This window comes from Hoplias malabaricus, chromosome 1, assembly GCF_029633855.1.
Source record: "Hoplias malabaricus isolate fHopMal1 chromosome 1, fHopMal1.hap1, whole genome shotgun sequence".
Taxonomy (NCBI): domain Eukaryota; kingdom Metazoa; phylum Chordata; class Actinopteri; order Characiformes; family Erythrinidae; genus Hoplias; species Hoplias malabaricus.
In genome coordinates, this window is record NC_089800.1 from 60402610 (window position 1) to 60525145 (window position 122536).

General features: G+C 37.9%; 9 protein-coding genes across 13 annotated transcripts; 7 read left to right on the plus strand and 2 right to left on the minus strand.

Moving 5' to 3' along the window:
• Positions 1–42178: 42178 nt before the first annotated feature.
• sec23a (Sec23 homolog A, coat complex II component) lies at positions 42179–59749 on the minus strand. The gene is made up of 20 exons (XM_066669409.1): positions 59659–59749; positions 57941–58173; positions 57717–57774; positions 56926–57012; positions 56549–56785; positions 56139–56218; positions 55109–55253; positions 54692–54850; positions 53762–53877; positions 52771–52894; positions 52600–52680; positions 52390–52479; positions 47894–48000; positions 46542–46695; positions 46322–46399; positions 46053–46214; positions 44633–44719; positions 44291–44446; positions 43819–43884; positions 42179–42972 (listed from the first exon to the last, which is right to left on the minus strand). The coding sequence occupies exons 2-20, from the start codon at positions 58159–58161 to the stop codon at positions 42883–42885; spliced, it is 2298 nt and encodes a 765-aa protein (XP_066525506.1). The 5' UTR covers positions 58162–58173; positions 59659–59749; the 3' UTR covers positions 42179–42882.
• LOC136695372 (adenosine receptor A3) lies at positions 48007–51563 on the plus strand. Its single transcript, XM_066669422.1, has 3 exons — positions 48007–49560; positions 50659–50812; positions 51006–51563. The coding sequence occupies exons 1-3, from the start codon at positions 48867–48869 to the stop codon at positions 51181–51183; spliced, it is 1026 nt and encodes a 341-aa protein (XP_066525519.1). The 5' UTR covers positions 48007–48866; the 3' UTR covers positions 51184–51563.
• Positions 59750–60645: 896 nt separating the features above from the next.
• On the minus strand, positions 60646–66159 carry srp54 (signal recognition particle 54). The gene is made up of 17 exons (XM_066669486.1): positions 66051–66159; positions 64910–65049; positions 64700–64800; positions 64501–64592; positions 64332–64416; positions 64021–64125; positions 63826–63892; positions 63671–63728; positions 63372–63522; positions 63117–63265; positions 62931–63031; positions 62749–62835; positions 62432–62505; positions 62199–62307; positions 61933–62103; positions 61690–61785; positions 60646–61557 (listed from the first exon to the last, which is right to left on the minus strand). Exons 3-17 carry the CDS (start codon positions 64775–64777, stop codon positions 61466–61468), a joined length of 1515 nt encoding a protein of 504 aa, XP_066525583.1. The 5' UTR covers positions 64778–64800; positions 64910–65049; positions 66051–66159; the 3' UTR covers positions 60646–61465.
• A 462-nt stretch (positions 66160–66621) lies between these two features.
• Positions 66622–71789, plus strand: zgc:109986 (uncharacterized protein LOC553566 homolog). Its single transcript, XM_066669495.1, has 8 exons — positions 66622–66794; positions 67373–67494; positions 67594–67732; positions 67843–67964; positions 68306–68416; positions 68501–68607; positions 69759–69858; positions 71467–71789. The coding sequence occupies exons 1-8, from the start codon at positions 66698–66700 to the stop codon at positions 71581–71583; spliced, it is 915 nt and encodes a 304-aa protein (XP_066525592.1). The 5' UTR covers positions 66622–66697; the 3' UTR covers positions 71584–71789.
• A 3364-nt stretch (positions 71790–75153) lies between these two features.
• baz1a (bromodomain adjacent to zinc finger domain, 1A) lies at positions 75154–92456 on the plus strand. Of its 5 annotated transcripts, none has more exons than XM_066669444.1 (28): positions 75154–75277; positions 75611–75760; positions 77870–78148; positions 80094–80252; positions 80351–80452; positions 81011–81098; positions 81201–81335; positions 81435–81522; positions 81698–81861; positions 82837–82932; positions 83006–83144; positions 83274–83420; positions 83722–83817; positions 84003–84227; positions 84519–84684; positions 84825–84932; positions 85019–85113; positions 86041–86580; positions 86777–86940; positions 87160–87305; positions 87422–87570; positions 87667–87747; positions 88222–88469; positions 88569–88783; positions 88867–89219; positions 90823–90998; positions 91309–91396; positions 91571–92456. In XM_066669444.1, the coding sequence occupies exons 2-28, from the start codon at positions 75648–75650 to the stop codon at positions 91741–91743; spliced, it is 4533 nt and encodes a 1510-aa protein (XP_066525541.1). In that variant the 5' UTR covers positions 75154–75277; positions 75611–75647; the 3' UTR covers positions 91744–92456. The 5 variants fall into 5 exon arrangements, with proteins under 5 accessions (XP_066525541.1, XP_066525550.1, XP_066525565.1 ...); XM_066669453.1 differs by having other exon boundaries at positions 90826–90998; positions 91571–92455; XM_066669468.1 differs by having other exon boundaries at positions 88885–89219; positions 91571–92455.
• A 735-nt stretch (positions 92457–93191) lies between these two features.
• cfl2 (cofilin 2 (muscle)) lies at positions 93192–96532 on the plus strand. Its single transcript, XM_066669504.1, has 4 exons — positions 93192–93319; positions 94573–94880; positions 94969–95045; positions 95327–96532. Exons 1-4 carry the CDS (start codon positions 93317–93319, stop codon positions 95437–95439), a joined length of 501 nt encoding a protein of 166 aa, XP_066525601.1. The 5' UTR covers positions 93192–93316; the 3' UTR covers positions 95440–96532.
• Positions 96533–100646: 4114 nt separating this feature from the next.
• Positions 100647–110428, plus strand: snx6 (sorting nexin 6). The gene is made up of 14 exons (XM_066669517.1): positions 100647–100749; positions 100892–100942; positions 103207–103311; positions 103525–103635; positions 105810–105931; positions 106044–106167; positions 106274–106369; positions 107013–107118; positions 107893–107968; positions 108042–108081; positions 108607–108693; positions 109104–109263; positions 109366–109451; positions 109590–110428. Exons 1-14 carry the CDS (start codon positions 100744–100746, stop codon positions 109641–109643), a joined length of 1224 nt encoding a protein of 407 aa, XP_066525614.1. The 5' UTR covers positions 100647–100743; the 3' UTR covers positions 109644–110428.
• Positions 110429–111036: 608 nt separating this feature from the next.
• On the plus strand, positions 111037–114648 carry eapp (e2f-associated phosphoprotein). The gene is made up of 6 exons (XM_066669529.1): positions 111037–111251; positions 112232–112416; positions 112502–112618; positions 112707–112821; positions 112908–113039; positions 113201–114648. The coding sequence occupies exons 1-6, from the start codon at positions 111184–111186 to the stop codon at positions 113511–113513; spliced, it is 930 nt and encodes a 309-aa protein (XP_066525626.1). The 5' UTR covers positions 111037–111183; the 3' UTR covers positions 113514–114648.
• A 1919-nt stretch (positions 114649–116567) lies between these two features.
• On the plus strand, positions 116568–120236 carry sptssa (serine palmitoyltransferase, small subunit A). The gene is made up of 2 exons (XM_066681613.1): positions 116568–116719; positions 119530–120236. Exons 1-2 carry the CDS (start codon positions 116617–116619, stop codon positions 119631–119633), a joined length of 207 nt encoding a protein of 68 aa, XP_066537710.1. The 5' UTR covers positions 116568–116616; the 3' UTR covers positions 119634–120236.
• The last annotated feature ends 2300 nt before the right edge of the window (positions 120237–122536 follow it).

Sequence of the window (122536 nt, forward strand, 5' to 3'; positions counted from 1 at the left end):
TCCTGGGGTTGTGGGTTCGAGCCCCGGGGGTTTTGGTAGGTGAATTGGCCACTCAGAAGTGTCCATGTGTGAGTTTGTGTCTCCCTGCAAAGGACAGGCACCTCCTCCAGTGTGTGTTCCCACCTTGCGTCCAGTGATTCCGGAATCTGGACCCACCACAACCCTGAACCTGATAAGCGGTTACAGATGATGTGTGAATGAATCATTGAATTGTTGTTGTTTATAGTTGAGGGTTTTCCCATAGAAAACACAAAGACCTTAAGACAGATCTGATTGGTTGCTGAAGCTAAATTCGGCTACTCTAACATGTAAACCCAACCACAATGTTTTGAATGAAATTTTTTTTCCGAATTTAGCATAATTATTAGTGCTGTCACTAAAAAAGGTAAGTAATTAATTGCAAATATTTTGGAAATTAATCACAGTTACATTTGCATTGTCTCTTTGGCTTTAATATAGAATATTACTGCTATACAGAGTGGCTCGAATATAGAAATAAGAGCTGTGGGTGTGTGTGTGTGTTTCTGTGTGTAGGTTTATGAATATCACTGCTGTCCAATTATAAACACATGTATCTCAATATAGTATGTTTACAAGAGAAAGAAAAAACCTTCTTTAATATCAGTGGAAAGAAATGTAAAAAGATTTAAGTAATTGTGGAGCATTTCTTTTGGATTATTCATCATGAATATTTTACACAATATGAAGAGCAGCTAAAATTATGTCTCTGGCTGAAATTCATACAGCTTCTCAGTGAAGTAAGTCACTAGCAGCTAGCACTAGATTTCAGATTCCTACATAATAAGTATAAATGATGCTGTATTGAAAATATATAATGCACTTTTAAAATCTATGATGATTTTGTCAGGATCGAAAGATGCAGTGGTAAAAGCAGCAGCGCCAATGACAAAAACAGGAAAGAAGTGGAATCCAAAAGTGGTCGTGCAGGTAGCCAGGAGCTCATTAGAACTAAGGGATGTGATTGGCCAAGTCCAATCAGAAGAGCAGGCCTTGGGTCAGGTGATTCGTGGAAAGCTTTTAGTAAGGCCACATCACCAGAGAGAAGGCAAATGATGACTAGATTTATTTGTGAGCAGGAGGAGGAGGAGGCACATTGTGTAACAGCAGTGTTACAGGCAAAACAAGGCCAGTGGCTTCGATGGGAGAATCTAGAGAAGCAGAAGATTTCCTGGCAAGAATTGTTTGGTGATGAAGACAGGTTGGACAGTGAGTAGGTGAATACCCTAATTATAGATTATGTATAAGCATCAGCATCAGGTGCCAGAAACTAAGGGCAGCTGTGAAGTAGTTATCAAAAACAGCTGAAAGGTCTAATCAGTGGTTGTGGATAAGAAGAGCACAGATTATTTGGGGAAATGCACCGTAGAGATGCCGTTGGGATTGTTGGTGATGTAGCAGATGTTCACATAGAACTGGTGACACTTTGCATGCATTTACAGTGCCAGTCGGACTAGGTACAGCCTTAGTCACCAGACAGGCCAGTGTGGTAAAGGTTGAGGTAGGAATGTAAAGCTGGCTTGGAGGGGGGTGGTTTCGGGATGTCAGACTTCACCGTTGAGCCTTCTGGAGGTGTTGTGGGCTTAATACAGCGAAACACCAACAAGAGGATGTGGCTGGTTTGGGTACTCATGGGCTGGGCTCAAAGAGTAACCATAGTTGTTAATGATAGCCAGTTGCTGACTGGATCATAAATGGCAACAGCAACCTTAGTGTTGAGGTGTGAATTAAACAGGAATTTTGGTGGCTGCAGGTAGGAAGAGAGTGTGGTGGGCCCTATGTGAAGCTCTAATGGATTGGCATAGGATATTTTTATAGATATTGTAATATTTTTATCTTGTGTATGATTATAATAATAGATTCGGCAATTTCATGACTTACATAGTACACTACATTGGGAGTATGGTGTAATCTGAGATTAAACCACCATGTTTCTCTCATGCATCGTGGTATTTTGAGGTCTCTCTTTAAGAGGCACTATGGCCCCCTACTGGACTGGCATAAGAATGCAGGTGTTTTCATATGGGCAGGGATATTCATTTATTCATTCATTATCTGTAACCGCTTATCCAGGATTCACACACATACATACATTCAGACCCATGGACACTTTTGAGTCACCAATCCACCTACCGATGTGTGTTTTTGGACTGTGGGAGGAAATTGGAGCACCCGGAGGAAACCCACGTGGACATGGGGAGAATACACCAAACACACCAGACTCCTCACAGACAGTCACCCGGAGCAAAATCATCCTCAAGGAAAATCTCAGTTTTTAAATCAAAACAGATCAGTGTTAACAGGGCCTAAATCTTCCTACTATATTTATATTTACGGCATTAAGCAGACATTCTTATCACTTACTATGGTCCACATTTTCTGTATCTGAAGAAAAGCCAGGTAAACTTTGTAGGCAATTTTGCATGAAACATAATAGTCAATATATTTTATGCCATTTTTTGAAATACAAGATATTACCTATGAGTCTAAATTACTCTCAAGGCCTTCTAATAAGAAGGTTGTTTATTATTGATCCCATAATTGACTGCCTTCGCATTACTGCCTGTTTGACTAATGCTAGGCTTCCAGCAACACTAAGCTTGCCTGGCCTTGCTTTAATAATTTAATATTTTAATCGTTTTCTGCATTATTTTTCCTCACACTGAAATCTCAATAGCTTGACAGAAATTCAATAAATGAAGGTTATACCGTATTTAAAGCATTTTAATGTTGTGGACAGAATCTACTCACAGAGAGGTCTTACCTGTTGAACGTATGAACTACAATGTCAGAAACAGCAGAGGAATTTGCATCCTTTCCAGTAAACATTGCTTGAATCATCTCCTTGTGTTATGGTTTTGTATCTGGGTGAAGCTGCCAGACAGAAAATCTGCTATGCTTTAGTAGAAACAGTGAAAAACATCTAGCTTGAATAGCAAACATATCAATTAGCAGTGAGAGGGCAACCTTTAGCTTGTTTCACAGCTCTCAGTCTGAAATGCTAATGCTTGTCTAGTCTCTGGAATAGAGCAGTTTCTCTCCATTGTCTGTTTCTTGCCTTATTATTTTTGATGATGTTTAGTGGAACCTTGACCTTGGTGGTTTCGGAGCCATGGCTTCAGTAGCTGTGTGTTAGTAAGAGCTGCCTGAGACCATTAAAAAAATAACAGAGCTAATTAGAGTACATTCTGTCATTCTAAATTCTCACAACACATGAATAAAATATGGTGACATTTAATGAACTAAACACACACAAGGATACCCTTGAGGAAAGAGACTTCTTCGAGGATCCACAGCTTGTGTAATTGTTGCTTGATTATTTATGCAGTGGAACTGAGCAGTGGGTGAGGGGACAGTTCTTTTGCTTTAACAAAAGTGAAGAGTTTTCAGATGTATTTTGGGCAATATGGCAAAAATATAATCACACTAATTGTCACATTTGTAAAACATTTTCACATAAAGGTTTTACATACTGTAATATTTACTTTTCTTAAAGTAGAACCAAGTAAATAATACAGTAATGCTCCTTTTTCTTTAACAGAAAGGAAAACTATAACTAAAGTAATTTTTTCCTAAAGTTTCACATATTGCATAGCACTGAAATAAAGAAAGCCAACAAGTCTCTGTTGGGAATGAAACATGGATTTGTTGATCTTTTTAAGTACTGATGACATACATAGTTTGTTCCAAAAGGCATATTGTAACAAAATGTCACAATAATTGTATTTCTTCCCAGCATTAAGTATGTTTATATATTCACATTCATGACTTAAGAGGTCTGTCAGTTTGCACTTTATCCATATATATTGAAAATCAACATTTAGGGATCAATAAAGTAGGGAATTAAGGGGCTTAAATTTTAAGGCAGTACACTGGCGCTGCAGGTAGTGTCGCAGACACACAGCTCCAGGGACCTGGAGGTTGTGGGTTCAAGTTAGGGTTGTGCGGTATAACAATAATACTGTATGTGGATGGTAGCTCAAAATGAGGGTGGTATTTTTAACATTTGTGTGGCATGCCAAATTTCTGTTTTGTCTTTTAAAGTCGACTAAAAGGTTCATGTGCATTTAAGAGAGCCACAGGGAGGGTGTGCTGTGGGAGCACATTGACTGCTGATGGCACCATCTGAAAACGCGTGGAGAAAAACACAAGCCCAGTAGCCCACTGCAGTAAGTTTAGCGCTGAATTTGGGTTAAAAGAGAGAGGAAGAAAGCTGTAAACAGACAAAATTCTCCGAAAATCCTTCACTCAACTTTGTGCTGCTCATAGATATATGGCTTTATCCTCTAAATATGTGTGTGTTGAGCCTCAGTTCACTGAAAAATCTGCTGTGCTGTGCTAAACCACAAGTGGCCGTTAGCGTTAGCTGTGCTTCTAAACAGTGTAGAACCGTCTTATTTCGCTTATTTGCGATCTTTCCTGTTCCTTCAGCACAAGTTACTGAAATTTGCTCTCTCTCATATACGGGTTTTTATCGTCAACACGTGTGTCACTGTGCACTGTTGGGCTGTGTATAGCTAAATTCACTTGACTTTGTGCTCACAGATATAAGGCTTAGCGCAGCCTGACGTAGCATCCCCTCCTCACGGTAATACCGTATACCGTGATAATATTTTGAGACGATATGACAAAATGTGGATACCGCCCATCCCTAGTTCAAGTCCCGGTATGTTTGAGGGGAAAAAATGAACGTTGTCTATACTTCTCTGTAAGTTTGTATTCACTGCTTAAATTACCACAGAAACTAATTTCTAAGTCGAGTTGTTTAGTTTTATGGCACTTTTGTTATCTAATGTTAATTAATGCATTGTGATTTTATTCCATGTAGTTTTGGATTATTTCTATTGGTTTGTTCATGTGGAAGTATTGTTACAAGATATGTCTCTGCTAACATTTAAAAAAAGTTACTAACAGTAAAGATATGTATATTAAAGGGTATGGAATGATAGTCTAAACCCCTGAGTTTATGGGGTTCCAGCACAGTAGTTTACAGATTATTGCAGACTTAAAGTGAATTAAATTAGAGTGCTTAGTGTACATAGACCAATAACCTGTAATAGCATTTTAAGACTTTGAACATGCTTCATGCTTCAAATTTGTGAAAATGGTTGTAATTGTATATTGTTTGTTACCTTATAGAGCATATAGACTCATGTATTTGTTTAGAGGGCATCATGTTAATAACAATGACAGGCACCATGGAATTCAGAGAAAATTAGAACACATTTAATTTCAAGCTAGAGTGACTTTCTCGTGTAGCAAAATAAATAGTGGGCGTTTCAGGGGGTTCCAGGTCATTGTGCTACATGTTTATCTTAAAGGAGTTGCTCTCTTCCTCAGATGGACCACCCTGTCAGCACAACCACATGATGCATTTACTAAATAACATTAAAGTGGGTGGGGGTTTCCAGCATTTTCATTTCAAATGGGATGTTTATGCAGTTGGGATTAATCCCTGCTTCCCTTTTGCAGTTTGACCTGAAAGTGTGCTGGAAATTGATCACTTCAGAGCGCCTACAGTGCTCTGGAGAGATAAGCTATAAGCAAAGAATGGTTTATATAGTCCTTGTTGACATACATGGCTATGCTTTGGGTCATTTGCTCAATGTATGTGCTTTTCTGGTCAGATTTTTCTTTCAGGTCATTGTGCTGCACACTGAAGGACAGAGTTGTTTACAGCACTCGTGCCATTATTAAGATTCACACTGGCACAGTGTTTTTATGATATCTGATATAAGCTGTATATATAATGGCTGTGGTAAGCTACTAGGTAGGACAGAGTGAAATAGCACCTTGCACACAGCAATAATGTATTTATGGAGGAACAACCCGGTATGTCTAGATTGGTTTATTCAGGAGCCGAGAGAAAGTACTTTTTGACTCTGTAGATCTGCTCCTATTGCAGTAATGACATGGCTATTATCATCTCTGCTTTCTCAGTGAATGAGATGCACAAAAAAGTGTTGAATAATTTCCAAGCAAATCTATTCTTCACCCACATCAATCCTATAAAGATTAGGACTGGATATTTAATTATGAGAGATCCTTGTTTCCCTGTGACACAGTGTTTGCCGTGTGAACGGCAGGCCATGAGAAGTGATTAGACTGTGCTGTAAATCATTATCAGAGCACATAATCATGATATTTACATTGATAACATTCAAATAAGAGCAATCTGAAGCCTAATTTATCCAAAAATCCTTAGGAAGATGCCACTCACAGGATATGAATGTCACAAACTGTTATTGAGAATAATGGCAGGAAACAAATTTCTAGGTTTTCTTTCCTTTAACTGGTGTTTGTTTATATCCATGTGATGAAAGTGAAATGAAATTCAGACTCTGAACGTGTTTTTTAATTCATACCACAGTGTAATCTGTGAGTACCCCACCAAGACACATTCTCTTATTGAGATTGATTAGCCCTCTCCTTTTTTATTGAACAGACAATCATGTGGATATAGATCTGGCCTTGGATTGAATTTGAATTGATTCAGTAATTATGTGTTAGGCTGAGTAAGCCTATGTGAGTATTACACCCCTACAAAGCAAGGAGATCTAAAATCAGTTTCTAATCAGATGTAAAAGATATAACACAATGCCCACCTAAAGAAAGACCCTCCTCAGGAAAGTACTTCTGCGAATGATATTCACAAACCAAAACTATTTTCTGTGACTTGAACATGTACATTTTTACAGGGATTAGGAATTCTATCTAGAACCAAAAATATAAGAATATTTCACAGAATATCACATCTCAGATATTGTTGTAGATATCTAACTTAACAGTTTTACTTTACTTTACTTTACTTTATTTCATTCAGCAGACGCTGAAAGCGACTTACAATGATAGTACAAAAATATAAAAATTAAAACATTAAAAAATTAAAACAATGCAACATTAAAAGAGTATATCTATACGCATCAGATAGTTATAATGGCTAATGCAGGTGTTCTCTAAAGAGCTCAGTTTTTAGGAGTTTCTTAAAAGTGGCGAGGGACACCGCTGCTCTGGTGGAGGTAGGCAGCTTGTTCCACCATCTGGGAACTATGGAAGAGCACAGTCTGGATTGCTTAGTGTGGATGTTGGGTAAAGCAAGGCGACGTTCAGTGGAAGAGCGCAGTGGCCGAGGCGGGACATAGGCCTTTAGGAGCAAATGCAGGTAGTAGGGCGCCTGCTCTGTCATCACCTTGTAAGCGATCGTGCAGGCTTTGTATTTGATGCGAGCAGCAACCAGAAGCCAGTGGAGCTCATTGAGCAGTGGGGTGACATGTGCCCTTTTTGGATTGTTGAAGACCAGACATGCTGCTGCATTCTGGATCATCTGTAATGGTTTTATAGCACAGGCTGGAAGGCCCGTTAGCACTGCATTGCAAAAGACGCGAGATGACCACAGCCTGCACTAGGAGTTGAGTGGCATGTTGCGTTTGAAACGGTCTAATTTGTCTGATGTTGTTTGTCTGATGTTTGCTGTCACCATAGTCGCCCCCCACAAATGAGAAATACATACGTCTTTCTCTGTCATAAAAAAATACGTTCATCTCAATCATTGTGAAAAAAAATGTTCTATGCTTTTTTGACATTTTCTTTATTTTTTGGGGATAAAACACACATTATCTCCCCATCGTAGCTGCACCCACTGGCTTGTCTCAGTAGTGAGATACTGAAATTTGACACAAGTTCATTTGAATTCATATTTACATAAAATTTTTTGTTCTATTCCATATTGTCATTTTCAAATCTCCATTAATGCAAGCCCTATTGATTAAAAAAGAACAATTTGTTTATTTGTTTCAACATTTTTACACACAATAAAAATGTAGTCTGAGAGTTGAGTAGTTTTTCAGTCGTGTTCACACTGAAGCAGTGTTGCCCACTAAACACTTTGTAAGCTGGCTGAGATCTACATTTCATCTAAAGGTTACAACATTCTTCCTAAACGGTCCGTGTATCTTTCGTTAATTGTTTTTTCATTTCTAGTCCTGCGATAGAAAAACAGAGAATGACCCATTTCCCTATTTTGATACATAATGAAATTAAAAACAATAAAATACGAAAAATTAATATGAACAAACATTAATTAAAATAATGAGTTTTTTTTTGTGGGTAATTATGGGTTGGGCTCCAGATTTTAGACAGAACCAGAAATTTTTAATGCTAATAGCACCATATATTTTGAAATGGAGGAACGTATTCTGCTGATAGATTAAAGATGAACATACTTGACACATTTCACGAATTTAATTAGAAATGTGGTCAAGGAAAAGGAACATATGCTGAGATTACTATGAACCCTGGGGACATGGGTGTCTGCACAGGGTGTCCTAAGGATAATATAAGTTTGTGAAACCGCAGTAGAATGGTGACGTTAATGTGATACATAGCTTTGTTAGCTTGTTGCTTCCTGTTAGGTATGATGAAACAAAATATCAATTTATAGTGAACTAAAATCAAAATATATCTGATTCTAATATTCCCTGTATTTGTGTTTTGATGCGTTAGAAGAAAAGAAAAGACAAATAAAATCTACGTTCTCTGGTTCTGTTGATAACATGCAAAACAGGGAAATGGGTCTTTCTCCGTTTTTCTATTGCAGGATTAGAAACGGAAAACCAATTAATGAAAAGTACACGGACCCTAAACCACTGTCATGATCTACTGTTATATTTTTTGTAATTAATTATATTATATTGTGTCAACTATTGTAAATATACCGGTAAACATAATAGAAATGATTAACCATTCTAAATAATGTCAGTACGCTAAACATGAGAGTGATGCTTTATTACAGTTCATAGGAAGATAACTTTTATAAACTCATGTTCCTTTTGAGTTATAGATGCAATTTTATTGTCATTTTAATATGTACAATGCAATTGTGCCTCTCCATTTAACCATTCTTGGCCGTGAACAAAAACAAAAAACAAACACACACACAGGGAGGAGTGGAGGGAGCAGACAGCTTTGCTCCTGCACATTCCCTGCCCTCTGTTCCCTGACTGTCAAAGGGATCAAACCAGCGACTGGCCAGTCTCAATGTTAGTGGTCAAATTCATTCTAGATTTGTGGTGATGTTGACAGTTGTAATCAAAAACACTTTTATAAAATTCTGAAGATTTTTCCTCACCATTTGCTAGCTCTCCAGTCTGTTTGCGTGATGGAAACTCGTCTAACGTGTTTATGAAGCTCCAGGGACAGTAAATAAGTTTTAAAAAGTGGCTTGGTCAGAAAGCCTAGGTTTCCTCTATTTTTCTTGGCAGAAAAACAGTAAAGAGCCCTCCAAACATTTAAAATCATGAAAAGAGATGAGGATATTGCTTTATACCTGCTTCATTGAGGTAATATTGACTTTGTTTTGCCTTTTCCAATTATTTAGGTAGGAAGCCACTCTAAATTCAGGGGACTGCTAACTGCATGAAGGTAAACACAAACCAAAAGTGCTACAAAAGTAAACAACTCAAGTTACAAATAATGTGGTAAATCAGTGAATAAAACCATGCAAGTAAACTTCAGTCATGTAGAAACAGCAGTCATCTTTTTCCTCAAACATACCATGCCACATAAGAGCGAAAAACAGAGCTTGTGAACGTAAACAATCCAGAGCAAAATGTGTTTCCCCACAATTGTAAATGCTCCATTTAAACCCGGAGGTGGGTAGAGGGGCTGTATTCTTTACTGTTTACAAACTATATTGTTACTTTTACTGCTGAGCTAAAAAACAAGCTAAAAAAACAGCCAAAAGCAAAAAATCATCAGTCCAAATATCTCCTGCAGTACAGGCATCCCTGTAGCATTGAAGCAGGGCATATTTTAGCAATGGAACTGAAGTTTAAGTGTTGTTTTCTTGCTTTTGTGATTTCCCTTTTCTAAAAGAAATGCAAGCATTCAAAGGAGTGAGCTGTGGGCCCCAGCAAAGCAGCAGAGAAGCTGGGTCAATACAGCAGAGTGACAATAAACATAACAGAAGATGTAATTGTTTGCATTGTGGATCAAACACTTCAGTTTCCTACTAAAGTAACCTTACCACACTAGATCGATTAGACTCCAAGTGCAGGACTCCAAATTCTATGTTTTCCAACATCTGCGATTGAACTGTGAGTCACTCCAGATGAGAGCTTGAAAACAGTATTAGTAATTTTATGTGAATCACTAAAAAAGGACTTTGATTTATTTTTATCACTTTAAAAAACACAGAGAGGGCAGCAAAATAGCACAACACTAAGTGTTCCTGCCACGTATCTCCAGGATCAAAGTCCTGGGTTCAATCCCACCCTCGGGTCACCACCTGTGAGGAGTTTGGTGTGTTATCCCTACATCAGCCTGGGCTGTGGAGTAGTGGAGCTTTGTTCTAAGGAGAGATGGAGAACCATCCAATAACTTGGGACGAGTTGTATTTGCATTTTTATTCAGAGTTAATCATTCAGTATGAGGACATGAGTTAATTTAGGGCTTTCGTGGCTGAATGCAGTGAAATATCAAATCCTTCCAGTAATATCCCAACCTCCAGTATAAAGCCTTTTTAGAAGAGTAGACATTGTTACTACTGCAGTAAATGCTAACAATCTTCCTATTCGTAGAATAGAGTCCAAAAACCTGGGATTTTATATCCTTTAGCATTTTGAGTCTACCTGAAGAAGCGGTGATCTAGAAACAAAAGAATGAAATTAGAACAAAACGCCATGTGAGGACATCACATTCAAAACCAATAGTTACATACTATCATATAATACTCTGAATGTGTGTCATTATGAGGACAGTTCCCTTTATGAAAGCTGTGTATCTTCTGACTGAAACGGGGTCACAGAGTCCGTCTCATTCAACAGAGTAAAAGAGAGCAGCACAGGATTGAAGGAGTAGGTTTTATTTATAAGAAAAATGTGCTGAGGAACCGTTTGATGCTAAAGTGACTAAATAGCCACATAAGAAATGTGCTCATTAAAGAGATGATGATTGCGTTTTACTGCAGCTGTGAGGAAGTGATGTGTGACCAGTCTCAGTTCAGTGCCTGTCCTTCAGCAGACAAGAAGCTTGTGTGCCATATATAAGTGAGAAATATGTGTGAGCTACATATGTTTAGATTTATGTAATAATATGCATGAGTCCTGCAATAACATATAAACAAGGACTTGTAAAAAACACCACAAAATTAAATGGACCCTATTATTACACACCCAATTGTTCTAATTTTTACCTGGAAGAATACCAAACCGGTCACCATCAGATAAACAATAATGTCATGCTCCATTTTTAATACAAATTACAAAATAGTCCACAATAGAGTAGTTTCTGTCTATTCTTCTACTGTGAGAAGACAGCTCAACCCATTGGGTCAAAAAGGCTGTGTAGCTCTAAAGAAGCTCATTCTGAGAATAGAAAAAATAAAATATTTCAAATTAAATAGAGCCACTGGAGTTTTCAGAACAGTGGACTGTAACTTAGATCCCAGACCTCAGTATAAATGAAAGTATCTGGGATTATCAGATTTTAAGATTGAGCATAATTCGAGTGTCAGAAGCATTACCTGAAAACAAGGTTTAGGTTGGAACTACAAATATTCCATCTCAACAACACAGAACTCTGGAATAAAAATGTATGTGTAATTTTCTATTAAACATATCATCACTGTCCAAGGAAAAATAAGTATCTCCAAAACAGTAATCTTCTTAGCTTTGAATTGAAGTCAGCGTAAAAATAGATTTTATTCTGAGTCATTTTAGAGCATTTCAATTGGTCCATTCATCGTTAAATTCTCACTCAGTGTGGAGGACACCTTCTGTGTTCAATCAATTTAGTAAAATGAAAATCGACAAAAAGTGAGATACATGTTTTTCTTTGGACAACTCTACCTTTTGTTTTGTTTTGTTTTGTTTAGACTGCTCAAATTAGGAACTTGGGCTCAGTGAGAAATTTGACACGGAATCAAAGAAATGAATTGGGGTCTCTGACATTTGCACAGCACAATCTATTTCCTTATTTGTATGACAGAAGTTTAGCTCTGCTCATTTATGCTGACGTTACAAGGAGAGGTTCTGCTCTGCCTTAATTGGTACATAAACCGACAGTGGCCTCTTTAAAGCTTTAGAACATTATAGTTTCAGCTGAATTAAACAGGCAAGAGTCAATGCTGTAGGGAGAGACCGTATTAGTAAGAAAAATGAGAGAAAGCGTAAATTAGATGGTCATGTAGCTCTAAATCGAGCATTTTAAGTAGATGCTTAGTAACCACAGCCTCTACTTTAAAAAAACAATTGTATTGGCCTTGAGATCAATCATTTTGTCATGCCAATAAAGAAAAGTGGACACAAAGAGACAGCTTTTCTTTTTCTTTTTTTTTTTTTCATATTTCAGTACATGCTCTTTGTGAGTGTTAGGAATAAAGAATCTCCTTAAAAAACCCTCTTTATTCACTGAAATTCCAACAAAGCATGAAGGCATATATCAGAGTTTGCTGGAAGTAATATACATTCATTAACTTTGTCTTACTCTGTGTGCTGTAGAGTGCTAAAAGCTTCCAAAGAAAAACAAAGAATGCAACAAAGCTACAAAGTACAAGCGAAACCCACAGTTACTATCTTGCATTGTCTAGCTGCTGCACAGGTATTGATCAGGCCTTTGTTTTTGTACTTGCTAATGGCTTTGGTGCCTATTAAGCCTGGCTAATGGCTCTTATTTGCTGCCAAGTTACAGGATAAAAGCTCCCTCCTTCAAGCCTCTCCTTGTGTGCTGTAAGTAGTGCTGGTTAGAAATGTACCAGAGGCTTTTTCATTGATAATGCTCTTTCTGAAACAGCTCAAAACAGTTTTCCTACAGTCTCGCCCTCTCTCAGTGACAGGATGTAGAGGAGAAGCACAGTGAAACGAATAGCAAGTTCTTATACAGCAGCGTACGTGTACCACATATTCCCCAGAATGTACTCTCAGCTCCAGCTCCTCAATTTTGAATTAGCTTTTTTGTTGAGTGGAGGTTTTCAAAAATAGCTGGCAAAGGTTTGGAAATCGATTCTTCTGCCTCAAGTAAGAGTTGACCGGTTATTTTCACTAAAAAGGTAAATTCAGGGACCAAATCTGCAGTGTCCCAGCAATAGTCAACACATGGTGGCAAAGAATCCTTACTGTAAGATTGTAAGGTGGAGTCTGCTGAAATGGTGTGGTTCAGCAAATTTGCTTCTTAAAAATGAATATTATGCTCTAATTAACTGAAATGCTGTCAGCCCTTTGCAATTAGAATATCAGCTATGCTTACAAAGAAGCTGCTCTTTCTCAAACACACACAGTGTTGACCAATCGATTGTCAATGTGACCTCCTCATCCTGGAGAAGCTGGTGTCAATAAGCAGTCCAAAGCACGGTAATTAAGACCATGATTTCAAATTAGCTCAGAAGGTCGTGTGTCAGGTTGCTGAGAGGTTGAGAGCCAGCAGAGGAGCTAAAGAGATCATCAGAATGTTTTCTCAGATCTAAACAGGTTTAGTTCCTCACTGTAAACACGCTTATCATAGCACAGACTCGAGGCCCCTGCAACGAGTCTGAATTTCAATTCCAAAACCTGTTAGCTCTGCTCTGCTAAACATTTAATCCTACTAAGTACTTCAGCTCTTAGCATGTTTACTGGCTGTTGGTGGTTAGCTCATTGCATCATCTTATGTTTATTAATGCGTGCACAAGGGTATGGCTTTGTACAGGATTGAAGTGGGCAAGTGAGTGGAGAGAGAAATTGGATAATAAAATGTGGGATGATGTATTGCGTGGGGCCGCAGCCCATTCAGAAGCAGACACTCATGAGAGGTCAGTTTCTCCATGTGCTATTCATCACCTTCTATTTAAATCCTCCAACCTTAGCTGCCCTTCATCAATTACTAAATGTCTTCTATGTTTATTGCAGCGGGCACTGAATACAAATGGTGGCCATATTTGGAATGCTGATTTCAGCTATACATTAGCAGTTAAATATTACAGCATAGGCCTTTTCATTAGGTAAAGCAGCCCTTGTGAATAGATCTATGCTAATGTTACACGAACCCTAATACTAACCCAAGCTTCTTTAAGATTCTCCTGGTATTTTACTAAAGCACATTTAAAAAGCCCCACACAGCACTGCACAAAATGTGCGAAAAATGTAACAGATATATAACTGACCCGAAAAATCACCTGCATTTCCTAACCTCCTCCAAAAGTTAACAAGTTAACAAGGGCTCTATTCTCCCTATTACAGGCCAGTCAACATCATAATGATTTTGAAGCTGTAACCGTGAAGCCGGATTTTCTTCTGTCATTCAAATACAGTTTAGTTGATGGTGACAATTTTGCTGGTCCCTATATTTTTTTAAGTACTTTAAACTCCAACTGGTGGAAATGTTTGGGGATTTCTCTGTTTTTAACGCAAGTAAAATAGATTAATGGTAACGCTTGCAAATCATTGTATATGTATAGCTGCTTTAAAAGTGCAGTGAAAGTAGGGAATTTTCTAGTGTAAAGCAGAATGTAGTACTTGTGGAGTTCTGGGTTTGAGTTCTGACCTGAATCACTTCCCCAGTCTGATCCTGAGGGCTGCTTTAATGAGGACATAGCTAGGAACATTCTGATCATTCTCACTGTACACACAGATGATTTCTGTGACTGTAAAAGCTGCTTGGAATGTTTAGGTTTTGCACAGGCATTGCAGGGTTTTCTTTGCAGGGTTTGCTACAAGGCAAACACTGACTTCAAACCTGCTGTCATGTATTCATTAAGGAAACCAACTGCAATGCATAGTAATACCTTGAGGACTTGAGATTTCATCCTGCATTCAAACCGGTCCAGTGGACCAGCAGTAAGACTGCAGTAGCAGATGTCGTCTAATTTTATATGCGTTTAAAGGTAGCGCATTGCACCACAGCACAGGTGCCGAGTTTTAATGGCTGTTGTTATTCTCCATTAAAGGTGATAATTAAAGGAAGACTGTGTTTGGTGGTTGCACAGTCATTAATCCATTAACCTGATGCTATATTTGGAGTATGATTCGGCTGTGATTGACAGTTATGGCTTAGCACTGCTGACCTACTTGCATTTCCAACGGAGGCTAATAACATGCCTGTGCTTAGAAAGCCATTTACAAATCCCCGCTAGCAAAATGCATAAGGTTGTTTTTATAGCTACATTTCTTTGTTCTTTACTGCTGCTTCTGTCTTCACTCTTTACTTTCTTTAACTGAGTAGACACTTATTTAAATGAAATAGCTTAATTAGCAGATGAACTGGCTCTCTGTAGCTGCTGGGAGAGAATGATGACTTAATACAGATTGAGCACAGACTGAAAGTGACCATGAGGGAGCGCAGTAATTAAATAATGTGTAATAAATATACCAGTGCGGCACGCTGGCGCAGCAGGTAGTGTTGCAGTCACACATCTCCAGAGACATGGACATTGTAGGTTTGAGTCCTGCTCCGGCTGATTGACTGTGAGGAGTGTGGTGTGTTCTCCCTGTGTCTACATGGGTTTCCTCCGGGTGCTCTGGTTTCCTCCCACAGTCCAAAAACACACATCGGTAGATGGATTGGTGACTCAAAAGTGTCCATAGGTGTGAGTGTGTGAGTGAATGTGTGTCGCCCTGTGAAGGAGTGGTGCCCACTCCAGGGTGTGTTCCTACTTTGCGTCCAGTGATTCCTGGTAGGCTCCGGACTCACCACGACCCTGAATTGGATAAGTGGTTTCAGACAATGAATGAATGAATGAAAGTCTTCCAGTGCTTTTGGAATACTCATGACAAACTTCCCTCCTGTTGAAAATAAAATCTCACATTCCACTACATTGCATTCATTCTGTAACTGCTTTGTCCTGATCAGGGTTGCGGTAGATCTAGATCCTACCCGGAATCATTGGAAACAAGGCAAAACACACCCCAGTCATAGTGCCAGTCCAACACAGGGCATTATACACCTACCAACAGTGTATTTAGAGCACATGAAGGAAGCCCACACAGACAGTGATCAGAGATGAGGGCTGAACTCAGAACCCTGAGACCCTACAGCTGTGTGGCTTTTGAACATGGTTCACAATGTCAGTGTTTCTGTTCTCTGCACTGTAATTTAGTATAAAACAACACAAGCTTGAAGAACAATACTCGATTCCCGTGTAAACAATTTACACTGCGGAATGATCACTTGTTGACTGTTGAAGAGAATGCTGTTTCCAGCCATGATTAAGATCCTATGCATAACATCCAATGGACCTTCTAAGGACTTTTATCCTACACACAAACATAACACTCATACGCATTACTGAAAGACGTGCAAATATGATCCACACTGGAAACTTTAACACTGCTGCATATGCTTGTTTGATATCCAGAAAAGCCCACTCCTGATCAAAATCAGATTTGGCATGTGTGAAATTTTAGCTGCTCGGTCAACCGCCCACTTAATCACTCAGCAGTGATTAGTCCAGCCACTGAGCACACATGAGCAATAATTACAAACACCAGGGAATAAACACATTCTAAAGGCCAATACAAAACACGAAAGCCTCATGTTATTAATATTGATCCTTCACTCAGGAATTATCTGGAGATGGGTTCTCACAGTTAAGGATAATGAGCAGATCAGCTGTTGTACCCTTTAACCTGGATTTGCTGTGATTAAAGCAAAAGGACCCCAGACAAATTGTAGGTTTGAATACTTATTTCATTTTTAATTATATGTCAGTGTATTGCCTTGCAATGGACTGGCACCATGTCCAAGATATATTCCAGCGATTCTGTGTAGGCTCCAGACCAACCACGACCCAAAAACCCCTCACTCTTTTTTTTCCATCCCAAATTTTCAACTCATCCTCTCTCTCTGATGCCCTATGTCTGTTCATTCTCACTAACATATTATTTTTTTGAACATCCCCTCTTCTGCACTTGCACACTTTTCCCTCTCGCAACTTTTTCTTCTGGCTCACAAAGAAAGGCATTCTCTCTCACTCACTCTCTCTCTCTCTGTCTGTATGTGTGTGTTCTACAGTGACCCTGCACCTTTGGGTCATTAGACAGAGGTGAGAAAATTGTTGATAGATTGTGATCATTATGGATGACATTTCAGGAGCAGGTCACACTGTGAATTTATGAGCCCCTAGACTGCAGCACTTCAACAGTAACAGCCATCAACAGTTTAAGCATCTCACTCTCATCTTTGCCCTTCAGGGATCACTGGTTCCTTCCTGCAGTCAGGCACTAAACCCATTTACAGATAAAAGACAGCATTAGAATGATCTGAGCAGACACACACCATATGCTCATGAGTTAATATCTTTATAAGCCTGCATCCCTCAGCTCTTTTAAACATCTTTTATTTACAGTACTCTAAGCTTCCATTCATGCCTTAGAGCATAGAACAGTCACATGTACACAGGCCGTAAACTGGACAGTGCTGGACATATTGAGAATTTACTGCTTAGAAATATTTGTGTAATTGTAAATACAGTTTACATGGAAAAACAAACAATCATTTTCATATTTTATTACACCATTTGAAAACACCAATTGCTTTTTTACAATGCATGATTGTTGCAGGGTGGCACGGTGGCGCAGCAGATAGTGTCGCAGTCACTCAGCTCCAGGGACCTGTTCTGGGAAGTCCCGCTCCGGGTGACTGTCTGTGAGGAGTTTGGTGTGTTCTCCCTGTGTCTGCATGGGTTTCCTCCGGGTGACTGTCTGTGAGGAGTTTGGTGTGTACTCCGCGTCTCTGTGAGGGTTTCCTCCCACGGTCCATAAAAACACACGTTGGTAGGTGGACTGGCGACTCAAAAGTGTCCATGTGTGTGAGTGAATGTGTGTGTTGCCCTGTGAAGGACTGGCGCCCCCTCTGGGGTGTGTTCTTGCCTTGCGCCCAATGATTCCGGGTAGGCTCTGGACCCACCATGACCCTGAACTGGATAAGCGCTTACAGATAATGAATGAATGATCATTTTATGATAAAAGGACCAATAGTAGACATCTAAATGTATTTGGAATAATATCTCCTCACAGTAGGCGGCACGGTGGCGCAGCAGGTAGTGTCGCAGTCACACAGCTCCAGGGGCCTGTGAGGAGTTGGTGTGTTCTCCCCGTGTCCGCATGGGTTTCCTCCGGGTTCTCCGGTTTCCTCCCACAGTCCAAAAACACACGTTGGTAGGTGGATTGGCGACTCAAAAAAAAGTGTCCGTAGGTGTGAGTGAATGTGTGACTGTGTGTGTTGCCCTGTGAAGGACTGGCGCCCCCTCCAGGGTGTGTTCCCGCCTTGCGCCCAATGATTCCAGGTAGGCTGGACCCACCGCGACCCTGAATTGGATAAGCGGTTACAGATAATGAATGAATCTCCTCACATGAAATTTGAGATTCAGTGAGCCAAGAAATTTTTTTAATGTCCAAATCTTTCTTTGGAGCTACACGGTTAATAATGTTACCAGACAATGCTCAACCACAGAACTCAATACGGTTCCAAAATCTTCAAAGTAAACAACTGCACAAACCTTTGTCCAAAGCTTGTCCTTCCTGGTCTTCCGTCCTTTTCAGCCCATCTGGAACAACTGGATGCAAGACAGAAACACACCCTGGAAAGGGCACCAGTCCATCAAAAGGCAAAAGGCTTCCGCCTAGGCTCTCGCACCTGTGGGTGGTTGTACACACCCAAATCGTCTACCCACGTGTTTTTGCACTGTGGGAATTTTGAGTAATACTATGATACTGACATGTGTAGAAAAAATTGTATTCGACAAGGACATGTTGACATAAGGATGATAACGGGACATTGGACTGACATTCAAGGTGAATTATAGAAAACAGGATGTGTGAAAATTTGCAGTTTGGTGTATTTTGTCATTTTTGAGGGCTGAATTTTTTTAAACCTGGCCTGAGGGTGTAATAAATGTTCCACTCTCTGAAGCTCTGAGCTGCACAAGCTTCAGGAGAGAGTAGCGCAGTCTCAGTGGGAATTGGAACTTAAAAGGTCGTCACTTGCATGGTTGGACATTGCAGTCTGGCTAAATCCTTTTTTTCTGCTTCAATAGGCATTGCCACTCCAGTGGCAGGTCATGGATCGAATGGTCAGCTTTTGTATTTTGTGGATAGAGTTTAACATAGAGAATGCACAAACAGACTGCATCAATCTGGAGTAGCTCAGAAGTTCCCAGTAACTTGATCAGGAGCAGTGACAGTTGGCAGCTCTGCTGGGTTACACTGATTTATCTCGATACCATGCAGAGTATCTTGTGTGCAGGTTATGCTGTTTGAGTGATAGAAATAGGCTACAGCAGGTCTCTCAGTGAGCACACAGCTGGAGCACGCTCACTGTGGCTATGTTTGTTTTTCACCTCTGCCACGGTAAAAGGTGTCAGTATGTTAAATCAAGAATTTATGCTCTGCTGTTTGAATAAGCTTTGTGTTGACAGAAGATACGAGACTTGCCTTTGTGCATGCTCAGTGCTCCATGTTCCCTGATTTGGATGTCAAACGGCGCATTTCTTTTGTGGCTTTGGCGCACATAACTCAAAGTACCAAAGGTCCCTCATAACGGCTATCGCCATAGTGACGACCAGAGCATGTGATGAAAGAGCTTTCTGTTTTGCATGTATTTTGGCTGGTGGAAAAGAATGGTTTCACTATGGCAACCGACTGAAAGAGGTGGAGGTGGTAATATTAAAGTGTAATGACTACACGCATGCATAATGTTTCATTCTGTTACAGGCACGTATTTCATCTATGCTTTCTATTTTTCATTGCAGCCATTGGGAAGGCCCTTGAAGAAACAAAGTGTGTGGAATGTAGGCTTTTTTTTATCAGCTAATGGCATTGAGGCAGTGCAAAAAGCTCCAGAATATGAGTTCTTCCAGTGGTGGCTGAAACTTTTCTGTGTGCCCTTCATAAAACATAATAGACTTTGACTGCATCAGAGCAAAGAACAATCAAAAAGATATCCAATGATCTAAAGAATACATACATGTCATGTAGATGATTTATTTATTTATGTCATATATATATATATAACATTTAATGGAGTTTCATTGCCTGCTTATTGAACATTCTCTGATCATTATTGTTCATACTAATGCACTGTGCTATGCTATATGTTCAAACATTCATGGAAATTCATTATAAGAAGTGAATTCAGCTCTTATACAATGCAGGACAAGAATGGATTCACAGCTTATAAAATCTTCATAGAAATCCATGAATTGAAATGGGATGCTCTGAGACAGCAACACATTAGCCAAATGTCAGCTACTGGGGTGTAAATCCCCCCAGCACTGAACTGTGGAGCAGTGGATCTGTGATCGCAGGAGTGATGTAGCTCCAACCAGTGCCTTTGGGATGTGTCTAAATAGCTTTGGTGATCCAGAACTAATGATCAACCATCAGTACCTGACCTCATTAAAGCTCCTGTGGCTAAATGTCACCAAGTGTTGTAACATCTACTCTGAAGCCTTCAACGAACTGTAGAAGCTGTTACTGCTGCAAGGAGGGTGGGGCCAACTACTTATAAATAGCTTTAATTTTAAGTGGAATGTTGGTTAGCAGGTGTCCACTATCTTGGTCTTAAAGTAAATCTCTTATGAATAATATGGCCTTTAAAGGGGTAGCTACTGTTCTTAAGATCCTTGCAGCTGACGTCAAGTAAGTTTGATCTGAATTTTCTCCTTCGGTGCAACTTGAAACTTATGTAAAGATGTGACTCTCAGTAACAACAGTGTGAGTCATGTTTTAAATTATAGGCAATGTTAAAAATGTCCTGCCAGAGATTTTTAAGGAAATCAGACTCTAAAACAGGTCAAATCGGTCAGTATTTCAGCAGAAAAACATTGCCTCTTCAGGCCTAACTCATCATAGGATGTTCTTAAATGCTATGTCATACTTAAATACATTAATGTCAGAGAGAAAGAGAAAGATAGAGAGAGAGAGCGAGAAAGCACTAGACTCCAGTACATATTGTCACTGTCCAATGAAACACACATATCTTCCTTTTAGTTTTAGTTTATTTTGAACATAATAACTGTCCTGCACATTATGTAAAAATTTCATGATGAATGGACCAATAGAAATGCTCCAAAATTGAATGAATAAATCTTTTTACATTCACATCCATTGAAAGCAAAGCTAGTTTTGGAGATATATATTTTTCATTGGACAGCTACAAGATACATTGATCAGCCTGAACATTAAAATTACCTCTATACTCGTCGTCCATTTTATCAGCTCCACTGACCACATGGTTGTAATTCTGTTTTTAAAGGCTGTAGTCATTCTGTTGTTTGGCATGTTTCTTAGCCCCTTGGACATTTTCTGCAATGGTCAGGACCAGCACAGAGCAAGTAGATCAGTTTCATTACTAATGTTACATTGGTGGTGATGTGTTGTTGTATGTGGCACTGGTTTGAGTGAATCAGACACAGCAGTGCTACTACAGTTTTTAAACTGCTGGACTGAGATAAGTCCAACCACCAAAACATCTTGCCAACAGTGTAATGTGGACAGAATCCTGTGAGTTTATGTGAAGGTTTTTTCACCTCTGTGAAGCATTTTTTTATTCAGAAATAGTTTCTTGGTAGTTGGCACATTTTTTCAGACCCACAGAATAAAGTTGTCTTTTCACAGTGAAACGATGGAAAATGAATAACTTGATTTTCTTTTCTGATCTGAAATAAAATTGGTGCTTTATTTCCTCCAGCCTCTCAAAGATGAAAACTTCTAGTGCTGTTGATAACTCCATGGTTATGGTATGTTATTTTTCTTTGACTTTCCTTTCTTTAAGCAAGTGGGCAATCATATATCTAACTTCCTCAAAAACTGAAATGAAATATTAGTAAATAACTTTATTTTATTTCATTTATCGTTACACTTATATATCGCCTTTCTAGATACCCAAGGACGCCATTCCATTCAACACTCAGTCCCCCTCCCCACACACACTGGTGAGGAGCAGCAGCCAAATGCACACAGTGTACTCTCAACCAGAAACGACCGTCCACCTGGAGGACTGCTTCGGCCACTATGGTGTCAATCAGGATAGACGGCCAATCCATATCTGGACGCACAGACATTCACTTACACACATACACACTCATTCACTCACACCAAGACAGTTATTACAGAAGCCAGTTCACCTAAACTCCATGTTTTTAGAGTGTATAACGACATGTAAATGTATACTGAACATATGGTACAGTCTGGTTGGATGCAGTACTCTACAATGCATTATTTCCTTACTTTCTCTTTTTCAAATGAATATATTTTGTATGTATGATAAAGTCATAATCTGCCAGTCCACATACACATAAGACATGTTGCAATGCTATATAAAGTTAAACAGAAGAAAGCACATTTTCAAAATTTGAGAGGACGATGGAGGCAGAGAGGTAGACAATGATATCTAGGTGGATTTGCATTCCAATTCCCATCATAAAGTCGAACCAATAACTCATGTCTCAGTGAGCTGAAGCTCTGAGATTAATAAGAGTGACAGTGCTGGGTTTGACTGGCAGTTCTCCACCCCATCTGTGAAAGCACTCAGCCTGATCCTGATCTCATTTTCCTCAGAGCCAGTTCTCTCAGCCTGGGCCAGAGGAACACACAATACCACCTCCCAGCTCCTGCACCACCAGCTCTGCCTCTCCATATCAAATATTCCTTTTCTGAACGGAACAGTGTAATTGTGAGCAGGAGCTACAGCGGTAGCAGAGTCTGGGATAGGACACTCTTCATTATTTGGCAGTCTACCAAGAGGAAAGATAAAAACTCAACACCAGGAGCTGCAGTAGCCCCAGCATGGGCCTGGAATATGGATCATATTGTGATGATTAATTTGTAGCTTGAGGAAAACCCAATACAACTACACACTTTGAGAATTTCATCAGTTCAATGGGTCACACACTGCACAAAATCCCAGTATGACAACAGATTTTTTTTTTTACTACACTTCCTGGTCGATTTACCTCATTGCCCTCTATGTGCCCCCAAATACAGGAAAAATGTTAAATAAATAAATAAAACGCTAAAAGGGAGCAGATGGTATCCTGTGCAGTTAGCACCCATAACACACACTCGGTGCAGTTACAGCCACCCACAAAGCACAAGAATCAACATATTCATCTTAAACTTTTCTCGTATAAACTTTTCTCATATAGAAAAATGAATAAGCTATAGCAGCATAATAATGAAAACAGACCTCTCAGTTCCTTAATTGGCATCCTTAATTAATAGCCTTATTCCCTGCATTTCCATTTCATTTCAACACTGTAGAGTTAAAACTGTTAAAAATGCAAGCAAGAGACCGTTCCAATGGAAAATATCTTAATCAACACAAATACAAACCCAACTTCCAGAAAAGGTGGAATGCTGGGTAAATAAAAACAGAATGCAAAGATGTGCAAATCTGTAAAGGCACAGAGAACTCTGAATGATATTTACAGCTTTTGGAGCAACATGCTGTCTTCTAGACAATGTCTTTTTTGGGGAAAGCCTGCTTATTTCAGCAAGACAAGTACAATCCACATTCTGCAGAGATTACAACAGCACAGCTCTTAAGCAAAAGAGTCCAGGAGCAAAACTAGTCCAGACCTTTCACCCACTAAACACGGTTGGTGAAACAGAAAAAAAAAATCTATGCAAAATTACTATAATGCAGGGCCGAGCTGTTGAGCAGCTGAAATTCTATAACAAACAAGAATGAGAAAACATTTCACTTTGAAAACTATAGTACATGGTCTCCTCAGTTCCAAAATGCTTACAGAGTGTAGTTAATAGGAAAGGGGAACAGTGGTTAACGTGCTCCCGTTTCGACTTTTTTTGGTTACGTGGTGCTGGCATCAAATTCAAAACGGGTAAATATTTAAAAACAGATCAATAAAACTTTTGTTTCAACATTTGCAGTGTTGTCTTTGTACTATTTAGCATCAAACATGAGGTTTAATGATTTGTACATCATTGCAGTTTTTAAAATGGACATTTGTGCAGCATCCCAATTTGAACATTTTTTAAAATGAGTTTGTAATTCAGGGCTTTATGTCTGTGAATACCAACCACACGTATTACATAAGTGATGTGATATAAGTGGCTAAAAAAGAAAGTGTCTCTGTCCGGTATGCTAGGCTTTCTCTCTCTTTGTTCATGGTACAGAGCCTTTTTGACAACATAGAGAACTCCAAAGGTTGAAAAGCATTAACCGAGATGAAAGAAAACACAATAAATACTGAAAAAGCCACAAAACTAAACAACTCAAGTTACATATGTGTTTCTCTAGTAATTCAAACTATGAATAAAACTTACAATTTAAATTTTAGCCATGTACAAGCAACAGGCACATGCATTGTCTTTAACTGTGTGCATCTAACAAATCTCAATCTGCTTCTAAAATCACAGGAATCATAAGTGTGTCCTGACATTAAATACAAGTGATGCATTTTTAGGAGACATTTCTGAGGTGACCAACTCAGATGAGGTTGAGAAAAATCAACATGAGGTCATGCTCTGCTCTTTCTTTAGATGAAAAAAAAATCAAATGTTCCTTCCACTATAAGAAGACAACTCATTCCTAAGGGTCTGAAAGGACATGGAGCACTTAAGGAGTTGTTACTGAGAAAAGGATAGGTACAAATTAAACAGCGAAATGTCCTGGTTTGGAATCTATCCTAAGGTCATTGTCTGTGTTCTCCTCGTGTGAGTCTCCTTCTGGTGTTTTGGTTTCCTTCCCCAATCCAAACATCACATGTTGGTAGGTGTAATGTCTATGAGAGATTCTCCACTAGCACTTATTGATTCTGGGTAGGTTCCTGATCCACGGTGACCCTGATCCGAATTAAGTGGTTATAGAAGATGAATGAATGAAAACAAAGTAATGCTAATGTCTGTGGATCACTGAATTGTTCGCCCCAGATGTTGAATCTTAACCTCATTTGAATGAGTGTGTGATTATATGAATTGTGTGAAACAGAAAATGTAACTGTCCTCTCAGTGGAAAGTGTGTCAAATATATTTTCTAGAAAATCAACCACAAATCTTATTAGACCAGGGGTATGAAATTTTCTGTATGTGTTCCAAGCCTAGTATATATATATATATATATATATATATATATATATATAGCTCTGTGAAGGACTGGCGTCCCCTCCAGGGTGTATTCCCGCCTTGCGCCCGATGATTCCAGGTGGGCTCTGGACCCCCGGCGACCCTAAATTGAATAAGCGGTGGATGGATGGATATATATATATGTGTATATATATATATATATATATATATATATATATTTTTTTTTTTTTTTTTTTTTTTTTTTTTTTTCAGGTACCTTTTGATTCATTCAGCAAACTCTGCCCTCAGTAAAATTTTCTAGTCATCCACTATCTCTTACCGAACAAATTCACTCTCTGCTCACTTTCAGTGCAGGAAGAAATAGAAGCAGATGAAATATCTGGCAAAGTGCACACATTCATCCATGTAGTCTTTATAAAACTTTATAGCCTTATTTAATCCCAGGCTAAAAGACTATCTTTACACCTTGCTAATGGTGATCTGACATCTACAGAGAGAAGCGATATAGGCTGCAGGTTTGGTAATTAAGGAGACCCACCACTGCTTGACAGAGGGGAAGTGGTGGGGTGGGTTCATGGACACAAGCCTTGGTGGTTTACACATCATTAACTGTGCCTAAGCTCTGGATAACCTGTGGAGAGAGGGTTTCGGAAGTTAGGGCTCAGTGTATGTTTCATCTTGGGCACATTGCACACAGCCACACTGCATGTGACCTGTTTTATAAACCATTACTTGCTGAATTAAGAGCTTTTTTTTCCTTTTTGAAATTTTGTATGCAGACCTTGTAATAATCTGCTGCAGAAATAAACCATTCCTGCTGAGATAAGCTTCAGCCTAAAACTCCAAGAACTCCAAAACCATCACATCACTCAGAACTACAAAATAAAAGAAACCCCAAAAACTCTGAATAGCTGGTGCAGATGTGGTCAGTTACAGCTGAAAATTATTTTTAGTTGAAGAAATTCATGTTTTACTTGTAAGGAAGTAAAGCTTAATCACATCACTTGTTTATCAACAACTTTGCCTGGAGTAAAATTGTGAAATTAATATAAATATATGTATGTGTATTTGTTTATTAATGTTCACAAACATATACCAACATCAAAGAAAATATGCAATAAGCCCCCTGATACCACGGATAAACATAGAGACTGCAGATTGCATAATTGTTAATGTGGATCAATGCACACAGAATATCAAAGATAAACTCTGCAAATGGTTTTCAATGTGAAAATGTGAGTGGAAATGTGAAAATTTGCATTCCTAGCTGAACCTGACCTTTTGAGTTTAAGCTACTCTCTATTCATTTAAAAAACCTCAGTGACAGAAAGCGATTTCTGATTAATCTCTCTTTTCCTGGCCTCCTGACAGGTCCGTAACCGATGAGCAGGATTCAAAGTGACAGTCCAGGCAGGCTAGGCACAGCCATGTGTGTGTGTGTGTGTGTGTGTGTGTATGGTGTCAGGACAAGGAGATTCATCCACAAATTGATGGCAGTGTCTTATCTTTTTCGGAGGCTGGTACAGAGTCACCATGGCCCTCTCTTCCAATTAGTTTCTCCTCCTGGAGCAGCGCCGCTCGCCCAAGAGATTTACTGCTTCACCCAGTCCAGATAGAGACACAGATAAACAAGATGAAACCAAGTTTCAGCCCAGAGCTCCCCACATAACTCAATTAATAATTAACACATACACCTACGCACAGGAAAACACCAGAGACCGATGTATGCTGATATTGTGCACAGAGGGTATTGTGTTGGGTGAAAGCTATTGACTAAAGCACAATCCTGTAAGAACTGAAGTTATCCTGAGGCTGTTGCTCTGCTGAGTGATGAATTGCTCTAATAAACGGCCGTGATTGGCATCAGTTAGTAAGGACAATGAAGAATATTAGTTGAAGAAAATCTAAAAATCTAATACCTTTGGGGCTTTGAGTGGGGTTTGTGAATCAGAATTCATCATGCAACATCAGTTCCTGTCCTCTGTAAGGTTTTCGTTGCTGAATACCATCAAATCCTGCCAGGAATGTTTCAGCATCTAAAGTAGAACATTCTCAGAAGAGGGAGGTGGCCGGCTCTCATGTTTTAAAAGCAAAATCATTGAATGAGCTAATGTGTACGTGTTTTTGGGGCCTGTCCTGTAGTGTACTTATTCTTCTTTGAATTATTTGTTGATCTCTTTTTCTCCATCTCAGTACCACATGAAAAATGGACAGTGAAATTGGAAATGTATTTAGCCCTCTTTCCTTACTTCATATCGCACTGTAACAGTGTGAGTCCTGTAACACTCATACCTTAAAAACTAGCTCTGCTGGCAAGTAACTCATTTCATATTACTTCAGCTTCTATAAAACAGACACCAGAGGCATGTGCAATGACTATCAAAAGCCTTTATATTCTTCCCCATGTTTGTGGTTCTTTATATATCTAGTCTGCATCAAGTGTTCTTTTGTATTTATTTTGATATTTGTATGTCAGTATGAGATCTTCATGATTTCAGAGCTGCCAGAGGGCTCAGCTGGTGGGCTCTGAGTGGGTAATTGGGACCTGACAGTCACCTGTATTTGTTTCAGTAAAAGTATTTATGTTTTTTTTTAATCGTTGCTTGAATTGAAATGATTGAAGATGGCAGTCAAAGGCAGCCACTGCGAGGAAAGAACAGAAAACATGACAGGCCTGAGGTCCCAGAGCTGAAAAGCCACACAGTGTGTGAACAGATATTGTTCCGTTATTAGCCTTCAGCTGTGTTCATTCCACTCGTGTTTTCTTTTACCAGCTTCCCAGAGTAAACAGTAAAACATCATGGTTATTGCCTTTCTTCCTGCTTCTCTGTGTCCTCTCTTTCTACCTCTCTTTTTGGCCAGGACTGTTAGTCCAAGCATTCTGAGGTTCAAAATGAAAAACAATTTAAAATTTAACATTACTTTAGACTTATGCTTCATGTAAAGATATAAATTTTCCATAATTTAAAACACACATTCACCTCTCAGCGTGCCACTTAACATCATGGTGAGAGACTCCAAGCTTTGAACACTAAATTGTTAAATAATTATGCACTGATGCTGAGTCCAGGAAAACACTAAAACAGCATAATAACTTCCATAAATCTGAGCAATCATTAAAAAAATGCAAGGATTTATAAATATATTGAATTATGTGAATGCCCCATGTCTTCTGGTTTTCATCTGTCTCTTTCTCACACTGATATCCACAGAGTGCAGTAACCTCAGCCCTGTATGTTTGAACAGATGAGCTGGATAGCGGAAACAAAAACAAGCTCTCAGTGTCACTGAGTTATTCTTTCACTCAACTAATAGAGTTTAAATTAAAATGATTTCATTTAGCTCTACACAAGATCCCAAGAGTGAAGGGCAAGGCACAGAAACTCTGTTTTTCTCTTCCCTGTTCTTGTTTTAATCACATTTAATCAGTTGTTGGTTTAATTTACTCCATTTCCGTAGTCTGTCTTTGCTCATTCAAACAAATCTAGCACTGTGATTGGAGAGACTCAGATGAGTAGGGGAGGCAATTTTCTCTCCTCTGCGTAAGATTCAGCACAAAATCAGAGCTATTCATTTTACCCTATGTCTTCGGACTTTGGGAGATCACATAAAAAAAAAATTTACGTGCAGGGCGGCACGGTGGCGCAGCAGGTAGTGTCGCACTCACACAGCTCCTGGGGCCTGGATGTCGTGGGTTTGATTCCTGCTCCGGGTGACTGACTGTGAGGAGTTGGTGTGTTCTCCCTGTGTCCGCGTGGGTTTCCTCCGGGTGCTCCAGTTTCCTCCCACAGTCCAAAAACACACGTTGGTAGGTGGATTGGCAACTCAAAAGTGTCCGTGTGTGTGTGTGTCTGTGTTGCCCTGTGAAGGACTGGCGCCCCCTCCAGGATGTATTCCCTTGCGCCCAATGATTCCAGGTAGGCTCTGGACCCACCGCGACCCTGAACTGGATAAACGGTTACAGATAATGAATGAATGGATGAAATTAATGTTCAATGCACTGAAAAAGTGATTATATAATAATATCCCCCTTTAAAATGTATGTAACAACTGTTGTGCTTTATGTGTAGTTTTTAATCATCAGATAAAAAGTCCAGTCAGCCAATCCTAAAAGCTTGTGTCAATGGAGATCTTATGCAATGTAACATGCTAAAGAAAGATGCTAAATATTTATGATATATTAATAACACATACTAAAAATGGGCTTAATGCTTCATCTGTAAGTAGTGGAGTCTATATATCACACAGAGAAATATCTTTTATTTAGCAGTTACTTCCAATTTCACACTTCAAAGTAGAGGGTGAAGCTGCTGAGAGAGATTTGATGAGCTCCAGACAGAGCAAGGCTTTGATGCACTTTCTGAAATGTAGCATGTTATTCCTCATAAGAACATGTGGGAGAAGATGACATCTTTTGTTTAGACATGTATAATCAGATGAGCTAAGTCACCAAATCTTATGCTTGCTGACCTCTTTTTAATTTCCGTGCTGTTTTTTTCCCCCTTTGTGGCATTCAGCTGAAGTTGTTTTCTGTGTATCCATGTGCTATTAAAGAGTTAAATATAAACCAGTTGTGTCATAAACATTCTCTGAAAATCCTGCTTGCAAAAATAAACCGAAAGGTAGGTCTCAATAAACAAGATGAATAATACTTGACCTACATATCTTTCTGTTTATTCACAGTCTGCACATTCTGAATGTTCTTATGTTCAGTGTCTATCCATAATTAATGTGCTCTGTGTTGGTCACAACTCTTCTGTGCTCTAATAAATGAGTCATTTCATTTATGAAGGACAGATTGTTCACATATCTGAGGCCCTCCATGAGCCATAATGGCAAATGAGGTGTATGGTCAGTGCAAGGAAGAGTTTAACAACTGCCTTAAATGATTTTGCAGTGGACTGTGCTAAGCTCTAGTCTAGCAGAGAACAGAAAGTGCTGTCACATATTTTTCACTGCAGGAGACTTTCTACTCCTCCTCCAACCTGAATACTAGCTCGCTCCTGGTGATATTTAAAATCTGTCAGCAATAATTCGTACCCATCCCCCATATAGTCAAAAAAGCTTTTCCATTTCCTCCCAAAACCATGACAACCCTACATTATCTTCCCCTAATTTTAACCCTGAACCCACAGCATAATTATAGCAGGATTCAGCCGTGTATGTCTGTAGCAGTATTCTTTTAATTTATCGAATCTTCATGCAGATATTTTTGTTTCTTTAAACATAGTGCATTTATTCAGGCCAAGCATAGCTAACAGTGCTTGAGCCTGAATGCATTTTCTCATACAGCAGCTGTTTTTTGTCCCTCAGAGGTTCACTCACAAAACACATAGTACTAAGAACATAACAATTAGGTTGATACCTTGCCTGTGGCTGGAATGACATCAAAGCTTTATAAGCTTTCTCATTATGTTAGACCTGAGAATCGGACCCTCTCAAGGAATTACAGACTAGAAAATAACCTAGAGATACAGCGTTGCCATGGAAACCTTAACTGCAGTTTATCACCAAAGCCGCGTATGGAAATCGTATCAGTGCAAAATTTCATTACCCAAGTAGGCTCCACAACTTAGTGATACTTCGCTGAAAAATACTAACGGTGATAAAGGCTGATGGAAGCAACAGTCATGAAGTCTTGGTGTGAAGCAAACTATCCCCCAAGCCTTTACTACCTGCTGGCCATGTTTGAAAACGTGATATATTATATTACGTTATTAGTACAGTTTTAATCTTTTAGCCCATCAAGTATTGTGAAAATGTACTTAATGACTGTCTTCACTCTCCTATATTTATTTAATGCTATTTACTGAAGCAATAAGCTATGAGACGCCATGCGATACAGTAATATTACCGCAGTGGTCCACATGTTCAAGCAATCAATCAATATTTTATTAATAATCAATATAAACATTTTTCCTCCTAGTAGAAGAAGTTTAACACCAGCTTCATTATAATTATAATTCTCATGTGATTGATTTGGATTTGATTTATGAATCGTCACATTTGGATTCTTATACTGATCTCCTCAACCATAAAACAAACTCACGTGAAACCAGAGACTTTACAAAGCAAAATAATTTAGCACAATTCAGCTTGTAGGAGGAAAGAAAATTGATCAATATACCTCGAAAGGTTTTAGATCGTATTAAACTGTCGTTGAATTTGTCAATCACTGCATAAATAAAGGGGGGCGGGGGGGGTGTGCTTCCATCCACATAACATGACAACTAACCAGGTCAGAGCAGCCACTGACTGCGAGACATACGGCTTTAGTTAATTGTGCAACAATGAACAATGTTTTGTTTAGATTCTCCTTGATTGCATGAATGTGTTAAATTAACAGCACACATTTAAAATCATTATTTATTAATGTGAGTTAATGTGACTGTGTGTGTCGTCCTGTGAAGGACTGGTGCCCCCTCCAGGGTTTATCCCTGCCTTGCGCCCAATGATTCTGCGTAGGCTCTGGACCCACTGTGACCCTGAACTGGATAAGCGGTTACAGACAATGAATGAATGAATTTATTATCAGTGTAGTGATCCTAAAACTGTGTGGTAGGTAACGGTTGTCAGAATGCAGCAGCATCGAGTAAGAAGCTGGAGTAAAATGATTTTACAGCAGAAAACAAAATTACCCCACATACATGTATTGAACATTATTATGTAAAAGGTAGATTCTTTACTATTCTTTTTAGCTGCTCAAATAATCCAGCTGAACTGAATTTTCTCTGAAGTCTTTTATATTTGGAGCTGCAGCTCTCGCTGGGCTGTTACTAAGGGTCACTTTGGGGTCCTGTAGAGCCATTTGTCAGTTTTTTTCTCCCTCATGAACAAATAATTGAAGCTGCCTCATAAAAGACAAAGCACACCCTGGTACCTCTGCTGATTACCTGCAGCTTCCCTCAAAGATCATCTGATTATATAGAAAAGATTTTTCATATCGTTCCTGTTTACTGTGAGTGCTGCAGGCAGAGCATCTATTAGGTTTGCTGTTACTATTTCAGCCCTGATGCAGCAGGGATTAATTCATTTCTGTCTTTTAGTTGCAATAGAAATAAAAAACTGAGACAGCACATTCATGCCACAAATAATTTAAAGAAATGTTATTAACACAGCACAGGATGAAAAGGATGGCTCATTTCATTCATCTGGGCAGCACTCTACATGTCTCCTGTCCAGAGACTGAGGATAAGTGTGCATGTAGATTTTTACTGTGTGTGGTACACTGCTGTAATAAGCTGGATTCATCATTGCTGAAGAGCCCAGTCACACAGAGACATGTTGGTCTGGTAGCAGATGTAGCACAACCAGTGTTTAGGAGCCACAATCAAACATCTTCATTCATTCTATCACTACAATTGCAAGTTATATAGCCTGATATCCAAGTGTACGTAGTTGCTGCACACTTAATAAAAATCACTTAATTCATTTTTTCTATACACTTTTTACACTATTTTTTACAATATTACACAATAAAAGCACTACCATTTCACCTTTTAACTATGAGCTACATTGTAAATTAAATGCCTTACAATTTATTCAACAACTGATAACAATCTACACCAGTGATGATACACAGTGTGTTTAGATATACACTGATCAGCTATAACATCAATACCTTTGAGAGGTGTAGTGCATAACTGATTATCTCATTACTATGGCACCAGTCAAAAGGTGTGATACATTAGGCACCAAGTAGATGCTCAACCCCCAAGTTCACGGTGAGTCTGATACACTCAGTGTGTTAAGATGGTCCCACTGTCAGGATTCTGCCAGTTGAATTCTCATTGGTTATTTGACTTTCTACAAATTATGCTAAAATGGCAGATTGGGAATGGTCTTTTTGTGTTTCAGTCAAATTTCTTTTCCTGCAGTAGTAGGTGGTTCTTGGCCACAGTAAGTGGTGAAAGGTACCAGACTTTCCCTAGAGAGTCTGCCAGTTCAAGACTAGGCACTAAGTGAATATCAGTTCTTGAAATAGATGTGTTGGAATAGGAGCATGTAAGAATCTCAGTGACTTTGACCAAGGACCAAGCTGTAATAATCATATTGATTTTGTTCATTGCATTTCTAAAATGGCAGGACGTTTGGGGTGTTCACAGTTTCAAGTGGTGAGTACATAGAAAAATAAATCCAGAGAAGAACTACAGATGAACCAGCAACAGACTCGTGTGCACCCATGGCTCACTGATGCAAAAGAGAAGTGAAGGCCATCTGCTCTGAACCTACATAAGCGCTACTTTAGTACAAATTGCAGTCTCTGACAGAAAGCCTTTAGAAAACAGAGTGCATAGCAGTTTGCTGTGTTTTGAACTGTGTAGATGCAGACATGTCAGAGTACCCATGCTGACCCTGTTTACAACCTAAAGTACCTATACCGGGCACTAGAACTGGACCCTGGAGCAGTGAAAGGATGTGACCGTAAGTGAAGGATAATATTATTTTATATCATGTGGATATTGCATACCTGGGAAACAGGTGGCACCAGTATGCACTATGAGGAAAATGGTAAGTCAGTGTGATTCCCTGGGCATTGTTCTGCTGGGAAACCTTGGGTCTTGGCATTCATGTGAAAATTACTTTGACATGTTCCACCAACTGACACATTGTTGTGAACCAAGTACGCCATTTCATGGCAACATTATTCACTAATGTCCATAATTGCATATAGAGTTTAGGAACCACAGAATCTCAGCCCCAAATTGGCAGACCACAGAAGGGTACAGAGTGGGGTCAGTGCTACGACAAATCACCAATGCTCTGCTCACTCAGTAACTCAGAGTTTAATCCTCATCTGTCATTTACAGCAGCACCAAAAATATTTAAACACCCTGTCTTTGGGCTTTGGGCTTGAAAAAAAAATCTAATTACTTGCCTGACTGTACTCTGCCAGCGGTAAAGTTTGGTGGAGAAGATATAATGATATGGGATTGGTTTTCAGAGGTGGGCCTAGGCCTCTAGTTCCAGTTTCCCAATAAGTGTTTGATACCTTCATGCTTCCAACACATTGGGAACAGTTTAGGGGAGGCCATTTGTACATTTGTCCTGATGTCAAAAGCAACAGCAAACTACTGAACGATTAACAGAAAAAAATCTAACAGAATTGATTTTCGTTCTAGCAAAAGGCTCACACCAATTATTTCACAAGACAGATTTTAGAAAGACAGAGAAATATATGGTGATGTTACTAATGTATGTCGCCATGTAGATGCGCAATACTCAGACACACCCATGCAATGTTGATATGTGCATTAACTGATGTTGCATTCTACATGACATGGCTTAATGAGCTTGTGCTTTCATGTCAAGCCAAACAAAACATAAATCCCTCAAGCCTGACACTCACATTGCTTGCCTCATGAAGTTCAACCCAGCACTTGCAACTCACTGTAGCAGGACATGAGCTAATGCATTTCAACAGCTGTAATATGTGGTATCTCTTTTTGTAAAATTATGTATGTAAAATTCTCCTCAACCAGAACCACCACTCTTACCCAGCATTATGCCCCTTATTCTAGCATAGAAAATCTGGTCACCCTATATATGTACAGAGCAGATAAATGGCATATCTTCATTGTCTAGGGGTGAATTTTATTACAACCTCTGTCCTACCATTTAGCCCTATCCCTTCATTTTGTCTAGGGGTATGGTATCTAAATTCTTTTTGGGACAGAGTGCAGGCGGAAGTGAAAGGGCCCTTCAAACAGATTATTCAAAGGCACAATACAAACAGTGTTATGAATGCCTTTTGAGTCACAGGTGAGATGGCTGTGCAAGGAACCAAAACCCCCAACAAATCTCAGTTTTTCTCCTTTAAAACCTATATGATATCCAGTAAATTGCCTTAGTTTAATGTAGTTTCAGTGTGGATCTGTTACTTACAACAAGCATAATGTGGCCATACTTTCGTCTACAAACAAAGAGTATACTTGGGGCAGACAAACGCCTAGGGGGTGGGGGTGGTTGAGGTGTAATTTGTTGATGAAGACAACAGGATTGTTGAATTTAAATATAAATTTAAACATTAGCCAATGGGAAGGCACCCCTGAGAAAACCCGCCCAAGTGAGAGGTTGTGCCAAACTGCTCGCGAAACACACCAGATGAGTCAAGATAATGACGAACAGACGGTGTACAGTTGACCTAGCGCTGAAGCGGCATAACTCCCAATTTGGCTCTCGAATCTCTGACACACTGATCATTTCAACCCTCGCTAGGGCCGGTGGTGGAGCATGGATTTGAACATATTTCTGATACACATAAACCAAAAAGACAATTAAAAAAAGAAGAAAATAGTAAATAAGGATGGGGGCTTGAGGAGTGTTAAAAAAGTTCTTTCTCATTTCAATTGCAGTTGTTCATGCATATTGGTTTTCTTGTTTGTTGTGGTATATAATCCTGTATACAGCATTTGCAAGGTCGGGATGGATCTTTTTAAGTTCACTCATACAAATACATTTCCACTCTATAATTTTTTACATTATAATCTTCTAAACTTTACCCAGAATACAAATACAATAGTGGACGGACGTATCATTTCTTAGTGATATACACACTCAAGGAGCCTTTGAGTTGGGACAGCATAATGCTGTGATGTAATCACCTTATGAATGATTTCTTTAGAAGATGCAGGTATGGAAGCATATCTATCTCATCAGACCTTGAAATAATACCACCTTTGAATTTTCATTCATTCATTCATTATATGCAAGCGCTTATCCAGTTCAGGGTCTCGGTGGGTCCAGAGCCCACCTGGAATCGTTGGGTGCAAGGCAGGAACACACCCTGGGGGAGGTGCCAGTCCTTCACAGGGCAACACACACTCACACCTACGGACACTTTTGAGTCACCAATCCACCTACCAACATGTGTTTGTGGACCGTGGGAGGAAACCGGAGCACCCAGAGGAAACCCACACAGACACATGGAGAACACACCAAACTCCTCAAAGACAGTCACCCAGAGGAAACCTACACAGACACAGGGAGAACACACCACACTCCTCACAGACAGTCACCCAGAGGAAACCCACGCAGACACAGGGAGAACACACCACACTCCTCACAGACAGTCACCCTGAGGAAACCCACGCAGACACAGGGAGAACACACCACACTCCTCACAGACAGTCACCCAGAGGAAACCTACACAGACACAGGGAGAACACACCAAACTCCTCACAGACAGTCACCCAGAGGAAACCTACACAGACACAGGGAGAACACACCAAACTCCTCACAGACAGTCACCCGGGGCAGGATTTGAACCCACAACCTCCAGGTCCCTGGAGCTGTATGACTGCGACACTCCCTGCTGCACCACCATGCCGCCCACACAACTTCCATACCATGGAAAAACTACACGTTTAGTTTCCGTCCGCAGATATTATCATTTCATTTTCAAAGTGTCTCAAAAATCTGAAAGGCTCATTGAAGACACATTATAACAGACTATTGATATCCTGAAGATGAAGAAATTTTACTGTGGAAATTATTTTAATGGCCCTGTGAACATAGCATGGGTGATACATTTTATGACAGGGATGGTTATCTATTGTTGTTTTTAAACTGGGGTAATGGCATCCCTGCTCAAATCACACCCAGAATACAGTTCTATTTTTCTAAATGTTAAGTAATTAGTAGTAATATTAAGTATTTAGTACTAAAGACTTGCCCACCCTTTAAGTTCTACTGCCCAACCCAACCAAAGCAGTCTAGAACTGAGGCTGATCCTCGTGCCTTCTACTCTCCTTTCAACAACGTTATTAAATGTCAAGGAAGGCCTTAAGGCTTAGGGCAAGAACTGGAACACGGGAAATCCTGAAGACAGCAAAATCCCAGATATATTTGGTAATTTAGAAATCCTGGCCAGACATATTTTTAGGTGCCAAAAAGAGGACTTGTCTGGCAGAAAGAGGATATCTGTTCACCCTAAGATTTCTTGGTAGTTCCCTATTACATTCTAGCATCTACTGCAACATTTAAGGTGGAACTGGAAGGTTCAAACAAAATGCTGCTGAGAAAGAAGCTGAATTCTTTTTCATACCTCTGAAGAGTTGGACTGGGTGATAATATATGATTGACATATGACTTCTGAAGGCATATGATACCCTACATTTAACAGAAGTCCAGCAGGGCTCCTCTGACATCACTGCAGATTGGCGGAGCTGCCTAGAGTAATGGTAGTCACCTGGTAATGAAGTACTGCTATTTTTTGTGTTCTGATGATGTATGCAGGCTCTTGAAGGGTTTTCCTGTTTCATGGGGAGGATTTGTTAACCACTACACTCAGTTGCAAAAGGGAAGTGACACTTGAAAACATTTCTTCTCCATGCTTTTTACATAAATGTCCTTCATAGCTCTCTGTTGCTTATTATCTTTTTCACCCCATTCTTTCCTTTCTCTTGGTGTACTCAATCAAGTTTTTTTGGCTCAAAACAGTGTGATTCGGCTCCTCTCTCTATGTTTCATCACAACCATCACATGAGCTACTGATAGAATCATACCCTCTCTCTCCTTTATCACTCTGTCTGTTTGCTGGTGGTTCATGCTCTGTTACACGTCCAAACACATCCTCTTTTCATTTCATCAAGGCACTGGACCTGGTAATCACTTCCATGGTTTTTATTTAGCTTCATCTTTTCCTTTGATGGTCTCCACTTCTTTTTCCCACTTCCTGATATTTCCTGCTCCATCATTTCAACCTTCATCAACAGCAGCCCTTCATCTTCTAGCTGCTGATTAGCCTCTTTAGAATATGTTGCATTAGGATGCCATTTTTCATTTATTCTCATTTATGCTCAATAATTGGTTTATTCATTAACCTCTCAGCATCTTCTCTACGTAATGTCTCCTGTCATGGCTGGGTCTACCACATGTTCAATCTGAGACTGGCTACGTTACACAATAGGAAAACCAACAGATTACTTTAAAACAACCACATAAACCATGTATGATTAGAATCATTTTTAATATAAGTTACAATTAGCTTAATTATATCCACACACAGTTTCTATCTAATGCCATTTTCCACTACATAGACCCTGCTTGGCTCAGCTCTGCTCTACTCTTTTGCTTTTTCATTAGGCACATCTGGTACCGGGACCCAGGTCCTTTTTTGCACACGGTTCTAAGCGAGCAGAGTAGGGACTAAATGTGATGTGTAAACATTAGAGAGTACTGATTGGCCAGAGAGACTTTTCACTTTACATGATGAAATGCAGACTTCAAATACAGACTAGCTACTTGTAAAATTTCAGAGCTGGAGTTTTTATAGCAGTGCATAAAAATGCCTTTTTGTTTTTCTTTGGAGATTTAAATGCTCCTTGGATCAGTGGCTGACAAACTCCTGTGAGAGCCGGATGAAGCATCAAGAAACAGAAAAACTCCCCTGCACTGTATGAACTGGGATATGAAGCTGTGTTCAGTCCTAAACAACAACATGCAAATACATGTCTAGTTACCTACACTTAACATTAGCCTTGCCGTTGTTGTGGTTTCTAAACGTGGTTCCTGTTAGAGGTGTTGTGCGAAGCCACCAGTTACATTTACAGGTGGAAGGAGCAACTGGGGATGAATCCAGCAGAACCTGGAGCCATGTAGAGTCGAGTAGAGGTAACATGCAGTGGAAAATTGGCATAATAATTTAGCCATAAAACAAATAGAAAGCGCTATCATTAATTGTGCATTAAGTTGTGCCTCTGTGTTAGCAATAGGGTAAAATACTTGTTCTGATATCATGTTAAGCATGACATTTTTCCAAATATATATATATATATATATATATATATATATATATATATATATATATATATATATATATATATATATATATATATATCCATCCATCCATCCATCCATCCATCCATTATCTGTAACCGCTTATCCAATTTAGGGTCGCGGGGGGTCCAGAGCCTACCTGGAATCATTGGGCGCAAGGCAGGAATACACCCTGGAGGGGACTATATATATATATATATATATATATATATATATATATATATATAAAGTGATTTTGTAGGAATCAGCTTTTCTGTCTGCACTCCTTTCTCAAGTCTGCAGATGCAGAGCCTACACTCTGAGGGGTGCCAGTCCATCACAGGGCAGCACACAATCACTGATCCATTGACACATTTACACTTTGTGTAGGACATTGACTGAGGACATATTCAGCCAGCCACTCAAACACTCACACATATGGACACTTTTGTAGAGCCAGTTTTTGGACTGTAGGGGGAAACCCATGCTGACACAGGGAGAAAACCCCAAACACAGTTATATCAGGGATTGAATCCACATCACCATGACTCTAGAGTTGTGTGGCAGTGACACTATCTGTGTTGCCAAGATGCTGCCTATTAAGTAGAGTTGGGTACTTCTAATTATTTTCTCTGTTTTGTGAAAAATGTGCTCTGAAACGGCACAGAAATAATCATGTAGGATTTTGTCATGAGAAAAGTGTATTTTAAATTATATTCTCCACAGTTTTGCTTTGTTGGATTTAAGCTGAACAGAATGATATTTAGCTTACATGATGTTCATCTGCCAAAGAACCATTTACTAAGTAATCAAGTTTTATGTCTTTTACATTTTTAAAGACACTGGCTACATACAAAATCACATACTTCTGTTCTGAGTAGTATACCAAAATAGAAGTTCCAGCACAATATTCATAGTTAGTAATGAAAAGTTTCCCCAGATTTCATTTCACCAGGTTTAAATCATATGTGAATGAACACTGGATTATATTCAGTGACCCCATTCCAACATCATGAGAAGTGCAGGTCTTTTACTTTGGTTAGTGATGGTAATTGATGCCCAGTGTTTGTTGTGATGGTGCAGTGTGATACACAGTACAATGTCACAGACAACAAAGAATAAATGTTAAGAATTTGTTCACACACAGGCAATATATCTAGGTAGATATGATATAATAATATAGGTGTGAGACCCAAGTTAGATGTGCTAACGTTCAAGAAAACTAAACTGGGGTCTCATTAATTATCCAGAATCCTTACACACACTGCAGCTCAATAAAAGTGGCTGATAAACCATTTCAGAAGTACAACTGTACAATTTCAGCAATGTTTCAGCTGAGTTGGCACAGATGAAAAATCTTTAGATGTAGCATTTCTGTTCACTTCCTCTTAGTTCCAGTAAACCATTTATATTATCACCGCCACTGGAGCCAGTAAAGTACATCAATTTTCTGACTGAGTGCAGATGTCTATTTTAGTAATGTGGTTTTGTAGATGTGATGTCACATTCAGATCACTGCAGTGTTGTGGGTGCAACGTGGTCCAGCCTTCCTTTTCAGATTTTTTTTTATTGCTCTCATCTCCTACTATTACACTGTCTTAATAAAGGGTGTTGTGAGGGCAGGAATTTTATTCCAAAGCTTACGCTACTCACTTTTCTCCAGCAGTTGATCTAAACATCCAAATCCATATAACAAAATGTGTGTGTTTCTTTCTGCCCTCCATCAGCCTGAACTGTCTCCACGGCAACCTGCTGCTGCTTTGCCTTAGTCGGCTCCCACGGTTTCTGCTGAACCAGACTAAAAGGACACAGCTCTACAGTAGCAAAAAGCTACATTTCAAAATGCTACAAAGAAAAACAAATACTTGTACACAAAGCACACTAACAAGGCAAATGTCCGGAGACTAATGAAGCCAAGGTAGTAAAAATCTAGACCTGGCAACCCCCCTTTAATTCCTGTAACAAAATCAAGGAACATATCATTGGTCTCAAATAGCCTTTACTTTAATTTAAAAAGAGCCACAACTGGTTCCGTAATGAGGACACTGGCATTTATGTAGGTGAGGGTTTAAAATAATGAGCACCAGATATGCAATATATAACCTCTGCTTCCACAAGAACCTAGATGTTTTCTAAACTCCCAAAGAGTTTTACACCAGTTACATAGTGAAAGTGGATGTGTGGATTTTGTTGATCACGAGATACATTAGTGCTCCCATGTGGCCATTTTTGAGAACAGTCATGGATGTTTGCCTTTAAACCTTCAGAAAGCAAAAGGCTTCCAGCATGTAGTGCTTTTCATTTCAGTGCACCCATGAAACACAGTGAAGCTAATTAAGTGTCATTTGGGCTGTGTAGTATTTTATATAGTTCATAGGCCTCCCTCTGGGTCTTTAAATAAAAACATCTGGCAATGAACTGAATAATGGTCTAAATGCGTACATCAAAGCGAATGTAAGGTTTTCCTTATAAAAGGAACTGTAGAGTTAATGTATTTTATGGAATTCACTTCTAGCTTTTTTTAACATTAAGCCGTATCAGAGATTAGTCCATAGTTGGCACAGAATATTCAGATGTTTATGTGTTTTTTGTTATTTATAAAATGAGCAAGTAAGAGGCCATTAGAATTGTCTGTTCATTTAACCTTTTTGCACCAGCCTAAGCAGGAAAAATCAATTGTTTCTCTGGAAATGAACAGGAAAGAAATAGTCCAAATGGATATATTAGTGAATATCAAAAGATTTCACTTCCTGAAAATGCTTCTTTAGACTCCTTCTGAGATTTCAAATGCCAGATTAAAGTCAGCACCTCAAACACTGCCAAGTAACTCCCCAGCCTAGAGAACACCATGATTACAGGCATCACAGTTTCTCCTGCTGGGAGAAGTATACACACACACCCACAGTAGACTAGGCAGCTTTTACTAGATCACTGAAAAATCAGGGCATCTTTTGCTGGATTGTTGGGTTTTTTTTTGTGTGGGTTTCACATTCTATGTTACATCACTGGGAGTTCAATTTATAGACAATGAGAAGCTATATTGGGAACTGGAGAACATACTGATACACTTGGTTTTTCATAAGTGATGTTCACTTTATGATAAAGCCAGAATTTCACATCAAATCCTTGAGATCCTCATTTAAAATAAATAAGGAAATAAATGTCACACAGCACATGAATAAAGACAAAATGTTAACAGAGATGGCGTATATTCATACAGGGCAGAATCATTAAGAAACTAGTCTTTATATTCCAAACCAGCCTTCTGCCAATGGCTCTGTCTAAAGTGGAATGTCAGTGCAGAAAAAAAGAGAGATGAACCTACTGTGTCCCATCCCCGTGTACCATTCCAATTAAAGATTCGAAAACAGATGTGATAAGGAGGCCATTTTATTAGAAACATCAGGTAAATAAGTCTATAATACTGTTAGAAATTAGACATAAATAGCAGGACATCAGATAGAATGAGGCAGCATTCATTGTCTACAAGTCTGTGGCTGGAATTTTCATTAATGCACCACACAGAAACTACATTAGGAAGCAGAAACAGATTCTGCATGACAAAATCAGCTTTTCAGCTGGAGGCAGCACATGAAAGCATTCACATGTAACTGGCTACAACGGTGCAACATCCATGTTCCTATACAAATCTAGTACAACTGAAAGTGAGCTGTAATATTCAATTTCTCCCCCAACTGTTTAATAAGTGATTGCATCACTGCTGTAAACTGAAACTCACCAACATAAATATATTAAAATGATCTCTGCTGCCATTAAATTCTGACTAAATAATTCAGGGATATTATCTGCAAGACACCATTTGTCCTGTAGCTGAATTCACTTAGTGTTATAAAATGGAAATGCATCTTTTATAATGGATTCACTAGGACAGCCTCATGAAAATTCACTTTTTACCAAGCAGAAATGATGGTGTGTTTTATTGTATCTGAAAAGAAACTGAAGAATGAAATGTCTGCATTGAAACAGAGTGGAAAGATCAAGCCTTAGAATAGCTCTCCTAGAGATGTATGGCATTACTTGGTTGATGCAGGAAGGGTGAATAAGTGTGCATTTGACTTGTCGGGGTAATCTCTTAGGCAGCGCTAGACACAGCCAGCTTCTTCAGATGATCCATGAACACTTGCAAACTCACATCATCTGTTAAGATGGGTGCTCCTGACTCCTGTACACACACACACACACATTTATCACTACAAGAACCTAAAAGGATCACAGGACCTGCAAGTGCAATCCTCAACTCCCAAAATGCATGGTTTCCAAAAAAGATGCATAACAGAAAAGGCCATAGCACAAAGGGTAAAAGGCTGCTCCACACCCCCAAACCATAAAAATATGGACGGTATAGCTGTTTGTATTGGGTTGCTGAAATATTGCTCCTAAGCCATAAGTTTGTACATTTAGTGTTGCTTAGGCTATGGCCATTGTTATGTTGCAACAGCAAATTAATGGCTACAGGCAACAAAACCCATCTGTTCAGCAATACAAAAGCCAAATCAGCATCAGTCCTTAACCCCTGCAGTTTAAAGAGCTGCCACTACTTCTGAAAAGCCAAGCCAATGTTTATTCTGTCTTTGGCTCAAGCACTGCTGTTCCCCCTTTTAAGATGAGCATGGGTGATGTTGCAAAAGATGATTGGGTTTACTATTCCAATGTTACCATATTGAGCACATTTTTCCTCTTTCCTTCCAAACACTTATTTTCAGTGCTTCCCAGATCAGTGCTGTAAGCCCTCACTAACCAGCCCATCAAGCTGAACCTTCTTTTGAGCCTGTTTGTGTGATGTTTAGACATTAAGATTTGACTTGGTCCAAGAATCTCTTCCAGACAGCTTTGGTGTTATAATGAACATTTCAGGCTTTACATGGAAACTAAACTATATTTTAGCAGACCATTTTTCACTCTTAACCCAGTGTTCAGTGTTAATTAACAAATATTACACAGTGCACTTTTGCAGATATTGACAAGCAAAAACAATGGTACAATGAAGACCAATGAGTGATGCACTCACCTGGCCCCAGGCATACATGTTGTTGTGGGTCTGAGAGGGGTTGACTTTGGACAACAAGAAACGAGCCTGGTGGATAATATGGATGAAGAATAAACAAATCAGTAGTATGCTAGAGTCAAAGCCATGATCTAAGTCTGAGCCCTAAGGCATATTATACATGCTCATTAATGCACAACTGCACAGGCTGCTGAATAAGCCATTAAACTCTAGCCTGATTAAGGAGGATCCTTCTGATGTGCTTTAAATTTCAGCTTCCATTTAAGCTCTTAGAGGGCCAGTTTCTCCACATTCCAAGAAGCTTTACAAAGATGATGATTGGGCTTTGTCTAAATCTAAAAGATCACTTTCTGAATCTTAACCCTTATACAATCCATAAGAAAACATACCAATAGTCAATATTTGTTTTAATAATGGTCTTAATCAAGTTGGAAATTTCTGGGCATCAGGGCAAAATCAATCTGATCAGGATTACCTGGCTGCCACCATGCTCTGTGTCAATGTACCGGGGCATGGGGAAGCGTGAGTGGAGGATCTCTTGAGCGTCATCCACAGGAGCCTGCAATAAGTGGCGGAAGTTCTCATATTCGGGCATGTCTTGATAGCCAGCTTTACGCCACTGAGCAACCGTCTGGAAAGGGGGGAGATGATATGGAATTGTCAGTGGTGTAATGGAAATATCCAAAACACTCAATCATAAAAACAAATGGGAAGGGAAATTCAGCTTGCATGTAAATTTATCATTCACTATACACAGATGTAATGTAATAGGGCTGTGCAACCTATTTGCCCAGCTGACTCCCTGGAATGTGCTCACCTCTCCATGGTAGATGAGGATCTGGAAGAATGTGTCCATCAAGAGAATTCGGTCAGGCAGAATGCTACTGCTGTCCAACAGCACTGGCTGTAGGTGAGGAAATAAACCTGGTTATTTTGTATATGTAAAAAAAAAATCTTCTTTAACAGAAACTAATTACTATGGCAGCTTTTCTCATTGCGTTCACATTGTCATCTCAAGAGAATGCCAGAGTTGATAATAAAAAGGGAAAAGCCCTCCATTACAAACACATTAAGCTCAAACATCTGCAGTTCTAATCCTTCATACAAGCTGTTCTGATGACAGACTCATCCAGTACTACTGTACAGCAGAATCAGTTTGAATAGCACTCAGAAACACACACACAGCTCTACAAAACACAAAGCATTTGGAATAATGATTTTTGTCTTAATGTGTTTGGAGAAGTAGACTAATTAGGATGAAATCACTGACTGAAATGTCTCATGAAGGCGAGTTCAAAACAATGTATGACTGAACTCATCAACACTTTTTTACCTAGGAAATGCTTGTTAGTTCATGGATGGGAATTCCCATGAGGGAACCTGGTGTTATGACTGCATTTTTTTTCCGCATTTTCCTTCCAAACAGTTTTGCCACAGGATTCACAACATGTGGCACAAATGTGTCTCAACACATTAACAATGTGCATATAACAATTTAACCTGCTGTACAGCTTGGGAGCTCTCAGCCATGTTTTTTTAAAGTTTATACAGTCAACCACAATTTTGAAAATTACACACATTAGCAAAAGCAGATTCAACAACAGCAATTATGGCTCCACCTCCCTCACACATATTCTTCATGTTAGTTTTGAAAATAGATGCAATCTCTTGGATACAATCAGCAGTGCTAATCAAGTTCACTGGCAAATGAGTAATCTTTGAATAACAAATTGTCACTCTGTTATAGAGTTTGCAGAAGAAAACAACCCCCCCCTCCACCCACGGGATTTAACAGACACTATCACCATGACAGTGCATTTCAGATGTAATAACTGCTACTACACATTAGACCGTGATGTTAGACTTTTGGAACAATTCCCAATGTCCAGATTAAAAAAATTGTACTTATGAAAGCCAGAAAAAACTAAACAAAATAGTTCCCACCTGCATTAAATGTCACTTTAATTTAAGGCAAATATAGACAAAAATGAGAAATCAAAAAGCATTTAGAAAAATCAAATGTGTTGTTTGAAAACTGAATGCGATATTTAAAGCTTATCAAAAAATGTAGATGCTTTCTTACTCATGTTCCTTTTTCACAGTTTAAGCAGACTATTATATATTAGAACATACTACTGGAACATTACTTATAAATAATAAGATTCCATATTGTGTACATAACCAACTAAAAGATTTAAAAAAAAAAAAAATTAATAAATAAATAAAAATTTGGCTACCTCCGGGGGTCCGTTGAAGGAGTAGGCGTACAGGATTGGCTGAATCATGATTAGAGACTGAGTCAGATCCTGTCTCATGAAATGGTGTCTGTAGTAGGAGCTCTCATCTGGGCTATTGTTGAATACTTGTAGGAATGGAGACCTCCTCAGATGGAACATAAACTGTAGATACAAAAATAACTCTGTAAATACAAAAATGACTCTGTAACAAAGTAATTGTCACAGGATGAAGATCTGGGCCATTATGACACAGAGATAAAAGGTCCTACCTGGGGATATAGAGAGAAGGTCTCAGAAAAACGGAATGAGTTGGGGTCATCTTTGTGGTAATCTCCAAATTTCTGGCACTGAAAAAGAGCCAAACATTTAAAAATGACTCTGATTAGCCTAAGAACAGAGGGCAGTTTGTTCAGAGTAAGAACACAATCTATGAGCTTTGTGTTTCACTGACAATCATATTGACAGCTAGAGAGGTCAGACTCTTCTCACCAGACGGATGAGCTGTCTATCCAGCCAGCGCAAGACATCTGGTCCCTCCTCAGACTCAGCTCTGTAGACAGCCAGGCGGGCCATGAGAATAGCAGAGGCTTCCTGATCAAAAGATGCTGCAATATTCTGAATTTGGGTCTGTGCATCTGCCCAGCTGAGGAAGAGACAGAAATAATGCATCAGGACACACTGACCTTTGTACACATGTTTCATCAGTTCAAGCTGTATTGATTTGTCTACCCGTGTCTGCTTGTTAAGTATGTATACATTTGTGCTCAATGAGAAAATATGTAAGATCATCATTAAAAAAAAGACAGCTTAAGGATTATTTATAATCTTCATTTACTCTTTTAGTGCAATTTCATAACTAAGCAAAGAAACTAAGCAAGAATTATTATCTGAGATCTACTTTTTTTTGGCTTCTACTGAGAGTGGAATCATTTGATGGCCACATATACAAGTTGTCATAGAAACTGGGTCAGTCTGTTGACAACAAATGGAATATAAACAGAGATGAGGAGTGAATTCTCACACTGGTAAGGCAGGCATTCACTTCCTTCAACTAGCATTGCTTGCATAGTCAAAAGGTCTATAGGGACCTGTTTACACCTGGCTTTAATGTGTTTTTGGTGACTGAATCACATTTGAATATCTCTTTAAATGCCAGATGTAAACACCCCGAGAGACACTGTGATCGGATTCAGATCAGATCACTCAAAGCGCATTTGGTGGTGGTCAGAGGAGGAACACGGCCACAAGTGTAAACAAAATGCTTTTTCCATGTCCAAAAAATGGTATGCAAATGGAAATATGCAAGTGTGTTGTTTGTCTTGAGATCAATGGGCAGACTTCTCTTTCGTGTTTATAAATTTCTCTAGACAGTCATATCTGCCAATCACAGCCTGTTTTAAATGTTTATTCCAGAGGTTTGAGAGCATATAAACACTGGTAGAAAAATGCACAAAACCAGGTTTAGAGTTGGTTAGAGGAAATAAAATGGAAATGATGTAAGCATTTGTGTGATTTTTACAAGGGAAAGTAAGATTGGATCTCATCTGGTCAATCTGCGGGTGCATAATAATGACAAGTATAAACAGAATCTGATCAAGGTATAAACAGATACTATCTGGATAAAAACCATGTTAATTCCAGGTGTAAACAGGCCCTAGGACATCCTTCATAAGTATGTAAAACAGGAATAATATGGCTGAATATATTTTAATATAAATTAGTACCACTGAAAGTAGTCTAAAACCTGACAAGGGTGAAGATGGGACTCAAGTTATTTCACTTAAAATTCAGGCCATTTTCTGGAATAGACTGTGCAAATGAATGTAGCAAGACCTACTAACTTTCTAGCGATGGTGGTGACTCTTATGCGTCTCTGCCCACTGGAGTGCTGGTACTGAGTCACATACTGTATGGCCCCTCGGCCTCCCTGTGGAATTGGAGCATTGTGCTGCAAATAAGAAATGCAAATTGTTATGTCTAAAGATTAATTTAAATGACGGCCTAACCTGTTGGAACATCAATATCACACAGTACATACACTTGAAATGAAGAGAGCTCTGTCAACAAGACTGACACAATCAACCAGGTATAACAAAATGTTAGACATGTTGAAGAAATAAAAAACTAATCCAAACAACATTTAAAATAAGAGAGACATATGAAGGGCAAAACTAGAAAATATAATTGGAAAGAAAGCTTAAGCTTAGTGAAGGCTACATAGCAATAATTAATGATTAAGGCTTAAACCGCTTTAGAGTCATGCTCCTTGCCAATTACCGCAACAGCAATTGGGTGCAGAACGGCTCATTAACTTGGCAGCAAGTAGCCACTGCAGGAGAGGATATTAAATATGGAGCTTCTTGTTTACAGAAGATCTCTGTTACTGTAGCTGTCCACAGCATCTGCCCTCATTGTATATAAATGACACTTTATTCCATGAAAAGGGATGCTACTGGATCACACAGTTTTGTCTCTAAAAGTGGCTTTGTTTTGCTTTTTGTGCAGGCAGGAGAAGAGAGGAGGGCTAAGGTGACACACCCTTTTGAGATTAACATGTTGTTAATGAGTGACTGTCTTGGATCATCCACTTAGTAGGCACAGCATGAAGTCCACACCTACATAACAGCAACCAGCACTCTCTGGAGCTTCGCCAAACTCCACTCATCACACGGTAACCAGCACCTGGCTTCTTTGAAGTCAGTTTCAAGCTATGGCTTCTCAGTGGTGGTGAACTCTGGATGTGACTGTTGCATATCAAGATCTGTAAATGACGTTGTGAACAAAGTAGGAGGGAGACTTTTTAAGTTGGGCACAATGCAGAGGATGGCCACGTTGTACGCTGTGCTGATGATTGGGTCTAGCCTCTGCTCCGTGTGTGGAAATGCTTTACTTCTCCTTGTACTGCTGCTGAACAGGAGCCTACAGACAGAAACCTGGACTCTGACATTGAGCTTTAGTGTGTGTGATCTGGCTCTGGGCCTGTCCACCATCCCCTTCGGGGCTCATAACAGCATTTTCCAGACACAGGGACACTCCAGTACCAGCCCACTGTGTCAGGGCAGTGCTTTCTTCTTCCTACTGCTCCAGTTGGCCTCCATTCACTCTCTGACCTGGGCTACTGTCGACAAATTCACAGAGATCTGCTTTGCTCTAAATTACGCAAATATCTTCACTGCACACAGGACTAGAGTCATTCTTGCGATCATTTGGATATATTCGCTTTTGACCGCAGCTCTACCATTGCTAGGCTTTGGAAACTATGGCTACAGCAGCAGCAGTTTCCTCTGTGCTCCAAGTTTCAAACCTTCTACTACAGGCTTCAACATGCTCTTCATTGTGTTAGGCATCATTGCACCCATTCTGGCAATGTGCTCCATGTATGGATATATTGTGTTCGTAGCAAGGAACCAAGTACAGCGAGGAACTTTTGCGTGCAATGAGCAGCACTGCTTTTACGTTCCTGCTAATAATTACTTCAAGAGTTCCATAGTTATGGTGACTACCATAGGTAAGTTGAATGAGAACATTAGAGAGCTTACTGTACACAGCTGCTTTTGAGCTGTTTAATCAATGCAAGATTGCTTTATATTGTCATAAGAAGCTGATTATGAGTGAGTATGATTTAGAATGATTATTTAGTCTGGACAAACTGGTGTTGTTTTGCTGTTTTCAAGAATTATACCAGTAATTCAAAAGCAATGTATGTGTGAACCCTCACTAACCATTTTATATTGTCTAAAGCTAAAAATACAAATATGCCATAATCATACATAAATGTTTTTTTCACAATACACAATGAAAAAAATACAGTGATCTGTATAAAAGTGCTAATTGTCTTCAGTGTCTTCATACTGCACCAGTGTGAACCCATTTAATCTGGACCAGATATGTTCTCGTTTAAATGAGCATTCATATTGGTCAAAACAGCAACTAAGTAGAAGTTGTTCATGTTTCAGCATCAAGGTAAATGAAGAAAACATTTTTAACAGAAAAGTACACAGAAGCCTATAAATCTAAATGCTCACTATTCCTTTATTACAGCTTCCATTCATTTTCGAGAAGTTTTAGTTTTTCAAACAAATCTGCAGGACTATTCCCTTCCAAATTCAGGCTTAAAAATTGGCTGCATTTTGTACTTTTCACAATCCAAATAATCCAAATCCAAATCTCAGGAAAGATAATTCCTTACTAAACATTTAGAAATGCTGAGGTTTTGGCTTTTGTGTAGCAATTGTTCTATGAACATTTTGTCTAATTTGAAAGTGTTTTTTGTGTGCCATTCCTGGGAACCTTTTTTTTTTTAAACACACTATATATTCACCCCAAATACATTGGCCTACTAATTCTGTCTGTCAGCTTGACTTTACATTTCAAGTCTACCACTACCAATTTACAGCACTCATAAATTAAAAAGGATATAAGCAAAAGATAACAAGGGCAAACAGATTACACAATGTAACTAACAAAACAAAGATATCACACAGGCAACATGCACACAAGACAGTAATATAATATCTCCCTCATATAATGAATTATGTCCTGCCCTTAAACATTAACTCAAACACATGATCTGTGTGTGTGTGTGCGTGCGTGTGTGTGTATATAGTGTGCCTGCTTATTTGCTGGCTGCCATACATCACCATCTGCTTCTACGAGACCCTGACTGGGAGAGAGAGTCCTCACCCTGCCTCTGCCATTGCCACCTGGCTTGTGCTGTTTACCTCCGCACTCAACCCATGGATCATCTCCATGACGCAATCGTAAGTGTTAAAAAGACATTTGTAAACAAATATAAATCACAACAGCATGTTGCTCTACAGCTAAGCAGTTTATAGTTCTGATTCAAAGCTTAAGCTTCATATGAAACATTGCTGTTGCTATGCACTCCAAGGGCAAGAGTACATGAGTGAATGTGCATGTTGGTGGTTAATTATGACCTTTTGATTCTTGCAGGAGATACAGAGCTGCCCTACAAAGGAGTGTGAAAAAAATCAGACAGATGTTGGCACGTACTCACAAGAACCCCCTTCCCAAGTGCCCAACTACGCAGACAAGCAGCAAGACTCACAGTTGCCAATCCTCAGCACCACAAATACACATTGAGCCTTTCCATGAGCCAACAGGGAGCTAAGAAGGACTGTTATCTCACCTCTGGCTGATATGTGTACTTTCTGAAGAGAATACAAAACAATGAGCAATCTACAGAAACAGCTGTCCATGTAACTGAATGAGCAATGTGGTACTGACATGAGCAAGCCTGCCTCCCTAATGGATTGTGAGCAGAAAATGTGATGAACCCACACAAGACAAATCATTCTCGAGCTATTCTTACGCAGTCAAATAGGAGCAGCAGAAAACAGAACACTTTCAGTATAACTTGTTTAACCACACAAATCCAGTATGATGGAGCCAGTATTTTGACTAAAAACCAAAACAAAAACCTGCTTGTTTATATCTGACAGCAGTGGTTACAATTTATGCATGCTCCTCCTCAACAGCAAATAAATTTGATCAATTCCACTAGGTAAAACAAGGACTGTGCTACTACGTTTGTTCAGTGCATAAAATTAACTGATAACCATTTAACAATGGTTATAACAATATTTAAGACAGTTGTTGGCTTATATTCCTATTCATGCATTTCTTCACATAAACTGGATTGTGACAACAATTTAAATAAACTATTTTGATTTTAACTTCATTCATTAATCGTCTGTAACAGCTTTATCCAATTCAGGGTTGCAGTGGGTCGGGAGCCTACCCAGAGGGGGGGGGGGTTGTTCCCATCTTGAGTCCAGTGATTCTGTGTGTTTTTAGACCATTGAAGGAAACAGGAGCACCCAGAGGAAAGAGGGACACAACTCCTCACAAATAGTCACCTGGAGTGGGGCTTGAACCCCAAGACCCTGGAACTGTGTGACCAACATGCTGCCTGCCTTTAACAGCATTAAGAAACAAGATAATAAATAACCTTAAAGTCAAGTGCCCCCTCATCCAATGGCCCCAAAAGCTTAAGAAATTTACTTTTAGAAAATGATTTCAAATAATATACTTGGTGCCTTGCTGATCAATCAAATTATTTAAATTTCACATATTAGCTTTGCAACCAGTTTCCTGAGAGAATGTGGGTGCCCCCTAGTGGATGAGCTAAGCTATACAACATCATACATTTTCCTTCAAAAATCTTCCTCAAGCAAGGACTACGTAAACAGTATTATGGTCATATCTGACACCTTTCCTAACAAGATCAGTTAATGGCATAACACAAAAAGGCAGTGACTGAAGCAGGTGGTTTAATGGGATGTGCACAAGTCTGTTGAATTACAAACATTTGTACCTGATTGACAACTTCAAAGTAAGTTGCCAGTGTGGTGTTGGCGTCCAGACCACAGATTTTCCACTGACAAGTACCGCCTGTTCCAATTTCCTAAAAAATATAGATGTTCACAATAGAGATGAGAATTTTTTTTTTATTTCTTTTAAGCAAATATTTAATTTTGACAGAATTAAATAATGGTTTAGGCCAAAGGTTTTAAGTCAAACTCACATTCTCTGATACACAGGGTCCTTTGGCATTGAGCGAGACACATGGGCCAATTGCTCCAGATATCTTAATCTCTCTTGACGTCTGCAATGAAAACAACATACAGGATTGTAGAATAGCTTAACTGAATTTTTTAATATGAAATAGAAATAAATAATGAAATAAAGGCTTCACCTTAATCTCTAGAGTTCCAGCAAAAGCCATCTTAAAACACCCCTGCACATCCTTAGTGAAGACTCTCTGGAAGGTCTGTTTGAATAGGGATGTATTGAATGAATCTGCCATCACCATGTAACCCCTGCAGGACCACAATAGATGGTGTCTTACATTCAGTTAAATAAAACCACAAAATCAACATTAGCACCTGTTAATACCAGGAACAAAGCTAACACTGGAAACAAGACATTTGTTGCTATGACTTTTATCAGCATGAGCTTTTCTGACACCAATTACTGTGACTTTTGCAAATATATGTGAATACTTTGGAATGGAGTGTAAGTCAGTATATTGGGGCAGGAAATGCCCACATTTTCTGCTGCTTACTTACTGGAATGTAATTCCTGGTCATTTTTGTTAGTGTGAGTTTATAACTGACAATCGACATTGACATTAATCTTTAAGCTCTGGAGCGGGTGCACATAATATCCCAACATGCATGTTTTTGTGTATAACACAGTACTTATCATCAAATGTATGATAAGTCAAAAGTAATTTCATTTACAATATTGTATATTAATAAAAGTGTCAATTTTACACACACAATTATCAGGGGCTAGTAAATAAGACACTACAGAACGAACATTGTTACCTGTATGTACTTTGATGTACTATTAGACTTATCGCTAAAGTATGCTGTGTGTTTGATGCAGTCTCATGGCATTTCATGTCTTGTTAGTTTCATTTTAATTAATGACTAATTTTACTTACTTTCTGTTTATTAATGCAGTAAAATGAAAACAAATGGTAGTCTGAAGCACCTTTGGTTAAATTTTGCATTGCTAATCCAGTATTAAATTAACTTTTACATTAAAATTCATGGGGACACATGCATCCCTAGTCACTGAGTTTCAGGCTCTCCCCCACTTTTTTTTAAGGACTAACCAGGTGTGTTAAGTTTATTAATAACCTGGCATGCTAAGGTTAATGCACAGGCTGTGGTTCTCACCCTGTGTAATTGGTACAGCACTTCATTTCTGCCAGTCCTGTCTGGTCCAGGGCACAGGCGTAGATGTCAATAATGTGACCATTAGCTGCGGCTCGGTTGGCCAAGGCTTCATAGTGCTACAAAGCAATAACAATATTTTCTTCAGCAAATGGGTTCCTTGATTTAACATAATCTTGTAGGGAAAAATGAAACAAACTTCCTTAGGCCAGTTGGGCCTTTGTCATGGTCCTTGTCTTAAGCAATTCCAAGAAACAACAAAAGTGAAAGAACGAAAATAATAATAACAATAATAATAAACAACAAACAATGATCATCATTAAATTAAGTGACACATAATCAATAAAAATAAAAAACATTAAATAATATACAAATAACTATAAAATATACATTTTAAATATAAAATAAGTATTTGATATTAGTGCTCCCTAGAATTTAACTTAAATTGTATAATCCTTTATTGTGGTTGATAAAAACATTTATAATTTGCTTTGATATTCATACATTCTCTCTGAAATGGCTAAAAGGCATTTATTTTAAATTAGAGGAATGCAAATATTAAAAAAGTAAACTCTTTCTCCCTCTTGCTGTACATGTATTTTTTATGACACATTTATGACTTTATTTTGTCAATAATAATTGCATAGAAGTTACAAATACATTGCACATTCCTTTTTCCTTACGTTAATCAAATAGTTTTAACATTCCCTTTAAAAGGCTATGTACAGAAAGCTATGAAAATTACTGACAGGAGACGCTTAAATGAGGATATTGAGCAGCTGTTAGAATGTTATATTTTGTCTTGTTTCACACAGACTAGATAAAATATTTTACCAACATATTAGTTTCTATAAGTACAAGCATAATCTTTATCATGCAAACTGCATGTTAGTAGCAAACATTATTATTTCAAATGACATAAACATGACTCACTTTTGTAGCTTTCTTCATGAACTTTGCATTGTCTTTCTCTATGTCGTGCCAGGATCTAATTGGTGTTTTAAGCTCATCTCCAACTACCATACCTGGGCCCTGGGTGGCTGGACCACCAATGAACGTCATAATACGAGCTCCTGTGTTTGGGAAAGTGCACTATCACAAGAGAGGAGGTAAAAGAAAAGGTTGTGTATTATAATCTACATGCTACAAATGTACATTTCAAATTTGTATCTATATATAAAAAAAACTTTACAAATGACATACGTAACAAAAGATAATTTCATCCATTTATATTTCAGCATACTATAACAATTAGAAAATATATTGCAGGCCAACAAAACTTTCTTATTTAACTTACAATTTGAACAATAGTACACCAAAAAAAGTTTGAAATGAAAATTTTACATTTACCTCTAGCAGTCCAACAGCAATCGACATTGCCACTCCTAAGGATCTGAGGGGTCGTTTGCCCTGAGTGACGGGCCATGGGTCTCTCTGCAGTTCTCCCAACAGATCAGTTAAGTTCATATCAATTTTCTGCACTGGTTGCAAGAATCTGAACACAGAATGCATCATGAGTCAGTTTATATTTCATTAGGCTAATACATTAAACCTGTTAACTGAAACACACAGATCGATAAACCTGAGAAAGCAATTGCAGACTATAAGAAGACTAAGTGTAGTTTAGATTTAGTATGTTCTAATGTACTACAGACTTTATTCTTCAATGTCTGAGCTTTTAGAAAGCTTCCAATCTGTGGCTCAATCAACAGAGATTATTCAGGCAATTCAGACAATTATCCAAATTCAAAAGAACAGCCCACACATTATGTCTAACTATTCACCTTGTTTTAAACTCCCAGGGCAAGAATAAGAATGCAAACCACTGTCTCATGTCTACACACACATATTTCACAATGTCAAATAAAGGCTTTTATATAATTCTAGAAGAGATACCGTGAATTAAATACTTGAATTGTGGACTGATTATAATATACAATATTATATATGCATATTTACTGGTGTAGACACTTTATATAATCTAATATATTTACTGACTAAATTCACCTGGATTAACATCAGATTAGCACTTGGACTAGAATAATGTAACAATTATCAGAGAAGGTTTACAAATTAATTAATTGTACAATATTCAGAAGAACCATCAAATAAAATCAGAAAAATCTGTCAAATTAAAACATCTGACTGGTGATTATAAGCAAATATCTGCCAATACCAAAATAATTGCAATATCAGTGTTGTGTGTCAACATATAAATAATAAAGAAAATTAAACAAATGGTCTCATTTGTTTCAAATGTCACAGGTGTTTTTACTGGAAAAGGAACATGATTAGAGTATATAGAACACCACAAAGCAAAAATATTCCTGAATGGTTTTAGAATCTCCTACAAAATAAAAAATGAAAACTGTACAGTCACCTGTTAGAGGGAGGAGCCTGGGGTTGTTGTGGTCCTCGACCCGCCTGAGCTGCAGTTGGTTTTGATAACCCAAGCATTTCCTGCAGACAACAGTAGATATCCAGAACAGTTCTACTGAATTAACAATGCATTTTAAAAATGGCTAATTTCAGATAGACTTACTATATAGGACATTCTGTTCTGTCAACTGGTAAACCCATTTGCATATTCTGTTAATTCCGGTCAAATATATCAAAAATAGTTTGTCTTTCAGTGTAAATATATTTCTAAAAGAACTACCCTGCATTTTCACAAAGGATTTTTTTCTTGTATAAGGAATACTATAGCAAAATATATGTCCAACTACAATGTCATTACTTTAATAATTACCATACAGTACACATGACCATGCCTTAGAGAAAAGACCTCACCTGTAGCTGCTTCGCATTAAGGTCTTTGGTTCCTCTGAAGACATAGCTTTTAGAGATGCCTTCACAGCCTAGCTCATGAACCTGGATCATGCGGCCAAAAGTGATGAGACCCACAAGGGCAGTGGGGGGCAGCAGACTCAAAGACATCTGAAGAGACTCCTTCAGAGCTTGCAAGTCCTCGTCTTCCATGCATGTGTCCACCACATAAAGGAAGTTCAGGGGCATCTGAGGACCTCGCTGTGGATGACAATACAGTTTTGATTCAGAGCTTTTGCAGTTTCCTTATTGTATTGGTGCTTATGCTTTGACTATTTCAGTCTTATATTTTATACAAACAGTTCTTGGATGGATTTTAAAGCCTTGCTTTCTTGATTTACCTGGACTACATATTCAATGGTAGAGAACTGTGGAAGCAGCTCAGCTGGTTGGTTCACTTCTGAAATTCCAGCATAAGTTGGTGGAAACTAGAAAACAAACACTATGTCATTTAGGAAATGGGAGTTTTATGGCATATAAAACTGTTGACAAACTGTCAATTTTAGTAGATGCATTTTAGTAGATGTATGTCCAATATTTATTTAATTATATTGGACTTTAATATAATTACATTTATTTTATTACTTTTTAATAAATATAAAACATGGTCATTAGGAAGAAATATATCTTTATAATGGGAATACTGTATTCAATAGGAAAATATGAACAAAAAACATCAATATTTATCTTAACATGACAAGAATTATCCAAGGCTATGCTGACATAAGTCACAAGGTTGTTTGACATATATGTGTCAGAGATAGAAGTGCTTTTGGAGCCAAATCATCTCTCTCCTTTGAGTGGCCCTAGGTCTGTCTGAACATGTTGAGATATTCTCTCCTTAATAACTATCTGAAACAGAGCTGAGGGGAGGTAAAAGGTGATGCTCTCTGAGCAGAGAACTGGGGAATCACGTGAAGATGGCAAGACTTTAATTCTGGTGATACTAATTATTTTTTTTTAGCATCAAATTTTTTTGACTGGTGAATTCTTTGGGTAAATTGGGAAAACTAATTTTTGACATTGAAACCTTTAAATTCTTAAATTGTTACTTAAAAAACAAAAACAAAAAAAACAACAACTTTCAATAGTAAACTGTATCTAATCATTATTCATTACAATCAGCCCTTACCTGATTTCTTTGATAACAGAAATTACAAGCCCACAGTTTTGCTCTGTAATCCACTTGACTGATTTGAGGGGAAAAAAAGGGAAAAGTTTGGAGTTTACACAATGACTCATTATAGCGCTAGAAGAAGCCAAATAAATACAACTCTCAATATTAATGGGCACATTCTCCACTTATGAAGCTGTTATGTTGACAGCCATCTCTCTTTCCAGATTTAAGTGACTTACCATAGAGGATTTAGTACGGCTCGGCAGGTGGCCCGGCTACACAAGACTGGTTCATACTGTATAGGGGGGAGATCAGGGCGCTCTTTTAGAGGGGTGAACAGAGAGGCCACAGGTACCACCATACGCGTAGCTTCCAGTCTACTCGAAGGCCACACGTTCCAGCTGAAACGCACACCATCTCTGTCCTCATTCTGCTGAATGAACTCTGGGAAAGTTGTCATGGCACCTGTGAGCTTTATGAAAGGTGTAGGTAAGAATGCAGAGAATTCATGTCAGATGAGATGTGAGTAAGATAAGAAACTTGAGAAAAGGGCACTTAGCTGCACTAATTCAGTTCAAAATGTAAAGGACCAATATATTGTTTTTAAATAATAGGCTAGGCTTTGGTGCATTATGTACACATTTCTATAGTTTTGAAACCCATTGATCACACACCCTACAACCAATAGGCATAAATAAATAAATAAATAAATAAATAAATAAATAAATAAATAAATAAGCAAGCAAGCAATGAAGCAAGGAATGCTCTTAGATTTATGTAGAGCATTCAATCAGAACAAATCTCATTTGGATATGTCAGTCTATAAGGCAGAGTAAAAACATAGTCTTTACCTCTAATGAAATTGAGAAAAAGGTAATGTACAAACTGAAAATTTAGTACAACAAATTATCCTACAAATTATGTAGAGTATGAATTCCGTAAAATAGCAGTGATGCACATACTAGGGTAGGTTGCTTTCTGAACACCAAATATGTAGGTCTGATCAATTATAAAGAGGTGTATGTATCTACAGCACCATTCTGTGCCACATGTACAAATGTGCAGAATTTTCAGCCGTGGGTTAGTGCCAATGTTTTGCTCAACATTCGACAAAACAGTGTTAACACTGCTCTGGGAAACGTGAAAAAAACAACATTTAAACAATTAATAATTAAAGTACACAAATATACACTTAAAGCTCTGTAATATTAAACCAACCGTGTCAGCGTCTGCAAAACATATAAACTAAGTTTAAAACTAAATGTGAGTTTCCAAAAAACAAACACAGTTATGCCTGCTGGAAGGACCAAATTAAAATTGCCTTAAGCTTGTTAAATCTATTTTACCCCAGTGGGTTCTCCCTATAAGCGAGTAAATGTAGCTAATGATAGCTAACTTCCATAAAGTGTTCAGTGTAAATAAACCAATGACTTTTCGGATAATACATCAAAAATATTTTCTTCTACATTTAGCGATAAATATCATACCACCACAACCCTCAGTAAGCAAATGTCAGCTGTGCAGGTAAGTTTATTTGAAACAGTAACAGTCATCAGTTGGTATTCGCTAACAGGCCAGCGAGCTACAACGGGGCTCGTCTCAAACTGCTCTCTTAGTCCTAAGTAGTACATATGTCACGTTGCAATTATTTTTACACCAATTATATGCATTATATGGCTTATAGGAAAGCATTCATAATCACTCATGAGTTTCATGACTGATTAGCTCAAATTTAACCACAACGTGTATGGAAACAAATTATGTGCACTAGAGAGGGAGCAAAAATCCGATTGGGACACATCCTTAGTTTTCGTTGCCTCTAACCGGTGAATGTACACTGTGTCTTTTCCTTTGGTATAAAACATACGAAACACCGCTGACATTAATCTCTGTCATTTTTTTGGAAACCGAACACCAATTATTCTAAACGAATAATAAATAATCCCCAAATACTCACTTAAAGCCGCTGTTGTCGCTCCGATCACTTCTCTCTGTGTTCGCTCTCCTAGGAGCCCACTCGGCACTGACGTAGCAGAAAAACATGGCTGAAGAGCCACTGCCACGTCGAGGAGGTGTGTCCCATATAAAGTCTGTGGTGTGTTTCAAGTGAAGATGCTTTCCATTTCCCCAACATGTTCCAATATGTTTAAAATAGATACGATTTTCTTAGACAATTAAAAATTGTGCCTTCTATTATATCCATCTTATTTGAAATCCGTTAATACTGAAGCTAGTTTAATAAAAACTATTTTAAAAAAACAGTAATACAGTAAATTCATGTTAGATATTAATTCAGCACTGTATTTGTAATATTTTCTTTTAAATTAACTATATTTATTGTAACCCATTTCATTGCCTATGAATGGTTTGTTCAAGAGTTAAGTTTTAAGTTTAATTTACTGAATGAACGTCAGTGTTTCAAACTTTAAATAATATATGGAGCTAAAAACTTTTTAAATAATAATAATAATAATAATAATAATAAATAAAGACTTCAGCTTAACCAATGGCTTAACCTGTATTTTATATTTAAGCAGCATAGCATTAGCTCACCAAGACAACCTGCATGACAGGTCACAATCTGACCATTTGTACATTATGACACTTAAATATAAACATCTTAATTGAAGTTAAATAGTGAATCACTTCTCATTGTCAAGATCACTTCCACAAGGAGCTTCCAGCGAGTCCTTTTTAGATATCAAGTCAGCATGTCCCTGTTCTATAAATCACTGCTTATCAAATCCTTCTGAATGACTAATATATCTCCACAATTGTAATTCCACTTAAACTATATTAAGTAGGTGTTTCAAGCTATAAAATGTATTTTAACTCACCAATACGATTTGATCTGTCAGAATAATCAATGCAAAAATACTAATGAAAATATTAAAATGTTTATAATTAGATATGTATTTGTGTATGTGTTTTGACAAGCATAACATGACAAATGAGCAACAGTTGTTAAAATGTTGCTATATAAATTTATTAATATTATGACAAAATATTGTCACAGATTAATCTGCCACTACTGTATTTTTGCATTAGATACAAAGCCAAAGCTTTTCCATGGCAAATCCAACAAACACTCTGAAAATTATACATTGTTACCTAATTCTTCCAATTGTAAGCATCTCCTTCACAACAGGGAAAATAATTACAGAATCGGTATTCCTCAAATTTGGTTCCAACGTTTTAAAAGCAGCTATGCCAATGACTGGCAAAGTCTTGCAAAACAAAAGAACATGCATCTATACATAAAGAAAATCAAAAAAAAATTTTAGACAACCAAAGTAGTTGGATCTGTCCTCTTTCCCGTAAACATTACATGTTTCCTCAAAGTTATAAAATGACACATAACTAGACCGTGTCACTGTTCAGACAACATTCATGTTCCAATGCAGCCATTTCAGCAAATATCAAGCTATGCTGACAGCTTGCCATACATTTGATCTTATTAAAACAAAAATACAAACCTGATTTGACATTACAACTGGTTGGCTTTAACATGTTTAAAACTGAAAGCTTTCTTTGATCAAATATTCCAGTAAACGTTTTTTCGCCCAAGGCCTTTTTCAGAAACCTAGGCTTAAAAAAAAAAGCATAACCCTTTTAATAATTTACATGGTTAAATTAATTACTGTATTATTTGAGTCAAAAAGAGGAGAGAAGTGGGGGCAACATGAGTCTTCCTCCATTCGGATTTTACTTTTAAAAAAAAATCCCACGGGTCGATTTTCATCTTTTATTTAAGGCTCAGAATTTCACATGTTGTTGAATCCCATCATGCCTTTCATGTTTCCAGCAGCTCCTTGCTGAAACTGTCGCATCATTGACTGTAGTCCAGCCATTCCACCTGTATCAGGAGAAATACATAAAAATCAGAGAAACGTCTTAGAAAATCTTCATTCATAGACCAAAACTATCAATACTGTGTGAATACTATGTTTTAAAATGATATTGCTTATTCAGAAGAAGGGCATGGTACCCATGTGGTGGAGTACTCTGGGGTCCATCATCTTTGCCATCTGCTGGTTCAACTTGGCCATTTGAGAGGGGTTGACATTCTTGGACATATCTCCTCCTGTAAACCAAAAACAATACCACTTATTATCATGAAATATATTTGAAATGCCTAGACATATTGGTTTTCAAATTCCAAAAACTACTGCAATCATGAAATAAGTGAACTGTTGGAACATCAACACGATAAGTAAATTTAAGAAATCACCTTTAAATAAGCCTTTAATTCCTCCCATTTTCTTTACCATCTGGGCAAACTTTGTGTACTGGGTGAGCAGCTCCTGCACATCCCTAGTGGCTACACCAGATCCTCTTGCCACTCTCTGAACCCTGTTTGGCTGCTTACTGAAGAGCTTAGCACCATCCTTATTGTCAAGTTCTGTATGAAATGTTGATTTTTGTGAACAAGTTTATTAAGAATAATAATATATAATAACAAGAAAGGGGATAAGAATGAAAAGTAAACTGTCAAACCTTGGTCATTCATGCTGTCCATTATCGTCATGAGTTTCTTCAGTCTGGCCATAGATTCCTGCTCATTGCCTTTACTCATAAAGTCTGTTCCAAAGCCTGGGATCATACCCTATTAGCAAATGTTACAAACATCACCAGTAAAAACAATAAGAATGTTCAGCCATGGACAGGCTGAGAGTGAAATTATAGACAAATTTAAAATGCTATTCCTTTTAACTGCAGGTTCACCATACCATGATCTGTCCGAATGGTCCCATTTTCATTATATTCTGGAACTGTTCATACATGTCTCGGAGTGTGAACTGGCCTGATTGTAAAATAAACAATAGGTAAAAAACGATTAACTGAAAGAAGTAAAATTCCACTGCTAGCTGATACGGCTGCTCAAACTACAACACAAATGGACCTTTTGAGTATGCAGATGACTATCAATGATTAGATAAAGCAGCTTGTAACAAATTCCTTAATGATTATATATTCCTTTAAACAAAATTGTTGCTTTTTTGTAATTTGCACTAACAAATATGCCAAATTATATATGAAGGATTACCATGTTTGAGCTTGTCAATCAGCTCTTCGTTGTCATCAAGCTTAAGTTCATTTACTTTGTCTATCAGTCCTTCAATATCTCCCATGCCTGTAAATTCAAGAGCCAAACAGTTAGACATAAACAATTCCTAAAAATTTGAAGCAGGTTTATATGCCAGAATTACAATATGCATTTGCACATACCAAGAAGTTTGCTTATGAAGGGCTGAGTTTTGAAAGGCTCAAAGTCATCAATGTGCTCTCCTGTGCCAATAAAAATTATGGGACTCTTTGTGGCAGCAACTCTGTTAAATCAAGTTTTAATGAGATTACTTATAGGTCAATTATAGTATCTGATGTTTTCATGTGAATGGTTAAACTTGCACTTACGCGCTGAGTGCGCCACCGCCTTTAGCATGACCGTCCAACTTGGTGATAATGACAGAGGCCACATCGACCTTGTCCTTGAAGGCTTTAGCTTGAGCCTCACAAGCCTGACCAATAGAGGCATCCATCACATACACAATATTGTCAGGTTGCTGGGGGAACAATGAAAGCGTTGATTACGTCACACACAGGACTACACACTGAAATATTGTGTATTAGTGTCAAGTTCAGTGAAATCAAATGGGTTGTCTTACATACCACAGCATTTGAAACCTGAAGCATTTCTTCAAACAGGGAGTCTTCTTGCTTATGTCGACCACTAGTGTCAACAATGATTATTTCAAAGTTTTCTGACTTGAATTTTTCCACTCCTTCAGAAGCTATGATGACTGGATCCATCTCTGTGTAACTATTGGCAAACAAGTAAAAATCACAACATTTAATGTTGACAAAAAGTGCTAGTTGCTGTCATAAGAGGGAGAGGCCTTGCATAAATAAATAGGCATGTGCTTTAGAGATAACATTTCTCACTATAAAAGTGATAAATACAACATTACCTTCCATAAAAGGGTATTCTGGCTTTTGTTGCATTTTGCTTCAGTTGATCAAAGGCACCTAAAAACCATCAACAGCAAAAAAAAGACTTACATGTGTTTTTCATGTAAGTTGGTTCTACTATTCCATAAGAAGATAGAAGAGGAATAAACCATACCTGCTCTGAAAGTGTCAGCACAAATCAAACATGTTTTCCATCCTTTTCTTTGGTAGTAGTATGCCAGCTGAAGCAAGAAAAAAAATGAAGGCATCATTCACAACACAAAAGTAACAAATTAGTAAACAAACATATGTTTCCATGAAAAAATAAATAAAATTGCATCTCCTATGATGGACATGTTTAATGACGCACCTTAGAACAGGTTGTGGTCTTACCACTGCCCTGAAGACCTACAAACATAATGATGTTGTTTTTTCCCTTTGTAGGAGTCCATGCTTTTACTCCAGGGTCCACAAGCTAAAAAACATTTGTATTTAAACAATTATTAGTTACAGAAAAGGAAGCCATCCTGTGAATCTACCTTTCAATTGTATTCTTTATTATGAAACACTATTTAGAGCAGCAATACTCTTATCCGCTAAAAAAAAAAATAGAAAAAAAAAAAGAGTAATGAAATCATGTATTGCCAAAAACAAGGCTACTATGTACTAAAAAGACCAAACCTTGACAAGCTCTTTGAAAACAGCATGCTGGATCATTCTTCTCTTATTTAGCCCAGAGGCCATCTCCTCTAAATCAATAGCAGCCCTGAAAATCATAAGATATCAAGTATTTTTATTTAATGGATAGATAAGATCCCTAATAAACAATAATCTTAGACCCGGGACTTACTTCACATTCTCTCTCAGTTGCTTCACCAATTTGATGTTGACATCAGCTTCCAGCAATGCAGCACACACTTCTTTTAGCATAGCATTTAAAACCTAATCAGTGTTGAGAGATGGTTACTTGATGAGGAGAAACTGAAGAACCTTTCAGAACCCATTTTACTAACAAAGACAAATAATGACTGCTGGCAGAAGTGATTTACCTCCTCATTGATGATGGTTGCATTACTGAGAGATCTCAGTGCAGAGGTTATTTTCCTCCCTAAGTCGGCTAACACCATGTTTGCGTTATACAAGTGGCAGGCTGAAAGAAAGAAATATATTGCTACAATTTATTTATTGCTACAAATTATATTGCTTTTCACTTCTTATACGGATAGATTATAATCATGAAGTAAAATATTTTTCCATACATGTTAAGTGAATGCAGCGTCTTCAGTAAGGTGGGGGTCCCCCCCAGGAAACCTTTGTTGAGATATTAATTCTGTTGGTTATATGTAAGTGCCAATAAGCCAATTTAGCCAGCAATTATATTCTGATTTTGCTGCAGTTCCTAAGATAAACACAAAAGAGTCATTTAACAGATATTTGCCTTTTTTTATGATAGGCTCATTCCCTTCATAAGTTCTTATAATTACAGTCATATACAAAACTTTGTCTGGTCTTGTAATATAAAACAAATTCACACACAAAAAAACTTATATGGTATAAATTTCAGATATAGGGTGCACTTAAAACGTCAAAAAACTTGGAAAACAAAAACACACACCAAAAAACTCCAACTTGCATAATCTACTAAACACTCAAATAAAAATTACCCAAATGGGTGAAACCAAAACAATTCTACAGTTCCAAAAAAAAACCCAAAAAAAAAAACACACATACTACAGTTTAAAAAACTCTTTCCCACGAACACAGGAACCTAACTTAACACGTCCTTCAGTTAACATCTAAACACGAGGAACATACGAACGTCTTATTATTATTATTTTCATACTCCTTTAAAAACAAACCAAAATGGTAAATATGACTTAAGCGTACAGAAAAAAACATATGTAAGCTTTAAGTTTCCTTTTATTTGTGGAAAAAAATGGAACCACAATGTAGTATCTATTTGAAATTAATAAAGTCGTTGAGGACTTTAAAGTTTGCTTTTGCTGTTCAGTAAGGTTAACGTTAGCGGATTTTAAAAACAAAAATATTTCACGTGATTTAACGTCTAACGATAACATGCGTTCATCTCAGGAAATCCAATTTAAACTAAAGTAGAAACAAAGAGTCTCTAAAAGTGAACACAGTGATATAATATTAATGTATCGCTCTTTTTGCCCCTTATTTTCTGTTAGCTGTGCTTTTATTTTACGTGGATCGTTAGCCTTAGCTTGAACCCGCTGTAGCCTCGACAAGTATCGCTAGATATTCCTCTAAAAGAAGACCATCCTCAAATACTTCGAATTTTCCTTCTAAATATAAAGATAATATGTCGTGCCGTTGTTGAACCGTGAAAATCACATTTCCATGGTTGTCGTTTACGTATTTTTCTCGTTCTCTTACCTTAAACACAGCTGTTTCGGCACGGAGCAAGCAGACGTCATCTAACAAACAAACAGCCATACAGACAGCCTTTCTACTTCCGAGGCAAATGCCGGATATTGGGATTTAGCGCAGATCTGGAATCAGCTTGGGTTTTTACGCATTTTAGAACGGGGTGAGTCATAGCCACACAAACTGATTCAGAATCAGCTTTAAAGGACACAACTTAAATATCAGCGTTAATAACAGTACACAAGGAGTTTCTTATTATTTGTTTTATTCGCAGTAATAGAAAGCAGACGAATAACATAATGCCTTTCTGAACTTATTTATTTAAAAAAAATATCCACAAGAAACGCAGGCTAATTGGTCAGTTTTCTTAAGGTGGAAGGATTTATGGAAGATTAGTATATATAATATATGACACAAATATGGCTAAAAGAGCCATAAAACACTTTTGGCCAGAAATTAAAATTTCTTAAATTTAAGGAAAACATTAACGTCTTTAATGTGGTTAGTTAAAAGAAATGTCCTCAAAAGACACCTTAAAAAATGAGAGCAAACAGTCTCCACTCCGCGGTGGAATTGAAGCTTTAGTGCATGTGTTCCTTCGGCATCAGTGCAGTTTACATCTTGATCATAGTTTACATCTAAAAATTATTGTTAAAATGAATTTTAAAATGGCTAAGAACGAGATCCTGCAGATATTCAGCAGAACAGGACTACAAGACCTCGCCAAACTCATCGACTGGATGAAAAACACCGGTAAATCCTGATTCATGTGTCAGTCGTGAGAAGTCATCTGTAACGTTAAGCGGGTTGTGCTACACCTGAAATCCAGATAGCCTTTACTTTTTATAGCTGTCACCAATCTGGAAATTTGATCAACGGCACCACAATCTACATTTTAACCACTTGTCACTGTATAGACTCTAACTTAAAAACCAAGTGCGTTCTGCACCTTCAGTCTAAATCTGTATCGACCACTCCATTTACTCTATAGTTAAAAATACCCAAGGCTATATTGGTCAATCATTTTTGAAGATGGTATCCAAGCTTTTGGGAACTTCGCAACCATCATTCGACCTCATTAGAAAACATTGACAAATTAAGTATTTCACTTTAAACGTGTAAATGTGTAAGGTTTGTGAAGATCGTTCATTTATTAATTCATTCAGATTATTCATATTCATCATTTGCTGATCACTGCTTCATCTTGATCGGGGTTGTGGAGGGTCTGGTGCCTTCCTGGAACCAATTGGGCATAAGCTGGGAAGAACCACTGGACCATCACAAGGTGGTTACTCCCACCTCTCTATAATCGCTTACTGCTTATGTTTCAGATGATCTTGAAGACTTTTTGGTTGATAATAAAAGGACTGTACTCAAAAGTATTGCTGAAGATCTAAGGCCTTATCTTCCCCTCGAGGCAATGATTCCTTCAGAGACAATGGCCATTCAAAAGGTCTATATTTTCTTTCTCACATTGTGGTCTGTTATTGTTTTAACTTTTACACTTCTAACTTAACTTCCATAGAATCTCATAAAGTCCACTTTTTTGCAGACCCAGCAGAACTCTGAACCTACTGTACATGTGGATGCATTTTTGTATGATGAGGAAACAGTCGATTCTCTTTGTGAGGAGGGAAAAATGAGCCGCAATTACTGTCTCAACTGTGGATCACGCAGAACATCTCTTCTGGGTAAAAGCTAACAAATAAGATCAAAAGAATATTATAATTTTCTGCCGATTGTAGTTTGCTGAATGCTGCAGCAAGTTTTCATTTTGGTTTACTTTGTCCTTCTCCTTCAGAATTCATTTCCCATTCATTTTCTATCCCGGAGCTCCTGTTCTTGTTTCATCATGTTCTTCCAGATCTGACGGGGAAGTTGGTTGTAGATGTGGGTTCCAGACTAGGAGCGGTGCTGTATGGGGTAAAGTATTGCAGAAGGATTTAAAGAATAACTATCATAAACTTGAGGTGGCTGATATTGTCAAAATGAAATATAACACTATGCTAGATTTTTATGATATATGAAATGTCAAAATATTTTGACACAAAAGCAGAATTCATGTTGTAGCACATTTATAACGTTTTATCCCACATTTCTCTCATATTGTCTATCCCCAAATTCAACTAAAGAACTTGATTTCTATATAGGTTTCATAGTGGTGCAATAAACTATGTATATTGTACAACATCATTATTTACTCTGTCCTTGTAATTGTTTTATGTGTACTACATGTTATAACCTGCTAACATTGTCTTTAGTAGGGCTACCTATACAGTGCAGCAGCACAGCTTGTTGGAGTTGAAATAAGTGAAGAATTTGTCAAGCTTCAGACAATGATCTTGGAGAAGTATGGCTTCAGTGACAGAATTCAGGTGACAGACCATTTTATAATGCAAATTTTATGAGCAGTGTTACATATAACTTGATTCACTGTAATTTCTGTGCACCTTTTACAGGTGATTCATGCAGATATATGCTCTCAATCTGCCTTGGTGCAAAAGGCAGATGTACTGATAATGAATAATGTCTTTGAGTATTTTTTGAAACCCAAAGAGCAAGTAAGGTAAGTTACATTGAGGATTAAGCTGCTAGACATTTTTTTTTACACCGTGCATACTAATTATTTAACCTGTAGCTACAGCTGACTATAATGACTGGTTAATTTAACATTCTGTAACATTTTTGTTTTTGGACAGTTACGCTTTGTTTTGTTTTTTTTGTAATAGCTAGATGTACATTATACATGGCTTAAAAATGTCAACTATAATGTTATGTCGTGATGAACTCACAGATAACCATTATCAGATTGAGTACAGCTTCTTCAACCTAATATCAAATATAATAGAAAAACCCACTTGAATTATTCAACTGAATAATTTGGAATGTAATGTTAAAACGAACCAGGGACAAAGAACCAAATATTGAGTAGAGTAGGTACCATACAGTGGAAAAATCTATTAGTTACAAGGGAGGCCAATGTGGATCTACAAATGATTGGTTAAAAGGAAAATTAAGTGGCCTAGAATAACTGTTTTAATGGCATCGTCTACAATTGTGGGGAAACGCTAATGTCTCCTTTGTTTAGGTTCAGAAGCTCTGCATCTTTAAGGTGGACTATTGTTTGTACGTTGCAGAAGTTTAACTTGTCTTTAAGTTTTTATTCACTGTTCAAATTACCACAGAGACACATTTGTAGCTGTTTAGTTTTGTAGCACTTTTGGTCTATGTTTATGTTTTGATACAGTGCAAAACTAAACAACTACAGTAACAAAGAGTGAATGAAAACTCACAGGCAAATTAAACTTTGGCCACATACAAACAGCAGTTGTTTTTCTCCACAAACATACACCATAAAAGACACAGTTTCAGAACTTAAACAAACCAGAAAGAATTGCAGTTCCCCAGAATTGCAGACATTCCCTTTAAATGTTAAATTGGTAAAGTAAGCTTTGGGAGGGGGCATGTCTGGGACACTAGACCTCAGTGTTGAGCATTCCAGAGGTGTAATGAACTTAATTCCATTAAGCACAGACGAAGAGAAGTGAATATCTGATGACCACTTTTAAAAAATCTTGCATGGTAGCAGGTGCTTAAAGATGTGTGAAAATAATTGATTTGGTCCTATGCATAAATCCATTGATTAAGTTTAGGAATTTGTCACTTATCCTTTATACCTTTACATGTGTACTTGACTTAAAAGATATTTCCAAACAGAGCCTGGCAATTTATCAGCCAACATTTCCAGAAGAAAGGTGCACTCTTGGTAACTGTTCCCAGCATTCAAGAAGCTCTCATGTCACTGCAGGAATCCAATGTGAGTAGCACAGATGTTTATTCTTGATAGAATGTCTCTTTGTAAACATTACTTACAAAACTAGGGGAACGTTTGTAGCTATTATACAGGTCAATTTTTAAATAATAAAAATAAATTCTTTTGGTTAATAATTTATTAATTAATTAATTATTAATTAATATATTACTTAATTATAATTAATAATTATTATAATTAAAATGATTATTTATGAATATTTTTTAAAAAGGCCAGTCTACTTCTTGGTCTAGTTCAGCACATGCAACTATATACAATCATCAGGAAAGACTGCTGACTTCATGAGGAGGATTAGTATTAAAAGGTCATAAATGAAAAGGTTGGCAGTTTGCAGAATACTGCTTAATGGAACGTTGATTGAAAGTGGAAAATGTGGTTGAAAATGTGAACAGTAGCAGGAATTACTCTCAGTCTTGAGAAGAAGAATTTGTTTCAAGAAATTTACTTTGAACAACTCAGAAGCATCTAACCTGGGCTAAACAGAAAAAGAACTGGACTGTTTTTTACAGTGCTGGCGAAACACTTGATTTTTCCATCTGGGATCAATAAAGTGATCTGTCTGTCTGTTATTCTCTTTTCATGTGCAAGAAAATGTGCATTTAATTTGAAATTTGAGGTCCTAGAGGAAAACTGAAGAGGCACAAATTGCAAGGTGTCTGAAGTCCAGCTTGATGTCTCTGAAGTTTAGGGTGCCATGTCATCTGCTGGTGTTTGTACACTGTGTTTTTTCAAGTCCAAAGTCAATGTAGGCATGTACAAAGAGATATTGGCTTCCATCTGTATGGAAATGCTGATTTCCTTTTTCCAGCAGGACTCAGCACCTGCCCATGGTGACAAAACTTATATTACTATATTTGTTGAGCATGATTTTACAGTGGTGGATTGGCCAGCTAATTCTCTAGACCTGAACCCCATTAGGAATTTATAGGATATTGTCAAGAGGAAGATGAGAAACACCAGACCCAGTGATACAGGCTAGCTGAATACCACTACCCAAGCAACCAGGGCTTCAATAACATATTAGCAAAGCCATAGGCTGACCGTTTCCAATTTGAAAGGCCTCCAAGTGGGAGGTACCACCTAACACTAAACCTGTCTCTAACCCTAAAGGTAACCCTAACCATAGCTTCCCACTTCCTGATATATGCCTAAATACTGTGCATGTCCCTCTCATTTGCTGGTCTCTGGACTGCAGAGATTTATACTTGGGAATCAATGAGGCATGTTTGACCTCTGTTTGTCAAAGTAGGGGGGATGCACATGTCAGAATTTGGAAATTTCTTTATTCTATAGGCTTTTCTGTTCAACCTGATGAAATATTAAACTAATTTTACATACTTGATTTCTGCTATTCATGAGCTGTAATCCATAATGGTCAAAAGTAAAACAAAAATTGTTTGAAATATTTCACAGTGTAAAAAAAATATAAAGTTTATTCTTTCTTTAAATTTTGAACAAAAATGAACTTTATGATATTCTACTTTTTTGACATGCACCTGTGTATGTTAACTAATGTAAACATGTTCAGTTTAATAATTTGTATTGTAATCAGAATGTAAGTATGTTGATTAATATATATTCTCTGTGTTTTAGGTCGTATCAGCCCTTGGCCATTGGTTAGAGGAAGTTCCTCTTGATTATAATGCTTATCAGCAAAATGACGCAGATCCAGATTCCCTGACACAAATACATCTCTACAGACTACTCTAACCTCAAATACAGACTCATAAGACTCAGTATGGACCCCTTGGAACAATAACATTTTGGAAAATGGATATTGCCAAAGATTTGTGTAATTGTAACATCTAGTGGGATGTTTCTACAGGTAAAAACAAAATACAAGGCAGAATTATTTTACCATTGCACATGTTATGGAAATGTACAAAAACACATCTTTTTTAAAAGAAAACTTAATTGTCTCTTACAATTAATAAAAATTAAAATGACAAGTTTATTGGACATGTCAGGTCAGTGTTGCTTTGTACAATAATTTGTGTGTTTTTCTGATTAATTTTGGTTTATGTAAAAACAGAATTATAGGGTGGACCCTAAATATAGCAAAGATTTATTTATTTTTTTGAGTCTTTTAAATGACAAATTATAAATCTCTAATATCAAAATAGAATTTGATTATTTTGATTAAAGTGTTGATTTAGATATTTAATGAATTATGTCTACATGCACCATGATTTTACACATTAGCTTATTAATATAATAATTGTAGGCAGAAAAACTCTACATTGTCTACATTTGAGACTTCTTTCTGTGACCCAACACAGAGGCATTAATAATTTAGGCCGTTATTAGTAGGTTAATATTGATGCTACAAATATATGGCAAAGAAATATAACTATAAACATAACAAATGCAGATAGTGTAGAGTATGTTACAATTACCCAGTTAACATGTCATGTATCTTGTGTGTGAAAAATGTTAAGTGAGATAAATCTATTTATATTGCCAGACCACCACCACATCACAACAATTTAGTACAGCATTTCTGAACCAACACTTGTAGGAGAGGCAATTTTTTGGTGTTGCACCAACTAGACTTTAGGAGACATTAATTGCTTGTCGTTACAAACCTACTACATTTGATAATTATAAAAGCTATTGGTGGGACATCAGAAATCATGTCAATGTTTGTATCAAATTAACCTCAACATTAAACCTAGTCCTAAACCTAAGCTTGACCGTAATCCTTAACTAAACCTTAAGACAACTCACTGTATAATACACCATGCAATACAACATGCTGTCAGAGAATAAACTTTCATCCTGAAACCTTTGGTCCAGAGCTGTTTGCCTAGGCTAAACCTGTGGTGAGTTATGGTGCTGTGATGCAGCAAATGGATGACATGTTGAACGGGTAAGGCTAACCTTGATTAAAACACTAGGGTCATGGAAAAATATAAAAGTTCAGAGTCACCTATTTCAAATTGTTATAGATATTGCTTTGATGAGAGAGAAATAGCACAGATGTTATATTCAAACACATTTTCATTTAATACTATACACTCATGATAGTTCTAATTGTACACAGAATATGATGTAAAATATTGTATTAGCGCTTCACATAGAACCCAATCCAATTTCTTACCTGCTGCAATCACATAATTTCCATCATTGAACAGTCAAATCCTACACCTAACCACTAAGGCTGCCATGTGTTTATGATCCAATCAGCAGCCAGCACATATACATATTATTTCTATATATATATATATATATATATATATATATATATATATATATATATATATATACACACAGCTCTGGAAAAAAAGACACCACTCCAGTTTCAGCATCTCCACATGTACAGCAGCTATTCCATTCAAGTGGTTACTTTATGAGATGCTGATTAGGTGATCACCTGAACAAAATCCTATTCTAATGAGCAACAGCATAATAACCACTGCTGCTGTTAGCACTATTCACTTGTAATAGAACTAGCTTGATGGGAAAAGCAGTGCTAGGACTACCCAAAAATTAAGTGTAGTCAAAATACAACTACAGATGATGCCAAAAGTGTTGAAAAGAAAGTTTTTTAATAAGGAAAAGAAGGGTTCAATTGTAGCTTTACTGGCAAAGGGATACAGTGAGCATCAGGTTGGTTCCATCTTAAAATTTTCAAAAACTGCAATTCATAAGAACAAGGTCCTGCAGCAAATACATGGGACAACAAAGCTACAGACGGGCAGAGGTCGAAACTGACTCCCTACTGACCGTGAGGACCGCCACCTCATTTGAATGTCACTTAACAATTGTATAATCACATCAAGTGACCCACAAAAAAAATGGCAAGCGGCAGCTGGTGTGAACTGCAAAGCAAGGACCGTTCGAAACAGGCTTCTGGAGGCCTTTATTAATGAGCCAGACTGGAGACCTTTAAGAAGAGCCAGACTGAAGTTTGCGAAATACCATAGGGACTGGACTGTAGAGGACTGGAGTAAGGTTATCTTCTCTGAGTGCAATTTTCAGATTTGTCCAACACCTGGTCATGAATGGTTAGACAGGCCTGGAGAGGCCTACAAACCAAAGTGTCTTGCACCCACTATGAAATTTGGTGCAGAATTAGCGATGATCTGGGGGTGTTTCAGCAAGGCTGGAATCGGGCAAATTTGCCTTTGTGACGAACAAATGAATCAAGCCACTTACAAAACAGCTGGAAGAAAACTTGCTTCCTTTTGCTCTAACTGTGTTCTCCAACTGACTGATTTTCTTGAACAATGAAGAATATAGTGTGAAACATGGGATGAGCCACTGTCTGGCATGAATGAGTTTTTTTCCTCACACTTGCACCATGACTCTTCCACCATAGCAAGAACCATTGTTCCAAGAAGTGCAGTACCACTGCACATGAAAATGACCATCATAAATGTTGATGGAGTCTCAGTGGAGCAGAATGGCCTTTCACAACCTGGTCATTAGCCCATCCCTGTGTTCCATATAATGTTGCACAGCACTCATCAATAAATATTACCTTAGATAAGTCAGTCTTTATGTATTGTTTAGTCAATTTATCTAAGTTTTTGGTTAACTGGGGCCTTTTGTTTTAATCTTGGACACATTTGCTATATAATTTAAAAACATTACTATTCATAACATAAACTATACAGTATTCTTTATTTCTCCTACTCCATCCACAAGTTTATTTCACCCATGCTCACTATTCTACTGAAACCTTTATTTAAAAGTGCAATGATCACACAGAAATAACTTAAACATATCCAGTAATGTGAAACATTGAATTAACCTAGATATTTCCAGTGATGGGTGTTTTCAGTTACAACTTTTATCTTCATTTCCTCTGTTGTAATCTCATTTTTGCCATTTTTGGGATCAATTAGAGATTAATTTGAGCAGCTGTGCTAATATGGAAAAGGATATATTGAAAGTAAAGAAAAATATACATATACACATAAAAATACATGGAAGCATATTTGTCTGTCCTCCATATAGCTTTTGACTGTCAAAATATCCTTTTACAATTTGTGTTTACATTTATAATTTTATTTTCTATATTACACAATGAACAGCTGTAATTAAATGTATTCAATGTTAGATTAACAGGTATTTATTCTATGTAACTGAAAATTACTTATTTTGTTATCGGTCAAATTACACAATAGAGGAAGCTCTATTATGAAGTCCCATGTCCCACATCTACGATCCTTACCATTGGCGCTAGGATTATTAGTGACAGCGTGAATAACCAATAGGAAGAAGGATTTGTTCTTAGGCCCCACCCATACCCCTCACTGCCAGTAACTGAACTAGAGCGGATCAAAACTTGTCGTCAACACGCTCAGCCCGCTCGGAGAAGTGGGGCGAGATCTGAGCTTTTTGTGTAGCTTTTCCCTCTTTAAGCGGACTACTTTTCTACTCTATATACCGGATAAAGGTGTGCCCTGTTCGTAGTTGTTATCTATACGCCGTTTTTCTGTAAATTATTTAGTATTTTTCGAAAAGCTACGCACAGTTTCTGAGAGCACATTTTCCTGTGGGCTGGCTCTAACGTCACTGAGTGTGGCAGGGAGCGGGTAGCGTGTGTCATTAACAAAGGCTTGAAATTTCTCGTAGTTTGACGCCTTTGTTTTTAACGGTTCTCACGTCGTCAGCCGCGTTTGTTCGGTGCGATAATGTGAACGGCTCTTCGTGTATCGCGTGAAAGTCGAAAGTTTTACAATTTCTTACTTTCTCTTTCTGTTTTCCCTCCCTTTTTTAAACAAACTAGGACACACCACCATCAGTGGTTCAGAGATAAAGACAAGATGCCGCTTCTCCACCGAAAGCCCTTCGTCAAACAGAGACCTCCCGTTGATCTCCAGCCGGATGAAGAAGTTTTCCTTTGTAAAGTGACTCACGAAATATTCAGAACTTACGAGTGAGTGATTAATTAACTTGTAAACTTGTCAGGACGTTAGCCGACCGGCTAATGGCATCAAACTGATGAAGTTGACTCCAGGCGCCAGACTCTAACCGCTTTTCCATTTAAGGTGGAACGGGAAATTTAGAATAACGCCCCCCTATAGATTCGCACTAAACTGAATACAATGGTAACTACTCAACTAACTGTTCGAGGTGGAAACTGACTTTAACTGCTGTACAGTTTAGAGTAAACGGGAAAATTAGAATAAGGAGTCAACCTAAGTCTGTTATGGAGTGGGACGGGGTGACAGCTGCGGACATCCTGAAAAGTTTTTGCTTTTATTGAATGAACTTTACTAAGTATAGATATATTATAGCATGTTTACAGTCTAGAGTTTTTCCTCAAATGTAAACGTAAGAGTTGGCTGGCTTTAGTGTGTATGTTGCTGCTGTGTGTATATGTATGTGTGTATGAAGCTGTGATCAGTGGCAGGTGTGAGTTGTGTAGACGCTAGCTTTAGCTGGCTAAGTTAACGTTAGGCCCTTCTTCTTGTTAGAGACACAGTCTTTAAATTTGTAGTAAAATTGTATATAGTGTCTCATTGTTTTTGTATTTTACAAACGGGTGTATAGGCGTTGAAAGTTGAATTTGACGGTGCTGACCCCGTTTAAAGACGCCTGTCTTCTTTTGTATAAACGAAGTATCGTTAACCTTAACTACAAAAGCTGAGTTGTCGACACTCACAGGATGTTGAGCTAGAAACGTGGTCGCAGCTATTGTTTGGAGGCAATTAACGAGATGCGAGACCATCTCCACATTTAGTGTTTTCTTCTCACGGAACTGAAAAATGGTCTAAGTAGAACATTAGATGGGATGACGGTATTTTACCTGGGGGCATGAGAATCTCAAAATTAGTAACTGCTCCACTGATATTGTTTGCTGAAGCAGGTGCACACGGTGGAAATTTCTCCTTATTTGTTATTTTCGACTGTTATCATATTCCACATTATAAATTAAACCAGCCATTTTATTTATTTCTGTCTATACTCAAATAAGCCAAAACATTTATATTATCTTGTTTCTACACTCATTGTCCAATTTAGTAATTTCACTTACCATATACCTGCTGTAGGTTGTCATACAGTTAGACTGTAGTTCATTTGATGCTCTGCATACTTGTTAGCACACCACTTTCATCATGCTCTTTAATGGTCAGGACCACCACAGAGCAGGTATTACTTATGTTGTTGACCATGCTCAGCACTGCATTGACACTGACGTGGTGGTGTGTTAGTGTGTTGTACTGTTAGAACTGCAGTTCGTAAATACCTCAGTGTAACTATTGAACTGAGAGTAGTTCACCAACCAAAAATTCAGTCAGTAGGGTCCTGTGGGCACTGTCCAGTGACTGCTTATGGATAACTAGAGAATGACAAGCACAAAATGTTTATCCACAGACTGGCAACTGTCTCTGACTTTACATCTACAAGGTAAGTTTGTAATAAATTGGCCAGTGAGTGGGCAGTGTTTTAAAACTCCAGCAGCACTGCTGTGTGATCCACTCTCACAGTACAACACACCAAAACCATGTTTGTTTCACCGAAGTGCTGATAACGATCTCCCATCCAAATAATAAGGCATACGTATAAGGTAAAATGGGCAACTGCTAAGGAACGTGAAACAGAAAATAATGTTTTCTGATAATATTGAAAAACATCAACAGATTGGGGATATGTTCAAAATATCAAAAAGCCTCTTGCCCATTGCCTATGAAGTATGACTGTATGTTTTGATTCTAAACCTTTCAGTACATATATAACACACATCCACAGGTCCAGGATATCTAATATTGACAGGTACACAGTGGAAAGGTTTCAGTACTGAAGTGTATGCGATTTGTCCTTTGAGCATTTCAACAAATGTGGTGCAGTTTTCTTTGGATATTCTTTACAACAGAATCTACAAAAAGCATACTTCACTGTTGCTTGGACATTAACGTTCCAGTTCTGTCAATTGAACTTCAGCTGTCAACTGCATGCTTATATGGGACCTAATGTAGTCACAGACAATAGTTTTTTCATTATATTATTTTTATTTTTATAATTAAATGTGTTTTCCCTACAGTGAGTTTTTTGAGAGGACCATCCTTTGTAACAGTTTAGTATGGAGTTGTGCAGTGACAGGCAAGCCTGGGCTGACTTACCAAGAAGCACTGGAGAGTGAGAAGAAGGCCAAGCTTAGTCTTCAGAACTTTCCTTCTGCACTGATGGTACCTCTCTTGCATCTGAGTTCTTTGACTCATCGCGCACGTCTGCATGAGATATGTGATGACATCTATGCTTTTGTCAAAGAGCGGTTCTTTCCTGGGGAAATAGTGGATATTGTGAGTCGCTCTGGTGCAAGGTAATGGATTGACTTTTTTATATTATTATTATTATTACTACTGCCATATAATACAAATGCTTTGATACATTGACATGTAGTAGTTTTTCTTGTGAAAAGAATATGCACAACACTGTTTAAAAACTATCTAGGCCTGGGTGATTTAAAAAAAAAAAAAAAAAAAAAGAAATATATATTGTGATCACATGATTGATAATTATATTAACAATGTTCAATAGAATGATTACATTTAACCTTAATGAGAACCACAAGGAAAGCACATATTGACTATGCAATATTTGGCTTTGAGTATACATGCCATGCATACACCTGCCCTGGCATCACCTATCAGATCTCTTAAACACTCTGGAGCTTCAAAATATGGCAGTTAGCAAACTATTACAAATGGCACCTGATGTTATATAGAGGCCACCACACATTGCTACATGCTAAATAATGTCATTAAATGTTTGTAACAGGCAAAGGTGAGCTAAACATCTGTCAAGTAAAATCAAGTAATATCAGCTAAAATGCGGAGAGGGGATTGTTAAAAATAATCCTGGTGTTTAGTAAGTTTGAAAGTCTATTAAATGGATCAAACCAATGATGGTACATTTAATGACAGGAGAGTTATTTTTCAATTTTAATTAGGGCTGCAAAATTAAAAAAAAAAATGACATTGCAGTATATTTTTAATGTGTGACAACTTTTTTCTGTCAGTTTTAAAACATGATACCCATGTCCCTACTTTCTGTATTGGCATTGTGATTGTGAAGAGGAATCTATATATTGTGCAGCCCTAATTGTAATAGAAAAATTCTATATGAACATTGGATTTTAAGTGCGTTTTAGCTTATGTATGTTTTAGACAAAATTCTGCCTTTTAGTGATTTGAGCATGTGTGGTATTTATACACTGTTGTCAGTCCTTGAAAAGACAAATGATGTTCTCTTCCTAAACTGTCCAGTTATGTACGTATCACAATAACATGATAGAAAACATATCTGAATCCTGTAGACCGAATATCAGGCAGCTCTTAGGTGTGAGAAAGGATCAGCGGCAGCAAGCACAAGCTGAGTTTGCCATTTGGAGATAACCAAAGTGTATGGGAGGAGTTAAGGGAGATGTTCTGATAGGTCGGCCCAGCATTAGGATTTGTCTCAGACATCACATCATCATAGCCTGCACAGAGGCAGCCAGACATGCATCAACATGGAGCCCAGCAGGGGAGAGGAGGGGAGCTTTTAGGGAAGTGAGAAAGGATTGTATGTGTGTGTTAGAGACTGCCATTTGTTAAAATTCATTCTAATGAGCTTGGTACTGTTACAAATTTATTATTATTATGTTTTTTTTTTTGTTTTTTTTTTCTTTTTAATGATTTATTTTGGGACTTGATATTTAGTTATATAGATTGATTAATGCACATGTGTGATTTAAAATTTAACAATACTTAAATAATTAGTCCTGTTATACCAGATAAATTATTTTGGTTAATTAAAGACAATTACAAATCATTATTTATTTAATTATGCTGTTTGAATAAATAAAAATAGCTTTTTAAATAAGAAGCAGTTAATATAACACTTAAACTAAATATATAAAATTATAAATACAATAATAAATAAAAAACCTAAAAATAGGCTTCTTACAACGTTTAATATTATTTTCTTGGCTGGCAAAAAAATTTGTTTTTTCTGCTACAAAGAGCACTAAAATATATGCTCCAATTATGGTGCACAACAGTTTTTTTTATCTCCTAAGTATTTTTATCTCCTAAAGTACCTGATTCATCTGTCAATGAACAAGACCTTCATTACTGGTAAATGGGTGGAGGAAGGAGAACATTGTTAATGAAAATGGCTATTGGCTATGGAATGGTTTCCTGTTTGACATTGTTTTTCAGTTATTTTTTGAAGCCTGACTCCTGTATTTGTCCAACATTTTCAAACTTGCTCATTTGTCACAGACACCCCTACAAGATCTTAGAAGTCATTCCCCCACATTCCAATGGTCCAGTTAATGGTCATGTCACACACCACATGGAAGGGGATTCCATTGTCATCAGTGACAGTGATGATGAGAGCACAGTGACTTCACCAAAAACTCTCAAAACTACACTCAGTGGGTGAGTGGTCAGTTCAAAATATCCTTGAGTGTCCTTCATTTATTTGTTTTATGTATTTTTTTTCCTGAGCTGCGAATATTTTTCTTTGTTTTCTGAAGTAAAAAGATGAAGCCAATTAGCCCATCCTTATTTAAATATAAGGTTCAACCCATGAAGCCAGAAGACTGTGAGCCTGTTTTTGTCAGAGCTACTCAAATGTGGTAAGGTTCAGTAATTGTTGAAAACTTTTCAAAAAACAGATTAAGAAGCAAAGAGTTTTATTAATGATTTATGATGAAATGGTAATTTGTTAGCTTTAGGTGTATGGAACACTGAATTTGTATCATTTGTTATGCTTTGTGCATCTTGTAGGTGACAATTTTAAAAACACGTATGGATGGAAACATGTAGCTGCTAAACCTCTATACATTATTCCGCATTAACACCTCACATAGGTCACCACTGCCATGTGCACTAATGCACCCACACCATGAATGCTGGCTTTTGAACTGTGCCAAAGATTTTTAAAAGAAATCTAAAATTAAAATATTTCATTTGTTGGACCCTGGGACACTTTTCCATGGATCCTGTTTATATAGGTCTTTTTCCTTTTACATTTTGCACAGCATCCCACTTTTTGGAAATAGGGGTTGTAAATGATGGATTTTTTTTAACAGTTATATTTGAATGTTTTGTTGGTTTTTAATTGAAATTTGTTATAATGAAAGACTAATGCAAGCCCTGTGTTGGCTTTTCTTTTTTGTGTACTCGTGCTGCAGTCGTAAGAAGAACATTTTTTCTAGAGACAGACTGAAACTACTTCTCAAACAACATTGTGAACCAATGAATGGGATGATCAGACTCAAAGTATGTCCTTTTAGTCTCATATATTGTCATTGTTATGAATAAATTAAATGGAAGAGACAGAGGTGTATTGTATTTTTTAAAATTTATTTATTTTTTCCCCAGCCATCAACAGTTGCAAAATATCAACTCTCAGGACAAAGTTTCTGTCAGTTCTTCCCAGATGAGCCTCCAGTCTTTGCCTTCAGTTCTCCTGCCAAGGGCAGATGTCGCCCATCCAACACTGCATCTCCTGGGGTGGTAGGTGCAGATCTTGCTTTGTTCTTAAAGTGCTAGTTAAATTCATGGCATAATGAAGTAATTGGGATGCGAATTCTAAACTGTTGCATTCTTTTTCAGATGGTTTGCAATGATAGCCCAAATGTGATGCGGGCTGCAGAAGAGAAGTTGAGACTGATGAAACAAAAAGAAGAAATGATGGCGATGGGTAAGCAAGCCTGTTATATAAGATGTCTGAATTCAGTACTCCTAGCACATGTGAAATAAGGAGCAGAATTAATAACTAACCAATTATACAATTGTTAGGTCATCAAAACATGGACAGCCTTTGAGTAATGTATTCTTAGAAATTAATCTCACACATTTTGACTTCTATTGATTAGCACATGAAAAGGCCAAATTTAAGAGGGAAAGAGTTATTTTGGAGGCCAAGAGGAAAGAGAAGGAAGACAAAGAAAGAAGAAAAGAGGAGCTTAAAAAAATGTTTGAAGTGGAAAAACAGAAAAGGAAAGAAGAGAAGGAACGAATGAAGGTGGAGAAGGAAAGGGTAAGTCGAACACATTGTATTGGGGATCAGAAATCATGCTTATGGTTAAATGTTATTTTGTGACCATTTGTATAAAATCATCTTCACATATGAACTCAAGAAAATGTCTTGATAATCAGGTCCAGATATTTTCTTGAGTTGCCCTTTTGTAAAGCCAGTAAAATTTGTGTAGCATACAGCCAGAGATTTTCTATGTTCTCTCAGATGGACATGTTCAGTGTGCGCATAATGGACACGGAATGAGTTCATTGTGATTCTACAAAACATTACAAACTTCACACATTGACTCACTAGGCCTCATTCATGAAACCTTTGTAAAAAAACATGAGCAAACTGCGCATAATGTATGAAGAAATCCTCCAGATTCATGAATACTGTGTAAACACCAGATATTTTAGTAGAACATGTGTATGATAGTGAATATCAAATGCTTGCAAATTAGGTGGGCGTGCATGTTTCTTTGCAATTAACATTCCATTACCATAAACCCTGCCCATGAATTTCAAATGACTGCATTATAGGGAAGTGCTCGGACAGAGGAGCCGCAGCAAAAAGCCTTAAAATCTCTACAATAAAGTAACTCACATTTAAGTAACTGTCTGACTACATGAGTAACAAAATTCAGCAAGCAATTGCTTTTTAGCTACTGGAAGTTGCTCTTAATAAAAGGCTGTATTAGGAAGAGGACTGTTATGTAAAATTTGTTTATTCATTTTTGTGCATTTTAATACATTTTTGTTAACTATTATTTCAGTCATGTCAGATGATGTTTTCAGTATCTTTTGGACTTATGCAACCTTTACGTGTTTTCAGGAGCAGGTGTAAATTTCTCTTGTGCCTATGAACATTTTGATGATTCCGGATATTTACAAAAAAAGTGTGATTTACGCACAAATTCGTTCTGCTCGCATTTCATGTATTAAAGGCATGTGCTAAAGGGCTTAAGCGTGCTCTGTGGTTTTCATTGTTACTCAGGAGCGAGAAAAGATCAAGGAGGAGAAAAAGAAATATGCTGAACAGCTCAGGTTGTGGAATAAACCACGAGAGGACATGGAATGTGATGACCTCAAGGTAAGAGTGCTGATCTGCATAGGTCATTATGTCATTGAGGCCTTTGTATGTGAGTTTGTGTGTTTGTGTGTAGGACCTACCAAAACCATTGCAGGTGAAGACCCGTCTTCCTTCAGAGCTTTTTGGAGATGCATTGATGGTACTGGAATTCCTGAAGGCATTTGGAGAGATATTTGACTTGAAGGATGAATTCCCTGAAGGAATTACACTAGGTGAGATCAGTTCAATTCACACAGCACATTAATGACAAAACTAATCAGAGAAAAGAATGGTTTTTAAATCATTTGTGTGAATTCTCAAGCTAAATGGCTTACGGCAGTTTTTTCTTTTCCTGATGATAGAGGTTCTGGAGGAGGCTCTGGTGGGCAGTGATCCTGAGGGTCCACTATGCGAGCTGCTTTTCTTTTTCCTGTCTGCCATTTTTCAGGTTCAGGCAGAGGAGCAGGAGGAGGTGGCTAAAGAGCAAGTGGCAGAAGCAGACACCAAAGGTCAGTGTTCATATCTAGTCTATATAACTATATAATAGAAAATGTAGTCACTTCAAGGAATGCTTGTTAGTAAAACCAATGAAACCAAATGAAAATGTTTTTTAATTCTAGGTATAGTTACAAAAACTAAAAGAAGGAAAAAAATATGTAGACCACATTAATTTTAGATATTCAGCTAATTATTTAATTATTTTTCAAATAATGCCTGACATTTGTATTAGTTGTAGATTGAAATACATCATATAAGCTTTCTTAGCAGTTTGCATGTAAGTTGAGGCTCGTGTCTTGTTTCCTGTGCCAGATCTTAGTGAGGCACTGGATGACGATGCTGACCCTACACAGTCTGCCATCAGTGCTGTAGCTTCGCTGGCTGCTGCGTGGCCTCAGCTCAATCAAGGTGAGAAAATATTACAGTATATAATGCTTAAAGTTTTTCTTCTGTATATCACTCACATGGGGGGGGGGGGGGGGGGGAACTCATTCATTAATATCTCAATTTGCTTAGTACTATTTTTTTAAAAAATTTTTTATTTATTTATTTATTTTTTTAAATTATTATTATTATTATTATTATTCATACAGGCTGCAGCCTAAAAGAGCTGGATCTTGACAGCTGTACTCTCTCTGAAATCCTGAGGCTGCACATTCTGGCGTCAGGAGCAGAATGCAGCTCCACCAACGCCAAGTTCCGCTACCAGAAGCAGGGGGGGTTTGCCTCAACAGATGACCCCTGTGTGGAGCTTCGACTCTCTAACCCTGGCTTGCTCAAGAAGCTCTCATGTACTGCTGTGTATGATATGCTTCCTGGTGGGTGCTCATGCCAATGCATCCTTCTCAAAGCCCTCTAGCATCATTGTGATGGTTCTCTGTATACTCCGGTGTCTTGTGCACTCTTAACTTATGAACTTCAAAAGTAGACAGTCAATTCATGCTAAGTAGAATATGTGAAATTTCCTTAAAATGGTCTCCTTTTTGTTAATAAACGATTGTTTAAGTTAACCAGCATTAGCTGTACAGTATTTGATTAGTAAACCTAACACATCTCAGTAGACACCTGCTTCCTGTTACTGGTTGCTCATAGTGTACATTTTTTGACAGGTGAGAAGTTGAAAATCCTTCATGCTTTGTGTGGGAAACTGCTGACTCTAGTCTCTACAAGAGATTTCATTGAGGACTGTGCTGATGAGCAGAGAGCAGCCAAGATGGAGCTCAGAGAGATCAAAGCAGAACAGCACCGCAGAGAGAGGGAGGAGGCTGCTATCAGGTAGAGTCACACCATTGTCTGTGCACAGTTCTTACAACATATTTCCACTTCACAGGAAACACGACTATGGGAAAACCCAATGCGTTTGTTTTTATAAATAAATATTTTCATATAATTGTAAACTTTTGGTGTACCTTCAGAGTTCGTAAGAGAAAGGAAGAGAAGCTAAGAGAGCAGGAACTGAAACTGAAAGAAAAGCATGAGAAACTCAAAGAAGAGGAATCAAGGAATGGGACACATGTAGAAGGGTAAGACCACAGTGGAATCATACACCACATGATGATGCAAAGGAAGGACTTGAGATTAATAATTTCTTTAATATTCACCTTTGCAGAGAGGAGATGGACACTAGTACAGAAAGTCAGTATGGTCTTGCTGACCATCAGACAGAGGATGAAGGGGAGAACGTACAAGGCAAATCTAAGAAAGGTACTACAAACTTGACTGCATACTGAGAAAAGATTATCTTGTCATTAGCTTTTAAAAACCAGTATTTGATTAAATAAAAAAATCTGCAAGACTAGACCCACTTGAGTGTATGGTAAACAAAAACATCACATTAATGAGCACAAAATATTTTTGGAAGTGAAAGATAATGGCATGCTTTGTGGAGCAGTTCCTAAATATGAATGAATGATTGCCTCCACCTTGTGGAAAATGTTAGAGTTGCACAGCATTTACACTTCTCCAGGGCAGCAACAGAGGAACACACTCTACCTTTTCAACAGGCCATGTATGTGCATAATAAAGGCATCCCCTGCATAATCCATTTAAAATGATATCCTCCTAAGTTAATTTGGGACCCAGTTTGTTTCACACATTGAATTGTAGACATATCAATCAAACACTAGCTATCTTCTAATAGGAGAGACACATTGCATTGGCTGAATTTATTTGTGTGAATGTGGTAGTCTCTATGTTTTGCCGCATCACATTCTCCCTGCTGTGCAGCCACGTCTGAGGGAGACCTTCTGATGAAAATTATATGTTGCAGTGCCTTGACCGTGACTGAGTTACAAGCTTGTTAGAAGAGGTGCTTTATATTTTAAATGTCTTGTGATGGTGTGTTTGTGTTACACATTTGGAAAATAAATGATGCATGAAGTATGTTTCTGATGTTTAAACTGTGTAATCAGTGTTACATATTTGGACAAAAAAAAATGTTAAAAGTGTACTCAGTAAATACAGGCAAATAGCCACCAGGGAGAATTCTGCCATTGGTATCATTTTATCTGGTGACTGTCATGTCAGCGTGTTTATTCAAGTTATTATTAAGGTTCAGATATTTTTTTTTATTTTTTATTTTTAATTTTTTTTACATTTTTGAAAACACAACCTGTATTATTTATTCTCCAGCAAAGAATGGCACATCAAAAGAGAGGCAGATTAACGAAGATGAGATGAGAGAAAGTCTAAGTCCAGAGGAGCTCCAGCAGCAACAGCTGAAGGAAAAAGAGCTTTTGAAACGTATCCATAAAGCTGCAGCTTGCACTTACATCCTGCCACTGGGCCGTGACCGCTTCTACCGCCGTTACTGGCTGTTCCCTGCTGTGGGAGCACTTTTTGTTGAGGAAGACTTTTTTGGGCTGACAGAGGACATGTTGGAGCCTCGTCCTGCTCCAGAACCTAAAACGGAAGAGCTCTCTCCTGTCCAGAGCCCTATGAAGACCGAGGAACTGAGGGAAGAGCCCAGCCCATGTCAGGACACGTCTCCTCCAGTTAACCGGCCTAATCAGTGGGCTTTCTACAGCACCCCTGCTGATGTGGAGCAGCTGATTGAATCTCTTAACTCTAGAGGACACCGGGAGAGCGCTCTTAAAGAAGCTCTACTTCAGGAGAAAGACCGTATCTTTCATCTGCTCAGTAGTAACTCTGCTGAATGCTACCACCAATCAGGTACCGTTTAGTAAAAACTAACTTACAAATATAAATCACGTATGCTTTCAGTTTCAGAAGTACGGGAAGTTTTGCATAAAATCTAATGGCAGAGTTGTGATGGACAAAAAAAATGCCAAGGATACTGGGCGACTTTTTTTTTTTTTTTTTTTTCTCTTCACAACCTTACTGATTACTTGTGATTGTAATTTTTAAGATATTTTACCACCAGAGACCAAAGGCAGCAATATGAAGTCCAAGAATGGGCTCCCTCCTCCAGAAAGCCCTGTAGCTGCTGAACGCCACATGGAGAGTCGTCTCAGGGATCTGTTGCTGGACATTGAGGACCGCATTTTTCAGGGAACTCTGGGTGCAGTAAAGGTATGTTGGCCTATTCCAGCTTCTTTACTGTTATGGCCTACTCTCTTTAAGGATGAAAATGTTTTTGTGGAACGGACTGGGCTGGCCTGAGTTGATATACTCCACTGTGTTTCAGATCTCTCTAAGTGGTTTGTTTCATTGCTCAGTATTTAAACTCTAAGTCTTAGTGATATCAAAGTGATTGATTTTAAAAAGGGTATTAAATGTTTTTATTATCAGACAATGGAAAGAAGTGCCTGGAGAGCAGCACTGGAGTGTGGTAACTATGAGCTACTCTGTTCTGAACCCAAAGAGAATGGAGTACTCAATGGTGAGGAGGAGGAGCCCATGGAAATAGATGAAAGCCACCTCAGAGTCAAAGACCGGTAGAAAATTAGATAATCCACAACAAAGTGCTTATTTATAATTAGATGAATTTACCAAAATGTCAGCCAACACTGTACCCCATCTGATCTTGTTGGTGGTGTCTCTTGTTGCACAGGCTGCAGGAGTTAAGGACTGAAAGCCAGAGTGCAGCCTCCACCAGTGCCAGCACACCCCAGCCTGTCAACAACAATGTGCACTTGCTTGCTCAAGCCCTGGTTCAGATAGAGCAGGGCATTGAACGCAAATTCCTCAAAGCTCCACTCGGTAATATTTGGATCTATGGGATGCATAAAGAATATACTCTAGATGCTTTGCAGTAACAGGAATAAATGGTAACATTAATTATTATTGTTGAACTAGGTGAAGAGGATAGCAAAAAGGACCCGAAAACAAAGAAAAAGGAAAAGAAAAAAGATGATGACCAGTCTAGTGAGAAGGACGGTGGGTTACAAATATCATTTATCTAAATCTTTGTACTTGTGTGAAATTCCATTTTGTTTTTTATTGATGTATTCTGTTGATCATATTACTAACATTTTATGGTATAACTGTCTGTAATAGGCAAGGATATAGAGTACCCACGATAATATTTTCTTGAATTAATCCTTTATATACATAATGCAATGTATTAAGAAGAATCAAAGCAGAGAAATGGGCATTTGTTTGCATTTTCTATATACCTACTAGATGGAGAGAACAGTTTGGGCTGTATCTCGTCATTTGCTGTACTAAACCTTTAGGAAAATGTATAAAGTATGTCTTATTTAAGAATGAGCAATCTTAAGTTGGGCCATACTCAAAGGGACATTCAGTTATTGTCTCCCCATCTAAAATTAGAGTTAATAAACAACTTTTTTTTTATTATTATTATTTATTTATTTTAATTTTTTTTATTAAATATGTTCCTTCTTGCAGATGGCAGTGACTGTGGGCGGCAAGTAAAGACAGTACTGGAACGCTGGAGAGAATCTCTGCTTGGCTGTTCCAGCCTCTCTCAGATTTTCCTGCATCTGTCCACCCTGGAACGCAGTGTGATCTGGGCTAAGTCCATCCTTAATGCACGCTGCAAGGTGTGCCGCAAGAAGGGAGATGGTGAGAACATGCTGCTATGTGATGGTTGTGACAGAGGCCATCACATCTACTGTGTACGCCCTAAATTGAAGGTACACTGCCCTCTTCCAAATACAAGAGTCACATATAGAAATGATAAAAGCATCTTTCTATGAATCCAAAAGGATAATGTGGGGGTTGTTTCTGCCTAGGCTGTTCCCACCGAAGACTGGTTCTGCCCAGAATGTCGTCCTAAACAACGTTCTCACCGCATAAACTCTCGCCAGAGGTCCTCCATTGACTCTGATGAGCTAGATGATGATGAAGAGTCTGAAGAAGATGAAGATTCTGAGGAGGAGGAAGAGGATGAGTCAGAAGATGAAGAAGAGGAGGAAGAGGAGGAGGAGGAGGAGAAAGAAAAAGAAAGGTTGGTTGAGTTTGTTAAATGACCTTTTTGGATGTAAAAGCATAAATTCACTGACTTTTAATATTTGTTTTGTCAAAACAAAGTTTTTGCTATTTCCCTAGAGTTTCTAAGAAGACTGCTGTAAAGCTCCCCCTACAAACCACTAAGGGTGGCCGCTTAAGCAGTAAATCCAAACCCACAGAGTCTAATCATTCCACATCTCGCAGCCAGCAGAACACACCCAAGATGACCCTCTCTGCCAGTAAAGGAGGTTCTAAAAGCTCAGGTAAAAAGACCACCACCTTGTCCAATGGAAAACCACTGCCTCGTACTGGGAGCCGCTCTAGTGCCCGTCTCAGCCTGGAGGTTCTGGGCACCAATGGTACATCAGCTAAAACCAATACACAGCCCAGCCCTGCTGTTGCTCATACAGAGTCCAAGAAAAGACCCAGCTCTGGTAAGCCAAACCCATGATATGCTACAATATTAAAAATCTAATTTTGTGATTAAAAATGATAAGGGTTGGTTTAGCAGTACTTAAACAGTTATGCAAAAGTACAGTACATTTCATGTATTGGCTGTGTAAAGTTTGAAAGTATGCTAACGGCATTGAAGTAAACACAGACCAAACATACTACAAATTTAAACAACTTGAGTAACTGTGGTAATTCAAACAGTGAATAAAATCTTACAGAAAACTTAAAGGAGTAATCTGTAATACTGACACCAAAGTTTTAAGATGGGAACTACAATGCAGATTCAAAAATGAGAGAGCTGTCTGCCTTCTCCACGGATGCAAAGTTTGACCAGTTTGAGGACAACTGAACATACACAAACTAACAAGAGACCGTTTAAGAATTTTGAAAATTATTAATAATAATAATTAGTTCAATTTACATAGCTCTTTTTATAAACCCAGGGATGCTTTACAGTCATAAACCGGGAGGGGAAGACTGAAAAAATAGCCAAAAAAGAATAGCTTAACAACTAAAAAAAAAAAATTAAAATTTGCCATAGTCAACATATTTACACAGAAAAATGTACATTTCACTAAAACATCTACATACCCTAGGGAAAAGCAAAAAAAGTGAACAAATGACCACCATTCTCCCTGCATTAACTGATAATGTCTTAATCCATCCTAAATATCTCTTCTAGGCAAGGCTAGTGTTTTTCCCTTCAGTTTTCTCTTCCATCATAAATATCATTTTAGGAGGCAGATTGTAGCTTATTTCTATTTCGTATTTCATATTTAAACACTTAGTTTCACCTTAAATTGGTCTCTACAAGTTTTATTGGCAGCTTATTTCTTGAATACTTTGTTCCACCTTAAGAGCTGGAGATAGAACCTTTGCTTCAAAAAGTCTGAAAAGCTAGTGCTATGGATATGTTTTTCCTTTAGACAGTGACAATGTATGTCATTTTGTGGTTTTTACATAAGAAAATAAACAATAAATTAAAATATGCAGGCGTGTGTTCGCTGTGAAGAATTTGTGCTTATCACTTTGTGATAGTTTTTTTTTGTGTGTAGTTTTGTATTTTTGACCTAAAAGCTAATATAACCAAACAGTTATATATTTAACACAAAAGGCAGCTTTTAATACCCACTTCCATCTTAGCTAATTAACTATTTTGGATAAGGTGAACAATATTTAAACTTTGTTTTACTTGATTTCAGCTTTTGCTGGGCGATTAAAATTATTAGTTTCACGATTATTTTTTTGCCTGATAAGACTTGGGTAATGGAGCTTAAAAAACCTTCATTTCTTGACTGTCCTTGCACAAAGTGGGTTTATCTTCAATCAAAGTGTGTTTTTAAACTTATATAAGTTTAAGTTTAAAAACACACTTTGTGTGTGTGTCTGTGTGTGTCCATAAATATTTTTATATATATACATCTCTGTATTCTGTCTATATTTTTTAGAAGGATGTCCTTTGTCACAGTGTGACAAAATGTTAATACTGTGATAAATATCGAGTTCGAGCAATATATCGCCCAGCTCTAATTTCAACCAATGCAATGTTGGTTCAAGAGACTTTAAATTGTTCTTTTCTTAAAGCAGAGGTCTCCCCAAAATCCAAGATCGTCTTGGCTCCAAGCAGCTCCTCATCAATTCGCCGCAGTTCAGGGAGAAATCTTGGTGTTCATGAGCTCTCAGCATGTGAACAACTCACTGTAGACTTGGTGAGGCATGAGGATAGCTGGCCCTTCAAGAAACTGGTTTCTAGGACACAGGTACAGCATACTTAAACTTAAGTTACACAAATAATATATTTCCTTACAATTTTTCTTCTTCTTTTGGCTGCTCCTGTTTGGGGTTGCCATAGCGGATCACCTGTGATCCGCACTGTTGATCTGGCACCGTTTTTACGCCAGAACAATAAAGTGAGATGATGTGCTGGCTTTAAAGTAATTATATTTTTAAATGTCTTCAGGGCATAAAGACACTTAAAAAGGACAGTGTTGTACTTTGTGTACACCCTGCTTGTCTTTCCTGTTCCACTTTTCTTTTTAAAGTGGACACTTTTTTTCTTTATCACCACAGGTACCAGACTACTATGATATTATCAAGAAGCCCATTGCTTTGAGTACAATCAGGGAAAAGGTCAATAATTGCGAATACCAAACTGCATGTAAGTTATAAAATTACTTTAACTGGTGATTTTATGCATATTTTAATATTATACTAATTCAGTAGTACCTGATTTGAATATCAGTCCACACCAAAGGGTCATGTCTTTAAATCCGGGTGAAAACAGTTTCAGCATATCATGACATCTCACTTCTTCCTTTGCCTGCTCTTACAGCGGAGTATATAGCGGATGTGGAGCTGATGTTCTCTAACTGCCTTGAATACAACCCTCGCAGCACCAATGAAGCAAAAGCTGGTATTAGGCTTCAGTCGTTTTTCCACTCTGAGCTGAAGAGGCTTGGCCTGGCTGATCGTATGACCCCTCCACTGAAGCGACCTAGGCTGTAAACAAGCATGTTTTTACCAAAAGACTAATTCTGATACAGTGCACACAGGTCTAACATAAATATTTGGACTTCTGCCTAAGATCAAGATTAAACATATTAAGTAATGGAAGAGAAAAAGGAGAAAAAAAAACAACAACATGCAGGTCAAACCTGTGCTGTGAACAATATTTGCACTTTTTTTTTTGGAAGTCTTTCCCTCCACATTGACTCAGGACGAGCATTGTTTTTGAAAATACTTTCTAAATGGTGCATTTGTATTTTATACCTTGACTGCATTTCTAGACTACTGTTTGTATAGAATTTTCCATATTAAATCTGTTGCATTGATGACCCTTACTACTTAAAATAGCATCTCTGTTATGTAGTTGTGAACAGTTAAATAACTAAACCCAAGTGTTCAGTCAGGTCCCTTTAGCTGGGTTAAACACTACATAGGAACCAAATTCTGCTCCCTTTTTCCTTGAGTGATTTTCTGTGTGACTATTTATTTTAGGATGTAACTTGAAAGTGTCAACTTTTATTTATAAACATTGATTTTTTTTTTTTTCTTTGTATTTGTTGTTCTTCCTATTTCGTAATGTATTTCCATTGGTTCCCAACAGCTGAAACATGGATAAAAAGGTTTTCCTCTTTCAGATTCTTACATTTATTTCCTAGCAGTTGTATATAATTTCCTCTATAAATAAATAAATTGACTTTGTTTGTTTGTTTGCTGCTAAATTTGAAGCTGGATGTGTTTGTAGGGTGGGGATTTTTTCTCACCAGACAAAATAGTCTATTTTTGGAGACAATTTTGGGGGCATTTTCCCCACAGCCTATCCTCAACTTTATTTTAGGTTTTATAAATTTGATGCTTGATCAACATCAGAGAGGCACACCAAAGTATAATAACTGCAGAACCTGTACACACTTCCATGTTATGTCTTACCTCAGTACATATCTGCCACAATTGGAAAATAATGAAAAATTGTTACACTAAAGAACAAATATATCTAGGCCTGAAATAACGTTAGTCATTTATGTTACCCTAGAGATGTACACTTCACTCTATTTTTGTTCTACTTTGTTAGGCTCTACTAGTTTTTTGAGCCTATGGGCTGTACAAGGTAGAGCACTGGACGGTTAACTCTGAAGCCCACTAACCGTCTTCCACTTGCAGTGTGGAGCCCCTACTGCTCACCTAAATAGTGTGAAACTTTCTGCTCATGAATGCAGTGTAGGACACCTTTTACTCTTCACCTGAATGTAGCATGTACCCTTTTACTCGGCAATATTTTGATATCCCTCACCGTATACACTGTCACGGCATAATCCATAATAGCCTATCTGCCCTGCAGAGTCCTTCAATTCACAGTCCAACAGTAGTGTCGCCTGTCCCCTATCGCCCGGCTGCACTGCAGACTCTCACTGCGACTGTGCAGTACTGCCACGCTCCCCACACCCACCCCTTCTACTCTCACTCCCTCTCTCTCTCTCTCTCGCTCTCTCTCTCTAACGGTCCGCTGTTCACATTCCCCCGGTAGAAGTATCAAGAAAATACTCACACATTCAATTGCAAACTACCGTCGGACAACATGGTGAGTCCTCTCTGTTCTTGACATCCCGAATTGCTGTTGAATTTCGTTTGTGCCGCTCAGAACATTATCTGAGCAACTCTAGCTGTTAACTTTTGTAGGTTAACTCTCAGCAGCGGGTCAGTGGAATGTAATATTGCGCGCCGTTGCGTTTAAAACTAACGGATCTTTTTCGACGATTCGCCGGCGTTGTTGGCATGATTTTTAGCTCAAAATCTATTCGCGTGGTTAATAGCTAATTAAATCACTTATAGTTTAGGATACCTATGGCCAGGGCCTTGAGCCCCAGTCGGCCATTTTAACCTAATTTTAGCCCCTAGTTTATAACTGTAATCACGTTTAATCTAGCATACTCCCTCACAACAGTCAGTCCCAACGTTTCCACGGTTATGCGGCGGAATATATTGTTTATTGTGTGTTTTATGCTGTTGAACTCTAGCTCTGCCATATTCAGAACTGTTACCGATGTGAGAGACGTGAACACTCCTCGTGGCGTGTAAATTCAGTTACGGTTACTGCTGAAGATAGGTATTTGTAGCCGTGACTCAATAGGATTTAGGTGGCCATATAGACAGTTGCCTTTAGCTGTGAGCTAACGACTCAGCGCTAGGGCTGGGAGTCAATTACAAAGAATCGATTCTTCTATTCTAGACTTTCGATCTTTCAGAGTTGATTCCAAATATTTACATTTTTTTGCTGGGTGTTTACCTCTCTGCCTATTTCTTAGATTAATATTATTTTGTGCAATGGACTCCATCTATTATCTTTATTTCTAACCATTATCCAAATCGTCTCCCTCGTTACATGAATCGATGACTCGGGTGTTGAGTGTTAAATCACAGCTTTTTTTTAGGTTAGTAAAACAAGAGGAAAAGTGCTCTCTAAAACAGAGATTGAGGCTAACAGAATGGCCTTGTTAGTAGCTGCCAAGTTACTAACAGGTAACCAAGACACGTCGCTAACATGAGCAACAGAGGGGGGGAAATATATCGAGTTAATACTGCAGAATTAATTTACGTTCCACTGCAGGTATTGAAATGTACAGTGTAATTACTACAATATGGACTTGGCTCTATTAGTACTCCTGATACTGTGGTATTAAACTTTATACAGTTGAGTACTGGGGACCTTCACTGTTCTGGTCTATTTAATATAAAACTGGGCGCTATACACGTTGTACTTTACAAAATATTGTGAATTTGATTCTTCCTTTTGCTCTTCCTCATTGTGGTGTTTTAATGGTCTCTCATCCTCAGGCATCTGGAGTTACAGTTAATGATGAAGTTATCAAAGTTTTCAACGACATGAAGGTGCGAAAATCCTCAACATCAGATGAGGTAAAAAAACGCAAAAAGGCAGTATTGTTCTGCCTCAGCGAGGACAAGAAGAAGATTATTGTAGAGGAGGGCAAGCAAATACTAGTTGGTGATATTGGAGAGACTGTTGATGATCCTTATGCCTGCTTTGTAAAGCTCCTACCTCTTAACGACTGCAGATATGGCTTGTATGATGCCACTTATGAAACAAAAGAGTCCAAGAAAGAGGACTTGGTATTTATATTTTGGTATGTCTTTTCTTTGCAAATATTCATTCTGTATACCACTTTAATATCATATTAGTTTGAGCTTAAAGTAATTATCTCTGTTATACAGGGCCCCTGAGGGAGCACCATTAAAAAGCAAGATGATTTATGCTAGCTCTAAAGATGCCATTAAAAAGAAGTTTACAGGTAAATACTTCTACTTGGATGTCAGAAGGTTGTCCCAAGAACCAAGAAAGTCCATAATGTTGTAAACTGGTTTCCATGATGCAGTTAAAGTGGAAAGAGTAAAAGCATTTCTAGTGGTAATTTAGCACTGCACAACACTGCAATTTACTCCAAGATTATTTCTAATCCTTCAAAGGGTTACTGTCCTGTAATTTCCAGAGTACCATTAAAAATCCATGGTCAGGAGGCTACAATATGTAATCACTTAATATATATTTGAATAATATTTCAATCTTTTCCAGGTATCAAACATGAATGGCAAGTCAATGGTTTAGATGACATTCAGGACCGCTCAACTCTGGCAGAAAAATTGGGAGGCAGTGTGGTTGTATCTCTGGAAGGGCGACCATTATAAACAGAAAAGACATGTGCCATCTGGATTCCACTTGCTTTCTATCTCAGCAGCTGTATCTATATTTTGACCCCGAAGGATTAGTTTTAGATTCTCTATTTTTTTTCCACATGAAGGAAACACTTTAAATATATGCTAAGAATCTACCAGTTTATTGCCAGCTGACTTTTTTCAATTTCTGGTAGTGTTTTTTTATTTGTTTTGTTTTGTTTTGTTTAAACATCCCCAAGAAAGTCCTGTCATAGAAAGTTTTGCCAAACAGCATTGGAAATGTCCATTATTGGACATTGTCAGCACTCACACTACACAAGGTGTTTTTTTTTTATATCACTACTACTACAGCAATAATCTACTCTAGTGCAACAGACATGTAAGAAAGCTTTCTGTAAAATGCTTCACAGAGATGTATTAACCTGTAGAAAGCACTTTGCACTCTTGTGTTTTTAATTATTTATTTGAACAGTTTTAATTAATCTGGCTCATTTCAACTGGCAAACAGATTTAACACTATGCAGATTTGAAAGCACTTTCTGTTTATACACTACAACTTGAGACAAAACTATGGAATATCTGTGTGTCAATGGATTGAAGTAACCAGTTCTCTTTCTTGTTAATGCATATGGACAAATACAGATAAATGATAACTGTTCTGTTGCAGCCTTAATTTCATTCGAATGTACAGTACACCACCTATAAGAAGAATGGGGTGCTGCTTGGTTATTGTTTTTTTTTATCACTAAAAGAATGCAAAATATCTGTAAAGATGGCAATATCTTGGAAAATGGAACATTGTGAGATCAGTTAAATTGCCACTTTGCAATAAAACCTTGTGGCGTACCACATGGACATGTTTCTTTGTGCTTGCATGGTTCATCTTTTCACTGGAAAATGCTTTTTGTCCAGTCTTTTAGATATTCTCTGGCACAACACATTCTTCTGCTAAGTTCTGGTTCTGTTTGATATGACACTACAGTAAATGTAAAACCGAAAAGATTTTCAAGGTGTGCCTTTTTTTAAATTACATATTTTGCATTCTCAGCTACTGATTATTATCAGCAGCATTCGACCAGTTGCTTTTTCCTAAATTATTTTTAATATTTGCTATTTGAACTTAAAAATAGTTATGTAAATTGCTATATTAAAATTGAATGTGTCATCCTTGCAGTGTATTTTTTTAGACTTTCTTTTGTATTCAGGTCTGTAATACCCTACTCAACCTCATTCATGATGCACTACGTGGCCTGTTTTGACCTGGGGCTGTCCCTTTCCTAATGGTTTGAAGTTAAAATGGATCACCCTCCCACCTTCATATGGTCCAACAGTTTCTGTGAGAGTGGTGTATATCCCTTCCAGTGCAACTGGGCTTGAAGCCAGAGGCTGCTTCTCCCTTTGGAGAATTTGATCTGCCGGCAGCGAGCAATCCTCTGCTGCTCGGTGCTATTTATGGACAACATGCTTTTGTGTCTTGTCATCGTTGTCCACAAATGGCAAAACTGAACATGTCTCCAAAGAGCTGTGAAAGGGAAGTCAAATTGAGCAGCCTGTGCAGCACTTACCAAAAGTGTAATTCACACTTCAAATTGTGGGCCACGATCAAAGTGGTGCATTTAAATGAGTATCACCCAAATTCAAAACAATGTTTTAGGTATGGGGTTCACGATAAAATTAAACATGCAGTATTTAAGGTTTTTAATTATATTCAGAGAACCTTTATATAAAAATATAAATTCTGTTTAGTTCTTCAGTTAGTCTGGGACAATTGGCCTTCTCGGTGTCTTCAATTGTCAGGAACTTTTTAGTAGTGGTTATGAAATCACCCAAGACCTGAAAACATGTAAGCACATACTGGAGGGATGAGCTGAGCCGTACCTACTGACATCTTTATTCATAAACAGTTTCACAACTTTGTTTTTGTCATAAGCTCTTCCATATTATGATTGCTGTTTCTATTTAAAGTTTTTCCAAATGGAAAATAAATAATTTAAGGGTAAATATTTTATTATATTTTCTGTTCTGTTAACAGTATTTTGTCAGTAAAAACAACTGTCCTGTAAAAAAACTCATTTTAACATTTAAAATATGTTGATTGTAAGCTAACAAAAAAAAGCTCATGGTCTGTAGGCATAATTATTTAATCTTTGAAGAGCAGTTTTGTGGGTGGTGGGCCTTTAAACCAACAAGTCTTATAATCAGCCTTTATGTATACTGTTGTCTGGAACAAAGGGCCTTTTATGTTAGCCTGTGAAACACTGTCTGGAAAAGTGAGCTGAAAATAAACAAGTGACCTCTCCTTGCTCTTAACAAGATTCTGTGCTCTTAAAGGGTATGTGGTTGATGAGTGCTAGCCACCAATTTAAAGTATACTAAATTGCAAATCATGTGAGTTACAAATATTGTCAATTGATTCTTGAAATTACACTTAATTTAAAGTGACTGTTCCATTTTACTATGTGGAAGGTGGCTTCTGAGGAGACAAGAGATACTCTCTTGCCCAATATGATTTCCCACCTCGTAGAATGATGGCAAAGCAGATCTGTTTAAAAAGATATTAGCACTTTCTACTTCGTACTTCGTTAAGTCATGAGAGACTGTTCCACCAGCGTAATGTTACTGTTTTAATCCCTCATTCTAGCATGTTGTGACAATGTTTAGGCTATTTGCAGAGAAACATGACCCATGCAGAAAATATGGACATGTTATTGCGTGCTCCAGGGTCACAAGATTGAACTTCATTACAAAGTTACTCAACATGTTATTAGACAGAATGACAGTTGGCATGGCATTTGGTTGTAGGATCTAATGTTTACGCTTTCATTTGGTGACTATTATGATTCAGTTTATCTTTTGGAGAAATCAATAACTTGTATAAAAATTCTGTCCAGCCTGAAATCACCTATTTAAAAATGTTCACCATTGAGGAAGGGATTAGTATAAATGTTCTTCAGAAAATCAATGGCTATATATAGAAACATAGCAACTCAATGAACCATGTGAATGTTTAAGTGGTTCTTTACTTGGTCATAATGTATTTCTTAATGTTTTTCTTTATGGTTCTATGAAGAGTCTTTTTTAATATTGTTCTCGGAGTGCACAATATTGTTTAAATACATCTGAGGCATATGACTAAAATATGAATAAATGCTAAAAGATAGGGTTTGTGAAATTTAATCTGAAGCAGTGTAGCAAGACGACAAATCAGTACATTAGTGTTTTGATGGTCATGTTGTGGATGATCAATGATCCACAGTGAATATTACAATAGACTGGTATAATTTTCCCCCTTATATTTTGTGATCTTGTGGTCCCGAGACAAATGTATTGTGCCAGTGAGTTTCACCTGTTGGTGTTGTGAAAACACTTAAACAAATATTGCACTTGTCAATAAATGCATAGCTTTATTGTTGACAAAACAGTTGACTGTTTTGGCGAAAGTGTGTGTGTGTGTGTGTGTGTGTGGTTCTAAATCTAATGCTTAAGATGCCACCCAGTGGTTAAGGCTGTGAACAATACTTGTCTTAATAATGTAATGTAGTGGTTCTCAGTCCTGGTCCTGAAGTACCACTGATTTGAATGTTGTAATGACCTGAATGTTCTCCGTGCTCTGAAACTCACAGTTCATCTTGGGAAGTGTTGGTAATTAGTTCATGAGTTGCCTCAGAGAAGTGGTACTCCAGAACCAGGACTGAGAACCACTGATGTAATGCTAATACCTCGGGTTTTTTCCTCCAACTGAAATGGGTGTTAGACGATATATTTTATGACTGCTAATAATGCCAGATCACAAAAAAAACAGCGACTGTGAACATACTTTAAAATATTTAAGATCAGATGTCTAGACATATGAGGCCAAGGACAGATTGAACATTTGAACTTCATTCCAGACAAAAATTCCAAACCATGTTTTTGGAAAATGTACTATAGTGGCTTTCTTACGGAAGCAAATCTGCCTCATCAGACTTTGAAATATTACCACCTTTGAATTTGTAGCACTTAATTATTTTGCACTGAAATTATGAATGTGAATTTTGTTCCTTTTTAATTTAAGTCTTCACATTTCCACCTCTGAATATTTTGCTTCGAAATTATGCGTCTGAATACAATTGCTCTTGAATAGAACTCGTGAATTTTCGAGAACACGTCTTCACTGTTATTATTCAAGGTTAATAAATTATGATTAAAAAAATTCAAGCTCAAAAAAAAATCAAACAATATATTTCGAAGTTGCTCAAATTCGGTAGACAACATTCAGACACCAAAATACGAGTTACAAAAAATTTAGAGTACAGATCCGGGACACAAGGGATAAACAATCGATTCATTTGGATTTTCTCTTTCACCTTAAATAGTGCAGTAGTTGCATTCTGTCGCCGCTATATATATATAAAATAATTATATATATATAAATACCAACACAACTTCCATACCACGGAAAAACTACACGTTTAGCTTCCTTCCGCGGATATTAGCTCTTTATTGTCAAACTGTCTCAAAGATCTGAAAGGCTCATTGAAGGCACAATATACACACTATTGATATCCTGAAGATGAAGAGATTTTACTGTGGAATTTTTGTCATGGCCCTGTGTTCTCCCCTGCCTTGAATTTCCCCTGGGGATCAATAAAATATCTATGTATCTGTCCGCGTGGGTTTCCTCCCACGGTCCAAAAACACACGTTGGTTGGTGAATTGGGACTCAAAAGTGTCCGTAGGTGTGAGTGAGTGTGTGTTGCCCTGTGAAGGACTGGTGCCCCCTCTAGGGTGTATTCCTGCTTCGAGCCCAATGATTCCAGGTAGGCTCTGGACCCTCTGTGACCCTGAACTAGATAAGCGCTTACAGACAATGAATGAATGAATGTTTATGCATGGTGATGCATGCAATGTGAATTGGATCAGTTGGACTTCCTGTTATAGTCTATTTGTACAGTTGTAAATTGTACACTATGCCTGTATTTTAACAATTCATTTTGTAAACAATATGTATGTTCAGGAGTACCCTGAGGCCGTACACTGGCACCTGTTTACATGTTTATCCCATACAATGTACAATTTGATTGCCTTGGTCAACTAATTATATTTTTTCTTAGTACACGATCTCTAATTGACGTATTGAGGGAAAGCGGATGAAACGTGCCCTAACTCCTGCACAGGGCACATACAATGTTTCTAACTTATAGAAAATAAACGGTAATGTGCCCCAGCTCCATCTCTCTGTTGTTTGTAGTGTAGCCCCGCCCTCCCGGAGCCGACGCGTGACGTCACGATCCCGTCTCCACACTCAGCGCGTTCAGTGCTCCACCCGCAGCGGCCATGATGGTGGGTTTCGGTATCATTACTGTACTCTACTCTCCGCTTTTTTAACGGACAACAGAGCAGTGTTGTTCTTGTCTCTCTGAAATGGTCGATTTAATGTTTAAGTCATGTGTGTTGTGCTTTTTGTCGTGTTTTTCTTTGACAGCAAGAAGGGCTGGACGACGGTCCGGATTTCCTCTCCGAGGAAGACAGGGGAGTAAGTTCTTTTAGGTTTTTGTCTGTTTATAGCGACACCGTCGGATTTGCCGAAGCGTTTTCGCCGTTTTATCCGGTGCGTTGAACAGTGGTTAAAGGCTGTGTGTTCGGTGGGGGATTAACCGTGTCAGTCACGTTCAATGTCGCTTAAGAGCTTCTGAGCTACGAGCTATTAGCACAGCGCTCAGTCAGTTGACTTCTCACTGGCTGCAGATCAAGATTCTGTGGGAAACGCAAACAGGCACAACATAACCAACAGCATGTTTCACGCACAGACATAAGCTCCTGGCTGGCGTCCGTGAAGCTGTTTTTTTGCAGCGAGCAGTAATCCCTTTAGTCTGTAAGTTCCTTGACCCTGACAGTCAGGAAGGAGCTGGTCATGCTCCCAAGGCCAGTAACAAAGTTGAGAGAATGTAGGATGAAGCAGCTGTGCATTGGGTCACACTACATCTCTAAACTCTGTCACACTGCCACTGGCGATGCTACATTTCCAAGGGTTTATTTCCAATATTTTTGAGTAGAAATTACATTTTCATACATAGAATAGCTGCTACACAGCAGCACAAAATTTATTTGGATACTTGAACCATTTGTGCAATGTATACATATGTACCCATTTCAGCTATAATTAATGTGCTTTAAAGACAGTTGGGCCATTTTCTTTTTATTTTTTATTTATTTATTATTTATTTATTTATTTGGTAAATATTTACTGAAATATGAATGTATTGCCTGCAACTCACTCTGAAAATGTTGGCACAGGGGCATGATAAAAGTTAAAAACATATAAATAAATAAATAAGAAAAGTAAAACAAAAATCCAGAATGTATTGGACAACTTCATTATAAACAGGTGAATATAAAAGCTGTAAGAACAACGTTAACCAAGGGCTCATTCTTTGCAAGCAAAACTAGGTTGTTGGTTCTCACTTAATGCCAGACTTCATGAAAGCAGTGTCAAACAGAACACTTTTGTCTTTGTGAAATGCTTCAAGAAATCTGGAAAAAATACCTGTCCATGTAAGGCTGGACAGTATTCAATCAGGGTGACCTTCTAGCCCTCAGATGGCACATATTACAGTGATACAAATAGCCACATGGGTTTTGCAGTACTTAAATAAATAAATGTTGTCACTTAACATAGTCCAATGCTTCATCCCAAAAAAAAAAAAAAAAAGAAACTTGAACCTGTTTCCAATTAACATGCCCTTCATTATTTAATTCTATGCAGTATCACTAATTAATTTTCTGGGCTCAAGCTTATCTTGGATGGTCCAAAAGTCAGTATAAATGTTTCATGTTTCAGCTTGCTTTTGTGAAAAATGAAGAATGTTGTTTATTATATTTTCTTAATATATGTTAATGACGAAAGGGACAGTTACTACTGTTATCAGTAATAGGTATAGAGGTGTATCGATAGCCCTTGTATGGGTGACTTGCATATGTGAGACTGATCTATTGATGTGGAGGGAAGCATTGGGTTTTTACAGAGGCATATGCTGTGATCACGGTGACATCTGAACAGAGGAAGGCCATGGTTATTTAATCAAGATAGTACCAGGATTCGTTCTGTATGTGCTACAGCAACATGGCTTCATAGACACAGATTGTGGGTGCTTGACTGACCTTCTTGAAGTAAATATGTCTCCTATGGAACATCATGAAGAGGAGACCCAGGCAATGGTAACCATGGACGTTTAAGCAGCTGTAGTCTTCCCAAAAAAATAAATAAATTAATTAATATGCAAATTTCCTAAATTATTATACTGTGTAATGAAAGGGAAAGGTGATGAAACAGAATAGTAAACCTGACGCTGTCCCAGTGTTTTTGCAGTGTGTTGCAGGCTTTTTAATGTAGTCTTGCTTTATTTACAAAATACATATACACACATATGGAAGCGCCTTCAACTCTAGGCCTGTTTCTGATTTGGTCTAGAGTGTTTCTCCAACAAAATGATCCTAGCACAAATGTCCAAAAACTTTGCTGTCACTGAGAAAATTGTTGAAGCAGCTTTGTAAAATGTCTGCCTTGAAAAAGAATATATAAATTTGTCATGAGGATTGTAGGCCTTATTTAAGGAATTAAACAAACTCATTCCACAGTGGAACAGCTGTGAAACACAGTGAGGTTAAAGCTGCTAAATATAAAACTTGATTTAAACACTCCATATAATCCACAATGAGGAAAAAACGAAAAGTGAAAATGAGTGCCTTCACTTTCTAGTGATGTCTAATTTGAAATGGTGATGTCTAACTCAAAAACAGCCCAGGGCCATCAACGTGGACCTCCAGACTGATGCTACGTTACAAGTGGACATTTCAGATGCTCTGAGCGAAAGAGATAAAGTGAAGTTCACTGTCCATACAAAGGTAAGCCTATTATTGCTGGTAACAGATGTTATTCTATTCTGGTGCTTGTGACTGCATTGTCAGAAAGGTTGTGGCCAAAAACTTCAAACAATGCAAATCATGTTATTCAGTTGGAACTAATTTGTTGATAACAGGAGATAAAAGAAATGTAACAATTTGTAATAACTTATTTTAATAATTTGTCAGGATTTGTCTTGTACTTTGTTTTCTTAGAGCACTCTACCCAACTTCAAGCAGAATGAATTCTCTGTGGTGAGACAGCATGAAGAATTCATCTGGCTCCATGACTCTTTTGTAGAGAATGAAGAATATGCTGGTTTTATAGTAAGTAATTATTCAATAGTAGTTTATTATGAATATTTTAGATACCAAATATACAGGTGCTTGTTATATAATTAGAATATCATAAAGTTTATTTATTTCCATAATTCCATTCAAAAAGTGAAACTTGCATATTATACTCATTCATTCCACACAGACTGATATATATTTCAAGTGTTTATTTCTGTTAATTTGATGATTATAACTGACAACTAATGAAAACCCCAAATTCAGTATCTCAGAAAATTAGAATATTACTTAAGACCAAGACAAAAAAAAAAAAGGATTTTTAGAAACGCTGGCCGACTCAAAAGTATGAACATGTACAGCACTCAATACTTATTTGGGGCTCCTTTTGCCTGAATTACTGCAGCATTGTGACATGGCATTGTCTATGGCACTGCTCAGGTGTTATGAGAGCACAGGTTGCTCTGATAGTGGCCTTCAGCTCTTCTGCATTGTTGGGTCTGGTGTATTGCATCTTCCTCTTCACAATACCCCATAGATTTTCTATGGGGTTAAGGTCAGGTGAGTTTGCTGGCCAATTATGAACAGGGAGACCATGGTCCTTAAACCAGGTACTGGTAGCTTTGGCACTGTGTGCAGGTGCCAAGTCCTGTTTGAATATGAAAACTACATCTCCATAAAGTTGGTCAGCAGCAGGAAGCATGAAGTTCTTTAAAACCTCCTGGTAGATGGCTGCATTGACCTCAGAAAACACAGTGGACCAACACCAGCAGATTACATGGCACTCCTAACCATCACTGAGCAACACAGAGCTCTGTGAACAGCCAGCCTCTTTAGCAATGACCTTTTGTGTCTTACCCTGCTTGTGTAAGGTGTCAATGATCGTCTTTTGGACAACTGTCAAGTCTGCAGTCTTCCCCATTATTGTGTAGCCTACAGAACTAGACTGAGAGACCTTTTTAAAGACCATTTATTCAAATTTTTTGACCAGCACCTAAAGAATTTGGCATAACCCAATAATGATCTAAGTAATTATCTGTCAATGTTAATTATATTGTGCATCCCATACCTTATCCCAATACCTTATATTGTGCATCCCACATTTACAGTGTGATGCTAGTTGTGCATTTGCTGAAGAGAATGTTTGTTTGTAAACAAAATTTAAACCCCAGTGTGTTCTCCCTGTGTCCACGTGGGTTTCCTCTGGGTGCTACTCTTTCCTCACACAGTCCCAAAACACGCATTGGTAGGTGGGTTGGTGACTTGGAAAATTTCCCATAGGTGTGAGAGTGTGTGTACCTAGCCACTGGAATGCATGGCATTGTAGTGCCAGTTCCAGAGCACGGATAGAAATTTAGGGTTGTGACTCCTGACGGGAACAGGCGAAGGAAGAAGAAAAAGATGTAATTTTCTGCCTCTCTAAAACTTAATAATGTACTCTTATAAAACCTTTATTACTTATCTTGGTTATTTGTGGGTTTTTTTGTGATGCATTAAAACACAAGCCTAATGATCAATAGTAGTCTGGTGTATCACGTGAAATACAGTAGTAATGACATCGGCCTACTTTTCCGAATGCATCAGAGTAGTTACCTGCAGTAAAGTTAATTTAATCAACTGAAGATATATGAACTAGTAATTACCCCTAGCCATATCTACTATGTTAGTTTGTGGTAGATACTTGGGCTTTTATTTGCAAAAGTACCAGATATAAACATAGGGTAGACAAAGTAAAGGGAAAATTGCCTTTCAAAACTCAAACCGAGTAAGGTGACATAGTGTTATTCATAATTGATTCAGTGTATGAGACCTAAGGTCTGCGGGTTAACAGAATTTGAAGCGGTGCACTAGGAATTAACTGTCTAGTCTTGTGGAATCTAGTTGATGTTTTGCAACATGGGTCACACACTTGCTGTCTGATTTATTGCCCTTTCATCTGAATGTATTTTAGATGCAGAGAGCCAGGATTCTTGGCAGTGAAAAGCATTTTGCATTACCCCCCCATATCTCAAGTGAATTATTTACGTCACTTTACCGTGTGGGAAAGCGCTTTCTGCATTTGCAGACGGACACAGTGAACAATTATATCATTAGCATGCTCCATCAGTATTACTCTGTGAATGTCAAACCACAAAAGGATTTTTAGAAGCATAAAGATTATGAAGTAATATGACCAATGGATTCTTTTTCCCTTTCGCTTTAATTCTCAGATTCCTCCTGCTCCTCCAAGACCAGACTTCGACGCCTCACGCGAGAAGCTACAGAAGCTGGGTGAGGGGGAAGGCTCCATGACCAAGGAGGAGTTCACAAAGATGAAACAGGAACTCGAGGCGTAAGTCACTTTCCTCTAGTGGCCTCTGTTATTAAGTTCACTTTGGTTTTTACAGTTGCTTTGATGTATGTGTTTTCTTGCACCACTGAAAATTACTTAAATTGTGTTACAGTGAATATTTGGCCATCTTCAAGAAGACTGTGGCAATGCATGAGGTGTTTCTGTGTCGTGTTGCTGCTCATCCTGTTCTCCGGAAGGATTTGAACTTTCATGTTTTCTTAGAGTACAACCAAGATGTAAGTGTTATTCTGTTTGTTGTGTTATTTAAACTGTTATTTAAATATATGTTTGGTAACAGAGTAAGGTAACTTGTTCAGAATGTTTGTTCCTGTCAAACTGCAGCTGAGTGTACGAGGCAAAAACAAGAAAGAGAAACTGGAGGACTTCTTCAAGAATGTAGTCAAGTCTGCAGATGGTGTAATAGTGGCAGGAGTGAAGGTGAGATCCAACTGCATTCTGACATGTGACTCCATCATGTGAAACAAATTGAGTAAGGAGGGTGTGGAGGTGGAAATGTATTGTTATGGGGAATGATTTACTAATGGTTACTTTGGATTCTTTAAATGTTTACATTTCGATCAAGTATAATAATGATAGACTCTGCTTTTGCTAAAACATGGATTCCCAGCAAGAATACGCTGCAGGCTGTGGTTATATTTCTGAGCTGTAATGGGTATAAATCTATTGCTTATCTGTTACCTTCAGAGAAATATAGGTTTTTCCTGTTTCTAAAAATTTGCTTTTTGGAAATACATGTTTTTAATCGGACAGTGATGATATGCAGAACTGTTCTATATTATGTTTGTCTTTTTTTTCTCTAATAAATTACTTTTACAAAAAAAAAAAAAAAAAGTCAATCATCTTAATGTTTATAGGGTGGGATAAAAGAACATTAATTAAAGTAGCATTTAATTTTAACTTATTTTAAAGTAGCATTTTATTTAATTTTGTAATGAGGCCCTTCATACATTGAGAGCAGGGTGCAATATAAACAGTCACAAGAGAAAATATGTAATTAATCTTTTTTTCCTTTTACCCCACCCCCCCACCCCAACACATACACACATGTTTTGGAATATAGGATGTGGATGACTTCTTTGAACATGAGAAGACATTCCTTTTAGAGTACCATAACCGCGTCAAAGACGCCTCTGCCAAATCTGACAGAATGATCAGGTCTCACAAAAGTAAGTTTCTCTTCACCTACTTGTAACTGTCACTCTTAAGGTAAGTTCTTCACTTACATGCAGTTTACACTTTCAACATATGTAAGCACCAAAATGTCACGTGTTAAATATGTAAAAATAAAAAAGTTATTGCTGGGAAATGGTAGAATTATTTTTATTTGACCCAGTGCATGGTGTTAATAAAACATGACTTTTTGCAATAGTCCATGTATGACCTCGGGTCAAACTGATTTAACTGAGGACCAAACATTTGATTCATTTCCACAAAAATTGTGTGTCATGTTTCATTGCATTTTATGTTATGTGCAGTATTTTATGTCTACTCTGTTTTGCATTAAATTGCTTACAAATGTGGAAAATGGTAAGTATTTTCTCTGCATGTCTTAGTAAAAGAGCCTCACTTCATATGTGTCCTTGTTGGGAGTCTTTGGATATGTCAGGTGACGTTTTAATTTTATTCATTTCTCATTAGCAGGTTTTGTCTGTTGACATGTTGTTCATTATAGCAACTGTCAGTTTATACTAGTCATTTGTGCTGTCACCTGGCATGTCTCCTTTTACTTGAGCTGTTTTTTCTGTGCTATGTTAGTCTTGGGTAAAGTGTCTTTTTTTGTGGCACTGAAACATGACACACTGAGCAGAATTCAAAATCAAAGTGAATGCTTTTTAACTGAAGGAATGAATGGTTTGAGTCAGTGCATGGATTACAGAGCTAAGCATTGTGCGAAATCTCTGTGTTTTTGTCTGGAGGTGTAATATGTGCTTTGTTTTCAGGTGCTGCAGATGACATCAACAGAATTGCCTCCACGCTATACACTTTAGGGACACAGGACTCCACGGATGTCTGCAAGTATGTATCAGTATTTCAATTTATATAGTGTTATAGTGATTGTTATAGTGATAGTTATTATTTTTTCTTTTAGGTTTTTCTTGAAAGTATCTGAGCTTTTTGAGAAAACACGGGTATGTGAATTTCTATCATTTTAACAGCACCAAGAAACACAAGGATTAATAATTTTGTGTAAACCACGGAAAAATATTTCCTGTTTCCAATACATAATTGCTGAATCAGGAAATGGAATATATTACTGTATTTAAAGTAACAAGCAATGGTGATGTTGGTACCATATATTTAACTCTAATATTAAGTTCATGTACAGTTGTCTACCATCGTTGTGTTACTCAGTTTATCTAGCATGTGATTTGTTTTGCAGTTAAAGCCCCTTTTTTTTCTTTTTTTAGTAGATTCTTTCTCATGGGAACACAAACTTTCACATTAAGCTTTGTGAGGTTTGAAGGGAGATAAGAATGCAGGTCCCCTTTAACCAAATTAGTGCGAGGGAGCTAATTCGGTGTTGAATGCACATTGAACGTTAGCAGTTCTACACCAACAAAAGTAGTAATTGAGCACAGTGCCTCAAGGATTATAAGGTCACCTGCTTTCTTCCTGCCACTTCATCTAATGCTGTCTGTGTGTTTCCTGCATAGAAAATTGAGGCACGAGTTGCTGCTGATGAAGACTTAAAACTTGCTGACTTGTTGAAGTATTACCTCAGGGAGTCGCAAGCTGCCAAGGTATGCCTTATGCCTTATAAACTGTTATGATGATTAAAGACAATTTTACGATTAAAAAATATGTATTACTATGTTTAGACACAGAAAAATGCAATATTTTAAAAGTTGCCATTGAGATATATATATAGAGTTGAGTGGATGCATTTTGTCAGTATACTTTAGAATGATGTCCATGATATGCCCAGAAAAGCCATAATTTTAACATTATATTGATTAAATATTCTTATACCGCCCACCTCTAGTATGTTGTTGCACAATTACTATCTCATACTGTATGCACATCCAATATAGTTGCTGCTTTCATGATTATTTAAAACACCATTAGATTACATTGTGCTAGATAACAGGCTTAGCATTTCTTCTGTGATCATGAGTTTAGTTGAGTTGAACTGTACTTCACTGCCCTTCAGGACCTCCTGTACAGACGAGGAAGGGCATTAGTTGATTACGAGAATGCCAACAAAGCCCTAGACAAAGCCAGGGCCAAAAACAAAGATGTCCTTCAAGCAGAAACCACCCAGCAGTTGTGCTGTCAGAAGTTTGAGAAAATCTCAGAATCAGCTAAGCAAGGTGCTTTTTTTTTGGTTTAAGTTTAGTTTTTGTTAGTGTACAAAGTATGTTTGTATTAATTACTAAACTGCTTTATATGTGTATTTTTTTTCTCCCAAACAGAACTGATAGATTTCAAAACCAGAAGAGTAGCAGCTTTCAGAAAGAACTTGGTGGAACTAGCAGAGCTCGAGCTCAAACATGCTAAGGTAATTCTTTATTGCATGATAGGAAGAGTTTACAAGTTTTTGAATAAAAAGCACAGCTTCCATTAATGCATTTGTCACCAATCACATTAAAAAGCTTACTCTTAACATTGCAATTCTACTCCACTTTTTTTTTTCAAGGGTAATCTACAATTGTTGCAAAGCTGTCTGGCTGTTCTAAAAGGGGACACTTAGACCCTAGCACCAGTTTCACTGTCTAGGGCTGTCCCTGCTTTGGTCCCGTCTGTATTCAAAGGATTGGAGGAGAGAGCAAACCTGGGGTCTGTTTGTCAAGAAACATCTGTATGTATCACTACCAGAGACACCATACTCCCTCCACTACTTAAAGTGACGTGGCCCACTGTGGAAGATTTTCCAAGTCCACACAGCACAAGAACCAACAACTTCATTTAATCTTGTCTTGTATCTTCTAATTGTTAATTGACCCTTTTTTCATGGGAATTGCTTCATGAACACATTTAAGTTCCTGTAAATTCTGATTGTTTTCTTTTTACTGGTTCGTTTTGCTTATTGTAATCCGAGAGTCTTTTGTTTAAGTAATCATTTTTTATGGATGCTGCTCAGTTGTCTTGTTGAAGTTGAGCTGGTTGTTATTATGATTAAAGTGTATGGTCACTCAAAGCCTTGTACATGTTGTATTAGTTTTCACTGTATTGCTATTGATCAACTAAATCAGACTCTTAATTTTTGTATAACTCTTTAGCAAAATATTTTTTTTTCATTTTTCATTCCTGATAAGTAATGCATCATTGTTTGCCTTAATATTGAGACTAATCAGATATTGTATAAATCTTAAATGACAATTTTTCTCCCCCAAGCTTTTTAAGTGCACTGTATATGAATGTTTTTTTTCACAGTAAGTGACCAAAGCTTCCATTTATTCAGATGGAGGAATGCTGACATAAATAGTAAAAATGACCATAAAATGACAATGAACATGGCAAAAATAAATAACACTGTTTACCTTATGTGATAGTGTATTTAATAATGAGTGACTGAGTGAAAATTCAGCGGGAAGGATATTCTCATTTATTTCCACCATTTTTCTCAAACGTTCCTCTCAAGAGAAAAAGCGTGATGTTGTATGCCAGTTATATAGAATGGCAAGAATATATATAGTCAGTTGCTCTGAATAATTTGTTAAACCCTTTTACCCTGTTTTAGTGGTTACAATTTCTAAATGAGCAGCACATAGGAGGTAGTATTTGAATGGTTGATGACAGCCCACCGGTAAGTAACGGCAGTACATTCCACTCTGTCATACACACCTGTTGGTCCACGTTGTAGTAAAGATAGAGATAGTAGCTGATCTGCCCTTGCACAGTTTGTGTTGGTCGTCCTTCATCAGTGGTCACTGGTTGTTTAGTTGGACTCGCTTTAGTCCAGCAGTGACACGGGTTTGAAGCAGCATTGCTTGTCTGATCCCATACTAGTACAACAGATTGATCCACCACACAAGTAACACCAGCTCTGTGGGGGAATCCTTGACAAGCAGAAATATTAAAATGTTTTTATTCATTTGTTTGTTTTTCATATTTTTATTTTTGCCAGGGATAGCAGTTAAGCCGTGACTATCAGCCGACTTTTATTTTGAAACCTGACGTTGAACACTCGTAACCCGGAGACGTTGAGAGTCGAGCCGAGAGACTGTCGCAAGGCAGTGATAGACATTGTGTTGAATAGTTAGCTATTTCTTTTTCAGAATTAAAGGAAAATGGACCGCAAAGATGAGTATGATTCCTACGAGATTGAAGAGCCTAGTGACGAGGAGCGGGCGGTCAGGTAACTGAAGAGCAGGAGGCCGAACTGAGTGTTACTATGCGGTGTTTGTGTAACTACCGTGGACTTTTAATACGTATCACGGCGACTTCTTATTTCTACACTCACTGACCTTTCTCTCACTTCCACAGACCACATAGGAGCACTGTAATTCTACAATAACAGACTGTAGTTCGTGTTGCTCTGCATACTTTGTTTGCTCCGTTTCACCTCTTCAATGGTCAGGACCCCCACAGAGCAGTTTCATTTGGGTGGTGGGTTATTCTCATCGCGACAGTAACAATGACCCGACACCACTAGCTGATACCTCAGTGCCACAGCAATGTTGATACTGATCTCGCTATCACTCATATAGTAACTTTCCTGGTAGTCCTGACCAAGAAGAAGGTAAAAAAAAGTGGTTTTAAAGGTATGTATAGCAACAGAAGAACTACAGTCTGTAATTGTAGAAGTATAAAGTGCACCTATATGGTAAATGGAGCTGATAAAATGAAGAGTGGTTTTAGAAACAAAGAGGCGGTTTTAATTTAATGGCGAGTCTGTTTACAGAATGAACATAATCTGCTTTGATGTATTTCACTTTCTTTTCAGCATTTCCTTTAGCTTTGCATTTGCACACACATCCTTTGTAGAAAACCACTGCCCGTGCAGTTTATTAACTTCACCTGAACCTGTTGAATACTCTCTGGTCTAAAGTAACTATTTTCAGAGCCACAAATCATCTAGAGGTGTACAGAGCCCCTCATTGTGTTATGGAGTAGTGGAACTGCATTCAATGGGGTGATTGTGCACCATCAAGTAACTTTACATTTGGAATGACTTGAGGTGGCTTTATATTACAGAACTAATTATGGAATATCAAGACCTGATCACAATGCTCTTGTGCCTGAATGCAGTCACATGAGTATAGACTGTTACTGCAGCTATTTTCAAACTTCTGATTTAAAGAAAGCTTGCTTTGTTTGTTGTGTTATGCACTTTAGCTCGGAAGATGAACTCGACATTCTTCTTAATGGAACTCCAGATCAGAAAAAGAAGCTAATCCGTGAATACCTGACAGGGGAAAGTGAGTCATCCAGTGGCGATGACTTTGAGAAAGAGATGGAGGCAGAGCTGAGCAGCACTATGAAGTCCATGGAGTGCAATTGGAACTTTCCATCAGCTCAAGGTTATCATTACAACACTGACAGTGGACACTTCCTCAAACGTGAAGTATTGACGTGATAGTTGTGTTTACTGAGTGTCATGTTCAGTTGCAGGTGAGACATCTCAAACTAGTGGCAATGCTCCAACTCAAAACATGACAACAACACAACCAGAGTATGACAAGATATACTTTGACTCAGACTCTGATGAAGACAGCCCGTCAGGTGAGAATGCCAGGAACAAATGAACCAGTGTTATGTGTTGCACCTTACAGGCATTTAATATGTTTGTTTATATGATGTTGTGTTTTAGGTGTTTCCCAGAGTCTGAGGAGAAAGCAGCGTATTATACCTACAAACGACGAGCTGTTATATGACCCAGATGAAGACGATCGGGATCAGGCATGGGTAGACGCCAAGAGGAAAGAGTGGGTTAAGTACTAGTATCACTACTGTAGCTCTACACAGACCAAGTCATGAAAGGATTTTTACATATACATTACATTTTTTGTAGATATAGGTACAGAGGCCACAGAAGGACCATGTCTTCTTCAGAGAAAAGAAACAAATCCCACCTTCTCCCGAGCAGTGATGCCGTACTCAACTGTCCTGCATGTATGACCACGTTATGTCTGGATTGTCAGAGGTGAGGGTGTCACTACACGTTCTACTTTTTCATATATATATATATGGATAAAGAAATAAAAACAGAGAATATGGAGATGCATGGTTTGGTGTGACAGTGACATGTTTTATTATCTATATACAGATATAGATTTTACTAAAAGCAATTCTCTTCACACACAGGCATGAGAAATATAGGACGCAGTACCGAGCCATGTTTGTGATGAACTGTACGGTGAATAAAGATGAGGTGTTGAAGTATAAATCAGTCAAACAGAAGAACCAACGCAGGAAGAAACGTCGTCACGGTTCCATGGCCTCATCCACAGAGAATGAGACGAAGACAGAGACGGGCCTGATTGACTCCAGACTGAGTGGAATGGATGAAGAAGACATATACCATCCAGTGAAGTGTACAGAGTGTTCTACTGAAGTGGCTGTATTTGATAAGGATGAGGTCTACCACTTTTTCAACATCCTTGCAAGCCATTGCTGAAAAGATAATGTGAGTGGCAAAGTACTCCAAGCCACCTTCATTCCTTTATTCACTTTCAACAAGTTGCTCATGAAACATGAGAACAAGGAGGTGTTTTTAAAAAAGAATCTGATATGTCTTTGTTCATGCACATTAATGTAAAATATATGTACATTTCTTTACACATTTATTGAGCAGTGGAAAACAATGTAAAAATTATTTCCTTTTTTTAATATAGAATTGATGCATAACCTTATTATTGTCTGATCATTGCTGAAAATTTGTATTCAGTTCTTGCATTGATAGCATATTGGGGTCTTTTTTAAAGATTTATTATTTAACTGACAGCTGTGAGTGCTTCCTTGAAAGACCAAATGACTGGCAACATAGTTCCTGTTGAATGGTGGAATTACACAATTACAATCATCAGGTGCTATGCAGAGTGGGATGTATTTAAAAAAAAACCAGGAATAAGAACTGTTTGCCTGTTCATGCCAGGATTTGAAACCTTCACCTGGAGTGTAAAACCGCACCGCTCCATTTTTATTCTTTCCTAAAAGGCCTATAGACTTAGCAGTTAATGGATGAGCACAAAACACATTAGAATTAGTGCTGGAGGCATACTGCCATCTAGTGTTCATTTAGTCTCGGTTCCTTTGCTTTTGTTCTCCCTAGACAGGAGGTACTCAATTACCTTTATTACATTTTTCTTAAATTCTTGTTTTATTTTTCAGAATCATTGTTTTTTTTTTACCAGGTTTCCTGTCATGTTATCTGAAATTGTCTTTACCAAATTTCTTACGCCTTTGCATAAATGTTTCAGTGTATTAAACAAAAAAGCTTTGTGTGTTTTTCAACACTCCACTTAATCCAATCACAAATTAGGACGTTAAATATGATCAGAAACCAAGGCTCAGGCCACCTATTGACAGTATAAACTGGACCCAGAGATCGTGCTGTTTGATCAACCTGTGGTCAATCGTGTCACTTCCTGTTCGGCTTGTCGTGCAATGAATACCGGGATAGAGAGAGCGCAAGCGCCCGCATGACGAGAGTCTATGGCATGCCGTCCAAATCCCCCTCTACGCATTCTACTCAAACTGTATGATATACATTCTTAAACTCTTTATTATATGCGATAATGCAAGTTTTACTTTAAATCATAAATTATGATTCTCCTTATATAATTCTGTTTTATTCCTGCAAAGACTTTTTCATTCTCGCTGCATTTAGCAAGTTATTTACTGGTGCATCTCAATAAATTAGGAAATGATCTCAGAAAATTTGAATTTTATGTAAGCCTAATTAAATATTTTTAATACAGGAATGTTGGCCTACGGAGAAGTATGTACAGTATATGCACTCAATACTTGGTTGGGGCTCCTTTTGCATTAATAACTGCATCAGTGCGGTGTGGCATGGAGGCGATCAGCCTGTGGCACAGCTGAGGTGTTTTGGAAGCCCAGGTTGCTGTGATAGTGGCCTTTAGCTCATCTGCATTGTTGGGTGTAGTGTCTCTCATCTTCCTCTTGACAATAACCCATAGATTCTCTATGGGGTTTAGGTCAGGGGAGTTTGCTGGTCAGTCAAGAACAGTGATACTGTGGTTATTAAACCAGGGATTGGTACTTTTGACAGTGTGGACGGGTGCCAAGTCCTGCTGGAAAATGAAATCCACATCTCCATAAAACTTGTCAGCAGAGGGAAGCATTAAGTGCTTTAAAATTTCCTGGTAGATGGCTGCATTGACTTTGGACTTGATCTAACACAGTGGACCAACACCAACAAGGCTCCAAAAACCATCACTGATTGTGGAAACTTCACACTAGAACTAAAGCAGCTCGGATTGTGTGCCTCTCCACTCATCCTCCAGACTCTGGGACCTTGATTTACAAATGAAATGCTAAATTTACTTTAATCTGAAAACAAGACTTTGGACACTGAGCTACAGTCCAGTCCTTTTTCTCCTGGGCCCAGGTGAGACACTTCTGGTGTTGTCTCTGGGTCATGAGTGGCTTGACACAAGGAATGCGACAGTTGTGGCCTGATGTGTCTGAGTGTGGTGGCTCTTTAAGCACTGACTCCAACAGCAGTCCACTCTGTGAATCTCTCCCAAATTTTTGAATGACCTTTTCTAGACAATTCTTTCGAGGCTGCAGTTTTCCCTGTTGCTTGTGCACCTTTTTCTACCACACGTTTTCCTTCCAATCAATCTTCCATTAATATGCTTGGATACAGCAGGAGGGTGCTATGGCATGTTTTCTGGACATCCGTCAAGTCAGCAGTCTTCCCCATGATTGTGTAGCCTACTGCACCAGATTAAGGGACCATTTTAAAAGTTTGGAAAAACGTTGCATGTGTTTTGTGTTGATTATTTTTTTTTTAATTCTCTGAGATAATGGGTTTTTGGGTTTTCATTGGCTGTAAGTCACAACCATCAACATTAAAAGAAATAAACGCTTGAAATAAATCACTTTGTAATGAATCTATATAATATGAGTTTTACTTTTTGAATTGAATTACTGAAAAAGATTACAAGTCAATCAAAGGTTATGGGAAATACTCATACAATAATTCATACGATAAACAGCAGCAGCTATATAATCAGTTTTATTTCTTCGCAAACTGATGTTTTACAGGTTTGTAAAATAAATATACAATTTTCACCACGATTAAGACACAGATTTTCATTGCCACAAGCCTGTCACCTCGTTTTAAGCAATACTGGACACATCTCTGTGCTTCTGTATTCTACTGAGCTCCTTCTTGAAACATTACAGCACGGTGTTTTGGTTCATAGCTTTATCATCTTAAGCATTGCTGTGAAAAAAACGTAAATTTTTATATTATGAAGCATTTGTCAAGCTTCTGAATCAAATGACAAAAGTCCATTCTCCACAGAGAAACGGTTCAGAATTACCTTCATTATTGGTTCAAAGACACCTTTGAAAAGAATGTAAGGCAAATCCTGGGGGCCAGGCCTGTAGCCGCCTCACACGAAAATGGCCTACCAGGTGACAGCACACACGTGACTCATCGTGTCGTCACTAAGCGCCTCCACCAATAAGCGCTTTGTGAAGAAAGCGGAAGGGAGCGGAGGGATCAAAACGGGGAAGTAGGGAACATGGCGATTGGAGATGCCTGGAAACAGATATCTTGGTTTTACTACCAGTATCTTCTCGTCACCGCGCTGTACATGTTGGAACCTTGGGAGAGGACCATCTTCAGTATCCTTTCAATAAGGGAGTTTGAGTTTTTTTCTCCTCTGACCATGCCGTTCTTGTCTTAACCTCATTAGCAGCTAGCAACAAGTGAACGACAACAAGTGAAGAACGGGAAACCCGTAACTTAGCGCAAATACGTTTACGTTATGTTTTAGGACTTACATACATAGAACAGAATCCTTTCATTTATAACACGTCTAAATTGGGCTGAATCCTAAATGGCCTTCTTCCTTTAACGTGCACTATGTAGGTAGTGATGTAACGGCCTTCACACTCGAATGGTATGTTACCGGTAAAGTCATTACCTAATTTCACACTATTTATGTAACATCCCAGAGCACTTTTGGGTATTGGGACCATTGTTCAGGAACTGTGTAGTGCACAATATAGGACGTAGATAACTATTTGGGATGCAGCCCTCTGTGGTGAATAATCAGACAACGGAGCTGACTTGTAACACTGAAGTCTGACGTAATTGGAAGTACATTTCATAGAATATTCCCACTGTAATTCACTGGTATAACGTAAACGACTTACTAATTATTCAACTTGGCGATGTCCAGTACCCTGTATAGACACCAGGATGTTTCCCAGAATTTTTTTAAATAATTTTCTTAAGTAAAAAAAATTTGTTGTGGTTTAAAGATCAGATTTCATGTAAAATTGTTTACAGTAGAGGGCAGCACGGTGGGGCAGCAGGTAGTGTCGCAGTCTCACAGCTCCAGGGACCTGGAGGCTGTGGGTTCAAATCCTGCTGCAGGTGACTGTGTTTTTTTGTGTTTTCTCTGTGTCCGCGTGGGTTTCCTCCGGGTGCTCCGGTTTCCTTCCATAGTCCAAAAACACGTTGGTAGGTGGATTGGCAATGCAAATGTGTCCATAGGTGTGTGTGTGTGTGTGTTTGTGTGCCGCCCTGTGAAGGACTGGCACCTCCAGGGTGTGTTCCTGCCTTGCGCCCAATGATTCTGGGTAGGCTCCGGACCCACCACGAACTGGATAAGTGTTACAGACAATGAATGAATGAATGAATGAATGTTTACAGTAGAGAAACCAAATCTACCATAAACCAATGTCTCGCTGCCACACAGCTCTGAGGTGTTTGGACCTTGCCTCGTGTGATTGGGAGGAGTTTGATGTGTACTCCCTGTGTCTGCATGGTTTCCTTTGGGTGCTTCGGTCTGAGTGATTGTGTGATGGACTGGCATTCCATATAGGGTATATTACTTCCTTGTACCCAGTGATTCAGTGTAGGCTCCAGACCAACAGCCACCCCGATCATGATGAAGCAGTTGCAGAAATCGAAAGAATGAATAAATGCGTAATGCAATGTCGTTCTCTTTAATGTAATATATTGCCTTATGTTAGCTATTGAAAGTTTTAAACTGCACAGATTTTGGGTTCCTTTCACCACTCATTAGAACTAAACTTGTTCAGTTTCTGTAGAAGAGGCATTGCACATTAATCTTGTTGAATGATCGTCATTCATTCATTCATTCATTGTCTGTAACCGCTTATCCAGTTCAGGGTCCCGGTGAGTCCAGAGCCTACACGGAACCACTAGACGCCAGTCAGGAAGACACCCTGAAGGGGGCGCATGTTCTTTGGTTGAATGATCATAGCAATTTAATTATGTAGATATTTTTTTAAAGGTTAGATTCTCTCCTTGGATTATATACAAATAATATTCCAATAGATTGAAGTCACTGCATTTTTCATAGCTGTTGTGAGGCAGAGATGGCCTGAGGAAATCTTAAGATATCGTTTGTGTTGATGACAGTAATTTACTTTTGTTTTTAAAACGTTTCAATGATACATCAATAGAAACAATTACATATTTTGCTTGTTCAGTTTAATTTGTGAAAAAAAAACTTATTTTCTTGTCATTCTGTAACTTTCAGTGAAGGCAATGTCCATAATCTGTGCAGCAGACTGTAGTAAATAATACCATTTTAGGGCAGAATGGTGGCGCAACAGGTAGGGTCCCTGTCACAGAACTCCAGGGTCAAACCCTGCCTCAGGTCACTTTCTGTGGGGTGTTTAATGTTTTCTGCTCATGTCTGCATGGGTTTCCTCCAGGTGCTCGAGGTTTTTTCCCATAGTACAAATTATGTTTGTAGGTGATGTTTGTCATGCTCCGTGGTGGACTGGCGTTTCCATTCAAACATATTCAGTCATGGTTATGTCCGTGGTTATTTGTTTTCTCTCTCAAGCACACACCACTCACAGACATAAACACTTTCCCTGCATTAAACATAATTTGAAAAAACGCAAATAGCCTGTTAAAAGAAATGTAACAGAGAAAACATTTTGCTGGCTACATGCGTCGCCAGTATGATGCACAAATCAATCCCAAATGCATGCTTTTAAGCTCTGTGCCCTCGAGTTTATTTCCCGTATGTATAAATGTTGCTCACCTCACCAAAGTTCAGATTTATGTGACATTCTTAGGCCATTGTTGTTGTACAGGGTCACTGGGCATAGTTGTAGCTGTTATAAAATGACATTATAACAAGTGGCCTTTGTTCTCAAAAGCTGAATTGTAGGATTTAAAAGCACCTGTGGTAGAGGTGTCATTGTTCACACTGGGTACAAAAGATAAACCTGCTGCATTTCCTTGTTTTTCTTCTCATTATGAAACATAGTCTTGGGTGCACAACAGAATTCCAGTGATATGATGAAGGTGAAAGCTCACTCTGTATATATTATTTACATTTCAGAAGAGATTAATTATACCTATGTATATCAGTGTTTTCACAAAACGGAAGGTATGCCATTATTCATGGTCGAAATTGTACATTTCTTTAACATCATGTCAGATTCTCTCTTGATCTCTGTAGCAGCAATGGCAGTGTACACAGGATATGTGTTCATGCCCCAGCACATCATGGCCATATTACACTACTTTGAAGTGGTCCAGTGAAGGTCTGAGCTTCCAACATCTTTCAGGATGTCCACTGTCTCCCCCTGGCGGTTAGAAAGAGGAATTCTTCATGGCTTTTGTACCCTGGCCCTACAATCACTGGAAACATGAACAGTTTGGTGGGCTGAGACCGGAAGAAGCACGAAGAAAAAGAAACAGATCCATTGTAGTCTTAATGTTGTGACTAAGTAGCACCCTGGAAGTGTGCAGGCTCAGTTTCTGAGCATAAACTGCCCTGTTAGTATATGATGCATCTTTTTATATAATGACATTTTTTATAATGCTTCAGTTTCGTTTGATGGCAGTGGTTTAATGAGATGGTAAATATTTTGTAATAATAACCGTGTACATTTAATTGTATACATATTTGTAAGGTTTTATAAAAGATTATTTTGGCTGGTGAAACAAGCTTTGATTTACCCCAGTGCAGCATTGTATAGATAACTGTATTTTTTTTCTGTTTACCTTCTGTACGACTCCTTGCAGAGAAATGCTTAAATAGTAAATCCCATGAATGTTTCTAATTTAAAACTAATGTTTCTCAGGTGGTAATTCTGTAGCACCTCATCCAATGTGTATTTAAATAACTACCTAAATAAATACCTCTCACTTCATACTGTATTCAACTGATATTTTCATCGGAATTTTAGTTTATCAAGATTTTTCTTGCTATAAATTTCCAGAGTGATTTTTTTTTTTTTTTATCAAAAAAACATCAAGTCATATTCAGAATATAAAGTTATTTTCATATTACCTTTTCCAAACTCTGTTCATCCCTTAGAGGGACAGCTTCGATTATTGTTTGTTCTTTTTTGTGACATCACAAAGAAATTCACAAATTTTTATTTGTAGCTCATTTGTAGTTTCCGTTTATAGACTGTATAGGCTTAAGGGAAAAATTACCATTCGATACTTACTGTGTCAACATACTAAATCAAATTGTTTTAAAACAAAAAGACAAAAAAGAAAAGAAAAATATAATTTGCTCTTGATATTCAAGTAAAGATTTGTAGCAATGCCTTTTTGAGGAAAATTTTATTTCAGTGTTGGGGAAACTGTATTCCAAAATTGTTTTTGGTTACACACAAAGAGGTCTTCAAAATGTGATCATCAACCAATGTATAGTTAATAGTGTAGTTAATGAGATCGTCAGTCTCTGAGTCACAGAGCGCCAGGGACCTGGAAGTTGTGGGATCAAGTCCGGCTCTTTTTTCGCTTTTACACTTGTACAATGCTTTTATATCGTTCACTGAATTTTGTCACACAGAATAAATCTAAAAAGGGTGTAGTCAGAAAGTTATTATAACGTAACTATATTGACTATATTGATTGTTAATAAACACACCACACACTAAAACAACTCAAAGACTTCTAAAAGGATCAGTATTAAAGCTATGCAGGGGTTACATTTTTCTTTTTCTTTAACTATGCTTGTTCCTTATAATGAGTGGTGTTCAAAGGTTAAGAAAGAGCTAATCAGATTCATCAGTTTGGCAAGGATAATTGGATAACTTGGGGCAATGTGGCTTGATATCTACAGTTAATCTTCCTGAGAAGATAAGGTTTGCGTTTTAATGTGTAGGAATACGCACAGACACTACTTGTGCAGGCTTGCCACCTGCAGCAAGTATTGTGGGTGGGTTCTTCCAGACCCACCAATGATATTCAGTCCAGTTCTCGGATTCATTTTGCTGCCAAAGACTCAAAATGAAAACAGCAGCTGGTTACTGTTTAAACTACAGGATGAGGATGTTCTCACGTACATGCTGAGGGGTTGCCTGGAGTTTGCACCTCAGATATAGTGTAAATAGAGTGACATACAAACACTACAGTTATAATTGCTCTACTGGGTTCCAGCAGCTGCCTGGAGGTGTTAGTAAACAGCACCAACCAACCTTTCACAGGCCTCTCCTGGCTCTGTGGCAGCACATAAGGCAAACCTGGCAAGGCAAACACAGCGGAGAAATTAATAATTAAACAGGCACTGGAAATACAGAATGTATAACATGATTACACTGATCTTTACCTATCATTAGTTTATTCATTTTAAATATGTAAACATCTAATTTATTTCCTTACAACGGATCCTCCATTTTCCTCAGATGTGTGTCAGCTGCACCTATTGTATTTGCTCTCAGGCTAATTTATTTGTTTCTGTAATTGCACACAATCAGCTGAAATTTAATAACCAACTTTACATTACTTCTACATTAACATAGAAAGCAGTTTTAAACGAGTTAAATACTGTAATAAAATTGAAATTACAAATGGAATGGTTATAAATAAAGCCAAGACAACAAATTTGAATAGGTATTGTTTGAATACATACGTGTACATGGCCTGACTCTGTGTTTTTTTTTTTTGTGGATAGTAATTTGTGGAAACTTAAAAAAAAGTTCTATATCCTGAAAAGTCATAAAACACTTTTACTGAGTCTGCAGTATGTGCCAAACTCTGCTCTAAAATTCTTAAAAATGGGTTTTGAATGGTTCTTTAGGAAAGGCAATGGTTCTACTAGGAGTTTTGTATAATTTGCATTTTGAAAAAAAATCATAGCTATAACAAGAACCAGTGCCTTAAATAACCCTCGAGGAACCCTCTTTTTAAAGAATGTACTTAAGAATTAGAGAGTGGAAGCAATGAAAGACTCTCCCAGGCTCTAGGTGCGGTTCTGTGATAATAACTAAACTCTTCTGTGACTTTACAGGGAGTTGCATACAAGGGGTTTTCCATGAAAAAGGCCTGAGTTAGCGATGAGCCATTTATGGATAGGATGGTTCTTTGAGTGCAGTTTATAATCATGTTTTCTAAAGAATCCTTGAAGAACTACACCCTCAGAAAAACTAATTGTGTGGTTCCATTGAGGTGACTGATATTTTATTGCAGTTATATATTTTTTAAAC

Excerpts from the sequence above, each read along its gene's own strand:
- LOC136695372 (XM_066669422.1), top strand. The coding sequence starts at position 48,867 with ATGCAGAGGATGGCCACGTTGTACGCTGTGCTGATGATTGGGTCTAGC. Across the intron at positions 49,561-50,658 it reads AGTTATGGTGACTACCATAG|TGTGCCTGCTTATTTGCTGG; the intron begins GTAAGTTGAATG and ends GTGTGTATATAG. Across the intron at positions 50,813-51,005 it reads ATCATCTCCATGACGCAATC|GAGATACAGAGCTGCCCTAC; the intron begins GTAAGTGTTAAA and ends TGATTCTTGCAG.
- sec23a (XM_066669409.1), bottom strand. The coding sequence starts at position 58,161 with ATGACAACTTTCCCAGAGTTCATTCAGCAGAATGAGGACAGAGATGGT. Across the intron at positions 52,480-52,599 it reads GACCCTGTGTATCAGAGAAT|GAAATTGGAACAGGCGGTAC; the intron begins GTGAGTTTGACT and ends TATATTTTTTAG. Across the intron at positions 46,400-46,541 it reads ATAGACAGCTCATCCGTCTG|TGCCAGAAATTTGGAGATTA; the intron begins GTGAGAAGAGTC and ends GCTCTTTTTCAG.
- srp54 (XM_066669486.1), bottom strand. The coding sequence starts at position 64,777 with ATGGTGTTAGCCGACTTAGGGAGGAAAATAACCTCTGCACTGAGATCT. Across the intron at positions 62,836-62,930 it reads CTTCATAAGCAAACTTCTTG|GCATGGGAGATATTGAAGGA; the intron begins GTATGTGCAAAT and ends TTGAATTTACAG. Across the intron at positions 62,104-62,198 it reads GGACAGCATGAATGACCAAG|AACTTGACAATAAGGATGGT; the intron begins GTTTGACAGTTT and ends CATTTCATACAG.
- zgc:109986 (XM_066669495.1), top strand. The coding sequence starts at position 66,698 with ATGAATTTTAAAATGGCTAAGAACGAGATCCTGCAGATATTCAGCAGA. Across the intron at positions 68,417-68,500 it reads GCTTCAGTGACAGAATTCAG|GTGATTCATGCAGATATATG; the intron begins GTGACAGACCAT and ends CACCTTTTACAG. Across the intron at positions 69,859-71,466 it reads TGTCACTGCAGGAATCCAAT|GTCGTATCAGCCCTTGGCCA; the intron begins GTGAGTAGCACA and ends TCTGTGTTTTAG.
- baz1a (XM_066669444.1), top strand. The coding sequence starts at position 75,648 with ATGCCGCTTCTCCACCGAAAGCCCTTCGTCAAACAGAGACCTCCCGTT. Across the intron at positions 84,685-84,824 it reads AGGGAGGAGGCTGCTATCAG|AGTTCGTAAGAGAAAGGAAG; the intron begins GTAGAGTCACAC and ends GTGTACCTTCAG. Across the intron at positions 85,114-86,040 it reads ACAAGGCAAATCTAAGAAAG|CAAAGAATGGCACATCAAAA; the intron begins GTACTACAAACT and ends TTTATTCTCCAG.
- cfl2 (XM_066669504.1), top strand. Across the intron at positions 94,881-94,968 it reads GACTTGGTATTTATATTTTG|GGCCCCTGAGGGAGCACCAT; the intron begins GTATGTCTTTTC and ends TCTGTTATACAG. Across the intron at positions 95,046-95,326 it reads CATTAAAAAGAAGTTTACAG|GTATCAAACATGAATGGCAA; the intron begins GTAAATACTTCT and ends AATCTTTTCCAG.
- snx6 (XM_066669517.1), top strand. Across the intron at positions 103,636-105,809 it reads AAGAATATGCTGGTTTTATA|ATTCCTCCTGCTCCTCCAAG; the intron begins GTAAGTAATTAT and ends TTTAATTCTCAG. Across the intron at positions 105,932-106,043 it reads ATGAAACAGGAACTCGAGGC|TGAATATTTGGCCATCTTCA; the intron begins GTAAGTCACTTT and ends ATTGTGTTACAG.
- eapp (XM_066669529.1), top strand. The coding sequence starts at position 111,184 with ATGGACCGCAAAGATGAGTATGATTCCTACGAGATTGAAGAGCCTAGT. Across the intron at positions 112,417-112,501 it reads GAACTTTCCATCAGCTCAAG|TTGCAGGTGAGACATCTCAA; the intron begins GTTATCATTACA and ends TGTCATGTTCAG. Across the intron at positions 112,822-112,907 it reads GTAGACGCCAAGAGGAAAGA|ATATAGGTACAGAGGCCACA; the intron begins GTGGGTTAAGTA and ends CATTTTTTGTAG.
- sptssa (XM_066681613.1), top strand. The coding sequence starts at position 116,617 with ATGGCGATTGGAGATGCCTGGAAACAGATATCTTGGTTTTACTACCAG. Across the intron at positions 116,720-119,529 it reads TTGGGAGAGGACCATCTTCA|ATTCTCTCTTGATCTCTGTA; the intron begins GTATCCTTTCAA and ends ACATCATGTCAG.